Source organism: Camponotus floridanus, unplaced genomic scaffold (genome assembly GCF_003227725.1).
Source record: "Camponotus floridanus strain SB8 unplaced genomic scaffold, Cflo_v7.5 scaffold1, whole genome shotgun sequence".
Classification (NCBI taxonomy): Eukaryota; Metazoa; Arthropoda; class Insecta; order Hymenoptera; family Formicidae; genus Camponotus; species Camponotus floridanus.
The window spans coordinates 6140072-6261967 of record NW_020229214.1 but is presented as its reverse complement, the minus strand read 5'-3'; the positions used below and the strand labels follow the sequence as shown (position 1 = coordinate 6261967).

The 121896-nt window shown below is 35.4% G+C and overlaps 1 protein-coding gene across 10 annotated transcripts; it reads right to left on the bottom strand.

The window, feature by feature from the left end:
- Nucleotides 1-14457: 14457 nt before the first annotated feature.
- Nucleotides 14458-117021, bottom strand: LOC105254731 (chaoptin). Of its 10 annotated transcripts, none has more exons than XM_025408006.1 (7): nt 95051-95301; nt 89786-90074; nt 88391-89040; nt 21641-21950; nt 17914-21006; nt 16409-16752; nt 14458-15889 (listed from the first exon to the last, which is right to left on the bottom strand). In XM_025408006.1, exons 4-7 carry the CDS (start codon nt 21894-21896, stop codon nt 15347-15349), a joined length of 4236 nt encoding a protein of 1411 aa, XP_025263791.1. In that variant the 5' UTR covers nt 21897-21950; nt 88391-89040; nt 89786-90074; nt 95051-95301; the 3' UTR covers nt 14458-15346. The 10 variants fall into 10 exon arrangements, with proteins under 10 accessions (XP_025263791.1, XP_025263867.1, XP_025264016.1 ...); XM_025408082.1 differs by having other exon boundaries at nt 89786-89957; XM_025408231.1 differs by lacking the exons at nt 88391-89040; nt 89786-90074; nt 95051-95301 and adding exons at nt 116009-116055; nt 116430-117021.
- Nucleotides 117022-121896: the final 4875 nt, after the last annotated feature.

The following is a 121896-nucleotide window of genomic DNA, read 5'->3' as shown; positions in this document are numbered from 1 at the left end:
TTTGCGGCTACGGAGGCCGCATCGGGGAAAGACGATCGAGAGATCTGACTTATTTGTACACACATCTGCTGGCGGGATTGGGAATTGGCTCGGATTTATCGAACGGCGCGGGGGCGAAACGTCGATGAAGGGAAATGGAGAAACGTCGCGCCGTTTGTAACCGCTTGTGGCTTTATTTACTACGGGCTTGTTTAGCGAAGCGTAGTTATAGCTATTGGAATATATTATCATCTGTGAATACGCGACATGCTAGTTAGGTACGTATGTCAATAATGTTTAGTATGCGACTTGCTTAAAATGCACGAGGACATGATGCGTTATGAATTTTCCCGGGGTTGCAGAACATCGCGAATGGCATGTTACCGCACCGATATATTGCCAGCCTTGTAATAAATATATGTAATATTGTTATTTTGATATTTTATTATTATTTTGATTTTTTATTTTGACTTATTATTTATTTTATTTTTATTATTATTTTTATTATTATTATTATTTTTATTATTATTTTGATTTTTTATTTTGATTTATTATTTATTTTATTTTATATTTATTATTTTGATCTTTTATTTTGTAATTAATTAGACGCACGCATACATTTTTAAATTGAATCGATGAAAATTGATTAAAGCAATGACAAGATTTCATTGAAGATCAGTAAATATTTTACTGATTTTTAGTGAAAACATTTACACTTTGCTCCTTTTCCGACTATATTCTTCCCTTTATTCAGTCACTTTTGTTAAAGTTTGTGTACAATTATGTAGAGAATAAGAACTTGTGCTATCTTACAGCCTCGAAGTTAAATACACCAAAATTCCTCCTTCTCCCAAGTCCTTCGCAGTTAGGAACTATTTACATCTCCATTTTTGCTAAAGTAAAATCATCTCTGTTTTCGACAAGAAATATTACCGTGCACTCTTGGCTGAATACTTCATGGCGTATTGTATATTTCTGTAAAAAAATTCTCTATTCTTTAGGCAGATGAGTTTCGACTTGATCATTGAAATAAGAGACAGAGAAATATACAATTTGCAATAATTTTAACTAAAATGCACATAGTGCTACAAATGTATTTAATTTGTTAATATGTGCATTTATCACAATTAAAATGTTGAATATCGTGCCAATATAATACGTGGACTATAATATATGTTTATATCTGAAACGACTATCGTCACAGGGAGACATTATTGAGACATGAAATGTTTCATGTACAATCAGTTCTCTCCTGCGATGAAAATATATTTTGCAATATATGCCTTTATTATATTTCTAGTCGAGCACAGTCGATCAATTTGTTTGAATCTCGGCAGTACATTCGGCAATACATTGCCGTTTTGCTCCGGATTTTGAAATTCCATCAGTTACTCGCTCCGACCTTCGACATTCCTAGCACTAGCGTAGAAGCCAGGTGGAAACGAGTTTACGACGAATGGGATAGAAAAGAGCAGACATGTTGGAATCGATAGAAATATTTATGCCAGAAATTTTCCTTGGAATAACGGCCTGGTTCTCGCGTTTATATAAATTTGGTCCTCGGTCTCTCGGTGTCTCGGGTCTTTTCGTTGCGGAGTTTCTGGCGCTGTGCTACGAGAAAAGCCCGTGAAAGGTCGAGTTCGGCGATAAACTTATGCATTTTCTTATACTTTTCTTTCTTTACCGACCGCATTGTTTTTGCTATCTTACGTCCTATCCCCGGCTCGCTATCGACCACGTGTCTCGGGGGCATTCATAAATAAATATATTAAATCTTCAGCAAACTACAGTTTTACAAGTATGAAAGCATAATTTTGAAATTAAAATGCATATATATAATTAAAATATGGATATTATATAACGCATTCCAAATGGACTGCGCGCTGTAGAGGATTTATGGTACAAAATATTTCGTTCACAAGCTATACAAATGTCAAGTCGCGCGTCAGTTTGAAAGTCTGCAGTTTGTCTCGAAAGAAAACTCAGACTTCATGCTCCGTGGAAAAGCCGCGAATGTCAGGTTCTCATTTAGGTATTCGTTTTGAAGTCTTCGCGAAGTTGGCCGGCACTCGAGGATCTAAGACACCTAATTTTGAAACTTCTCGCGTTACTTATGGCCGTCTGCCCATGTAATTTGTCGACCTGCTGCAGAAAATTTATGAACAAAGCTCAGCTCTCAAATAACGAACTCTCGGCGCATCCGCGTTATTCATGTGTTTCGTCTCTTTATTAATTCCCTTAATTTAACTCTTCTTGAATGTCGTTATTCTTCATGACACGTATTCAAAGAAACGTACCTCTCTTTATTGTCCGAAATTTTTTAACCGTATCTAAAATATTACTGTATATAATTTCCAGTTTCTAACAAGACTACGCAAGACTATAAAGAGTATATCATGATGATATATGGAAGATCATATCGAGTGAATGAAATGCATTTGTGTCGAGTTACAATTGAACAGATCATTATTAATATTCAATAATATTCAAACGATAAATTTGATACGACGGTATGATTATGTACTGTAAATTGTATCATAATATAATTAGTATCTTTTCATTTGTATTAATCTAGTCGAATTATTAATTATGCGAGAAACTAGCCTTCGGAACATAATTATTATCAAAATTATTGATCTTGTATTTTGCTGCAATAATTTTCTTTTTTTACTCTTTTTTATACTAGATTAGCTTCTTCTTCAGGATATATTGCTCTATTTTTACTATTATTTTATAGTTAAATATTTAAATTATAATTTGTTAAATGATAAACCAACAAAGAAGACACGAGTCTTTGCTGTTTAATTACACGAATATTCAAACAGTATTCAAAATACAAGTGTCTAATTAATTTAAATGTTGCCATAAAGCTCGATCATTTAGTTTCTAGGCGTGAGGAGAGAACACAGGGTAAGTACAGGCGCACCGAAACGGTCGGATAATTCTCTACGATCTCTGTCATAGTTCTGTCCGACTTGTTAGCCTTATGAGAAGACGAGATTTACCTTTGTTTCATCACATTTTGTCGGCAATTTTGGTAGTAACATTACCGTTGAGTCTCGTTATAATTTTGGCATGGCGTATTCCAACCACCATGTTATCGCGCCATATCGAGGTATTAAGGTAATGAGGATTCTCCCTTTCTCACACACACAGTATCCTTACATTCGATATACGCAAGATCACGTTAAAGTGTAATTTTCTATTTCGAGATAATGATTCGATGCACGATAAGGATCTGAGAGAATATAAAATAAAATTTCTTGACTGAAAATCATAAGTGTGTTCCTGTGTCGTTCTATAAAATGTTAATTTTAACATTTTTCACATGTCCCAGAAAGTCCTAAATTTTAAGTTAAAATAACTCATTCGTCGTATGTTACTTATTGACAAATTAAAAATGTTAAATAATTGACACAATACTTTACATTTATTTTTGTTATTGTGACTTTAAATGTAATGTAAAAATAACATACAAATTAATTAAAAATTATTAAAATTGAAAAAATAGTTACAATAGTTAACTCATAAGAATTGTTGTAGGACATTAACATATAATAGTAATTATTTTAACTTAAATTATTTATAATAGAAACATTTGATTTTAGTAAATTTGATTATTTCGTATGTCAAAGTTCAAGATTATTTCAAGATTTACTTTAACTTTTCTTGGAATGTTAAACTGACTTTGAGACATGTCGATTGTTTAAAATGATTATGTTAAAAATACTCAAAATAATATTCCATTTCTAAGAGACATATACAGAGTGTTAAGTTATGAACATACAAGTTATGAACATATTAATTTTACATTAAAGTACTAATCAAAACGTGATAACATAAGAAAATTTTAACATATGGACGCACAACTTTTTACTGTGTATACATTAGTTATTTGCGTAAACATGTTCTATTTCATGACTGCATTACATATATAGAGATGTACAAAATTTTGTTCGCTTGTTAAATAATAATAGAAACAGTCATATTTGCAAATTCTCGCATTATGATCGATTTTGTTCAAATATTACACAATACCGATGCGTAGTATTGTGCGTCTATTTAGATTAGCATGATACATCGTGTAATACGAGAATGGCAGTCATTATATAAACATTACGAGATGATTGATTGAAATCAACAAATTTAACTGTATCGGATGTGTATCAAATGATTTGGCGCTATTTTTCCTTCTGTTATATGTTATCGGCGATCACGATTAACATTTCTCCGCAGAAATACCCTCTTCACATCTCCCTGTAACTTTTCTCGTTGCGTTACTTTTCGGCAACGGAAATACGCGCGCTCGAGGAGTAAACTCGAGAGATATTTTCACAGGCGAAACGCACCGGCAGGCATTTACGATCAAGAAACGAAACAGGCATGTGTCGTTTTACGTAATCTCACGACAGTGAGATTCGCTTTGTGCGAGGCACAAAGCCACCGGCGCCATTTCGCCGAATGCCCGACTTTGTATGCATGTCTATTTCCCGAATACGTCGTTACGGAGCCGGAAACGTTTGTTCGAGGCTCATTGAATTTCCCGTATTTGCGAAGTTTTGTATACGCGATGGTGAAAGTAGAATATCGACGAATGTTTCGTTTAAATGTGTTTAGTTTCCGATAACCACACGTTGGAGACACCCATATACGCGTTATTGTAAGTAAATATGCGAATATGTACGCTTGAATGCAATTTCATATGAAGATAAATAAATCGTATTGTTGATTGTGTGACTACAAAATAATGCAAGAAGATAAAATAGAAAAGTATCAAAAATTTTTTCTAAATCATGTATTGATAGGAGGAAGAGACTTTATTTCTCTTATTTATTTTTTAACTCAATATTAAAATATTAATATGCATAGTGTTGATTTTATAGTCAAGATAGTTGTCAAGATATTTAGCAGGAACTAAGATTCTTCAGCCCTGAAGAATCATGAAATTATATCTGATCCTATAAAATTTAATTGATAATTATCCTATTGAGATACGCTGAATATATATCTTAATATATGCATCATGACAAATTATCGACATAATAAAGCTAATGATAAAGCATTTAATAAAATTAATAAAGCTGATTTTTATAATTTCATTTCGCATGCGTGAATTCCAGAAGATTGGAGGAGAAAAGATTAGATTTGGAAAGAGGAGGTGAAGCCACGGTGCTCGTTATAATATCACCGGATAATCTTATATCCATTTTATACTAATCGATCCCTATCATTCTAGGATCTAAAAGTTAAAATCTAAGAATTAGAATTGAGATTCAAGGAAAATGCTGAGCTCCATAATCGTACCTCGAAATTGCTTCGCGCGCTTCTCAAAGATTCTTCGGGAAGAACATTTGCTTAGATCGTGCAACAAAATGCTTCTAATTGCACATTTGTTTAATTTTTTACCTATTTATTTTGCTACATCTCCTTTTTTGCTTTAACAGATACCAACATATATACATAAATATATAGAGTGACGTAAAAACACACCGTAAAACATTACGACGGTAATGATTGAATGGCACATTGACATACCCTTTTATAAATGAAACAGAATGGAGACGGGTTGCACGAATATCACTCGTAAATTGTCAAAGCACGATCGCAGCTGCTGTCGAGGCAAAAGTTGCGAGAAAGAAAAGTCCGTCAATCGATCGTGCTTCATTGTACGAAGCTCCGACCATTTTTCTCCGCGGAGAAAACTGGGACAAGAGATCCGAGTTTTAGATACTACTCCGGGGGTGTCTCATAAGCGTCTGTGTAGTTCGCATCGTACGCTGCCGACGCCCACGCGTCTAACAAAAAGTTCCTGATAAAATTCATATATTCCTCACAACACCGAGGAAAATACATGCATATTGTGACTGACTTCCGCGCTCGCGCGCGCGTAGCGATATGTATAAAGAACTTTTCGCTTTTTTTTCGATGATTTTGCGACATTCTTTCGTGTATCTTCCGTTTCAGTTTCCAACAAGCGAATCGCATACGCATATATTTTTGCGCAATCACTCTCATTCAAATCGGCATTTCAACGAAAATTATCGGTATTGTCATCGCACGGAGAGATGCGTATTTTTGGGATGTCCGTGTCGCGCTTATGAAAATGGATTAAATGTACTCCATGCACACGTGAAATTATTCGCCCTCCATGCTGATGATTTCATTGTTGTATATCGCAAATACTTGCGAAAGCGACGAATAGGATTAAAATAGGATTATAATAAAGAATATTTCGTTCGGTTTAATAACGATGAAATTTTTAAAAATTTTTCATTTATTTCCACGCTTGCTCAATTTTATTTTAAAGATCGATATATTGGATAGAAGCTTTATTCATGTCTTAACAATATAATTAAAATGTCGATAATAAATCATTAATATTAAATAAATTGAATTTATTTTGCATACCTATCTTTGATAAAATGCATTTTCATTTATAAATGTTGAAAAATCCAAATGTGCAATATATAAATATTATTGTGGAATCGGAATTATTAAATCGATGTTCTTATGTGTTATAAACATGCGAGAGATGTAACGCTAAAATGTATTTCATTATTATAATAACCGGACACGTCGATATGCGTCTGGTAAAGATGCATGCCCGAAAATCGGCAAAGAGAAAGAAACTGATAAACTCCCATATATGAATTGTATTTCATACTAGCTAGTGATAATGGCGATTTTGAAAGCTTCGCCGACGAAATTACGATGGCCGAAAATGTTATTATGCGCTTTGAATATGCACTGCTGGTAATGCGGTGTCCCTTTTCGCTCTCGTTGTCGAAATAAGCCGGTCTGGTGATATATTAGTACCGCATAATGGAGTTACTGGTAATGAATGGCCACGTAGTATGTCTCATTTTTGTTGGTTTTCGTGGTGAATGCAGTCACTGTGACATATACGAAAATGTCAATCACCTATGTAAATTGTACAAACGGGACCGTCGCATGTGCTGTACGTTAAATTGCAGTCGGTGTATTGTCACGTGTCATTACTAAAATGTTAGGTGAGAATTTGTATCAAAATTATAAATAGAAATTTTGAATATGTATGTATTAGAAAGAAGAATAATATAATATTTAGTAAAATTGTAAGATCCTATTTTTAGAGTTTTATAAATTAATGTAGATTATATAGATGATTTATATATTATTAGTTCCTTCTCTTAATTTAATTAATTTTATTATTTAATTTTTATTATTTTAATTTTCTTTATTATTTAATTTTATTATTTAATTTTATTAATTAATATTATCCTAAATTTATATATTAATATTATTTTTATCTTTAATCCTACTGATATATACAATTCATATATATCATTTATACATATATCCTTTTTAATATATCCTTTAAATTTCCGCTGTGAAGTTTGTCGCTATAAAGTATCAACGACTGTTTAATTCACGATGCGTAATGGTAATGCACGAGTTCAAAGTGGTTTGAGTGTCGGCATAAATTTCACTTCGGAAAATATTTGATCTTCCGTACGCTGCGCGCGTCTGCTGCGCGAAGCGAACTCATTTTCCGACATATAGCGAATAAATATTAATTATCTGTTATCGGACAAGCCATGGTGCGCTGGCTCATTCGATTTTATGAAAATAATATATGCCGGATTAATTTGCATTGGCAATGCGTGCTCACGTGCGCCATGTTGGAGATCACGCGGCTATAGTTTCTAATAAATTAAAATATGTATTTGAGCAACTAATCACTCGCTATTTATCTCTCCAGCCATATTAGTTTTTTGATATTATCCTTTCGTATAATATTTTCTATAATCCTTCTTTTCCATTATTTTAGATATTCTATTAATTATGTTATGTTTCTATCGTGTTTGAAATTTATTTATCAAATCAATATCATCGCGTTATATACATTAATATATCTTGCAATACACATTGACATTTTTTAAATATTATACATGTGCAATAAATATTAGATATACATATCTTGTAAAGATTTAGCATAATGTAAAAGAGTAAAAGAAATACAATTCGAGAATAAAGGATCGAAGGACATTATATGTATTATGCGCGTTCAAAAAATGATAATCACGCCATTTTTCAAGAGTAAGTTCTGCTCAAATATCTCGCTCTCGCGCCGTTATTCCGATAGAATAATTTTATGGCATTATTCGTTTGGTGCATTCACGATTGCATGTTTGCGCCGGTTTCTTGATAATAAGTTAGATTTATGTGGAACAGATTGTTACTTCTCGCCAAACGAGTGCTCTCAATGAGCATCTTCCTCCTAATCCCCGTTTCTCGTTTCAACGGCCACTTTGCTCCCTCGGGTATCAGATGAAGAGAATGGAATCATTTCAAATCAAATTACAGCATGTGCTTGGGCATTTAAAGCGTTTTTGATCATTCCTCATTCAGAATCGCGGCGCAGACATTTTCCGATGTGAGAGAGGAATGGGCAAGAAAATGTAAAGGGTACGAGGGAACGTATCGCCGATCGATATATCGTTGTGGAATTTTCTCATAGAATAAAATCTGTGAAATCTTTATATTTTTATATACGAAGCAAATTCTCGTGCTTCGTAAAAGAAGCATTAAACTTCAAATCAAACTAAATAAAACTATATATTTATTTTATAATTTAATTATCGTATAAATATGATAAAAATCGATATTTGAAATATTTTTATCGATCTTTTTATTTTCCATTACACATTGCAATAACAAATTTATATATATTATAATATTATCGGTCAACTGTTTAAAATATAATTTTTATATTTAAATGTAACATTCATATAGAAGATGGAACATGCAAGCAATATAAGTTGAAAATGTTGCTAATTAAATTATCCGAGTAAGAAATGTTCATTTAAGTTCTATAAAAGGAAACTTGGCAAGTGCTGTGAAACCTTTCTTTACGTCTCTGATTATTGTAGAAATTCTACTTGTTCCTTTGCTTTACACCTTTTGGATTCCATCATACTCATAAGAAAACTTTACATAAAAATATAAATGTTAACATTTCTAATCATAACAATTTTTTTACAATAACATAGATTTAAGTTATGTAAAAAAGTAAGTTCTTCTACTAATTGGCAAAGCAAAAATTCCGACTATTTCAATTTAGTTAGTAGACTTGCTTAGTAGAGAATATTCTAAGAATGCAATTTGTAGCTACTTGTATTGTGGGGATTTTTGCGGGAATACTTCGCAAGACAGAGATACATTGCAATTACCTTCTTTTTGCACAATGTATTATACATGTATATATGTGTACATATACATGAGAGGAACAAAGTATTTTATTAACTTTGTATCGTTTCCCATAATTTTCTCTCGAACAAAACGCATTGTAATCGATAATATATACGATGCAAATATACATTTTCCTCAATTATATGCTACAAGTTTGTATTTACGCAAATTTACGTAGATGTACGTAAATTATATCCTATTTTCATTTTCGAGAAACGAATACATTAATTGTGTCAGTATTTTTCCACGTTGACAGCAAAAATATGATGAGAAACGAATACAACGTTTTCGATCTAAATATTTTTTCGTACAATTTTGAGAAAATTGATAACTAAATCGATATCATTTTATGCAATCGTAATTAAATAATTACGATTAAATTTAAATAATTTTTATATATCTGATATTTTAAACGTGAAAAAAGTTAAAAAAATGTTTGCGAATAAAAAATTTCGTGAAATTATTGTAATATTTTTTGCTGTCAACGTGGAAAAATACTGGCACAATTAATGTCGATGCCATACGTGATGCAAGCGCGAAAACTATGATATCAGTCAGACGTTCGATCGATCGATATCGCTTTTTGACGCCGCCAGACATACGCTAATCCAACAATAATGCGGCACTACGAACCTGTACAATCCGTCGCGTTTATCTCAATAAATATGGTTCTCTCGCTGTGTAGGCTGTCGCGAACAGACTGCGCCCATAGATAGTTATTTCTCTTCTCTAGATATTGCGCCGTAAAATGGTGTACACTTACGTGTCGTAGTGAATTGGTTACTTGATAAATGTTTTTTACGGCCTGGAATGGTAGTTTTATACGAAGCTGCTGTATCAATTATTGTACCGTTATAAACGCTATCTCGCGCAATCAATCATTTTTTTCCCGTGAAAAAAAAAAAATAAAAATAACTAAGGATAAAAATGTACATATATATTTCAAATAATATATTTCAATAAAGGATGTATTTCTTTTTATTTCTAATCAACAAAATATTCTATGGCATTCTCTTCGAAGGCGTTTAATTTAATTCTAGAGCTATCAAAAAGACACATTCTGACGTTTCACATGTGAAACGCGACGCTCGAATGTCTGTCGCGTAATGCGCTATCATATATCCGCTTTCATTCAGCTGCCAACTGTTGCGACGAGAACCTCATGCGGAAACATTTTCCGGGTGTACTATGTCAGGTGAAAAGTGGCGGGGAGAAATACGATCGAAGACGAGCGGAGACGTCAAGGGATAAAAACCAGAGGAAGAAGAGAGAGAGAGAAAGAGAGAGAGAGAGGGGGGGGGGAAGGGAAGATTTCATTGCATGCATAATTTCTCAGTCCACGACTGCGTCTTCCCGTTACAATGAGCCGCCTTGTTCGAGTGTATTACCTTCGTTGTGTACGTGTGCAACGTGGGCAAGGGTGGCTCTGGGCTATATAGGAGCGCAGGCTTTCCTGCGAGAGTTGTATAGACCGACTCTAATACAATTGCTCCTGCGTCAAGTTTTCCCAGTATAAGGTATAGGCTATGCCAACTACTAACCCTGCGTCATGATGCTCGTACCGGATCTCCGCGAGCCATCCTCCACCACGATATAGTTCCACGGTTCTAATAAGGCGCACCGCGTACCTTATTAATAGTTGCACTTGGAAACTGCAACGCCGTTGCACAGCGAAAGATTAACAATATGTGCGCGGGAGTTTCTGCCGCGCTCAGGCAGAAGAACCCTCGACCGCAGAGCTGTTTGTCATGAGGAGAGATGCTTCCGAAGCAAAACACCGCTGCCGTTCAGTTGTAAACTGACGTTCTGGTTCATTAACGCCCAATGTATTTTCGCGCCGCATATCGGTGAAAGAGCATTTGTTTTCAGACTCCGAGATATTATTTATCCGTTCTTGGAGTTATATAATTTTTCTGGCCATTCCAAGTGATTTATAGCGTTATTTTCTCCATATATATTTACTTCTGCTTTTGTATGACATATTAATTGTAAGATTTGCTTGAAATAAATTATATTAAATGGGATAAACAATATTAATAAGGAGAACAATTTTCGCTGAGTACTTGTGATAAAATGCAGGAAGATATTTTAATATACGTCGCAAAGAATAAGTAGCCCATGCCAGGTCGAGTGAAAGAAAAGTAATTTTAGTAAAACATTGCTTATTATATGATAAATGTCTCATAATAACTTGTTTAACTGTCATTTTTGTATCTTTAAAATATATCTGTTGCATCTATAACAATATTATTATTATTGCATTAAAAAATAACAAGTAAAAAATAGAAAATTATATATTATTTAGTTGTTACTTAATAAATAGCCCTTTGATTATTTCCATTATACGCTTTATTGTGAACTTTTAAATTATGTCGCAACTCGTTATTTGTTTCTTATTTCTTCGCGAAACGTATAACAATTATATTGTTGATGCATATTTATTCGATTTACTGTAAAATTTAGAATTTGTAATGAAATATTTCATAAGACTGTTAAGTCATATATAAAACAAATCAGTAACAATGTTAAAAAAAATTAATACACTTTCTATCAAACCAACATAATAAATGATTATTAAAATAATATATCTCTCTACTTCCTTTAAAATCTGCGTATTTCTGTTATTTTTTAATTATAATCTCTACCGTCTGTTTTTTTAGAAGGAACTTCATCATGCATGTCTTTTTTAATTACTAGAACTCTGTTACATATCTTACATATTTTTCCTTAAAAAAGTGGAAGATAGAGATAAAGAAAAAAATGTTATCATTGCAAAGGACTGATGCTAGTCTAAAAAGATTAAAACAGCGCAAATTTTTATGCAAATTTTACGCTGGTGTAAAAGTGTTTACGCGCTGGGTTTCGTTGATGAGATCACGGAATATGATTATGAAATAAATGAAGCTCCGAGCGATCGTGTCCGGGGCACATATTTGCCGTTTTACATCGAGATAAATTATGGACACGCGACAGTTAGACGAAACTCCTAGAATTAATTAGGATTCATAATATCGTCACTACTCCAGCATGCCTCTATAACACTTGACATATTGCATTGACTTTTCTCTGCTTCTTCTTGTTGTACTTTCATTAAATTTACTCAATGCAGTAATCTTATTTCAAGCTCCTCGCGATATTTTAATGTATTCAGCATCGACGTTGCTACGCATTCCGATACGATTATACTTAATTAAGGAAAATTGAAATTCTTAGTATTCCTTGCATATTTGTTATTATTCTATACTATTCGATATATTTTTACTGAATATTTTAAAAATACTATATGCACGTTTTTGCATTTTTTAGCTAATATCTAACACATTGTAGAAATTTTACTGAAAAAATGATGTAACTTTTTTTATTTTTTTTATACGTGTCGATAATTTTCCCACAACGATGAGAATATTTCGTTTGTCGAAATAAAGAGAGCTGTTACTATTCACATATAAATTTAAAAGTTATTACAGAATGTAAGAGATTAAATTGACAATGGAATGGAAACAAAATATTAGGAAAAATAAATATTTATACATCTATGTATATTTTTTAAATCTTTCGATAAAAATTTTTGGCGTGTATAACAATCTTTAAAATTCACTTACCTGCCACACGATACTTCTGCAAAATAGTTGTAAAGCAAACCTGCGTATTGAAGCGTGTATTATTAGAACAAGTATCTCCTTGTAATTTCTATAGCTTCTCCTCTGACATATCAGATCGGAACTGATTGACGCTTAGGGATAGACTCAAGTTAATTACGAAATCTACGTAAACTACAGGCGTGTTCTAAGCTGTCCGGTATAAGCTGCTATTATAATTAATTAATTAGTCGTGAGATGACTTAACGGATTGCCGGAGATACGCTAGGAAATTCCATTTGACTAGAATGGTGGCTGAATCATAAACTAGATGCTTCGCGTGTAGTTTTAGCACAAAGCGAATAAGTAATCGCGCAATAAAGATGATTAATGTATAAGAAATCATAAACGTAAAAAATATAGACTGCGCGTATCGAAAAAATGTTATGTCAAAATAAAAAAAAAACTTTCAGAAGGGTTTATACTTTTTCTTTTATGTATATTATTAATTAATTTGTATTTTTTTGCATTAAAAATTTAGATTTTTATTACTAATTAATATCTAAATTATATGTAAATATTTATAATTATTTATATTATAAATATTTATTATTTTGTCTCATTTTATATCCTTTGCGTATCTATATTTAGAATGTTTAATTTTCCACGCTCTTCCTCCTTGGAGATTTGTATCCCCACTATAGATATAACGATTTGCATCTAATTAATTTGAAGAAAATAATGCTTTTGAGACATTACTTTCTTTTTTATTTTTAATCTTGGCTCAAATTGACAAAATAGGCGCACAATCTATATTTCCTATGTTTGTGCGAGAAATTAAAGATAATTTTTATAAAACAAATAAAATTCTTATTTTTGCTATTATCACTGTTTTTCCTGCGTCCTGAAAGTTTTCATTATAGGATGTGTTAATTGTTTCGTAGTAATTAGAAAACACTGAACTGAAAAATTAATTATAACTAGTCGGTTTATTAATATAAGTTGGGGAAATTGTACGAACAACAATTGAAATTGATTTACAGCCTTACTTTTATTAACCGAAAGCCTAAACTATAATAAAGAATGCTAATATGTATATATATATCTTCTATCTATATACAATAAACCGATTTTTCACGATATTTGATACACAATTAACATTTGGCAACTTGAAATCGATTATTTCTTTCTTTTATTTTTGTTTGGCAGGAATCACACTTAGTCTTTCACAATTCAAAAATGTGCTTGTTCGATTGCCGCAAATCTGCCTCGTAACGTGATATTATCAAAATCGAAGAGGCTAAATTACAATCATTCGCAAAATCTTTTCTATCGCGATATTTTAAGGACGACGATGTGAGCTTTTTACGCATATCGCGTATCTCCTTAATTACGTTAGTGCTGATCATTAGAACTATCGATACGAATAAGTGTAATATTGCTTACGCAGCACTATAAAGATGAACTTCATGAATACATACCTGTACCGTTATGCCGCGATGTCTTGCGTTATTTACAAACAAAAAAAAAAGTCTCGCGCCATGTACGATACGAGTAGACGAGTCTCGGAATTATGCAGGAAATTTCAAACGTCTTAAAAAATCAGTCTTCTCGTACGAGAGATTCGAAGTTTCGAAGGGAGAGGGTTGATACGTCGTTGTTCGTTTTTCGGTAAAGCAGCGGAATTACTCGCCGCTGACAGCCGGTTTTCATGATACGCGTCGTAAAAAACATTTCTCTTCTCGTGAAGAATACTCTTCTTGGAAAAAAATTTCTTGTCCAAGTTAATTTATCGCGCGCATTTGATTCTCTTGCAGGAGGAATCCTCGGAATCCTCGGAATTTTTTACGTTTTACAGTTTTTTTTGGCACAAGGCTTTTAAACGCGTTTAAGTCGCGCACCATCGCTTCCCGCCGATGTATGATAAGATTAAGTCATTCGAAGATATTCTCGTAGTAGAAATCGCGCTGTTAATGAAAGCATTGTATCCACGGTTTTTTGGCACTTTGCTTTATCGCATTTTTCTCTTGGTATAATGATGAGCAGATAATCACGAGAGCGGTAGTGTGGTTTGATGAGATAGTACAAAAATTCTTCTACATTGTTGATGTATCGCTGTCGATTAAAAAATTTTTATCGATTGGTGTCGATTTGATCATTCGCTACAAAAGATCGAACAGTATGCGTATATCAGTATCTTACCTAGATTACGTACTCCAAATAAAAGAAATTACGTTGATCGATCGTCGTGACAGCGGAATAAAATTATCACGACATCATCACACACTATGTAATCGACGATTATATAATCGATGATTTCACATTTGATTACTCAAAACAATTCCGACGTAATATTTTAATTACGCGCAAATAGTTCGGACGCCCAATCCACACGGCCGTCTCGTTTCTTGTCACATTTTCGACGACAATACGCAAATGTCATCGACACGTCTCTTTTACCCGCGCGATTATTAGCTATAGATACTGGTACAAGTCGACATGGTTTTCATTTCAATGTCGTGTTGAGCGGTCTCTTTTCGAGACTCCTTCGCCTTTTGCTACGAACCGAGGGATGGCGGTCCGATGTTGCTGATGAAACTCGGACATGCGTTCTCCGCTCTGTCGCCGCTTTGCAAGGAGAAGTGCCTGTAAGACATGTATTCTGGCGGATTCGAGGACAACGGTTGATCTCGCTTAATCGTCGCGCGTTGCTTTTTCATCTTCATGTAACCCAGAACGGAAATTAGCACCACGAAGACGACGAAGCCCATGCAGCTGCCTACGATCAGGCCTAGCCGTCTCGTGAGGATACTCGCCAGACCGCCTCTATCGCTCACCGTACCATCGCCCACAACCGAATCGGGCGCGTCCAAAGTTCTGACCTCGGTGCACCGGCTCGTAGGTGAATTCACCATCACGGGCAGCGAGGATCCTACGATCACGTCGTCATGCGAGGCATTCCATTGCCAGGAACCGATGTCCTCCGGGATTGGCGTACCCCAACTGCCTAAGCCGAGTACGCAAATCAGATAGCGCGTGTCAGACACCAACTTTGTCAATCTCACCGAGCGTGCCTTTGGATCCAGCAGCTTACCTCGTACCTGAAATGCCGATAAAAACGGGCATCTCGTCATCAACATGCGCGATTTTTTATCCGTCGCCGGGCTTGAATAAATAAGAAACGGGCGTTCGTGAAATAATGCAGCAAATTTTAGCTTCTAGCATGATTTTAATTATCTGTGTATATGTATAAGTTTGGTTCATTACTTTTAATATTCAATTATTAAATTATTATTTCACTTATTAAATTATTAATATTTGGTTCATTATTTTTAATATTAGGAAATGTAAATAAACTATTATAAATTATTATGTAAAAAGAATAAAACTGGATAAACTACAAATTTTTAAAATTCTCTGCGGAAAAAATTTAAATAATATAATAATCTCGTTAATCAAAAATTATATATTAAATGAGAAGCGGAATCAAATTTTATATACAATTACTAGAGTATGTTTAATTTCTAAATTGTTATTGCTAAGCAGTCTTTTCTTAAGTTTTTTTCTTTTTTTCTTAACATTGTGTAAAATTTCGACTTTTCTCATAAAAATTTCTTTACCTCGTCGACATTATCCAAGGCGTGGTACGCCACTTGGTATCCATGGAGGCCGGAATGATTTCTGCTCTGCCACGATACCAGAACGGAGAAGGGCTGAATGTCTTGAATTGCGAGTTTCAAAACCAGTGGAGCGGAACAGAAGGCGTGGGGGTCAAGATCGAGGAAGACGAGACCCCGTAGCTCAGGCGGCTGTTCGCATCTTAACAAACCACCCTCGACGTCACCGACTCCGACGCCATTTCTTCCGCGGCTACGACCCCCACCGACTCCACTCACCAGTTTCTGATGATCCCTTAACCATTCCCACAACTCTTGCGATTCGCAGCCACAGTGTAAGGGGTTCTCTGTTAATAAGATCATTTCGTTAATTAATTGTAATTTGATATTTATTTAGATTCATTTAGATTTAAGATTGGATTAAAAAACGAACTTCCTGCATGAATAAAATTCATTAACTATGCTCGATAATTAATCGAATTAAATAGGACAAAATGGATACTGATTCTTTGATACTGAAAGTATATTTGAATTTGTGAGAGATGATAGATCTTATATTTTGCATTATATATATTTGATAATATTTTTTTCTATATACGCGTAATATATAAAAATACACGAGTTCGAGAGAATGAAATAATTTATTTATTAATTTATGATTAGATATTAATTAAAAAATATTCACAAAAGAGCCTTTTTATATAATGAAAAATTTACATTATATTTATATACATGATATAATAATGAAAAATTTACATTATATTTATTATAAGAGAAATTTTATATATATTCTATTCTTATTGCATAACCATAAAGCAGAACTTTATACTCTCTAGTTATTTCACTGGAAATTTAATCTATAATGAAAATCTCATATATAATAAATATAAGTTTCATTTATTCTCTCGCGTGTGCTGTAACTGATTAAAATTAATTACAAATCTCATGCATCAACTATTAAATCAACAATCAAAATTTATAATTTCAATTCAATACATAATAATTTGCATAAAATATGTCTGCGAGTATCATGAATAAATGAATTAAATGGCACACAATATATAATATTTTATCGTCAGGATTACATTTTCGCAAATTTTGTGAAAGAAAACATATATTTTTTTTTATCTGTGATATATTTTAAATAAATTTCCGAGAAACATTAAGACATGAGAAATTAAATTGCAAATATCATTAGAAATGAAAATTAAATGGAGTGCAAGCTTGTTTGATTATTCTAGTGTTGAATATTGATTCGAAATATGGCAATACGTGACTGGCGATATGATTGGTTTTCGAGTAGTAGTAAATTCATTCGGATCGATAGTCGCCGTATGTATGAGAGAAAATTCTCTCTCTCTCTTTCTTTTTCTCTTTGCCTTTGTTCACTTGTATTCGAATTCACAGCAATCAACAACTTTTATCGCTCTTCTCAAGAAAGAAGCAAGCATTCATACAAGCGCGAAATTAATTAGAAATACTAGAAAGAGAGACGTGTCTTAGCTCACCTTCAGCCCGCAGGCTCCTTATTTGCGTCTCGAGTGGCCGGAAAGCGTTCAGTGGCAAATTTTCCAAGTAATTCCTACTCAAGTCAAGTAGACGTAACTTCTTCAGGGGTCTAAATGCCTCGCTGGAGATGGCGTTTATCCAGTTACCGTAAAGATGCAGCTCGATCAGGCTAATTAAATTCTTGAACGTCACTTTGCCGACGATGCCGATTTGATTGTAGGACAAGTCCAGTATTTGAAGTGATTTGAGATCTTCCGGAAACTCCTCGAGCTCTTTCAGACGGTTATGCGTTAAATTGAGTATGCGCAAGTGTTCCATACCCTGAAGTCTCTCCTTTGGCAGGATCTCTAAACTGTTCATGCCGAGATGAAGAGTGAGTAGATTCGGCAGGCTTCGAAACGCGCCTGGCGATACTCGAAGAATGCCATTCTGCCCTAAATAAAGGTGCAGCAATGCCGGAAAGGCCTCGAAGTCTTGCGAGGTTACTATACTGAGATTCGTGCCGGATATGTGCACTTCCTGGAGAATAGGATACATTGCTTCCGATGGCAGATCGTGGATTCTATTTAAAGGATTCCGGGTAAGATTTAGCCATGCAAGACCGGGGAGATTCTGACCCGAGAGAGCGACCGCGGGTATTTGTCGAAATTTATTTTCCGATAAATCGACTCTTCGCAATAAAGATGAATGCGCGAAGAAGTTCGCCGGTAGCGCATTTAAATTATTGTGACTGAGATCCACAGATGTCAAAAGTGATAAATTGGCCATCGCAAAGCCGGACATTGTTTCAATTTTATTGTGGCTCAGATCCAGCTCTCTCAGATGCTTTAAACTGGCGAAACTCGCCACATCGACGTTGATGATTTCGTTGGTGGACAATGTGAGGATTTCGAGATTGCGAGCACTCGCCAGCGCCGAATACGGAATGTCTTGGAATCGATTATAATCCAGACGTATTTCTCGCAACGAGTGCATTCTATCAAAAATGCCTGGCGGCAGAGTGCGCAGATGATTACAATTTAAATGCAAACGCACAAGATTTCGATTCAGCACGAAGATAGTTTCCGGCAGCTGGCCTATTTGCGAATCGTCCAGGAGCAGCTCTTGTAGAGATGGCAGCCCGTTGAAACAGTGTTCCGTAATCTGACTGAAGTTGTTACCGGATGCCACTAATGTTCGAAGACCAGGGATGTGCAAATTCAGAAGCGCCGATGCTGTGAGAAGATTGTCATCCAAATTGAGATCGAACAGATTATTGAGTCCGCGAAAGGCACCATTCTCTATCGTGATTATCGAACAGTTCTTCAAGTTCAACGTCCTAATTGGCAAATCCTCCTGAAAAATCGCGTCTTGCAAAACGGTGAGATAATTATTCGCCAGGTCCAATACCTTCAGCTTCTTGAGCGCCGTTAACGCGTAAGGATCGAGCCGCTTCAAACCATTATTTTGTAAATATAGTTCCTCGAGCTCGTGCAACTCCGAGAACGTTTTCGCCGTTACGTGACTCAGCTTGTTCATACTAAGCTCGAGGAATTTCAAAGCCTGCATTGGCTGAAAAGCACCGTCCTCGATTCTAGATATAGAATTGTTCGTCAGATAAAGACGCTCCACTAAAAGGAGATCCCTGAAGAGAGGCGCTTGCAAATGTGTCAACTTGTTGTGGCCAAGCCACATGATTCTGACGGACGCTTGGCCGCGCAGAGAATCATTGTGCAGCACTGCCAGGCCGTTACTGTCCAACTGAATGGACACCAAAGAGCTTCCGCCGGAAGACGACTCCGAGGCGGATAGCTGAAAGACGTCGCCGAGCATAGTCAATTGATTGCCCTGTAGATTAACGTGCTGGAGACTATTCAACGTTCTTAGCGCGCCCGTTTCCATAGAGGTAATGGCGTTGTTTTGCAAATGGAGCTCGAGGAGCGCCGGAAGCGGCGTGAAAACGCCACGCTTCACCTCCGTTATATGATTATCCTGTAGCCGCAGCTCGCGCAGCTGATGCAGCTTGACAAAGGTGCCCGGTTGTAGTTCGCGGATCTTGTTACCATCTAGAGAGAGCGACGAGAGGTTTTCGCAATGTTCGAGGAACTCCCGCGGCACCTTCTCGATGTAGTTGTTACTCAGATGCAATTGGGCCAGCTGCGTGAGACTCGTGAGACCCTTGGCGTCGATCCTTCGAATGGCATTCTGCTGTAGATATACCACTGCGAGACTAACGCTGCCAGCGAACGCATCTCCCGGGATCTCGAGAATATTGTTTTCCGCCAGATAAAGTTCCCTCAGTTCGGGCAACCTCGCAAATACACCGCCGATGTAGTGAATGTGGTTATGACTAAGCTCGATCGTGCGCAGTCGTTCGTTTCCTTTAAATGTTGTCACATCGAGGAAAACGATTTTATTATGGCTCAAGTCGATCGATTCTAGATCCTTCAACGATACGAAGGCGTCCTTGTGAATGCTCTCGATGGAGTTGTAGTAAAGAGATAAAGTGTGAAGGATCGGGCAGGGCCTGAAGCAATCTTCAGCTAGCTTCTCAAAATTGTTACTGCTCAGATCGAGGATCAACAGGGAGCTAAGAAGACTGTAACCGTCGTCGGGTAATTCCGATATCTCGTTCCACGCCAGCCTAAGTGAAGCTAAACTCTCGAGTCTTCTCATGGGTGCCATAGGAAACAACTTCAGCTTGTTTTCCGCTAGATCCAGATCGCTGAGACTATCTTCGAGACCCGCAAACGCGTATTCGGAAATTTTCGATATTTGATTACCCTTCAGAGTCAATTTCATTAGCTTCAAGCCATAAAAGCAGTAGGACGAAAGATCCTGTATCAAATTCGTCTCGAGATCCAGAGCAGCAAGCTTTCGTAAGTCGGCTAATGATTTTTGAGGCACGTGAGATAAGCGGCCGGAAACCAGTGCCAAAGATTCCAGGCTATCCTTTAGATTCGTAAAGGCCCCCTCGCTTATTTCGCGTAAGGATGAATGTGATATTTGGAGATGCCTGATTTGCGATCCGGGCGGGAAAGCGTCCTCTCTCAGTTCCTCGATGCTCTTGTCAAGCTCGTAAACGCTCAATGACTGTACCATCGTGCCCGTACCTGGAAATGGTCGTAAAAGGCACGACCATTAATGTGAGACTATAGCAGGAACTTTGAGTTTGGCAGCAGTAACTAATTGCACATTTCATTAGTTTTATGAGAGCGTTAAAGAAAATGGCTTTCCCTTATTCGTCTTACATTAAAACTGCATAAAAATGTTGTAAGTAAATGTGCGCTTTTCATGTAAGTACTTTGATATTAAATGAGGTATGACGAGTAAATTTAATAGCGTGCAATGGAATCGATGCTTTTGCGGTTATTGCTAAATGTATTTTTAATCGCATATTATTAATTTATATTATAAACATTATTTTGTAGCAATATTAATATACACATTGAAAAAAGTTACATATATATCTCAATTATATATTTTTAACTCTTCCTCTCTTTTTATACTTTTGCAAAGCATACATTTCAAAATTCATATGATGCAAGTATATTGTATATTTATTGTTATTTATAATTATTTAATCAGACAGAGAGGAAATGCTATGCGAATGTTATGCGAATTTTCGACACGTGTCTTCATAGTAGTTTGAAATATGTTTAGCGAGACCAGACGCTTTTGACTCAATAAAAATGATTTTGACTCAATAAAAATTGCTTATACTTATAATTAATTGTTTATACTTACCGCTTATACTTAGCACGCCTTGTAATGTAGTTTTTAGAGTTTCTTCCGTAGCGCCAGCGCATTCTAGAAAGAGACCGTCTTCAAAGTTATAGCAAGGACAGCCCGGAATTGTCTCTGACGGCGGACATTCGGCTATCTGAGCTACGGCTTTAAATGTAACGAAATTCTGTATTAACAGGATTTGGAGGACCATCCTCGCGATCCACCGATTTACAGTGCGAGAATGATCTCTCCGTCGTTGCGGATCTCGCGTCATCGTATCGTCACATCCGTAATCCTGTTTCCCGCCTGACAGATTGCAAGGAGCTTCCTGAAATTAAATAAAAGTTACGAAAAAAATTGAAATAAGCGAATTTGCGATTTTGTTCAATATACGTAGTTCGATAAAGTATTTTTAACATTTTACTATTTAGTAACGTAATATTTTATAAATTGCAAATTAAGATGTCGTAATTTATTTGATTTTCATTGTATATTATAGGAGGGATTTTCATAAATTATCACATTTCAGTTTACCTTCTAAGGAAACCACATCAGTAATTTTTTCTTGTTTACTTTACAAACGTTGCGAACAAACTCTCTTCTTGAATTGATCAAAATTATATTTTTTATTAATTACAATTATTACATATTTATATGCTGTATGCAATAATAAATTAAAGTGTTATAGTCTTTGTCAAAATTTTCCTATTTCACTGACAAATATTTACGGCTGCCTTTGCCATGAGAGATTCTTGTCTGAATAAATCCACGGGTAAAGTTAAACTTCGTCTGCCAGGCACTATGCAGCGCATGTTGAAGCATGTTTACGAAAAAGTACGGCCGAGCTCTCAGAATAGTGCGAATAGCTTCCTTGAATAACAAAGAGTCCACGTCTTACTAAGACGGAGTTGCATACGAATACATGAGAACATAAAAATTATTTGACTCTAGTGTAAGAAAAAATTGTGTTCTCTTTGCAGTTTCGTGAGACACATTTTTTCTCGATAGAAAAGAAAGTTTCTTTATCATGTTAAAACTGCTTTTGTATAATATATTTCTGTACATATATGCGAGAATATATATATATATCAAAAATATATATTTAAAATATAAAAAAAATTTGGATCTTATAATTCATAAAAGCCTTAGAACTGAAAAAGTTTCTACTACATACAATTGCTGATAGCGAATATAACATGACTTGTACATGCACAAGTATATTTTTAATTTGAATCTATTTCGCAAGAAAATATTATTAAATTAATAAACGTGGCAATGCTGTTTGTGTCAATCATGCTAACAAGTTCTTATCTCGATGACGTTCGATTTTGATATGCTGAAAATATATACTTCCTGAACTGTTATCTGTGAAGCGTGTTTCCTGTGTACAATAATATTTCTCGCTCAGTGAATATCAAGTTTTAATTTCGTAACATTTTTAACAGAAGATTATACAATTGTATCTTTGCTATAAAAATATAATATAATAAATTGTAATATAAACGCGTCTTTTCATAGCTTTAAATATGATAAACATATATGCCACGAGGAGGCACAAGCATCTACAAAGTTCTTTGCGCGTAATCGAGCGGCGGCAATGGTCGATTCAGAAATCTGTATCACAAAGACGTCTAGACCGAATCGATTTTTCGCAAGCATCAAGCCGCGATATCGCGCCATTCACGCTCAACTGAATCGACGAATGCCTCTTCCTTCTGACCTCGCTGGAGAATCGCGAGCACGAGAAGCCTCAATAGCGGCACATCATTCTCATCTACATTTACATTTGCGCTTCCGTAGAGGGACGATATCGTATACGTTTTTACGATCAGGCGATAAAACATACAGCGTTTCACGAGACGTGCGTGCCAAAGGCTTTGAATTCGAATCCAGCAAAGCGTGCGTGCCTTACCTGAGAGCACTCGGGGGAGATCCTTGAAAAGATCTTTCATGAAATATGATTAACGAACTCTCGAAAGAGCTAAATAGTGCGAATTAGATCGAACGAAACCTTGTACAACCCAGTGGTATACAATCTAGATATGAAAAATATCTACGATATTTCTTTTACCAGCTAGGTATTCATTTGCCGGAGATATATTTTCAGTTTCTTCGACATAGAATTTCTTGACAAATAAAACATGTGTTAAAATGATATATAAGCAAACAGATAGCAATTCCATTAGCACACATAAACGTACGTACATTAACGCGCAAAGGCATCGTGACAGCAAGGTAAATGAATCTCCGACTTGGAGGGTAATCGTATCGGATCCCTTCTCTGTTTGCTATCGAGCGAAGGAGTCAACGTACTCCGATTATTTCGCAGCGAGCGATTAAGGGCGGATTCACTTGGAATTCAAGAAACGTTTTCAATTTAAACATTAATCTTCGTAGAGAGAAATGCCGGTTCAGCATTATATCGGAATCCCAAAGCTATCTTTCTCCTTAAGTATTTCGATCGAGTGACTGGGCAAACTTGGCGCGGCCGATATATGTATATCGGTTCTTCTATTCGCTCTGCTGATCTCGGGGAATATGTTGTTCGTAGGACATACGCCGCATTCCTGGCACGATCGCCATAAATGCTCTATGCCCCTGGAATCTGGTGTACGATGCGCCATTAGTAAACTAAGATATCGCGGTTACGTGAAGCTCCTCGATTTGGATTATTGGCACCTGGTATTGATAGAATTAAGCCACGGCGACAAATGGATTAGCGGATGATCAATTTTAGCAACGATGGACGGTACTTGACACGTAACGGCATTTATGGAGATGAATGTCCTATTACCATCCACTAAGACTGAAATATAATATTGTGATGCAAACTTAATTATATTTAAAAGAAGTAATTAAAAACGACCACACTGGCAAATTTTATTCAAGTGAATCACGACGTTTCAGTCATATATTGGCCAAACAAAAAGACATTTAAGCACTCGTGTAAAAGAACATCGCAACAACATAAAAGTGCACGAAAGTAATTTTTCTGTTATTTATAAATAAACATAAAGTTGAATTTAATCATGACTTCGATTGGTCATTACCGGTTATTTTACATAAAGAGAAACACGTGAGAAAGAGAAAAATCGCCGTTTTTTATAAAAAAGTTTGACAACACGATCAACTTACACAAGGACACTGAAAATTTAAACAATATTTATGATAGACTAATAAAGGTTGTCTAGTCTTTCTCTGTGTGTTGATGGAGACGTTGACATGATAATCTTGACCAAGTGATTTCCTTATTTCTCACGATAGAATAGTTAACTGAATTAATGTATGTATTTAACTTGCCGCTCATTTTTTATTTCAAAATCAATATAATTAATTTTTTTGTGTAATACTGGAAATAATCGTTTGTAGTTCACTCGAAAAGGACCAAAACCATGGTCGAAACGTCGTGATTCACTTTAATAAAATTTGCCAGTGTGGTCGTTTTTAATTACTTCTTTTATTTTATTTACTGGCGACCTTCAGGAGTTTAATGTTAATTATATTTATTGTTATTTGTCTTTTCTGCACATGTATATATATATATTTTTTTAGAATTATATTCTAAAAATATTTTAACTTACTAAGACAAGAAAAAAAATTTCCTTGGTCCATATGTTGGACCGGCAACTTTCGATTGGCACTTTCGAAGGTTTTATTAAAAGATATCGATGTATGAATGTGCGCAAAGAAAACGTTTGTCTAATCGGATGAGAGGTTCAAAGCATGCTCCTCTGTGAAATCGATGCGGTAAGAGATTATAAGTTGTGAAAAGAAGAAAGTAGTTGAGAATTCAGTAGAAAATGCGCTTTACGCGAGATATACATCGTTTCGATCCAAGTACACGGCTGTATACGTAGTTCTCAAGAGCGTACTCAGCGCTTCATGCAACACCAACGGTAATAAAGCGCGAAAACGTTTCTGCACCGTGTTTTAACGCGATGAAAACAGTCAGCGCGCACTTCTGCCCGAAGAAAAACGAAACGTGTCTCTTTCAGCGCGTCCATTTCCTCGTCAGAATCTCTCGCCTTTCCCAAACGAAATTTCTGCAATGGAATTAAAAGGTTTACACGTACTACTAAAAACATCTCTCTCTTTTTCGTGTTTCCTCGATTTTTTGTTAAATTATTTATTTGCCACTCTACCACGTTTTGCATCGTATTGTATTGTGGCATGAAATGAACATTTCTGATAAACAGACATATAGATGCATTGATACATATTTATATATTCAGATGTACGATACGTAAAATATAAATGTTTCAAAGTAATTTTTTTAAATATTATTAAACATTCAAGTCATGAAAATTTTGTGAAATTCGCTAAAAAACCGATAAACAATATAACAATATAATTATTTATATTTTTAATTTTTAAACTTTCCTATTATATAAATATCTTTTTTTCATTTTAAGCTTTGATTTTATAATTATAGATTTTTAAGAGGATCGATATCCACAAACGATATTATATGTCGTAGTAATTTCGACTCTATAAAAAATTCTTCATGTTACTTTACAACGTTGAATAATTCATTCCATTCGCGGTGCTGCCATTTATCAAACAAAGTCAACAGCTTCTGAATTTCGTGATTTACATCAAATCGATTTAGAAACAACAACACATTGTAATTTGGAAACTACTGTTTTGACAAGGTAATGCTGTCTTGCTTTCCCATTAGCCAGGCATTTATACGACACGACTTGTGAACTTCATGGTTCAATTAGCAGTCGCTCTTTTCGACCCACCGTCGTGTCAACAACATGTATGCGCATGCATATTAATTACTTGACGAAGAGCTTTGATATCCTGTAGTTACACTATGATCAATTACTGTGAGGCTTGCTCTCTCATTAGTAATATACTGATGTAACATAACTGCTACAATAAACGTTAAACAAAGAAACCATTCCATTGATTTGTATAAATCAATTTTGAATTTATTTTTAGTTTATTCTAAATATAATTTACACATATTTAAATTTATTTAATAAATTTTATATTCAAGTAATGTAATAAAATAACGCGTCATGTTAATTCGAATGTTTACGACTCTCCGTTTCTAAATCATTTAAGGCAGAGGGTGATTAATTTCCTGCACTAGGCAGCAACAGTCGAAACTGAACTCGGCACTGTTTTTACGGTTTATAACGACTATCGTATCGCGTTTCCCGTCGTAAACTGCGCATAATTTCAAGAATACGCTATAGAGTTGCCATATATAAAACCATAAAACGGTACACGATATGTAGATAGGCAGTATCGTAAAACCGGTACACTAGTATCCGCGATACGTTTCTTCCTTACGAATCCTGACTACATCTTGAAAGATTACCTATTCCTTCCTGTAGTAACTTCCCCCATGTGCGACACAACTTATCTGGAACGCTACGCGCATTCGCGAAACTTGTTTGTCATATATTACATTTGGCGGTTAAATGTACCGTGAATTTAGTTCGTTTATCAGAGCGTTCGAAACGATTTGATTGTAAATTGCGCACGCAAAACTCTCTTTGGAAGATCTTTTGTCGAGTAACAATATGTGCGTGTATATGTAAGCGTTTCTCATTTTCTTAATATCTTAAATACAACGTATTTAATTAGAACAAAAATAATAAGTAACGCGTGAAAAAATACGAAAAAAAATAATGAGCAATATCGGAAATAAATTATCTGTCGGGTAAATTTATTGGAAGATTACATCGTGACAACTGCTTATCCGATCGTAATTAGATAGAAATCTGTGTAATAGTGCGTAAGCTGTCGTAGGCACGAATAGCGCTTTACATGGGGTATTAAGGTCAGACGGGCACATTTGTTGGGACAATGCGATAACAACTCTCGTTAAGTTTGATTGGCACTAACACAATCATTCTGGCAGTTAAATTTACTATGTATATGTCATATTAGACTTGCTTTAATTGTAATTATGTTTTCATTGTAGTGCAATTATGATTTAATTTTCCTCAGTATTAACTTTTAACGCCGCTTTTCGCTTAATTAATTTTCATGCTGTTTAATTGCACCTTGTTTACTGCAACATTCATCTTTGATCAATTAAATGCAGTTCTATAGAGCATAATAATATATTTTAACTATAATATTTCTCAGACTTAAATGAAGAATTATTCGGAAAAAATGAATTTATAAAATTTAATAAAAACTTGAAATATATTGTGATAAATAATCAGAGAAAATGTACAATCAGTACGATGAGTGAAATTCGGGCCCACATGTAAAAAGAATTTTATTCGCAAAACGAAAAATTCAAATAAAATCGAGAAGATATGATTAATATCATGAAAGGAACGCAGTTATATGCAAAATTTATTTAAATAGAAGTATATGCAAAATTTATTTAGTCGGTATATGCAAAAAAAAATTTATTTAAATAGAAGTAATTTTCTTAAAAGAGAGAGAAAAATTTTCTTAAAATGGTTTCATTTTTATCTTTTCTTGTTCGTAATGATATACAATTTATGTCGATAATACAATATGACTCTTTTATATTTTCAAGTATATTTTCTTTTGTACATGATGAATAATAAGACGGTACTGCCTTAAGAATGTTATATAGAATATCCTTTTAGTTATGGCAGCAGAAAACTTGCTCGTATCTCCATATGTTTTACATACTTTATATATCGCATATGTATTTATCTATCTTGAAACATTATCTTAAAATAAATTTGACTACAAGAAAAAGTAATCAAATTTAATATTATGCTAACGTCATTTTCTTTATCTGCGTGAATAAAATATGATCTTGAAAATATGTTTTTACGCTCTGTATGCTGTTTTTTTAGATTTAAATAAATCTCAAAAAAATATACGTTGGTTTTTTTGTGTTTTTGAAATGTAAATATATTATTTTTTATTTTGAGATATAAATCGTGCTTTTTTATACACATTTATAAAAATCCCGATCAATAAATCACTAACAATTAAAGATTTCAATCGACGTTTACAAGAATTTATGAATAAATCTTATTAAAAGTAATCGGGTAACCAACGTTAGATCAAGTACAAACTAAAAGAGATGAATATAAGAATATATATCTGTCAGAATCACTCGTCGAATGAATACAGTTTAAAATGGAGAAACTATTTAGTTGAAGCGCACATCACGTTTATTTCGTCAGACGAACCGACTTTCTTTAAAATGGTTGATCTCCCTGCAGGATCTCTTTCGTTCACAGAATCCGACTGCTTGCGGATATTGCTTCTCTGTGCATCGCCTTTTAACCGGTTTACCTTGTTCCTTCGCGAGAGGAAAGCAAAGCCGGGTTTGCTAGCATCGAAAAAGCTACCAATTTCCGCAGCGCCTATCCTCTTTCCAACGTTTTCACTTCGAGGATCTCCGTTAGAAGTGGTTGCGAAGAATCTCTGAAACCGGTGGGTTAAGTGAATTCGAGGTGTCCTGGTTCGGATTACCACCTTCCAATTTTGCTGTCTTCGATAGTTAACGGGGGCACGAATTCGCTTTAGATCTAGGACCGCGATCGCCCTGAGATTTGCGTGATTCGAGAAAGGCAGAGTCTATCTAACTTTGCATTATCAGCCAGGCTTACGCGGTTTGATCTTGAAAAAGAAGATCGTGCATTCGCGAAAGATTCCTTCTAGAGCTTCTCTTCTGCCGGTGCGCTCGATCGCTCTAGAATCGAAAGCACTTATCCTTTCATGAATAATTTGTGTTTGAGATAATGGAATCCCGCAAAGTGCTCTGCGCGTAAAATGCTCTATTTTTAATGGAATATTTTGTAATATTGCTTTCCCTGATTTTATGTTGTGTTATCGAATTATGTTGTGCAGTCGAATTTGCCATAAATGTTTTATAGCATTTTTTTTTATTATTACATAATTACATTAGACACTAATTAAATTATTTCGACTATTATTCTGATGTATATGTATTAATTATACATTCGTAAAAATAACGCGTATGTTTATAATTATTACACAAGTAAATTACATTAATTATATTAATTTCAGTTATAAGATAAATTACTATAATCATTAGTGTAATCCTTGTATTAGGATTAGCGTCAAGTAATATAGTTGGAACAAACTTTAGAAGTTTAGATGCGGCTTTCAAGCTGACGCGAACATCGCCGAGGCAATGTCTGGCGTTACATATGCACATCGTAGGCGTAGCCTTCAAACAAGTTCTGATCTGTTCGCTCCGAAATTATGCGATAATGTGTCACGATATTCTGCACATGATTCGGTATATAAATTCACACATTATTTACGACGTTGACTTTCAACACAATCTTTATTAACGATTATTTACTATCTACAAATATTTTTCTTAATAAGATCTGCTAAAACGATGAACGATAGTTAAGCTATTTTTCTGATAGCAAAAGATAACAAAAGTCATTGCACGAAACTCTTGGGGAGATTCCTGCCAGTCGAATTAACCGAGACGAGAATACGTTTCGTTTGTTTCTTCTACCTGAAAACACGGCATTCGTCTGGAATATTTCGATTTAAGGGACCTCAGACGAGTGTAAACGTGATTTGAATATTTCAAGCGCCAATAGCAAGGGCCGAGAAGTTTTCAGCATATCTGACATACCATGAATTATTTTCGGCATCGTTGAGTCTATTGAAATAATCTGAATTCAAATTTACATAACTGGAATATTTGTCAAATTATTTTATTTTCACCGAACAAATATATCGTGGTAACTGATTATAATAAATGTAATTTTCGTATATTTTGTCTAGAAAATTTTGTATGCTTATAAAAATTTTTGTAAAAATTTATCTTTTCGAGATCTTTTATGACACAAGATCCGTTTATGCCATCGTCTCTCCGTCTTTCTCTTTATGATTACGCGTCAATAATAGAACTAGTTCTGATCGGAAATAGATAAGTTTTGCGTATACGGAAAGCCATTCGATATTCCGCTATGCAGTTTGATATAGTCAATGTTAAGGGACGTAGTTGCACGGTGGTGAATCGATTTCTGCCACCGCGTCGAATAGCAAGTATGTTCGTTATGTCACATGAGCTCGGGCGATACATCGTAACTCCTGGACAGAGACGATCGGTTCTTGCGGAAACAAATGTGAGATATTCCAGCGAGAAGCGAGAGCTTCGATCAACGAAACTGCTACGTCTCGGGCATTCGCTGAGCTGCAAAGAGGAGAACGATGGGAGAGGATGGGACGGACAGGAGAGGACGAGCAGGATGGCAGGGTCCTCTCTGGATTTCGCGAGTATTGGCACATACGTAATCTCCTTTCGGCCTCGTTTCCGGAAATCGCTGATCTTCCAGGGAGCATTCCTTCCTACGTTCCGGTCGCCTAACCCGGCGACGGGGATCCTTACGTGGAATAGTTTCGCGGCGCTTCGGCGAGATAGCTCCCGAAAATTTACTGCCCTCGTCGTACGTGCAGTAACTTAGAGGAAGGTTCTGGGAAGACACACTCGCAGGGGAAACGGGAGTGGAAGCGGGGAAACATACTCCCCGTCGCGTCGATTTAAAGTTGAAGAGTTCCCCCTCTCGATTCCGGGACGATGACTCTTCCCGGGATTCCCGGCGAGATGTCGTTTCTTCTCTTTATCGTATCCATCCGCAGGTATAAATGCGCGTCCCGTAGTTTACGTGTGTAACAAGCACGAGTATCGACTTGCCGCGCATTTTACGAGATATGTTCGGAATTCCTTTAATGCTTCAAAGACATCAATAAATCAATATATCGAGAATTTTAAATGACGATTATATCTATACAGGTGTTTTTTAATAAGTTTGACAAATTTTAGGAGATGATTCTTTGTCGAAAATTAAGGGAGGGTTTTTCATATAAACTCTTACATCCCTTCCTCTGGAATTACACTCCTCCAAAAATGGGGGTAAAAATTGGGTTTTTTTTTTCAAATTTGGAACAAGTTAAAAAATTGAAATTAGATGGATATTTTTTACTAGTAAAAAGGTTATTTATTAATATTTTTTTCAGCCTCGCATATTGTTATAAAGGATGAAACTAGCAACTCCTATTCAATTTTTATAAGAACGTTTTAATGTTTGTATGAAAAACCTTTCTTAATTTTCGACAAATCATCCCCTAAAATTTTTCCCACTGTATAAAATGTTATTTTTATTCTATTTGCGACAGAGTATTTGCAATTGTCTATATCTTTGCTACCTTTGGCAATATTTATTTTTAATAAGACAGTAAAAAAAATATGCAAAGTGTGAAGAATTCGAGAAATAAAATAGAACGCAAAATATTTCGTACAATTGTTCAAAGAAGTGCCAAATTTATCAAGGATTTTTGGAAACATAAAAAACTGGCTGACGTGTGGATTTATTCCGCGTAAACTTCCGAAAGCTTCATCCGACGTAACAGGATAACTTTCGCGTTACGGGATGAATCTATCACGATACACGTGCGTGTCCACACGTGCATTCGCGCTCGAAAATCGCCAGCGAAGTGAGAGTGATTCCTAGATCGATGAACGGAAGTAGCAGATTGCTACTTCCTTCTAACTACCGATCGGACCGATGTCTAGCCTCGCCAAAGCGAGGTTACTCGAGCAGGATTACGGCCGAATGACTATCGGCTTGTGATAAATTCTCGCGAGTTTAAAGGATGCCGTAATGGATTCGGGTTATATATCTTCCTGTATCCGCTTCCCCGAAACGGGAAAGAGAGCAAAGTGCCGTGCGAGTAGAACGAATCGCCGTAGCGTATCGTCTCAGGCGATTTTCGATGCCGAATATTTCGCGATACGCGAATCAGATGATCGGGGAAATTTTTGCGACATCCACTCGAGAGCGAAATTCGCTCGGGCATACCGTTCGATTATCGCGTTCAGAAGTGTGCTTTTGCGCGAACTTACCGAAACCTCGTTTCCCAAGGAGTTGAAAGAATCTTTCTTGGCAACCGCGCGAAAGAGCTGCATAGCGATAGTGTTAAATGGAACGTATCACAGCTCTTTCCGTTATTACAGGGTTAGCCAGAGTTACGTTATAATGTGCAGAGAAATACTTTGTAAAATGTATATTTTAAACTTTATTACGCTATAAAGCGTGGATATATAAAACATAAAACTATATAACGAGGGCCATTAAGCTGCAAAATAAAACGAGAAGTAAGAAAAACATTTTATTATACATGAAAGCTATATATATATATTACGTTTTAACATAATCGCCACTTGAATTGAAACACTTGTAGCGCGACACAAGCTTTTATATACCTTCATCAAAGCATGGTGTCATTAAACTGGAATTTCAGGGTAGATGGTTGAACTCTCAATGCACCGCTCCAGAAATTCCAATGGAGGTGATTTTTCTACCACCATACAGCCTGGCTCTTACACCGAGAGACTTTCATCTGTTCGCACGCATGAAAGCGTGGCTAGGAACGCAGTAGTTCGAAGGCAACGAAGAACTCATGAGCAGTGCTAGGAATTAGTTGAAATTCCATTTCATTTCACATCACTGTACTTTGAGATGTAAAAAAATTCTGCCACGCTACAAGAGCCTCAATTCGAATGATAATTAGTAGTGTATATATGTAAGGAATTTTTGTATGATAAAATGTTTTTCCTGTTTTTTTGTTTTATTTTGCAAACCTATCGAAGGTTGATTTTTTAATAGTCCTCGTATATGCATTTATAATGTTATGTAATGCTACTACACATTAATGAAACTGTAAAAAATTTACGCGTAAATGAAAATTGATGTAGTAGCTCCATTTTATAAATATACATTTTATACATGAAAGATACTCTGGTAATATAATTTAGTTTTTCCGGTGAAACTGGTAAAATACATCTCTTTTGAAATCATTAAAGATACTACATGTATCGAATTCCTTATCGCTCTATCAGCTTTCATTAGATTCGTCGATGTCAGATTTCAAACATAAAATCGCTAGATATTCGATAATTAAATTCTCGACAAAAATGATGTTATTCGTGCTTAATTGCATCCGCTCATTATGTGAGGAATAATCCAGGATTACGGGCAAGATCAATCGATCGTCTCATTAAAATAGTGCTCGTATTACAATCGCAATTATCACGGCCGAAAACCAAAAGATTTATCGACAATCTTTATTCTTCGTAGCTGCCTAGTAGATCGGGTTCGCCCTGGAATAGCTCCCTTTCAAGTCTTATTCTTTATCTTTTACAAGAGGACAAAGAATTCTCGTGGATGGTTTAAAGTATTACATAGTCCAAAGAAGCTGAAGCCGTTCAACATTTTCAAAGAAATATTGTTTGGAAGGTGGACTTCAACAGCAAGTGGACTTTGCCGAGAAATCGTCGCTATCAAAAGCAAGAATAGAGAGAAACCTCATGACAGAATATAACAGAAGATTAATACGATTAAAAGCGTAATATCGATTTAGATTGCCTCGAAATCCTATTGTGTACGCAGTAAAAAATACAATGTTAATTTTAACATTTTTCACATGTCCCAGAAAGTTCACTCTAAATTTTAAGTTAAAATAACTCATTCGTCGTATGTTACTTATTGACAAACTAAAAGTGTTAAACAATTGAAACAATACTTTACATTAATTTTTGTTATTGTGATTTTAAGTGTAAAAATAACAAATTAATTAAAAATAATTTTTTAAATATAAAAATAACAAATTAATTAAAAATTATTAAATTTGAAGAAATAGTTACAATAACTCATAAGAATTGTTGTAGGACATTAACATATAATAGTAATTATTTTAACTTAAATTATTTGTAATAGAAACATTTGATTTTAGTAAATTTGATTATTTCATATTTCATTTTAGTAAATTTGATTATGTGAAAGTTCAAGATTATTTCAAGATTTATTTTAACTTTTCTTAGAACGTTAAACTAACTTTGAGACGTGTTGATTGCTTAAAATGATTATGTTGAAAATACTCAAAATAATATTCCATTTCTAAGAAACATATACAAAGTTAAATTACGAAGTTGACATAAATGTAATACATGAAAACGTTATAAAAATAATAACATATAAGTTGTATGTTAATTGTACATTAAAGTACTAATCAAAACGTGGTAATACAAGAAAGTTTTAACATACGGACGCACAATTTTTTACTGTGTATTGATGCTTGGTTTCAATATCGCACAATATCGGAAATCACATATTCTCGAAAGCACGTTTATTGCCAATCCCTTTTTTAGCAAAAATTTCACCATCATACGTCACACGTGTCACATTAACGCAAATACGTCTTGGGATATGCTAGTCTTTTTCGAAGCTCTTTGAATAAGTATCTGTTGGCACACTTATGCATATACAGCCGATGACGTCATACGCACGAGACGTGGTTACGGAAATATTATTTTAATTAACACACCGCACATCGCGCGCCCGCGCGCGCACATTCCTTCCTCCTTTCGCGCCAGGTGTTCGTCTCACTTGGTCGCGATTCATTGCTCGTAACTCCGCGTCGGTCTGGCGGCGAAGGGATTTCATGCACCGTCGGATATCAAGCCCGTATAATATTATTATCGACGTCGTTATAATTAAAACGCGAAGAAATTAACTTTCGCTCGTTCATCATCACCGCCAGTTTCACTCTTTGCACTTTTCTCCTCTATCCTCCTCTTTATTCAGCCTTTCTTTTTCTTTCCGCTTACTGCTATATTCCCTGCTTCCTTTCGTTCCGCTTTCTGCCATTTCTATCCGGTATTCGACTTTATGAGCCCCCAGCGAACTCTCCGGGACTCTTTAATTTCTTTTACTCTCAACTTCTACGAGCGCTCGTTTCCACCCTTCCCCGCCGTTTTATCCGTGCGAATTAACACTTCATTTTGATACCAGCCGCGAAAATTCTCCATGATCGTAATGAAAAATTGAACGAGAGATCTGCAAGAAGTGACGGAAGGAGGTTGTTGGGCGTGAATAAACGTGGGGGCAAACGCGGATCGATTCTTCCGCGCAAGAAGCGAGACCGAGCTAGATTTGGAAAAAAAAGTACCGGAGGATATGAAAGAGAGAAAGAGGCAGAAAAAGGGAAAATAAGGTCTACGTATATGCCTGTACGTGTGAGGGAAAGAAAGGAGGGTCGACACGTCGATAAACGAGGTAAAATAGAGGACCCGGTGCAATCTTTCGATTTACTGCGACCGAGTGATTCCATTGAAGCAGCACAGGTGCCGACGATGGATCGAGTGGGCAGTAACGCCGAGAGTGAAATAATTTTCATGACGCGAATAAATTTCGCCCCCCTCCCCCCTCCCATGGGACGGTATGGGCGTTCATTTACATCCCCCAAATGCAGTGAAAGCGCAAATTTGCTCCCGCACCCCGCGCCGAATTGCCTCGTAATTTTTTTTTCTGGCCACGCGCGTACAAATAAAACCAATTGTAGAATGGAGTTGAGATAAATCGTAATTCACAGTGAAAGTTAAGCAAAACTCTCGTAAATCACAGCTCTTATCGCGTAATGAGAAAAATTCTTAGAGATATGAAATATTATTAAAGTAATACACTTTCGAAAATCAGAGAAACATTATGTTGTATCTCTTTATCGATTATCCCGTATGCAATTTAGAAAGTTGTTAAATTTTTGCGGTATTAATTTTATTTTCAGAAATAACTGCAAGTAAAATTATTTTATTAAAATTTATCAGATGCAATTCATTATAACACGGACTAATAAAATAATGAAAAATTGCAATTAATTTTGCAGATATATTATTTATATGAGAAAATTCAGAAATTCATAAAATTTCGTTGTATAATAATTCTGCTTAATATTCTAGACCGTGACATATCGTATATAATACTTACAAAAATAAGCTAGTTAGTTTATGCATCTAAACTCTCAGTGCACTTATGATTGGCATGAAAGCCAAATATAGACTGATAAAGTTGGTTAACAGAGAGATTATCAAAAGCTGGGCTGCCTTTGTGATGGCCAAGAGCAGAGCATTTCATGAATAAGTGATGCAATTACTACAAACATTGTTCACGATTATTTTACGAGCTGTTGAACACACAGTATATTACACGATTCTATTTTACTCCCTCCAGCAATTTAAATTTCGATAAAAATGATATTACTACATTTCATAATTGAACGAAATGCAGTCATATTTCGTATACAGCCATATTTCTGCTTTACTCATCTGCTTATAATGTCGTTGAACAACGATCAGGTACTCGTTTTCGCTTGTATGAGTAGAAAATGAGAGATCAAGGCGTGAATATCGTTATATTGGCTGCGAATTTATTCATGAAAGTATCCTTGTTTCAACATTAATACCCCTATTCGCGCTGAATCCTTCGGTCTTCAAAAGAGAACAAAGGATAATTGCATACAAAGAGCTACGATGGATAATTTCACCTTTTTCGAGTTCTCGCTAATGTTAAATCGCGCGCGCGCGCGATTCATTACTCTTTAACTCTTATTATCAACAAAAGGGTTAACAATCCGTAGAAAAAAGTCATGTTAAAAAATAAGATCAAAGTGCATTTTTACTTTCCTATTGTGTTAATTAAGAATGACAAGTATCATACATCTCAAAATAAATTATGAAAACTGACATTCATAAATAAATTTCGTATTTCTTGAATTAAATTAAGACGAAAGTGCTTTAAGTTAATTATTATGTGATATATGTCAATATTTTATTAAAACAAAGAGTTTATTCCCGATAATAAACAAAGAATAAGTTTTATTTTATTTACGTTTTTAAAATTAAGTCGAGATCTTAGTTATATAAAGTGCCAATTTTTTTCCTGTTATTTTAATATCTTTATTAGCAAAAAATCTACTTTAAATTTGTCAAAAATTTAAGGATGAGTGAAACTGCGGGAAATCTGCGACAGTCTGTACAAAGGATAAACTGTGGATTATTCAACATGGTTATATCATAGTCACTCGAGTGGAAAGTGTGCAGCTACCTTGCAGATGGTAACAGCCTCACGTCCGATCTCATCTCGCGAAGCTTGTATATCGCGGTTTACTTTTTCCTTAGCTTGCGTAAAGTTTTCGGTTTATTTCAACACGATCCACTAGTTTCGACTAGATTCCTAGTTTATTATTTTTTTTCGTTCTTCAGGTAAAATTCTTCAAATCAAGTTTTTGCGCGCATAAATTGAAAATATTGTACATCAAAATTTCGTCCATTAATATGAGATAAAAATGTATTAAAATAATAAATCGTACAAGTGTACTTTATTTTGTATAAATCTCAATTACATACGCAAAATGTATTATACGATTATCGGTAATTTAATATTGCGCTGTTAATCTAATAACAACATTAATATGATAATTTTCAAACACAAATATTATCGATTCAATTTTCATCAATCAAGGCCACTTTATTTTATATTCTCAGAAATTGAACTCACCGATTAACTTCACTCTGTATTTGCTTATTATTCTCGTAAGTTTTCAAATTGATCAAATATATATTCTTGAACTTATTATGGTTAACGAAATAATCACTAGCTTACGCCATTATTCCATCTTGACGGTTTTAATAAAAGTAAATAGATTTAAGCGAGATATTAATAAAGAGATGGTTGAAATCGATGTCTAGTCCACATTGAAAAATGGGAAAAAACCGACGAGTTCCGTTGTTTGAGGTAAAAACGTATTTCAGCTCGTTGAATGGGCACGTCATTTGTTACAGGACAATGACGCTTTCGTTACAGAACGTCATGCGGCGAGAGCTCATACCGAAATTACATCGTCTCGTAAGTGACGGGCCGCGCGTTTCTAACGCCTCGTAGGTTCGACGTCGCGTATATCCACACTGATGTATTGCAATTTGCAACACACGTGTAGGGGTCGCGTCAGCGTATAACAATGGATACATCAGGCACAGTGACGACTCGCCGTCCGGAAGCTCTATGCAGCCGCCGCCTGTGACGAAGCCCCAATGGTCCCGAACCATCGAATTGACATCTCGAGCGATCGGTAAATCAATCACAGGCGCATTAATAAGGACTCGGATGCGCACGCGAGACCAATTCTCCCATCTATATACCCTTACCAGTTTAGATCCGGCGATAGATAAGGGTTGCGTGCAGTCACGTTTGCGTGTTTGGCTTGATCGCGCAATTGTTGTGCTTCGCACTTGTTAAGATTAGTTAACCCCTTGCACAATTGCGACGTATATACAGAATTCCCTGTATAGCGTGTGTCGTTGCCCTCAAACTTGCGAGAACGAAGCGTTCTTGGCCTTTGTCAAGGATACGCCGCGATATAATGCACGGCTTCCTCTTCTTTATAGCGCTCGTTTACGAGCCGATCTATTCTTCGTTTATACGATAACACGCTATCGAAAGAGATAAAGAAGATTGTAAATACACTTTAAAGCGAAACGTTGCATTAAGTAAACGGTCTTACACACGTACGCAGGCGGGCGAATTGGAAAGTTTCAGTCGTTTCGAGAGCGTGGGCTCCATTGAAATTCAATGAACATCAAAACGAAGTAACGCGCTACTTCGTTATGTCACAGTTACGCTGTAACGTGACGTTTTGCCCGGGGTTCGAACCCTGGGGTTCTCCGACTTACGACGCGCGGTATCATTTATGTCGGTACCAATCTACCCTGAGCTCCGTAACGGGTTCGCGTTCGCGAAATCGTTACTCCCATCGGTTAGGTTGCGCGCAAACTTCGAACGGAGCTGCAACTCGTTGGACGAGCGTCATTAACCCTCCGATGCACACTCGCATACCTCTATATTACACACACCAGACTGTCGTCGACTCCCCGTTAGACTTTCTTACGACACATACGTGGGGACACAATCGTGAGACTGGCATTGGCACCGCAAACTGCCATTTATAATATACTGAACTCGTGGATATGATAAAATGGTATTGTGGTGATACGATATCGCACACTGGTTACAAATAATGATCCTCTTACGTGCTTGATTACTCCACAATTTCTATTTCCCGTATGGTATATGACAGTTCAACTTGACCGTATTTCATCGTAAAATAATTTCACGTGTGTGTCTGTGCGCGCACATATTATAAAAATCCCTGTTTGTCGACATTTTTTTTATTTAATCTGAACGCACTAATATTATTTATATTATATTTATATTCTTAGATGAGCTTAGATATATATATTTATCTTACGTTCAGAAGATTGTTGAAATGATATATCACAGAAAAAAAGGACATTCTTGTTTTGAAAATATATTTAGTATTTTAACATGGAAATCTTGAAATGAGATTATATTGCGTTAATTAAAGAAAAATATATTGCTTGAATAATTGCTTACTTGAATGAAGCCATTTTACATAGTTCAATCGAGAAAAATATATTCTTATGATTTAAGATTTAATTTTCTTGAATGGAAAAGAAACAATGTTAGATAGAAAATAACATTTTTAAATCAAAGATTATAGTTTTCTTAAAGTAGAATTAAATAATTATATATTCTTGAAATGACAATTACAATATTAAAATAAAACTATAATATTCTTGAAATTTAAAATTATTAAATTCTTCTAAGAAGATTATAAATTGTTGCGTATATACGAAACAATGCGTTAGTTTAAGTATATAAGTTTTGATTTGACACTTATTTTTTTCTGTATAGACTATAAATGTAGAATAAATTAGCAATCAGAAAATAACACATGTTATTTCAATCTAGGGGAGCTAGAAAAAATTGCGTGCTCTGTTCAGGCACTTAAGTGCCGGAAGGACGCGATTAATCGCATTGAATTATCGCTGTATGGTACGTTATGGTTCATCGCAAATCTTCAGTTGCTTCGTCAACGCGTATGCGATTCATTTAATAGAAACGGCCCAAATATATAAGCGGAATTGTCTATCAAAAGCGATAAAAGCGAGATTGAGATTTTTATAACGTTACATGAAGCATTCTTTTGTAAGAGCGTTTTACGCGAGAATGTAATATGAACGTGCGTTGGGCGCAAGAGTTATCTTCACAAATTCGCACGTGATGTTCTGACGATCCCCGGGGCGTTTTGCTCGTCGTTTATATTCTTGCTTGGCAATGGTACTGTGAGCGGTATAAATCCTCGGCGACGTTTGAATGCTATAAATTAAAAAGTATCTGCGCGTCAAATCTAAAAGACGGCGAAAAAACTTGTTATCTTCAGCGTATCGTGTCTTAAATAAAAACATTAAATCTTGCTCTTTTGGGAAATAAATCCACCAGAAATGTATTATAAAAGACTCCTCTTTTCAACACTACCTTGTAATATTTCGTTTTCATTATATTTTTCATACGTAACTATTAATTTAAGTAACACTCTGTTTCTGCACAAGGCTGGTCTTTTTACATAAGATGGAAGCATCTAAGATTTTTTGATCGCTTTACACATAATATAGGTGATCGAAATTTACATAAATCGCAAATATACATACATTCCGAAAGTACGTCAGTTTAGCTTACGATGCATCCAATCACAACCGTTTGATCCTTGACATAAGAGCAATCTTGTCTTATATTTACTTGTTTTTTTGCTTAAGATTTTCGAGATCTTTCGTTCACCTGAGATGACTGAAATGCTTTCTATCGAGTCCCTTAGATGCAGATTAAACATACCACGTTACGTTTCGCAGCGTCTACTCACGTTCCTTATTTTAAATTTTTACTGGTGCGCAAGATCCAACCCAACAAGATACGTGAGAGATCTAATCCGAAAAATTGCGTGCCACTATACGATAAGCTTTCTTTCATATATTTATACCTATTTTACACGGCTTCATCGTTTCTGATGCTTTTAGAAACGAAACCGTGCTTTTATTTATTCTATTGCTTCGCGGAGAATTTATTCCAAGTGTATGAAAGGAATGAGTGTGTATATATACGAGCAAGGTGCAAGAAATTCGCAATATTTTAAATATTTTATATATTCGTAACTTATTCGAAACATTGTACTCTTCAATTTTTATCGTAATATACATTTATGTAGGTTATAATAACCGCCATTTTTATGACACGTATAATATTCTTTCTTGTATCTCACGTTAAGACTCATAACATATTTTTTTTTCTTCTACATTTGTTTTAACATACATAAAGGATTTGTTCAACGGAGGGGATGATCGAAGCCACCGAGGTGAGAAATAGCAAAATCGAAGATGGAATATTTTGTCGGTGAACGATATCTGTCGAAGGACATAAGTCCTTGTACATCGCGCGCAAAGGGGCTTTCATTATTACTCTTCCAAGCGATTGAGAGAATTTTCGCGAGACAGAAGGGAGGGAGGGAAAGGAGAACGAGAGGAAAAGGTCTCATCGAAAACCTAATACGATGGTAATCAGGGGTGAGTCTTCTTGGGTTCTTCGGGGTTACCAGTTCCATCCGCCGTCGACAGAAGATCCGATCCAGCCTCCTTCCCCTTCTCTTTCACCCTCCTATCCGCCAGTTGCCAGGCATTGAAAATTTATTGAACTCTCCCAGCCACCTCCACCTCCCCTCCGGTTTCCCTCATCCCCTTCGACGCTCTCTTGACTTGATCGGAGACAGGCTTTTCGATATCTTAATAATCCGCCTATTCGACTGTCATCGGGGGTCGGTATGATTTCGCGAATCTATAGCCCGTCGACGTACGAAGAATAGACGTAGTGCTTGTCATCGCTGCACGTCATCAATAGAACCTTCATGAACTAAGCTCACTCAAGCGACTTTTATGCCGTTATGTTCGACATCTCGCGCGTAATGCCAAATTGGAATCGTCGTACTGCTGGTAGCTTTCAAAAATGATTCAGGTGTAATGGAATATAATCCGCAAAAACTTATTATCGAAAGCGAAAAATATTTTGCAATAATATAAATACATACAAACATAAAAAACAATGTATTTTATGGAGTTGTAAATTTTAATAAAGGAATATCAATGATACAAATGTTTAATAAAGGAATATCAATGATACAAATGTTATAAATAACAAGTTGAAATTCCATGCGAAATACATTGTTGGATTTAATATTTTAATATTTAATATTTTAATATTGTCCCTGTTTTTTTATTATTTATTCGTGATGATATATGTATATTTTATATTATATAACAAAATGTGTATGTAACTTGGAAAAAAAATCATCACAAAAATTTCATCACTGTGCTGTCAAATGTTACATTTACATTTTTAAATTATTAATATTATTGATAAGAATTTCTCCTTTTTAGTGAGAGTTTATATTTTATAGTTTATAATTATATTGCACATATCTTCCCAATTTGTATATCTAATTTTCGAGCAGTCATTACAAAATTTGTATACATAACATATAATACATTCTCTATTTTTATCCTTCTCTCCTCTGTTTCCATAGGAATATATCACAGGATTTAGACTCCATCCATTAGACATATATTATCGGAACAAAATATCTTTGTCGTATCATCTGGTATAGAGAAAGCGATTTGCTTTTCGTCCGACAAGACAGTAGGAGCAATCGTGGATATTCGTTAGCTCGAATCGAACAACTAGAAAAGATATTGAACTTTTCTGCGAATGAAAACGACTCGTAACGAGTTTAGCGAAGTGAATCTGATAAACGGTATCGTTCAAGTTCGAAACGATCTTGCCGACTTTGTCTAAGTTTTCCTGAAAGCGGCTGCCGTGAAAAATAACTCGTGTCTCTTCGACAAACGCGAATATCCTCGCGTAGAAATATCTGATATTCGCGCGTGTACATCTTGTCTCGTGTCGCGATCGTCTCGCGTATTTCGAATTCGCACCCGTTTTGCTCGGCGCCCAAGTACGTTTCCTCTTCTCGCGCGATTCTTTATCTACTTTCTTATGTTAAATTCATGACTCGGCAGGGAGGCGACGGCTGTTCCCGTCTTCATTCCCGCTGGAATTCTCGCGCAGAATGCGTTCCGCGTGCGGCAAGTCGCTTGCTCGCAATATGCGTAGAATGCACTTCGTTCTCGGCGTGAGCAAAGTCGCAAGAGATGCGCGAAAATAGTCCCGAGTTGTTCGCGTAGACGCGAAATGATGGATATTTTCCGAGAGAGACGATTGTCGCGGCAGTGCTTTAAACGAGTTACTTCACAGAGAATATTATGCAGTCTGCGTCTCGCTTTATCTCTTTCTCTTTCACTCTATTCTCAATTTCGAATTTCTAAATTTGTATGTGATTAATTATGGAATAACTTAATTTATAGCGTATTTTCAGAAGCATTATGCAGAAGGTACTACTCGCGTTTTAATAACTACTCGTTAAATTTTTGCTTATACTATAATTTATTGATCGATTGTAAATTCGGTTATTTCATATTAACGTAAAAAATAGAAAATAAAATTGAAATTCTTTCCTTCTCGATTAAATGTGAGTTTAATTTAATTTAATTATATTGCATGAAATGCTGTTCGACGATCACTGCAATTAACGAGTGGTAACGATCTCATTACTCTTCATCATCATAAAATTTCTGATAAAGTCAAGTGGAATAATTAAGGCTGAATAAATGGGCCAATAAAATTATATTTATAAAACGAAAATTGATAATTATTAAAGAATACTAAATGACGATCTCTAATATCATACATATATCATCCGTCAAAGATTTCAAATTGCAAGTTGTTGCATTTGAGATCTTTTTCTCTCGAAAAGAGACGAGCCACAATTCCCGAGCTACAATTCTTCGAATGTGTTCTTCGAAATGCATATTTTGGGAGATACGCGCGGTAAATATTAAAAAATCCGTATCTCCTTATTCCTTCGACTTTTCTATTGGCTACACGTTTCCGTAGTATTTCACGGGAATATCGTCGATATTGCGAAAGGCGCATTGCGTAATCACGTTTCTGGAATTTTCGTGGTTAATACATTCTCCGGCTTTTCGTTGACATTGTAATGCAGGGGTGCATCTGCATAACGTGAGAAATACAATGCGCAATAGCGACGCATAAGCTTGGGTGCGGGTAATGAAATAGCGCATTGCGCCGCAGTAATGACGGCTCCCAAGGCGTTGCCAACGCTTACCGTTTGTGATAACGATGTGGAAAAGACGAAACGAACGTTTCGTGCTTTCATTGCAAGGCGCAAAGAAAGACCATTGTGCTGCGGACCGTAATCTCGATTAAAGCGCGGACCTTTTTAATTTGATTTAATCGCCGCCAATGAAAGGCGAATGCAAATAGCGGGACGTATATTTCCCTCAATCGTCTATCGATTAGATCGCACAACTCGCTAGAACGATCAATCAAGCTGTGAAGTAGGCGCAAATTCATAAGAAAATACATCGCTACTTTTCAATAAATCAGTGTAATCCATATATCAATCGTGTTCGAATCAATATATATTTTAAAACAATATTATATCTTACTGCTTTATAACATTGTATTAAATAAAATATTGTATCTTTTTCTTTCTCTTTTTAATTGTAACACAATAACAGATTAACTTTAAAATCTATTTCCTCGTGATTATTTTAAAAATAATTTCTTCAGTAACTTTAATTGCTGGGTAAATTTTCAATTATATATCAGAGTATTTTTTTTTTAATTCTTAAAGATTTTTGAAGATAAAAAGAAATTTGACGATTGTTAAAAAAGTTTAATTGGACGTGTTTAAATATTTATACAGTCAATTTTATAAACCGTGACAGATTGTATAGGCAGCTTCATTATTAATTTCGGTAAAGTTGGGTAAATTGTTTTTTTTTTTAGATATGTGTCAAAAGTTCTTAGAGCTTTTAGAAATTTGGCAAGTAGATTCGCATTTACATGCAATTGCACGGCTGTACAAATATTTGTGTAAGAGTTTTAATCCGATTATTGTGAACGAAGTTAGATGGAATTACGGAGAGAAAATTATATATAGAGTGTTTCTTGTACAATATTTACCATTGTTCACATCGGATATGGATTGTGGACGATAGATTCGAAGTGAAAAGCTTATTTTTCTCAGTATTTACGGAATCGTGTCACGTCGGTAGAAATGAGGAAAAGAATTCTGAGGTAAAGAAACCGTCACTAAAATAGATACGTGCTAATCTAAGAATATTAATGCATTTGTTACAATAAAAATATTGATTTTATTTGATATTGAATTTGCTAAAATATAAATATTTAAAAATATTAATATTTAAGAATTTATGGATATAAACTCACACATACATACACAAAGATTTATAGATCCTTGGAAAAAACTTGATAAATTTTTTTCCTATTAATGAGATGCGAATCTTAATTATATGTTATTATTATTACTATTATTATTATTATTATTATTATATTATTATTATTATTATTATTATTCTATAAAAATAATTTGATAGAATAACTTGATAAAATAAAATAATTTAATTGATAGAAATTACTGTCAAAGTGTGATTATCTCATTTATAATGTACTTATGATGATATGTACATATGTGACGCTATAATACTAATAACAGTCACAAATACGTAATTATACAGATACATTGGCAATCAGAGCAAAGCTCTTTTGTGCATTGAATGTACAGTTACGATTGTGTTGAAAACTACAAAAACTTTGTTCCTAAAAGCTGAATATTGGGTGATGTATATCATCGCTAATTATGATGTCTCGTGCTATCTCGTTGGGTTTGGAAACTGTAATTATGTTCTATATATGCGGTGCTTATAATCTAACGCAAACATATGTATGTAGCTCAATGGAAATGTGATTTGTGCGATCTGTAAATTAAAACGAGATGAAAACTGTTGAATAATAAAATAGCTAAATAAAGTTTTTGAATAAGATTTTAAATTTAATATTTTAAATAATTTAACTTTAGATAATTTATTAAAAATGTTAACTAGGCAAGTTGATGTAGCATTGTTTGTTAAGGTATAAATAAGACGAGTTTTCAATGTACGAAATTTATAAAATTCCTCGCACCGACTTCTTTCCAAAGTTTAATTTGTTTTGGACATGCTCGGTATATTTTTTTTTTAAATATTATTCTTGGAAACAAAATGTAATTTTCCTCGACATAAATTGATGAAATTAAAGGATGTTAATTGAACTTTCGACGATAAAGCAATTCGTATCGACGCCTTTCTTAAAAATGCAACATCTCAAGCTGAAATCAAAGCCGGAAGCGCACGCGGACTAAATAATCGCCAAGTCGCATCCGCATAATCGTAAGTATTCGTCGCGTGCAGTTTCCGCATTCTCAGTCATCGCGTTATCTGAAATGTCCTCCAACAACGGCATAAATTTACCGGTATGTTTTCGGCTCGCTGCGCAATTTACTCTGGAGGTTCTGTTTGCGCCGCCGTCGCTGATTTCTAACTCCAAAACTGCAGCGGAACGACGCCACCGACGACTTTGCTACGCCGGTCACGCCGATCGTCGGAGTTTCTCATTATGATTCCGTTAGCGTCAGCAATTGCAGTAAGTTGCAGTCGGCCGAGCATATATCGTGTTACTTTATTGCTGTTTGGCCGTCGCGCTGTGCTACCACTATTTTCAAATTTTCGTAACTGCCTCGTCACGTCACTAACGTTCCAGCGACTTACGGTCACGAACGGATGTAATATTTTCGTACTTTTGTTCACGTATCCGTTTTACGATCTTTAGAGTTGAAATTGAACGGCCAGGCTCCTGATGTTCGTGGCTCATGATGACATTTATTAAACTGACCATGTTTCTTTGTTTATGATTAGAACAGCGGAAAAATATCTGCGATTTTTACGAGGAAACCTAGGGAATGTACGATATGAATACGTAAATAATTAATAAACGAAAGATGAAGAAATTAATAAAATGCAATAATAATTCAGTGTATCATTTTTAAGAGATCCATATCGTAAAATAATAAAAGTTTTATCAAATTCTGCGCGAAGGACATTTTCTCAAGTACGCTCTTACGGAGCAGATGTTGGAGAATTTCGTGACAATCAAGAAAGATATTTGTACATGTCGTCATTTTTACTTTCTATTCGTTAATATGACAAATAGGGCTCGGATATTCGTGCTCTAAATCGGCTCACCGCCGGCTGCGCCGGAAACAAATGGGACAGCTCGCTCTTTCGGCTCTCCCCTCTCTCACTTCGCTACTTCTTGCCACCAACGAACTGCTAAACGAGTCGTTAGTGCTGATTTTTTACACGGCACTGTCATTTTAACGGGCGGACACCCGAACCTTAAATTTATACGAGCGTATAAATCAAGAAAATTTCCTAATTTATTTAGCGAAGAGAAGAGAGGAGAACGATTTAAATATTTTTAAAACGTTTCACGACGATATTTAATTGATACACGTTAGATGAACCGCATGTGCTTCGTCGAGGAAGTGTTTCTGCATTTGATATTTGCCGTAATTTACACTCTTGCTTGAATCTTGGCGAAGAATTCTAAAAATTCAATTTTCTGAAACATGATTCTCAGAAATTCCACAAATAACTTCCAGTGAGCTGCATCTCTGTTTCCAATAATTTTACTAAGAAAAAGCAGCGAGAAAATGGCAAGGAAGTTGCGATTGATTCGTCAGTTATCTTCCCAAATACTTAAAATATCGGAAGATAATAAAATGCAAAATGTAAAAATAATAATAGTAATATTATAAATATTTAGGCTATAATATTTAAAATAAAAGAAATATCATTTTATTCTTATCATGAGAAATTAAAAAAAAATTATATATATATATATATATATATATATATATATATATTTTTCCCCCTATATAAATTCTTATTTACAGAAACATATGTTTCTAATATATCTACAATACTCCCCTAATATATTTTTACATAAACGTACATTTTTTCAACATTGAAAAGGGAGGAAAAAATACATATTATACGTGTAAATTTTATAACATATTATACGATATAAATTTTATAAGATGTGAAATATTGAGTCAAAGAGAAAATTTATTTTGTATAATCTCGTCATATATCATGTTGAATATAATATGTTACAAACATTTTCTCGTTGCAACATCATAAATAAAGACCATATTATTCAGCGCATTATTTTAATGGAATTTACGGCTTCAAAAAGCTTTCCGAAACAAGTAGCATCGATTGTTGAGAGTTTCTCGCTGTGCACCGGGATACCGCTCGATATATCACGGCAGAACGGAATTTCACGAAATTGCTTACCACCTTTTACAATGTCTACAATCCCTGCTCGATGCAGCTCTAGTCGAATTGTAGCTCGAATTCTACAGACATTACAGTCGGACGTACGAAACTGTATTTTCGTGTATTTTCGTGTATTTTCAAAGCAAACTTGAAACAAATTTGCTTCAATTGAATTTTCTTCTCCGAGAGACCATAGAATAATTTGTATAAAAGTTGTTCAAAGTTCCACAATAATATGATAAAGACAACACGATAATATAATAAAGGGTATAATTGTGAAGTAAATTTGTGAGACAAAATTATATATTACTAAACTAAATAAAATTACTTATTTAAAGAAAATATATTTTACTGAAATGAGGGGAAGGTTAAACTCTCAGTATTATATTATGCTTTATTTTTTAAAACATTTATGACGTTGATACTATTTTACTTTACCATCGAAAAATATTGGCTATTATATTGGCGAGCGAGTAAGATTATTCTGAATATGATTATCGTGCGAAAACGTAACAGCTTTTTGATACATGCACATATATGGATTTCCATATATTTTTTCCATATATATTTTCCATATATATTTTTTTATAAAATTGTGAAATATAATCTGTACGTCCATTAAGATATTTTCCATATATTTTGTATCAGCGCACTTTTCACAATTTACAACTCCCTCACGATTTAATCTCGCTCTATGAATCTCTTTTCACACAGCTGGGAATATAATTTGCTTCCGACCTTTCGTTTCCGTGTGCACAAGTGACGTACCGGTGGCGAACAATGAAAAAATAACTTTTACGAAGTACGAGTATATTGTTCTTGCGATTCATAATAATGCCCTTGAGCTTATAGACGTTGTTCTAAATTCTTTAAAGCGAAAAAAAATTAAAAATCAAGAGAAAGCATTCCATGCTCGATATTATTTTTCTCGTACATTATTGACAATTATTTATCAATGATCGACGTAGAGTTACAATTAATGTAAAAAAATATTCTCTTTGATTCAAAAATTTGCGAAATATTCTAACGATGTATTTTACTTGCTTGGATAAAGTGTAAGAGTATAAAAGTAATTTCCTTAAAACACATCGGAAAATCGCTACCATTTAGAAACCACGCTCTACGGCGTACCCTCCACCGAATCAGTGTCATTGAACGAATTGCCGCGCCCGATTGCTCGCCTCCGGCTGATCAGGAAGCCCATTTGTCGGGTAATATATTATTCGGAGTGGCCACATCAATCACTCCATTTACAAGCCACCCGGCTTCTCATTGAAATTTATGTAAAGATCGATCGTAAGAAAAGCTGAAATACCATATAGGAAATAATTTAATTTGTATTAATAAAATGAAACGACATGCACACAATGTAAAATGCACACACATAACAATAAAATATTGTCAGAGATAAAGTTATAAACAGGTCGAAAAAAAAAGTTACTTGTATAATATTTAAAAATTACAGTTTGTATTTAAAATATTTGTATATTTTCACATTTCAAGATAATTTATAATCAAGAAGATTTGCTCGATAGGTTAAGCATAAAATTGAAATCATGTCGTTTATTAATTGTGGGCTCATTTTTATTACGTTCGTGTTTTGTTCCTCTATCTTTTTGGTTTCACTTGTGATTGCATCGATTACATGTAGTTCGTAATATTATCTCACAATACATAATTGATTCAAACGATATGTAATTAATTAACGAGCTAGCCGTAGTACTCGGTAATATTCCTCGTTAATTCCTTCCTATGTCCTACAAGTGCACGTACACTGTTAATATTCAATATGATTCTGTTTCTCCTCTTACGATCTGTGTTTGCAAGCGTATTGAATTAGTAGCAGCTGAATTGTGAATTTTGGAGAGCTTCTTATGGTCTGCGTAATAATATTTTATTAAAACACATATCAGCGCATATGTGATATATGCGCTTGTATGTATGTGTATATGTTATACATTGACTCTACAATAAAAGATTTTATTCTCTCATATACAAAAATATCACAGAACTCACATAAAAAAATATAAAAATATTAAATCATAAAAATAATTTATCTATGTGACATCTGTACTTTATATGAAAAGTAATTTTTGTTTATACATAAAACAAAATATAAATTTTTTTATTACAAATATAATTTTTTTAATATAAAATACTCTCTTCCCAGTATATCTCTCTGATATAAAATAATTTAAATTTAAAATATATATTGATGTAGGTATAAAACAAACTATTACTCAAATAAAAGAATAGATAAATTAATACAGAAACAAAAATATATAACTGCATCTTCCTTTACAAATGTATTAAAAAATATTTTGATTTCTATTTATTTATAATTCGATTATAAATACTTACGCACGCATGCATCTGCATGCAAATTTATTTATTTTTAGTGTTTTTTTTACTAAACGCTTGATTGGATTGAAAATCCAATTAATATCATTTGATTGGAAAACCAGGTAGTCATTAAGTCCTAGGTACGTATTTTGCTACCCAAATTTTACATACACATGAATAATATTTAATGTGAATAACTATAAAACTCGATTTACTGTTTTATATAACATGTTGAGAAACCTGATATTTTTATTTTTAATACAGTATAATAAAATTGCAAATAAAATTTTAATTTGTGCGAAAAATGTTCTGGTTTGTTATAAATTTTCTGTACGTCAATCAATATGTTAATTGCACATTACTGCAATTTATCACGTAGAAATTGAAGCGTTAAAATCGTAAATGTGACTATAACGTGGGTATAATTATAATGGACGGTTCAAAACTGTCTTCCCACTTTTATGAACAAAATTATATTGCTATGACCTGAAAATTTGGTGATGGACAATTATATCGATCAGCTTAATTGAGCGACGATTATCGCATAAATACCTTTATTTGCCAATTTAAATATTTGCAATAATAAGAATTAGAACGATAAATAAAATTTAAAAAAATCACATATAACAAACAATCATATATATCATGCCTATTTCTTTTTTATGAAGAAAATTATTATGTGTATGTGTGTGAATAATAATAAAAAAATTTTATATTGAAAAAATTCTTATTATACAGATCGTTTATTCATATAAATAATTTATTTTTATATTATTGAAAAAGGCAAAAGTAATTTTGAGTATAACAGTAACAATATTATTTATATATGTGTATTGAATGACCAGTTTTTTAAGCAAAGCTATGACTGTGGTTCGAAATATGAGTATTCGGTAGTCGATACAATTTTTTTTCGAAAAAAAAAAGAGATCATTCTTCACTTGAAAGTGCATCGGAAAAAACTGCTTCAAAAAGTTATACTCCCTCTCTATTAAATTTGAGCTAAATTTAACAAGCTGACACGATTGCAAAAGGTTATATAGCGATTGAAGTGTCAAAGCATGCGACATAAAGTCTGCAACGATAGACAGTGCTTTTATTTAAAATATATAAAACATTTAAAATATTCTCTTGAGTGTTTTAAAAATCTCTAACGTCGAACACATTAATTTCTCCGCATTCAGAAGCCCAAAAGGTATAAACCGGCAATAGCATTTCTCTTCAATAGTTATATCGCGATAATTATTTTGTTTCCCGTTAAATGAGAATTTAACGGAATGCAATCCAAAGTTCCTGTGCTTGATAATATATTAATGGTATTGTTTATGGGCGATTGTTCGTGACACGTCAATTTGAAAACTCGTAAGTTAATGAATAATTAATTACATGCCTTACGAAAATATTCGAGCATTTTGAATATATGGAATTATATTGATTCTATTGATTCTATTCAATTTACATTTACAAATGATCGGGTACTTGGTTCTGTTCAACAAAATAATTCTTTCTTATTAATATGAGGCAAAATTAGCCGAAATACAAAAAGAAAACGGAAATTATTTCATTCATTGTTAATAAACTAATAATAAGTTCGTATCGAATTATTATATCAAATTATACAGTTAAACCGATGAGATTAATTGTTTTTATCGCTTATATTAGGTTGATACATGTATTCTAAAAGAATATGGGGCAGGGAGGCGATAAGAAAATAATATATGCGTAAATACTCTTGCGTTCATCAGATTACATTTTGCATATTTGCATTTGGCGCTAGCTGCAATGTTTTCCCACTTGCGTTATATAACATCGAGATGTAGCATTACTTTATGGTCATCTCATTTACCTCCTGTGGAGATTACGGATGTTATATTACAGTTATAACCATCGCTGCTATAACTATATGAATGTTGCAGTTATTTTTTTACCAGCTATCTTGTTGTTTTCCCTCGCGATTTTTAATGTTAAGATTTTCTATTCAAATTATTCAGAGATCACTTTATTAATCATTTTATTTCCGAATTTAGTATAAAGATTTTTAATTTTGCTTTGAAATCGAGATATTTATATTATTATCGGATATTTCATTTCGTTCCCAATTAAAATTATTAGTAAATAAATAAATCGCTTTTTCATTATTTTACTTTATAAATAAATAAAATTACGACAAACGCATAAAGATATACTTTAGGATATTAATATAATGGATTTCTCTGCTTCAATTTTTGTAAATTCCAAACGGCGAAAACATTGAGAGCACCGACATTTTACTCTAATTGCAAATGCTGGGCAAATAAAGCATCGCGAGTCGAGCTCGACTGACGATTCGAGCAAAACACATCGATAAACCGACTAGTGTTCCCGAACGCATCTCTCGCAAATGAAGCCATTGACGCTTTCCGCCACGATGAACACGAGGAAGCGCCGCGACCTATTTTTTATTCGTCGCTCGCCCACAATCCTTTTTCTCTCCTCCCCATCTCTCGCTTCCGAAAAAAACGCAATTTAATTCCACAGCGCAGGTGAGAGCGGTTCGATTAGTATTCCACGCATCGCGTCACTGGGTTCTGATCGTCACGGATGGCCTTCTGTCCCGTTCATCCCATCTTTTCTCCCATTTCCGTGTTCTCTTCCGCCACGAACGGAAATCGGAATTTACCGGTGGAAAAAGTCCGTGGATCCGTTTTTTGCCCTCGATCTTATTTCATACCGGCTTGCAATTTTTCCACGCAGAATCTCAAGCACGTTGATCGAGGATACTTTCGAGCCTTCCGCTCGTTTGTTCTTCCGAGCCAACAATCGGGGGTGCATTGAATTATTGCAGCGATCTTCCGCGGGTGGTCGCCACGGTGGTTGCTTCGCAGCAGGTCTGTTCTTCATCCCCCGCTGTTTTGCGAAGAACGAAGCGTCGAGGAGCACCGCCGGCATTAATAGGCCACGAGCAAGTGACTTACGCAAAGTTTTGATCAAGTTGGCGCGCAGCAATATGCCTCGTCATCGTCTCGCACTCTGACATTCCCTCTGTCTCTATTACGCCTTTCCCGTAAATCATCGCGAAAGCGGTAAACTGAATAAATCTCTTCAGAGAACATTTTGAAGGAGATAGAAAGAGGAGAGAGGATGGAGGAGAGGAGAGAGTGAAATAACCATAACATCCTCAAAACTTCCGTTCATCGATACTGTACCTCTATTCACTGGACGATGGGTCGGATTGTGCGAGATGAATTAAACGCGTTTGTGTACGCGATTCGTGTTTCGCGCGGAGGATGCACGACTATAAAGGTCAGGTCATATTTTAGTTCTCGCATTGTACTGACGGAATTGTAAAGGAAATAAATTATCGCACCCAGGGGAATCGCGCACCAGCGTTTCCTCGCCGCAGTGTAACGTGCTTGCGCAGACTCCGTCCGATAGGGACCGAGAGCGATGCTGGAGGACACGACAGGATTACGCCCCTTGACGCTAAAGTTGCCGACGGTCCTGGATAAACTGTTTGCGATAATAGCCCGAGCAGTTTAATCATTCGCGGTGTATCGTCAAGTTATATATACCAATAGAGATATCAAATTTTGTGAATTACAGATTGAAAATTACAAGTGATGCCCGAAAAAGTTCGTGATTGCTGAACACTTATAAAATTATTTTATTACCTTGGCATGTGTAACATAGGAAAGTTTTTCAAACATGCGAGGAAATGATTTCTATAATTACTTGTATATGTGTAATTATAAAATTTAATTTATTAAATTGAATAATTTTTTCCTTGATATTTTTCTCTTTCATCGAAGTTAGAGAAACAGATACTTTAAATATTTGACACTTAAAGCAACCTAAATAAAATTATAATACTCAACAATTTTTTTAACATTTTTTCAGCCTTTTAAGTTCAAGCCATTATTTTCTTTTTTAAAATATTCTATATTTTTGACCGCTGTGGAAAAACTAAGCTAGAGTTTAAAAAAAGGGAAAGCAGTAAATAATTACATACTTTATGATAAAAGAAATTTTTAACTTGCATACTCTTTCCACTTAATAGTTCGTATGCAGAAAAGGAGAAAGTTTGCTCGTGCAACAATTACGCGAGCATCAATATTACTTCAAAGATAAAAAACATTGCCTTTGATCTTACTTTAAATCTGCCAATATCAATTACCGGTTTTTGCACCGCCACATCGCTAAGTTCAAAAAGAAAGTTGAAAGAGTCTTAAATATGCGGCCACAGTGAATATATTTCCTCTCATCTGACCAGAATTTCCAAGTCTGCGATTATTACTCCAAATTACAGAGCACCTAGATAATTTTTTGGGATTCCCGATAATTCCGTAAAATGCGACAGAAGGGGATTAATTCGAATGGTGGAACCGTATTGACGTGTTCATCATTTGAGGATTTTATTTGCGGAAAATGCGACACCTGTGCCTCGCAAAATTGAATAGGTCTTTTTTTGGCGTTTATTCCATTAATATTTTACAACTTAGAAAATTCGTTTGCAAAAATATAGGAGACTATAGCGCGAAAGGTGATTTGACACAATTATAGAATATAATTTTATTTGACTCACTGTTCATTCTTTATGTAGTTTTAGCGCGAGCCGATTCATTATGTTCTCATAATATTTTTCCTTGAATTCTGAAGAACTCAACTGATTAAACTCGTTTATTCCACTCAAGTTGACTGTATTTTAAAATTTAAATGACACAAACGCACACGTTCCATCGACAGTTCTTGTAACAATAGCTTTTGCTCGATCATTTCGAAAATATATGGGACAGGTTGATACATTGCATAACCGGTGTATGTCGGACGTTTCCTATATTTTATATTTCGCGCGCATCGAAAACTGTTGCGCAATACTCTGCAATACTTGGCTAAAACGCTGGTATCGTAACATGCCAATAGCGATTTCGCAACTTTCGAAGAATTGTCAATTGGAAAATGCAAAACGACAGATAGAAATTTGGCACAAATATTACAAGTGTCACGTTTGCCAAAGATTGATTCTTCTTCTATGAATAGAGAAGCGGCGATCAAATATTTTTTTTAATAATAAATTCATATCCAATTTTGATGAGGTGTTTTTTAGTTTTACAAAATTTACAGAAATGTCACAGTCAATTTTTTTTATAAATAAAAATTTGATGCTTCGTATTTTAGCAAAATTTTTTAATATTTACTTAAAATATTTCTGTCTTATTAATTTTGCAAAAAGCCAATGATAATAACAGAGTAGATGGAATTTAAAAGAATTTGCAATTTTAAATTTTAATTCATGAAAATTTGTATGTACATGTTGGTTGAACGGTCTTCTCAAATTTCTCACAATTTTGTCACCGTCGCGAGCTTGCTATAATGACTCTCGCGAACATTTCCCGTTAATGAAACCGCGCTTTAACGCCATTCGTGTTCTAATGGGGCAAGCTCCGTCGTCTCCTCGCAAACCGAGAATAATCTGCCTCCGGAGACGGGACCCAGGGCGCACGTTCCTCTCTCTTGTCCCTTCCAAAAGCGTTGCCGTGACACGTCTGGCGTCGAAGACCTCGCTCTCTCTCTCTCTCTCTCTTTCTCTCTCTTGCGTAGCCACATTTTTATCACGTATATTTAGTGTGAATTTCTCGACAGTTTCTCGCCTACGCGTCCGCGCTTGCCGAGATTTCCCCGCGGCGATAAGCCACGCGAATCTCTCACAAAGCTCTTTTTCATCGCGCGAATACTATATCTGTCGCACGTCGGAATGTATTGAAGTGGTGAACGGTTATGACAGACGATTCAATATGGTCCAAAGCTGCCATTTCGGCCTCTATCTTCGCGGATGAGCTGCAACGAAAATATTAACAAAATACTCCACCGCATGATCGCCGATATCGATTCCTCCATTTCGCGAAGCGCTAAATTGAAAATCTCGAGGCAGAGCGCATGGCGCGTTCAAAAATCAATATTTCGCGGGTAACAGAGTTTCGACAGGATAATGTTGTTGGTATTCTTTCAAATATTTAAAGATATTTCGCGTATGCCGTCAGTATAAATATCGTTAAATCACAACTATGCGTTAATATTTATATAAAATATATCACTTAATATTTATATACATATCACTACATATAATTATTATAGTGTAGATAGAACATGTATAATTTTGATATACAGTGAAAGATCATATTACTGACATAGCAAGATATTAGATGATGATTATTATATTTGATTAAATATATAAATAATAATAATAGTTTTAATTTTTATTTTTTATCCTTTTATTACAAATTCTTACTAATTTTTTCATTTGTTATTTTTAATTTACTATAATAATAATAATAATTCTTTGTTAATATAAACAGTACTTTTATTTTTTATTTTTTATTTTTTATCTGTTTATTTTGAATTTTCAAGTCTAATCTTTTTTAAATTATAATTATATTAATGAATATGTATGTGAATTGTGTATATGTAAAGTGATATGATAATATCACTTACTGATTTTAATTGTAGTAGAATTATATTGGGTACAGCATAAGTAACAAACGTAAACAAATTATGTTAGAAACCAATATTACATTCACTTTGAGAGTGGTATCTATAATACTATTAATGATATCAGGCTCAACATAAGAAAAAACTGTACGCATTTACTTGCATTAATAATTAACTTGCATTAATAATTATATAAATTAATAATTTATTTAATATTTTGATTCCTTTGTTCAATTTTAACTACAATTTTAGCTACATTAATAAAAAATAGTTTCAATAAAAGTTACAATTTAAAATTCGCTTTTAATCAATCATTTTTAAATATTTTTTATCAACTTTCTTAATGGATATGGAATAATAAGTATATTTTTCAAGCTTTAATTTTTTTATTAGTATTTCGATTTTAATTTTCATTTATTCACATTAGTAATAATTCACGTTGGTAATAATTCATTGGTAATAATTCATATTAGTAATAATTACATTTGTTAAAAATTTCATTGAAATTTAAAATTGAAATTTAAAATAATATAACGTATATAATTTTCATATTCTAAAAACCGTGTAAATTATTATTGACAGTAATATAAACACTATTAGTAATATGGTCTTTTATAAATTTAAATTTGAGAAAAATAAAAAAGTTGAGACACTTTAAATTTATCATATTATAAATAATTTTATAAATAATAAATGTGTTATATAAAATAAATTATTATATAAATTTAATGTTAAAACATTCTAAAAAATAGATTATGAATCATAACTATATGTAAAGCTAATTAGCTCTCATATCCTACTATTAATCATCGTATAATTTTGCATAATTTTTGTTCGGCACAAAAATAGCGAGGAAAACTTAACCGTTTGTTTCCAGACGAACAATATCACATTAATTTTCATAATATACGAACGCAGCAGCTCGCGTAGAGACTCGCGAATTTCCTGGTATAGAAGCTTTACGTCAGCATGGACGCAGCGTTTAATTTCTCGACCATGTCTTAATCGTCTCTCCCTTCCGGCAGCTACTTTTGCACGCGAATGCAGACGGAAAATTGGGGCTTAAATTTCTGCACGGGCATGCGAACGAGAGCGAGGTAAAGGAAGAAGAAGTCGTAGAGTTAATTAGTAGAGAAAGCGCAATGCCGTTTTTCTCTCCCACCTTGCTTCAAAATAGCGATTTCGAACGGGAAGTTCGGCTATAGAGTTTTTTCTCGCGCGTAGCGTACGATAATTTATAATTCATACGCAGAGCGTCTCGGCGTTTTCGCCCTTTCATTTCGCCATTTTCATTATTTTCTTAGCGGTTCAAATTAAATTATATCGAGAGGAAATTATAGCGAGAGGAAAGACGCCTTTATCATAAAAATCGATCAGCATTCATTGTTATGTCTTATTTCAAATCATGGATGATTTAAAATCATGGATGTATGAAAAGTTATTTGAAATAATTAAGATAATTTTTTTTAATCCAATCGCGAAATTAATGTTACCGTGCGCGCATTGTTACAAATTCTTTTCTCATAAAAACAATAATAACGTACATATAGAAGGTAGAGAAAATTTCAGAAATAAATTTCTCCTGAATTTAATGGATTGCTCGATCAACTATTGATGAAATCGCAACACTCTATTGTACGCATACTATAACATTGGATATAATTCAAGCATTATTACTTTACCTCTCTTTTTCTCTTTTAATTTATTATATTGTATATATAACGATATTTTCGTCTATTCACCTGCGCATAAAGCATAATGGAACATGCAATGCGAGAGAAGGACCATGAAGCTGCAGAATGAAACAGAAATGGTAATGCGACTAGCGAGTAAATCTCTGATAAACTTTGACATTAATTCAATAGTAGTAATGGCTAGTCCGCGTTATTTTCAGCATGCCGAAAATGAATTACGCTTTGCGATCGCGAATTCTAATCCCCCGTGTATTTAATGTATTAAAATATAATTTCCATATAATGCTACATGCGTACTGATTGAGTGTAGCCCATAAAATGATAACCCGTTCGCTCACGAATTATATCGAAAGTGGAATTTATTCGATGGAATTGAGATTTAAAGCGTGCACACAATCGATCGCAATCCAGATTATCAGCGGCAGATCAAACCTTTTTCGAGAGTTCTCTTTTACGAATTTTTGGTTCGTTAACAATTTGTCACTACGCGCGATCGAGCCCGTTAATAGCTTTCAATCGTGAATGTAATCATTGTTTATTTCCTTTGATTTCTACGTAATTGGACAGTAGCATTAAACAACGGTGCAAACAACTTTGAGCTTGAATTATGCTGCAGCTGATCCTGGATTATAAAGGAGGACAGAAAATATTCGCAACAGCGTTTCTAGGCATTTCTATCTCTGTGTAATTTGAAAAATTTGCTTTATTTGCGTCGCGCAATAAAAAAAACTCCAGTCCCACAGTAGTTCCTGAATGTACCATGTGACGATAGACGAATGTAAAATGTAAAGCTAGAGTTTCCGTGCATGCGGAATGAATTCCTCTCGATTGTGAAAAATTCCGAATGGCGATTTTATATGAATTTGTTGACGTAATTCTTTAACATTGTCTGTTACTCGTACACATTCGTATAACTTAGCATTTTGATTCAATGCGTTTATTTGAATTATATTATTTTAATTATCTCTCTCTCTCTCTCTCTCTCTCTCTCTCTCTCTCTCTCTCTCTCTCTCTCTCTTTCATAATATCACGTCTGGTGGAATAATTTTATTATTTTCAAAAGTTATACGATATTATCATGATAAAATGTCGATAAAATTCGATATTGCAGAGACTATGTGTGGCATTGGAAAATTGCGAAAATAACTTAGGCAGTTGCGGTATTATCTGCATGCATGACTAGCCTCGGGGGAAATTATGTGTTCTCTCATAACGTCATGCATGTTCGTGTGTGTAAAATATATCGATAATAGGAACGGCATAGAAAATCGTTTTACGCATTATAGATTATTCAAATATTATAATTCGTGATCTCCTCCTATAATTATACAATATATATTTTAATTACACAGTATATATTTTAAAATATTATATAATATTTATATTATTATATAATATTATAAATATTATGTAATATTTTAATAAACTTACATACATACTTAAAATACATGCAAAAAAAAATATATATATATATATATATATATATATATTAATATAATCGCAAATTTATTATATTTATATTTATTAAATATCTTACAGAATTTTAGATAAAAAGAAGGCGGAAGCTTTAACGATATTTTTTGCTTCAATTCTGTTTGATCCGTATAAAATATACATGAAATAAAAAGATTGAAACTCGTGTTATTGTAGCAATTAGAAGCGTTCCAATAAAACTCGAATTACAATATATATAAAAGCAAACATTTTCATATCACATATATGTACGTTCGTGATAAAAAGTTTTAAAAACTTTTTACATATTCTACATATTCGGACAAAATATGCGCAAATTTTAGATAACAAAATTCGAGCGTATAATGCGTAAGGGACAAAGTGCTAGATCCTATGGATTTTCTATCGATTCGGTACAGAATATTTGGACCGTGAATAATTCAAATGGACCAAATCGACTGCAATCTATCCCGCGGCCTTAAGCCCATTTATATACGTAGTGTTCGTAAAGCGCGGCATTCGGAACGCCGCGTTAGAGAATAGTCGAATGCTACAAATGGAGATCTCACAGAGTGATCTATACGAGCGGACATGGACGTCTCTGGACCAGCAACGCGCAGATTGCGCCATTGCATACACCGCATTCAGACATTTCTAACGCGGCGTTCCGAGCGGACATTTTGTGAATGCTCATTCCAATGCTCTTAAAGTTGCACGAGGTTACAAGATTTTCCGCGACACTGTACAAGACTGTACTCGGAAATTATAGAAATTTTTTTATTGCGATAAATATATATATATTTATAAAGCTCAAACTGGTACGATATACTTAGGAATTGTTTTTCCTACAAGTCTTTTAATTAGTATTAATTTGATTTCTGACACACTTAGGAATTGCTTTTCCTACAAGTCTTTTAATTAGTATTAATTTGATTTCTGGACGTACACTGAGAAAAAATCTGGTCATTAATTAGAAATCTCGTAGATTCAACCAGTATGTCTGTTGGAAAAGGGACGAATTAGAATTCCTTTAGGAATTACCAGACGAGTATGATTAATTTCTTCCTGTTAAATTTACTAAATTTTCTTGGTAATAGTACTAAATTTACAAAGAAAATGGCATCACTATATCTAAGTGTAGTTAATTAAGAAGAAGTTTTATAGATCCAGCTAGAAAATATTAACCAAATTTCAAATAGTCAAGTCTATTAAACGTTCTAGTTATAAAAAATCGAGTTCTTATCATGATAACTAGAAATTCTGCTTAGTTTAATTAAAATGCCTTCTATCGAATACATCTTGTTGGTAATTTTTCTCAGTGTACGATAATTTTTATCGAACGTTGTTTTCTTCGCGCGATTTTCTAATCTTCGCTATATTTTTCGATATTGAAAATTTTCCTCTCTCTATTCGTCCTCCTCCCAAGCTTTATAAGATTGTTCGAGACTACAAAATTTGCTACGAGATGAAAGCGATAATGACTTTAACGACACATTTCAAGAGCGAACTCGAAGAGAACGGTAATTTGAGGCTCTTTGTAAATTCGAAACTGGAATCAGATTCATTATGATAACACTTCGACTATATTTCGGTACTTCAAATGCAACTCGCACTGCTTTGAACTTCCCGTAAAGTGCACTAATATACGATATATATATCCCCGTGAGAATCTATCGATTTTATGCGCTTACGTAGCAATAAATCGTTTGAATCTTGTACATGTAGTTTACAAGAGTCTAATAAAGCGTTTGTGAATGATATACTTTTGTACTTTTATATAATCGTAGAAACGCGCACCGTTATTCGCATTGAAATAACGCGAGTACAAACACGCTTATGAAAATTTTTTAACATAGATTCAAGTGATCACGCGCGATATTCGCTGAAAGAGGATCACAGTATGAACATATATCTTGAATGCAGTTGCGTGCCATTGTCCGTTTGCAGCGAGTATTGTATTGTATATCTGCCTGCGTGCTGCTAAAAGCAGTCGCGATAAATTCTGTGGTACCGGATATCTAGAATCCGGTGAAATTTATAGCAATGTAAAAATCAGATATCTGATTTTTTTTACAAAATTATGAACTACGCGATAGCGCGTAGTTACATGGCGCGCAAGAGCTGCAAATAATGCGCATGAGGATGAGTCTAATTAGTGCCTCGTAACACAAATGTTTATCCGCCTGTTTTAATTAATGACGCACCTGCATATTATTCTCCGTGTAATTATACTTTAGAACGTGCGCGGCTTTAGTTTCCTGAAATAACGTTCACTTTTCCATAATAAACGTGCTTGGCCAACCTTCCTAAGAATTTCTCTCTTCATCGCGAATTATATCTTCCTTATTTCTAATAGAAAATATAGCATGAAATAATTTAATTCGAGAAATATTTTTAACAGATTATGTAATAAATATATAACAAATATGTAATTGTATAAATATATAATTAATATATAAAAAAGGGCAGAGGAAGGGAGGGATGTAACTTTGCAAAGTGGCTCAGAGTTATTGCTTTTAAATCATCTTCTTAGGAAAATATTTGCTCCTAGACGCAAGCTGCATCCATTGCCCGTCTATGAATTGCAGATTATTTTATTATCGCCGTGTTGCATCTAGATTGTTATACGATTTTCAATGCTATAGCTCGACACACAACAGCTTACGCGGCACTTCCTTAAGGTAAGCGTGCATTCTGGCTCGCGCACATCTATCAATATTGGAAATATTATGCATTGAATGCAGCCGCCGCTGTCCAGAAAGGAGGAACGAAGAGAATGCACAATAGATAGCGCGCGAATTCCTGAGAAAATCGATGAGGTACCTTTCAAAGCGATCGTCCGCAAATTACTTGAAGCTCATTGTGACTTGAAATTGATGAGGTCGTAGACGCGGATGCGCTCGCGCACATATACATCTCGCGCGCGTAGACACGATGAGGGAACGAGCGGAATAACGAGAACGACGATTGGTCGAATTGTCGGAAAAAGTGCAACGGGAGGAGGCTGACGAGCGGGAAGTTTGCGGGCATTAAGTTTTTGCATCATCCAAATACGAAGAAAGTCATTCCTCTCGTTTCTGCGCGTATCCCCTGCCTCCCCTCCTCTGTCTTATCGTCAATGAAGGGTTGTACGCTCGCCGACGTATAACGATATGCCGTCTATAGAAGACGCGATATCTGATGGAAGGGAGTTGGTTAACTACGCTTGTATGTAGTCGTGCCGCCGCGGAAATACCCGATAAAACTGGCCGAGAGACGAGAAATAATTAGTGCCCGCTCGTTTCTCGAAGGGAGAAGCTTTAAGTAAGTAGTCGCGCGCGAGGGAAGAGACTTAATACGAGTTTTAACAACACCTAACAAAGTAATAAACGTAAAGAACGAAAGCCGCTTGCGTCGCGTTCACTTAATTGATAACTCTTTGTAATTGACGTGTAAACAGCCAGACAGATTGCGATGAAAAATGTAACACATTATGTTGAAAATTTTATTACTATATTCTTTATAGCTCTTTTCACTTTTTACTCGAGAAATGTCTTTTCGTTAAAAGTCCTTTCGTTTTCATTTAAATTAACATTTATTTTGTTAATGGATCTTTCTCTGTTTATTAAGCAAGAAAATAAGGTCAAAGCAATTATTTAACAAAGAAATTTTATAACCATCCGCCTTTTGAGTAAACGCGAGACACAGCGAAACAGCGAATGGCAGATGCAACACGAATGTTTACAGCAACATGGCAAAGTTTAACGTCAGCGTTGTCAAACCTTTAGGACATAATGCTGTATACATACTGCTTCTAGTTTTCGCTTTCTGTCTACTCCGTTATACGTCAACCCATGTTTCACTAGAGAAGATTTCATTTCCTCTAATCTTAAGACGAGAAACTTGTCTGACAACGAAATTAATGTGTCGTGTAACATTTCGCAAAAAGTATAATTATATTTTAATCTAATATCCAAATAAATATTTTTTTTCTATAAATCATGCATATAAAGTTCCAATGTTATCGTAAAATATGTAAACATATAGTTACAGAAAATATGGAACAAAATATGTTCAAATTGTATATGAATTGCAAATATGTGGCATAAAAAAATAGTATAACTATGTACATGTATATTAAATATGACAAAAACAAAAACGCGAAAATGTTGATGAACAACACGCTTCGTTATAAATCCGAGATATTTTTTCTGAAACGTAAAATATTTTTGTTGTGGAAATATTCCGGTTGCAAATATGCTTGCGAAGATAAAACGTACGCGCAAAAGTAATATACTTGGAGAAAATACATCTGACCATTTCCTTTTGATCACGAATCGAACGGGAGGTAACTAAAAGAGCCCGCTTTCATGATTACAGTCTGATGCTGACAAACGACTGCAATTGCGGATCGCTGGAATGCAAGCATCGATGCAAGAGAGAACGCATGCATGCAACATTGTGTTTGATTTGCGTTTCTCATCCGGGCACGTACGCTGCTTATGCGCCTAGAAGATGCAAAGCAAACACGGCCGGGGGACGTATAAACGCCGCTTCATTATCGTATTTAATCGTGTGAAGTCGCCATATCGGTAGATTAATTAACGTTCCGGTGTCCGGACGCAATTTCCGCCACGTACGCTCGATTTTTATTTCGCGAGTTTCCAAAATTTAATTGCATTCGCACAAAAACGCAATGAAATTTGCGATACATTGCGTACACGGACATTTAAAAAAAATTAATTCCAAAATTTTCAGAATTTTAAAAATACTTTTTCTCTTTCGATACCTAAAGTTTTCTCGAACTATTCTTTTTTTATCTATTACATTAATCTCTCGCGATAGATTTTACTTATGTATAGCAAGAATCGCTAACTCTTGTACCCTGCTATTCTTTTCTACATCGTCTTCTCAAAAGACTGTTCAGTAATTTAATTCCAATAAACTGTCGATGGTTTAGTAGCATCGGCTTTGCCCTGCTTGAAACTTTCAACGTGGCGTAATTACTTTTATGAAAGGGATATTCTCTTTGTCTCCTCTTTCGTTAATGCCAAATAAACGCGCGAATTGAAGGAAAACTTTAAAATTTTATATCTATAAATCTTTCGAAGTCTTCCTTTTAATAATACGCTAGCAACTCGAAACTTTTAGTAACTTTTCCATAATTGTTTAATTATGTCGTATTATCATATATAAAGTAGTTGATTAATAGTTTACTTTGGAATTATTTCATTAAAGTCACGTATACTTTTATTTACCGTTATCTGATTAATCAGAAATCTGGTTAATCAATTATAAACTTTCTTAAAATCAAATTCAATATCGAGATTTTGATTTCATGGCGCAAATAAAAAGCACCGCAATATATCGATTGATAAAGGATGCTGGCCAATAATCACAGGGCTTTGTCTGGTGATTTTCACATATCGCGTACGCAGAGGCAGCGATCACGATCTCGACGCAAACAAAGAGCTGATCCGTCTCAACTTCAGACAAAGGGAGCACGAACCTGATATAGCATTGCATCCATATTAGGATATATGATAATCCTGATGTATTACAGATTATTATGGATGACGTAAAGTCAATTTTGAAAAGTGACGTCGCGATAAAAATAAGAGGGAAGCAAAAGAATCAGTGGTGTGTCCGCGAGCATAGTAATCATCTCTCATCATACTATGAATACACATTGACGACATTCATAAAACAAAGTGATTATACATTAAATCCTCTCTCGCACCCTTCGCTTCCCCCTTTGTTTCGCTCGTCAGCCTCCGTTATCACGCGCATTATAGGCTCCAACGTCAATATTACTCTCGTGTTAACTCGCAGCATCCTATAATGAAAAGCTTTCATTCAACAACCGAACCTTAAACCTGATAATGAGTTGTTTTCGGTGTCGACTTTGGTCGCTTTACCGAGATATATTTTCTCGCGTTAAAGAATTTACGAGCAGAAGTATAAAAGCGTTTAATGCGGAATGTATTTTGCGCAAGAACGCCTTCGCGCATTTTTTTAAATATGCGAAATAGTACATGTATCGCGTTATGTTATCAAATTTTTTGTGATTTGTGGCTAGAGATGACATAAAGTTTTCAAGTCCAGTTTTTTAGATTCGATGCCAATAGAAAATAATAGCGTTTTCAGCGAGAGTTTTCTCAAACACATGGACTTTCTCTCTCGGAGCATTGAGTTTGATAAATAATAAAGGATACGATTATACGAGTACCTTATTATGACGACTCGCAGTCGTCTTGTCTTCAAATGTTTGAACTGCCAATCTTGTTAAGCACGTTTTGCGATGCAAGCAGAATGAGGCGTCGAATGAGGGGGAGAAACGGAATCCCTGTCGAAGGATTTCTCGTTTAGAGAAGATAATCCGCTTTTGACATTGCGGGAGGTCCCTGCTCACCCTCTTACGCCGCAAATTAAAATTTATATCGTCCATAAGATCCACAGATGTACAGGCATTTGCCATAACGACGAGCTCAACTTTAATCTACAATGCGAATGATTTCCGTAGGGCGCATTCTCTTTGAATTATTTTTTCGCGGCAGAGCATGCTGTGTAATGCGATCTTAAAATGTGCGCGCCCAAAGAAACCCTCTTGTCAAAGCGACCCTCAAACTACTATTTTCTTACGTCTTCCGCCATTATTTTCTCTGCACTTATCCTTCTGCTCGTTGACTCGTATGCCTGACTACTTCGTCAAAAATCTGCGTGCAATTCGCGGAAACCTTTGTGGTTTCGTGCTCTTTGGAAACTTTCGCTCGCTGTACTTGCGTGATGTCAGAGTGCTTCGTGAAATAAGCGAGATGCCGAGAGAGAAAGAGGGAATTTTGTTTGAAAACTCTCGCGAAAACGTGTACCCGAGTAAATTTATGCAGATTTTAAATCCGCTTATGCCTCGCGAGGTATGTCCCTTCCAACGGGGTCGGCTTCGACCTCGCGAGTTTTCGCAGCCGCTCGTTATGCGTGTCCCGAGTTCTGACAAACTTTTCAATGTCATTCCACAACTCCATACTTGTCGCGGACATTTTTGGTCAAAAGCGTCAGATTTTTTTTTCTTTTTTTTTTTTAAAGAAAGACCGCGCTCGATGAAAAGATGCATCATATCCGATTATAATTCTTCAGGATGCGCGCTTCGATACTTGATTTATATCTCGGGTTGAAGTACTTCCACTTATGAAACGGCGTGTCTGGATAATTTTGCAGTCTAACGCGCCGATAAACGACGGAGCTTAATCTCCGTCGCTTGTGATAAATGATTTCACGCTTCTGAAAGTACACAACTTAAGGCTGTTGCAACCCGTGAGAAATTCGATGGATGGTGCGCGTGTTTACGTTGTCAACATTATATAATCCTGACACTGCCAGTGCATCACTTTGGACGCTTATTTCGCTTGAGAGCGTAGAAAAAGAAGAATTTTTTAAAAATCTTTTAAGGGCGCCTTTTTAAATTTATATTTCATATTGCATATTTATATAATTATAATTTATATTACGTTATGAAAACATATTTAACGTATGTAAATAAAGATATTAATAAATGTACAGCACATTTGAAAAATACATGAAATTTGATTCATGTAATAAAATTACACTTATAATATAACCTGAGTTTATTATTAATTTATGTACATTTTATTTGCATAATACAGTTTCCTGTTATTCTTTTACCATTACAAAATTTGTAAAAGTTTAAAGGTAAAAGGATTTGGTGCAAAATGACATGTACTTTGTTTCTGAGAAAGAGACTCCATTAATGATACAAGATGTACCTGTCTTGTACACGCAAACGCGCAACTATAGAACAGTATTAAGACTCCAGTATTACAAGCGGTATCACGACCGGACTCTTCTGAATAAAATATAACGGATCTAGTCGACGTTAAATCCTCTTATGTGAAGGTCTAAAGCAAAGCAGATAAGTACACGTATTTTTCCTCATAATAAGAATCCATTGTTGAGAGAGTTGATTAATACGTACTATAAAAAGGTAATATGAAAGAAGTTCTATATTCAAGAGCTTTCGCGACGAATGTAAGAATGAATATATATGAACAGATACAGCAGGTGATAAAATTGTCCATTATACATGTAAATGTTCGTTTTGGACTCGCGTGCAGAACCGAATAGCAGAAATTGAGTTATATAGACGACAAATTTGATCGAAAAATTGTTTTGTACTTATTCGCGATTGATTCGTACGCATTCGTAATCGTAATATCTAGTTTAAAAGCAAATCATGGACGATATCATATAGTTTTAAAATAAGCGGTTTAAACGCATCATTATAACGCCCGAGACACTTTTTCGAATCCATGTAATATTGAATATCTCTAACGTTACAGAATGATAGATCGGCTGACGGATGGAAACAATTTTAAAAATTGATTTTTCTAAGTTGTATACACAATTTTCCATTTTTACTTTTTATGCGCATATATGTAGTCGTAATGCTGAGTGCCCACTCTTATCGAAGTACAACGTGTCAATGACAGATTTTTTTTCCATTAATCTGGAATTAATATTTCGCTAACGAAATTATCATTAATAGCTGCTTTTAAATTGTAAATAGTTGAAAATGAAGAGTTCTTTACAGAAAGTTTCAGGAAAATGCAAATAGATGAAACAAAACTAATCAGTAAATTTCACTGGTATTTCATGGATTATATAATTAAATATATATATTAATGTTCGGAAATATAACGTACAAGTTGATTTTTTGTAAACATTTTTGTTAACGAAAAGTAATTCACTGAAAAATTTAGTGTAAACATTTTGAAAACGTGTTGATTTTATATCATCTAATAATAAAACATTTCTCGTGCGAGTATGAATTATTTGAAATTTCTTAAAGCTTTTAGCAGGAGCAATAAATCCCCTTTGTTAGCAATAAATCATCATTGATATTATATATATTATGTATTATATATGATATGTTATGTATCATATGTTGGCCGCAAATCTCTTTGACCTAAATCTCTAATCGTACATCTCTCCTGTCTCGTCCTGTCCTCGTTACAAAACGCATGTGGAGCAAAATGCTTGTGACCTACAACTTCAAAGTTCAAAGGAAATCAAGAATTCGTGCGGCGATGCATTTTTCGGATTTTTTTCCTGGTCGCATTAGATTTTTAGCGCGATGAATACGACGTTACCTATCAGTTTAATGAGAAAACAGCGCAGTGGAGGCGGACATGCGCTGTTTAAACGAGGAACGGTGACAGTCGGTTGGCCCGTTAGCGATGATGACGGAGTGCAGTGCCCTCCGGTCGCATCGTCTCCGTCGTCGTCGTTGTCGTTGTCGTTTCGCTGCGCGACCATCTCGTGCCGTCTCGCCCGAGGAGATATTCATAGAAGAGAAACTTCAGGGAACTTACGAGCTATTCGTGGTTTCCCATAAATGCTCGAGAGACGGGGCGGGAAGAAGGGACGAGGTAAGGGCCGATGGAGGAAGCGTCGCGTATTTTTAACTCGCGGCTCGCAAAAAATCGACGTATTTATAGAAACGGTTAGCAGCCGGCGTTAGCATGGCACTGCACGTCGTCGTGTTCCCTTTGTTTTGTCTACCGATGGCGAACGGTAATGCTCTTACGTGTCGGGTGCGCAAGGTGCGGGCCGTTACGAGAGACGTAACGTTAGACCCACCCCGAGTAATGGTTTGGCGCTCTTATGGGTATTCATGGTATGGGTATTCACGTGTGTGCCGACTAATGTATGCGGGGACGACCTGAACGTATTATTTGCATAATGCGTAAGCGATGTCTGTTTCCGATTACCGGGTATTGTCGGAGGCAGCGTACGTGGAATTTTCTTCATACGGGATCCTACGAATAACTTTTCGCTCAAGCGGAAGTCTCTTGTATAGCTATATACGTATATCTATAATCGCGACAGGGAATTAAGATTGTATGCAAATCGGTTTGTTTTTTATACAGATTCATCAGTTCACAATAGATATTTCATACAACTTTATAAGACAGAGAGAGAGAGAGATTTTGCTTGATAAAGCCTTATATAAAATTCTTTCCTTTTATTCAACTCTTATGTATTTTTTAAAATATTTCTTTCGTGCATATGCGTGCTCTTTCTATTTGATTACTACCTTAGTATATTCTTTACGTATCTATAATGCATAGAAACTCGCACAAGTTCTCCTAGATATTCTCTTGACTGTACTATGAAGTCTCGGAAGGCTCATTTACATTTTAGTTAACGCATAAACTTTGCATGAGAAACGAAATGGAGTTTGCGTATCTCCATTAAATCAGTGTTCCCCTTTCTATCCAATCGCGGGTGAATGGCAATCAGCGTAAAAGATAGTAACATTACATGTATAGATTCACGCAAATAAGAGTGGTAATTTAAAAAATATTTTAGAGGGACAGAATATTTTATCTTTTTATAATATATACGTATACTTAAAACTTTTAAGATATACAGCTACGAATTAGATGATGTGCATTTTGCAATGTCTCCTTGCCCGTAAATAAAGGGAGCAAAGTTCGCATCATGGTTAAAGCACATGGCAGAAGTCACTCGAGTCACGTACTATGTTTTTCGCAAGAGTCCATTAGCCGGGGCGTAAGAAAACAAGGATAATTATTAAAGGGCATTTCATTAATTCGTTCGGTTAATTGTCTTTATCGACGTCGCAAGCGGCTTAATAACCCAAGACATTCCGCTTTCATTGGCGGCTGGAAGGCAGACACTCGGATGGAAAATAAACAAGAAATTTGGCGTTATATGCGCTGCCTCCTCCCTAGCGATACGGTCTGCACACTTTACGAGCACTTATGAACACTTCACACAAGAAACAACACGATATGACACGTGTACGTGCATGCCAGCACTCTAACTGGCGACACGAAATATCCTATATAAGAGAGAGAATTACTTAACTTGTATACACATGCGGTTTATATCATGATCAATAAAAGCAAGAGATGCGAAATCATTTATATATCATGATTAACTGCATCTCGTGAACCAAAAATGAGAGGTCAAATATCAAGAGCGACGAGATTAACAATAAATTTTAGATTTATATTGAGAGTTTTTAAAGAGCATCTTTCAAATTGAATCGTATAAATTGTACAAATTTCATTTCTCTTTCTTTCTCTCTGTCCATTTGAGGTGATATCAATAATAGAAACAAGTTATTTCTCTTTTAATTAAACGATTATTCCTAGATTTATTTTATTCAGATAAACATCCTTAATCAAATCATTTTGATTAAATTATTGAGCGTTATAAAATTATAACACAATTTGCGTATTTTTGACGGCGCGGGACGTAACATTTTTCCGATCTCCAATCAACCCTCGCAGTAGTCATAAATCGTGCAATTTCCGGCGACGACGTATTCTTTCACCGAAATTACCCCGGTGTCTGTAGATCCTCCGGCGACTCGCGCTTCAGGACATTAAGGATCGGCGGGGTCGTAAAAATCAATTTGCACGAGGCACGACGTCGCGGCGGCAATCAATTCGGCAAATTCGACAATCTTATTTGCCGGATTCGCGCGCGAGGGTAACGACATCGGCACGCTTCGAGAAGCGCGTGTAACGGGGGGTTACTCTGTTCGCTAGAGTATTAAATTGGCCGATGCGCCCTGCCGCTTCCGCGCCGGCATCTCATCGGGATTTCGCAATTTTAAACTCGACGGGCTTCCGTGTTTCCTCGATCCCCGAATCTATCGCGCGATCCGTCGAGATCCGCCGCTTGAGACTCGCGGCCACCCGGACCCAACCTTGCCCGTCGAATCAATTTCCGCACCAAGTCCTATTAACGATCGGATATGTACATATATATATATATGTGTGTGCGTGTGCGTGTGTATGGGTGCGCGCGCGCGCGCTCGGGTATGTGTTAGAATAGCGAGGATAAGAGCGGTGGATTGCGTGCGGGTGCTTTTCCCCGAACTTCTCTCCTCCCCCCGACGACCCTCCGTGAATTTATTCGCACGAACGCCCGGCACGTCGCCGAGGAATTCCATTAATCGACGGAGCAGGCACTTCGAGGCGACCGAGCTACCGCTTTATAAATGGCGGTAACCATCGTTTAAGTCAGGATTTATAACCGAACCTGAATCTAGCTCAGATGTATCGCGCTATGCGCGCCGGCGTTTTCCTCGATCTATATCTTGCCAATCTATGTCAATGAAACGCGAGGAACTTAACAAGTATTATCGAAAAAAATTACATAATAATTTTATTTAAAAAAAAAATGAATGAGATAATTTCCATCTAAAAATTAAAGGAGATAATTTCCATCTAAATTCTCACGAATGCAATTATTAGAGAAAAAGTGTCTTATCGATATTTCGATTTAATAAATTTATTATTTTCTGTGTTAAAAAAAGAACGAATAATAATATACTATCGATCAGATATACCGTTTTAATCAAGATTTTAAAAATTAAGGATGTTTTGTATGTACAATCCCAGCAAAAAGTAGCTGAAAATCAATATTGACGAATATATCCACTTTTAGTGTATTTTGAGAGAGAAATTGTGTGGAATATTACAATTTGATCTTACTTACAGTGCAGAGATATATTATTTAATATTTATTGCGTTTTTACTTAAATATTCCGAATTTTGTTAATCAAAATGATTAACTTTTGACAGAGAATTTCTCCTTGTGACAGATACATGGCTAACTTCATTGAATTATATTTAATATCTTTTTAATCAGTTAGTACTTGTATAATATTATTTGACCAAATATTTCCTCTGTATTTAAACTTTTGCAAATTTTAAACAAATTCTGAATATTATTTCCATGTGTTTTTGTCATTTGAATCGATGTGGTTACGTGGGTACGTTTCCCATAAGAACACATGTTAATTTGGTGCAAATTAAAATCCTTATAACTTGTGAACGCTTTAGTGAATCGATTTAAAAATTGTACAAATTTCTAATTATTAATTCAAATTTCTAATTATTAATTCAAATTTCTAATTATTAATTTTAATTCGAGATTCTAAATTTGATTACGTTATATTCTCAATTAAAGACATTGATAATTAATGTAGCTGCAAAGTACGCAGGCATTAAATATTTATATTTACGCTTCTCAAACATATGTGGGATCGTAGTAAATGAAACATTTCGAGATATAGTTACATGATTTCGATCGCGAAACTCGATGCTTTGAGCTTATGCCACCTTCGCGATGGGATTGCAGCCAGAACCGATGAAAACGCTTGAGCGATCGCGGACACAGCGAAAACTTGTTGCACGCTCGATCATCGTACATATCGGGGTACGCGCGCGTTCGAAATTTAATCCTCAAACGGGCAATGCACTCGCATGAAGAATATTGCGATTCTCGTGGCCGACACGACGCAATGAAAATACTTTGGTTTCGAATGCGCATTCCGTTGCACGCGCGATTACAATGGAATTGGAAATTTATCTCAATATTTATATAGAAGACTGACACGCGGTAACATCGGATTGTATGTGCGGGCGAATCGGCATTATTCCACGGATCCGATTCAAGATAAAGCTAGATTTAATACGCAGATTTCAGATTGCGCTTTACGCTATTTTTCCACGCTCATCTTGTTTTTTTTTTTTTTTTTTTTTTTTTTTGATCACCGTGATATAATTTCGATTGGCTGTGTAACGATTATGAGACATTGCGTTGCAAATCGATCATTGATATCATGAATAAAATAAGAGATAATTTTAATGTATATGCCCTCGATAAATGAAAAATTTTTATTAAAAAAATATTGGAATCTTATTGCTTCCTTAATAATTAATAAATAGTGATTAATTCTAAAAAATATTTCGCGAGAGATAAAGTTTTAAACGCATGATTTTCTAGTAACATTGTTTATACATGTACTTTTTTTATCGTACACACATGCAGAATACGTACAGTACAGATTTTTATATTTTCTAATCTAAGAATGAACATTATTTCTGTTTTGAAAAGCCATTAACATAGTAATATATTTCCATACAAAGATCGTGAAAAATGCCGGTTCCCCTAAACTAATGCGTTACATTACGCTTTAAATCTAGTTAGTCTCAAATCGCCCTTGCTAAGCCCGTTCTCGTTGCCGTTTCATTCGCTAGTACATTTTTAACGAAGTTGGCTTACTACTTTTTTTCGCGATACTATATCCGCTTACAGCTCGGCATTTCCGTCAGGGCTTAATCAGGTTTAAGCACTGGTTTTATCCGCAAACGGCCACGACCTGCTCTTTAAATTCAGAGCAAGCTTAACGTTTAAGCTCCTCCTGTGAAACACCAAGACTAAATAAAAAATCCTTCCAATGCAATATTTATTGAGTAAAACAAGTCGGCATTATTAATTTCTACAAATGTGAAATTTATACAATTGACAGAATATACATTTTTTATGCGATTTTATTATAAATTATAAAAAATTATTGATTGATGATATATTAAACTATAAAAAATTATTGATTGATGATATATTAAATTATAAAAAAATATTGATTGATGATATATTAAATTATAAAAAATTATTGATTTTTGATAAACAAATTCTTAGATACAAGTTAAAGTTAAATTTACAAACGTTTATTATAATCCATTTTTATAGTCATGGTAACAATATTATTTTTATATTATTTGTATGCTTAATAAAGAAACGTCGGGAAAAAATTCTTTTCAGGCGATCTTAAAAAACATGCGACTTTTGAAACATCTTGATGTAGTTTTTATAATTATTACTATTGATAAATTATTTTATTACTATTTTTACTATTGATTATTACTATTTTATTTTATTACTTTATTACTATTGATTATTACTATTGATAAATGTATCAATGCGCTAAACTAGGATTGTTATCCAACTTATTACGTAATTTAATATGACATCGTGAACTTTCCTAATAAAAGTTACGGTACAATTCTTTCGACTCGACTGTGGCTGCAATACTTTGTTGTTTTGCACTTTTTATCACAATTTTATATAATGTAATGATGAATTTTACGACGAAGAATAACGATCGTTATAATACTACATCTCAATATATCATTGTATTACAAATATTAAATTCAAAATAAAGATTTGTATTATTATTGTACGGCAAAATCGGGCGTAGCGGACGTGAAAATAAAAGTAAAGAAGAGATAACGATGAATAACACCTTTTTCCGGCCAAAGTTCAGAGTGGCTTTTTGTGTTTCGAACGAGTGCGGCCATTATGTTCTGTCATGCACGCTGCAGATTTTTTTGCAATCTGAATAGAAGAATCGATCCGCAGGGACTACCAATACGTAATACACGCTTCAAACATTTTGTTTGTTTAAATTAAAATATCGAACTCGTCTCTCATCTACAAATCATGCGTGTGTAAAAGCCGTTCAACAAGGGACACGTGATGATATTTTTTGCATAATTTTTTTCTCTTACGCGTGTAAGTTATATTCAAATAATCTCTACACTCTTTCTTTCAATCACAGACAACACACTAATCCCTTCAAAATCAAATTCCGCGAAACTTGGGAGCGAGGCAAAATTCTAAGAGAGAATCGAAAGATAAAAAAAAAAAGAAAAAAAATATATGGAAACCAATGACGTAACGACGTAACGATGTAACGGTGTAACGACGTAATAATGTAAATATGAGAAAATGGTTGATACTCTGGAAACAATCTTTTTTCAATAAACGAGAGACCGACGATTGAAATATCCACGAGATGCTAATAAAGTCGGTTATACAAACGCTTAACGTGTAATTAAAAACTAACATCGCGACAGATGTGTAGATCGATGGTTTACATATATATCCACGCGCCGATCTATGAAACGCTTTATATAGGGTATACGTATCTCAACGCGAATCCGTGTATCGAAATAATCTCCAGCTTCTGCTTCTCCATCTTCTAGGATGAAACGTAATTACAGCTTAAGCCAGTGTTGGATGTACATGTATAACTTTCATACGGAAGATATAAAAATAATAATTCAAAAAACATAAACTACTTTATAATTTATAATATCTCTAGTGCAGCTTTAAAATGTATCACGTATCTTTTTGATCGCGATTTAAGTATCTGCAACGAAAAATATTAATTTTTTCGCGTCATGAGTTATGAAAAATCGAAAACCGCCAATTGCCAGAGGCAGCGAATAAACTATGGTCTTTAAATTCAGCATCTTTACACTAAACGATGCTAAATGAACCTAGCGTTGGAAAATCGTCAACAAATGAACGCGAACACAAGACATTTTCCAGAGTGTTTATCGTTGTCTGTCGCGAATTAGAAGGTCGATCGCGCAGATCGCATTGGCGTCATTGCAATTCAATTAACTGCTGTTAATTGCGTCAGTCGGCGAAAGTAGCGTCAACGGACAAAACGCTGTAATTAGAGCGATAATTGTAAAGGTGAGGGGTGCGCATGAGGGCAGAATGATGGGGTCGCGGTGATGGTCGGCAGCGATAGTGGTCGCTAGAAACTGCGATGGGGAGAAAGGGGAGGGCACGGAATAGCAGCGGATAGGGTAGAATCAACCCGGAGCAATCATGGTAATTATTCGTGAGCATGTTCATTACGACGAGGCGGTATCTACGCGGAAGGCGCGCCTAGGAGCGGTTAGATTTCGTCTCGGGCCATTGCTTCCTTTAGCCTACTTTGCCTCGCCGTCAGTTAGCCAAACGATAAATCGAGCATTACATACCGTCGGGGTTACGGCAAATCCTGAGCCGATTCAATGGCGAGATTATGGATGTAAGAACGTTCCTCGGATCGACTCGAATTCTCGACTTGGCGCGCAATAAAATGTACGCGAAACAGGAGAACAGAAATTATAAATTAGTTACATCTCATTTATTTCTCTACGTGTTACGAATTTTGCGCGTATTGTTAAAGTGATGTAGTTTACATGCAAAAGATATGTAGATACAACGTAACGAAGTGTAATGTAATAATGTGTTACGTTCGCATCGTGCAATGCTGTCCCATATGCGCACATTAATGTAAATTCCGTGTGAACACGATGCCTGCACAACCGAGGATGTATATTTGCGGTTGTTGTTTCGATCTGAAATGCTGATAATTTCAACAATTAAAGACAACATGCATTGTACGTATATTTCAATAAGCTCATGAAGAAATAATACCGGGATGACACGTGGATAGTCGCACAAAACTCTAGAAGAAATATCACGAGATATTATTAACTGAATATAATTTAAATGTATATGACTAATGCAAAAAAGATATACATACAAATATCTAGGAAAATATCTAGAAAAATATATAGGAATATATCTAGGAAAATATCTAGAAAAATATACGTACGAATATCTACGAAAAAGAAAGAAAGAAGAAACACCCTTATTTGCATTAGAGATGAATGTGAATGGATTGTTGTCTCTTTGAAAAGCAATTAGTTGCATCAGGTTTTTAATCTTTAGCATCCGCGCTGTCAGCACACAACCTGAATAAATACGCGCCACAAACTTCATCTCAATTACAAGAGTAACAAAATTGTCGCGAAACGAGTGCACACTTGAATGACATTTCCCGAGATATCATAGCGCGTCCCGCATCATTCTATTAGTCTTTCATCCTATCTCAGAGCTATTTGATTTTCGTTTTAATGCAGGTAGTAGCGCGGTAACGAATTGGATTTTCTCATATCCCCTTTACTTCTCCATGTTTTCTCCGTATCTTCATAACATACCCCACATCTGCATGTATAATATTGCCGGCACAAAGAACGCGAAACTTTTACCCCGTCTTTATTTCCGTAACAATTTGCCCGCATCTTTCTACGTACACTCTGCATAAGGCCATGCACGTTGTGTGTATGCGTGTATATTTTCAGTTTCATGTAATTTAAAAATTTTCTCTTCTTCGAGTCGCACATTATTTCCTTAATATCAGGTTGTTCTTCTCTAATGAAGTGAACTGAAATGTTTATAAAATGTCAGAATCAGATAAAAAATGTATGTGGTTCGAACCCGGAAACTAATCCTAGTATCATTTCATTTCAATTTAAAGTCGATCTTATAAGATATGATTTTATAAAACATACATACATATGATTTTATAAAACATCATTGTCTTCTCTTATATTCAGATAGAGAAGATTAATTTAGATTACTGTGAAATAGAGAGTGATATTAAAAAGAAAAGGAGAGAACTGTTCTCATCAACATTATTATGCAACTCTATTATGCTCTTTCAGTTGTGACACTGTACATTATACATTCACGTCCATTAGTTTATTAACTCCGCATTCGTGTGATGAAATTAAAATGTAAAATTAAATGTAAAATTATTAAACTATTATCTATTATTTTTTATTATTTACTCAATCGATAATCGAGAAATTTCAATAGTAGCATCCAATTTGCACATTTTTCCGTATTCATCAATTTTATATTTCATATTTCTTTGTGTGCAGAAAATGTGCATAATTGCATAGTGTTTTACCTTACCATTCTATTTAACCTGTTGAGCAATCACCATTTTCATTATTTGCTTTAATAAGTTAAGATAATGAATACGAGATACCGCGCTCTGGCTCGTTGTCATTAACATTGCCACTATTACTATTACAAGAACAATATCATTACGTTAATGGTTTATAGCATTTATTTCACCTAATATAAGTCACGTACTTTTATTGCAGTTTGGAATTAGTTTAGACGTGTAAAGAGCATTATGTAGCACATTGTGCAGAGTAACGATACGTCCGTAATTGTGCCAGCTTCCATCGCGAATGAAGCGCGCTCGTACTAGTTTTATAATGAGTCTTCATTAAGGATGAATGTCGATCGCTTCATGCTTTCTTGCGAGCGATAGAGTAACATGCTATTCCAATGTACATCCGGAAATTGACGAGTTTGAAAGGTACTGCGAGTTAGCATCGACGTACGAGTTGAAGAGGAAATGTCCATTGCATACGAGCAATCAGAATGAAGAGATCAAGCGGATGAAAAAATTGTATCTGTAATTGAAGGATATGGGGTGCGCATCTTGGTATTATGTCATTTATAACAAAATCACCGGACCGATTGTCGCGAAAATAAGATTTGATATTGACGTTAATTGACCGACAGTGTAATGTGCAATAAATAATTGAATAAAGAATGTATTACTTTATTTTTCCCTAATAAATTTGTTCATGTAATATTATTTATTAAATTATTTTAGACAGATTTCATTATATGATTTTATTATATTTTATATATACAAATTTTGAGATATGATTTTATTATATTTTATATATACAGATTTTGATATGATTTTATTATATTTTATATATACAAATTTATTTTATTATTTTGTTATATTTTATGATAGCACTATAATTGGAGAAAAGTAATGGGGGAAAAATTGTGAATGAATGAACAATAATTTATAAATTGTGAATGAATGAACAGTAATTTATAAATAATTTTAATCAAACATTGCAGAGAAATTACGGCATAACGTAAAATTATTATACTATTTTTTAGTCACATCGTGCAATAGGCATTATGAATTCTTATTGCGCTGTATTATTGGATATATTAATTTATAGTTATCGACCGCTTTGTTATCAGTTTGTCATTAATTTGTCAATTTGCATCCAAATAAAAATATTCTGTTTAAATCCCTCTCGACATGTTAACTTGTAGATCTTTTTTCCATTTGACATTTTTTATATAAATCTGTCTGTTGGTTCTAAAAAAATCCAAGCTTTTCGTGACATCGGAAAATTTTGACATTTCTGAAAACTAGGATTTGTCTACGAATAAAAGTGCCGATCGGATCAGTCGAATAAAACTCAGGCGTTGTACAACTTCAAATATTGTCCGCGCTAATAGAAACTACGCAGTGTCAATACCGAAATGTCCATTGTGTTATGCAAATAATCGCACAAGCCATTCGAGCAGACAGGGCGGACGTAGAAATTCGAGGCTAAACTCGCTGACCCGTAGCGCGATGCGTATTTAGCGCATCATGCAACATTCATACGAAGAGAAGAGATATCATGTGTCAATATGGCGTTTTTGTACTGTCGTTCAAATATCCATGCTACTGTTAATGTAAAATAAATGCCTCTGTTAATCGCAAAATAAAGTTATCTAACACGTCGACAAGCGTTATAATAAATGATAGCGTCCTATAATGTAATAAATTATTCGCGGAAGCATTTTGTATCATTTCACACGATGAATATCATCTAGTAAACGTTTCAGTCTTAATAATGAAGCTCACGAGCGCGTGGAAATTTATGTTCATCCCAATTAAAAGTTATATCTGAAGCATCCTCGCAGATACCCTCTTCAGAACCACTGAGGCGGACTGTCGTTTCTCAGTTCATGGAAATATAGACAGTGTAAATTTATTTAAATGCCGTTTACGATAAGCGTTGTAGAAGCTGTTATGAATGGAATGTAATTTCCTGAAAAGCAGCAAAGGGCTTACGATCTCAAGCGCAACTGTTACATTTCCATTCGGCCACCTTTTCAAATATTTTGTAATTGTCGTCGCTTTGATCGATTCAATCGCCGACAGCTTAACGAATGACTTATTTTCTGGAAATGAGAGAAATAATATAAAATAAATTAAATAAATGACGTGTATAAAGGATAAAAGAAATTCCCTCTTATTAAATCATACACTTGTCACTTGAAATAAATGTCAAAGAAATGTAAATGGTTAAAAACAAATTATAAAATGTGAATCAGCTGATTGTTTCGTTGCTCTTATCGAGTTTACGAATTGTAAAATTACGAGTACACGATCTAATATTAAGAGCCAATTTTCAACAACGGTTCTATCATTGTTCAAGGTAGAAACGCTGACGATGCCATTGCACGCACTCCGGCTGGGAGATGCCGGCTCGTAAAATGCAAGCTCAAGCGTGCGCCGATCGTACGTGTGTGCGCAAACACAAACGAGCATCTGTCACATCGGCGCGCGGATACAACCGTAAAGCTACTTCCCGGGGACACAAAGGTCCTAAGAGAAAAAAATCCATCTCTGTAAAATAGACGAGCCGAGGTCAGCTAAAGCTTACGACTTCGGAAACTCGCTGGCAATTTTCCAAAGCTTCTTCGGGCCAATCGACCGTCCTGATAGCCTACAAAACACATGGCGATCTCTCGATATACCTACTGGCGCTTGTGGACGCTTGAAACATTGCGTCCGGCGCGATTAATCAGGATCAATAGAAGAAAAATGAATAATTATTATTGTAATAAAAATCACTTCGATGTAATGAGAAAAATTTTTTTCCTCTTAGAACAATAAAATAAATATATTTTTAATGCTCGAATATACATATTAAATGTATAAGCAGTTATCTCGAAATCTTTAGAAAAATTCTCATGAAAGAATTGTAAAAAAGTAAATATAACAAAAAATATACATTTTAATGCATTTATGATGCGTTCGTGTATGTGGTTTAAATATGTGCATATCTTTTGCATAGGAACATTTCGTCTCGAATAATTTAACAATACCTGATGTATATTAGATTACCGGATGAAAAGACTAGGAATATAAAAAAAGACTAGAATATAAAAAAGACAAATCTACGTGAGACGAAGAAATCCTATGTGAGAAAAATAAATCCTACCGTTTTGTGAGATTATACGTTGCAGAATGCTATGCATACAAAATTGAAACGTGTAATTTCCTATACATCTATTTTTCCATCGCGCAAATGACTAATGCTCCGCATGCGCGCACGTGTACGAACACCTCCACTCGTCGCGCGTGTAATTACTCTCATAATTATTGCAAATCTAATTGACGTTAAATTTTAATGCGAATTCATCAACACGATTTCCCGTCCGGGCGTGGTTGACAACAGCGATAATTCGCGCGCTGAAAATCGATCTCCGGCCGGAATATCGGTCGTCGATTAACGGGAGAGTGGCCGCTAAATTACACGGCACCGATCCAAACCATAGCACTAGGTATGCGACAATTGCATCGCTCGCGCGTGACTTCTAGCATGATTCCTATACAGGTATCCGGCGATGTGAGGAGGACCTTATGCCTCGCGCATCCCTTATCCCGTTTCCTAGCCATCGCGCGGTCACCTTTTCGTACATTACCACGCACACACCATTTGATTAACACAGCCGAGAGTGCGGACAGCGTGGTTTCGCCATGCTGCACGTGACATTAGGGGTATACCATCCATTATTCTCTCCTCTCTTCACCCTTCACTTCGTGATTCTCTCAGTGTCGCTTAAATAGATTCACGCGCCCGCGCGCGGAGCCCCGCCCCGCAGTCTCTCGTACGTATTTCCTTCCGCGCTACTAAATCATCATCAGGTTGCTGGCGCGGCGATAGTGTTACTTAGCATGCTGCTTACGGCAGTCACCTCAAGTTATACCGTCGAATTATTGAATTTCCAATTATTCAGACATTCGTCTGCTGAAAATTCGCGACATTTATATCAAGCGATGACAGTGCGATACGATCTGAGATAGTCGAGCACGTGAGACAGTATCGTGTATTAAACTTGCTATGTTGATTGTCTCATCTAGTTAGTTCCGCCTAGTTTTTAAAAAGATCCTCCTTCTATCCACGGTATATATAACGGTAGAATTGTTTTCAGTCAAGAAAACTTTATAATGCGGAGTAAACAGCTCGACAATCTTGATTCAATATCGAGGTTTCTCTGAAAGTTGACAGATGTCACTTGCAATATACATTAGTCTATTTTCTAAAACAATTTTCTTAGGCATTTTTTAAAATTTCACAATTTTCAAAACGCGTATTCAGTATTTCTCCCTTCCTCCCTCCCTCCCCCCTCCCTCTCTCTCTTTATCTCTAAAATGTCTTATTCAGATATGAGATAAAGACTATCCTCCTTATCCATAGTTATTTGTTCCATCATTTATCTAGCCACTTCACTAATGTTACGTATAGGTATAGGAATAATGACATAAACGGAGAGGACAAAGAGAAAAAAAAAGATGAGAAGCGTCTCGAAAAATAACGAAGTACCTGCAAGGAGCAGGGAAAGTAAACGACCTTTGGCGCTTGCGGCGGCGCTCTTTTGATTTTGATGGATCGCCCTTTTCTCTCGTGACGTTCTCCTAGCTTTCTTCCTTCCTTCGGCACTTCCTTCCTTCCTTTATCCCGTGCAAACTCGCTAGCATGAAGTAAATACTTTGGCTGACGATGATGGACGCGAAATCGTTAAAGTTTACGAAATCGTTAGGTTCTTAAACCTAGAATTAACCACCAAACATGAAAAAGAAATTTTTCCATACACATATCAAAAAATGAAAAAAATATTTTGTTTATATTTCCGCAAGTTAGTGTTTATTTATAATTTGATTCGTGCATAATATTAATGACGAAGAATAATTACGATTTTTTTTATTTATGATTAATATAAAAATATTATCTCATATGCTGCCTTTTAGATTCATAAATTATAATAATATACAAGATATATTTTATTGAATTTTTCTGAAATAAATCTTTGTATTATTGAGAAGAAATGTTTGACAGAATTGCCAAGTAATTGTGTTTAATTTAAATGTAAATAAATATATTCATATTCACTCGTTCTTTACCCTATCAATTGAAACTTATAATGAGTTAACGATATATTTCATTGCAAGATTTAATAACATCAAACAGAAGAATAAAATTAATATAAATAGTACGACAATTGCATGGAAAATTTAGTTTTAATGATTATTTAAATAACTAAATTATATCGATAAAATGAGATATGTAACGTATAATATGCACGATAATGTGAAATATAAAGTGTCACATAAATATAATTGATGCAAAAGTTCTCTTTTCTGTCATAAGTAGTGTTAATAATATTGATATTAATTCTTTTATTGATATGTTAATTATAATTGTGACATTTTATTGACAAAGGTTGACTGCTAAGAAGATATCGATTGCTCGGAAAATATAATGTGTAATTTCACGTAATTAACTTGATAAAATTATAAGAGAGAATATATATTGCGCGTAAACGTTTGTGTATATTTAATATGTTGACATCATTGATTAATGACACGGATTATCGTTTTTCGCTTAAAACAGTATCGTAGCAGTATTGTTTTCTGCTTACACGCAGAATTAATCTTCTGTAACAAAAATACTAATTATTTTGGTACGAATTATTTAACTGCAGAAACATTTGTGGAAAATGATAAAATTGTAAATTTAGATTTTCATTTCTTTTTCCCTCTAAGTTTTTAAAAACATGACTATAGATTACCTACGCTAAATAAATAAAGAGAAAAAAACATGCAATTTTTATCGTATCCAACCACTTTACAAATACAGGTATCAAATTACATACACTCAATACATACACTCAATATGTATATATATGTATGTCTATAACGCATCAAATGAGATTTACAATATTGAATATTGATATTGTGCTAATAATAGTTTATGACTTAGATCTCTCATGTGCGATATTGCATAGTCTCAGGCAGTATAAACTAGTCGGCACAGTCAGATCTAATTTGTTACACGATCACTCAGCTCCACCCAGCTCCATTTAATCGAACTGACAACAGAGTCAGCTGTCGCGAATTAATTTGCCTTGCAGGTGTCAACAGCAGACCGGCAGCCGACGTTGTTTTGACTCGATTTATTGGAAGTATTCGCCTGAATTATTTCTCAGACTCTTTCATAAATCTCCATTCTTTTATGAAAGATTATATCTTTCTCATTGCGAAAAAGAGGGACTTATATAATTAATATATAATATATAATATATAATATAAATTATAATATATAATTATAATTATAATAAAATATATAATATATAATATAAATTTTATAATATAGACACACACGATACGCACATTTAAGAGAGAGATGTGACGCTAGATTAGAAGAAACATTAAAATATCGTATTTATATTAAATTTAATACACATTATTATTTTATAAATGTATTATTCTGGAATTTGAGACCAACATGGTGCATTCACAGAAACACTGTCGCTTTGCCACTGTTACATTGCACAGAATTCTAATAATCTTCGTCGGTTATTCCGCTTAACAAATGAACAGAGTCGTTCTCATTATCTTCCGCGTGCAGTTTCGAGAAAATCACTTCCACGCAATTTCGTAACAATCTGAGTTGCGGTATTCAGGAGCGAGCTTACGGTATTGCTTTAATGGCATTCTTTGGCGGCGAACTGTTCACGAGAATTGCTGAAGGGGGAAAACACAAATCGGACGAGAGTCGATCTCGAAAAGGTTCTCGTTTGTCGTGCGTCGACAATCGCCAGAGTGGCACTTTAAAGGGTTGTGTAGGCGCATTCTACGGTGGCCACAAATATTACGGTCCAAGTAGCGGATCCGCCCTTGTGAAAGTGCAAGTCGAATTTGCGGCCGGGATTTGCTCGTCAGATCGCAGCTCTCGTGTCGGTTAGACCGCGCGGATACCGCAAAGCAGACATTCTGTACATTCCGAAACTGTAATATTGCACTTGTTGTCTGAAGCGGCACTTCGAAATTAATTATGCAGCGGAAAAGAGACGTATAGAATTACAGCACGAGAATATTTAATATAATATCCAGAATATTTAATAAGATTATAATTTTTTTTTATTGTTAAAATTCAAAAACCAGATTATTATGAATATTTCCAGATTTTCCATTGGATACAACTTCGCCTATACTTTTTTTTTTAATTAATTTAAACTGCTTTAGCTAAGCGTTTTTAAAATACAGTTCTATAACAATTTTAAGAAAATAACGTTAATATAAAAAATTGCTTTTTTTTCATCTTTTATTATCCTTTTTATTTATTCTGAAATATATTCTTTTTTTCCAATAAATGCAATTTGCTAAAGAGAAGCAACTGGTGCGCAAATTTTTGGTATTAAAACGTTATGTATGCAACATGCTGAGATTGTATTCATACATGAATATATACTAAAAATATCATTCCGAAGTAATTACGCTCTGAGTTGTCGCATTAATTAAAGTTATGGATTACATAGGGGATAATATCATGTTTACATATATATCGTAAAAATCCTCTGGAAGATTTTAATTACAGTAAAATTGCATCGTGTCGTGTAACGTAGTTTCGCTATTGACGAGAATTACTAAAATATAAATAAAGTATAAATAGCTATTGTTATTTTATATAATATCATGATTTCTTTCATATTTAACATTTACAAGCCACGTTATTTTTAAATGAAAGTAATGCCATGTTAAGAAAGCATAGATGGTGCGCTACATAATTAAAGTATATTTTTATGAAAAAACATATGTGTATAATATTGCGTTATATTTTTTGCGTCAACAATGTAATGCACAGCCATTTTTTATTGACTTACTTCGTTTACTTATTCGGTGAAGCAATTTTAATGCGTGAATGCGTATACGACATCTATACAATTTACTGCATATGATGTGCAATATCTTTTACGCGGCGACATATAAGGATTATAAGATTGCATATTTTCTGAATTCTAAAATAACTGGATGCAACTGAGTACAGTTGTTCCTACGAAATCAAATTTAAAAATAATTCGATATTCGTATAATATTCTTTACACGAATATATTGCGATTAAAATTATTGTTGATGATTAATTATCAGATCAGTTAGAAATGTTTTATCGGTTTGTATATCTCACGTTTAGTAAAAATACGGGAAATTGGAGCGTAAATTTTTATTGTATAAGCGTGAAAAATAAAATTCTAAATTGCTACGTTAACGAGCGTATGCAGAGTTGATATGAATTTATCCATCATTGGATATCTATCTCCACAAAATGCTATTGTATGATTTAAATGCGAGTCTCTTTTATTATTAGAAATTGCAATCGACAAGAAATGCGAATCACTTTATGATATATGTATATACGCGCATATCTGAGATACTTTAATAATCTGAATTAATTTCTGCGATCTTAAATTTTATCAGAAATTCCCAGGGGAAGTATATATGTTCACATGTTAATATTTTGTAAGATATTTTACTTAAAATAGAAAAGGAGTTAATAGTCATTCCTGAAAAGACTATAAAAATATCATAAAAATTCCTCGAGTTCTTGCTCTAAAAGTTTTAAGCAGCTCGTGTCAAAAACCGCTGTAGGACAGATTATTAAAGTTATGACATTCTACACTGAGCTGATTTTTACGCGGTACTTATAAGCACCATATGGAAGTTGATAAAAAGTTGGATAAAAACTATACGTAAACACTTCTCTTTAGAGGAACAAACATTTTAATTAAAAATTTCTTGTATATCTCAATATTCCTTTTACAGCGGAATGTAATATTGTGAGATTGTAATTGTAGAGAATTTCATGTTACAGTTATCGTTATATGCATATATTTTCTTAATTTCTTCAATTTTGTCCTCTACTTTTCAATACAGTTTTAATCAAATTTTACGTGTTCAATATATATGTGTGTTACAACATATACGTATTATAAAGTTTCGCAGATCTTGTACGATCTTGAAAAATGTCATAACTTCTCATGCATCAATTTGAAGACTAGCTAAAGTTTAAACTTATGCGTGACGTAGTTGCGTAGTTTCGCAAGTGGATTACTATAGCATGAATTACGTATAGTCTTCTCATGCAAATTTTATTCGTATCTATTATGATTCCAGATAGAAAAAATTACAGATTTCTCATAGTATATTATTTGACAGATTTGGTTGTAAATCTTTTGTTTATCTTTGCGATTGTTTCTCGTCTCTTCAATTTTATTTCCTCGAATTGAAAATTCAACACAAATTCAGAATCCTGATATGTATATCTATAAGTTTGATCAAGAAATAGAAATTTCAGTTTTCTATATAAACAAGGAGTAAACAGAACTATTATTAAAAAATTAATAACTTGCCTGTGCATACGAATCGCAACGTTGAAGTCGGTTTGGCAACTCAAGCCAAGTCAAGCTACGTCACAAGGATCCACGTCGACACGATCCCGATCTTCCCTCGCACTTTGGCACTGCAAGTCACACGTGCACATGCACGTCGAGATGAATCGTACCTCGACGTGCCATCACTCTTCAGTTTCCTCCGTCAACAATTACCCCATTCAGTTGGCACGATCACGTCGAATTATCGTGTCGTTGCGTCGCATCGTGTAAGACACTTGTTGTTGACGTCTCAGCAACGGACACAGGAGTGATTTTTAACAAGCCCCAGGACAAGTTCGCCTTGACACACGAAAACACAAGAACACACTCTTCGGTCTTCGATTTATGCTTTTGGTTTACGGTGTCGCCTCGAATGTGTGCATCTCCGTCAGCGAGGATTAAGGGATATCGGTGTGTTGTCACACGAGATTGTCATTGTACGTGTCAGTCGTTGTGACGCCCACTATGACAGGTACTTACTGCGGATACGTCTGTTGTGTTTGGAGAGTTTGTGTGATAAGCGTCCTCAAGTACCTTCTAGGTATCTTTGCTAACCGCCAGCAATCTTATTCACGAAATCGGAGCGATCAAGACGATCGATTAATCCTATCTTTGCGTATTTAGCCGCGCTACGAATAAAATTAATGTTGAATATCGATGTGTGTTTTCTGACACATTTATGCTTTATTTATCAGCAAAAAGGTAAAAGACAAGAGTAAAAAGAAAGTGTGAAAAAGTGTGAAAAATCCGAATGAGCAATGTTTATGGCGAACGAAGGAAATAAAAACTTATTAATTTGAAATATTTTGGACTTGGTCAATAATCGGTTTACAAATCGCTAAACGCATTGTATACGTATTATTAATTGCAATTTGTTTTGCAAACATACATCCTCATAATCCTCTCGAAATAATTAAGCATCGAAAACATGTTTTTTTCTACTGATAAGAATTTAGAAAATCACATTCTTAAAATAATTTCAAACAATTTTAAGGAAAATATGAAAAATTCTTTTAATGACAGTATATCGCAGAAAATTTTGGGATCGGTTCTTTTATAATAATGAAAAGTTGTTATTTATCAGACCTTGTACATTAATGTGTATTTATCTTTTATTTCGCGTCGATGAAATTTTTTGTAAAATACTACATTTTCTATAGCAACACGCGTTTGCTCTTGCCCAGCATTCAATATTAACCGTACAAGAGAACAGCTTTTGCTTTTCCCTCTTTTTATACCTTGGGATTGTACTCATCGAAACGGCAACGAAAAAGCTTACGATCCAGCGCGAAAACGAGCTTTTGAGAGGAATAAAGAGAGAAAGAGAGAGAAAATAAGGTATAGGAACGAAAAAAAGAAAGGAAAAGAGCAAACCATTAATTTGCGTGGGGCACCTTACAACCGCATCTCCCACGTTGCACGAGAGAATTTTCGGTGCGGTAAGCGAGAGGGAGAGCCTCGTGTACTCTGTTAATTGCCGTTGGTCGCTAATTGAAGTTCGTGCGATGCTCGGGGCTGGACTTTTCGGTCACGGATTCTCAGCAGTCTACGGAAGCCATGCCATGTCGGAAACAGTCGGGTGTTATCATACGGCGCGGCCGCAGAGCGGGTTCGTTCGTATACACCGTGTTGGCTACTTCGTTACGCGATTGTCTGCAGCAAACTGCGCGCATTTACATCGGGCGCGAATTATACGCCGTGCATACGGACGTGGCCGACAAAGCGCGGGGAAACTCGTCAGGGGCCCCCTCGCCTCGATGTGCAAATCAGGCACACACACATATATATAAGCGCACAAAAGTTCGCACCGAAGAGTTTTGAAGAGTTATTTTCATCAACGTCGACGTGTTCTTTCCATTCGTTTATACAATCTTTCTGAGACAATCGTGACGCAATGCGCATGTATTCTTCTATTTGGAGGATGTGTGTGTATGTTTGGTGAAAATGTAATATTAAAAGTTGATGCAAAAATTTTCGTAAAAGGATAAAAGTATGAATCTTGCATACTGAGAATTTGTGTAGTGAATAAGTAAGCTTCTCTAAGACAAAAATTTTTATACAAAAATTTGACAGATAGTCTCAATAACCGTTAATAAAATAAATAAATCTCTTGAATATTTTTTCATACAAGATAAGTTTTTAAATATCCTCTAAAATAGTTTCAAATAATATTAATAAACAAAAATAATTTGTACAAATTAGTTTTGAAATTATTTTTTGAAAATATAGAGAAATGTCAACTTTTATTGATTTCGTCTTTTGCATTGATTTCGACTAAAATATAATAATCTATTTTTACATGTGCAATAGTTTTCTGATTAAAATGATTCGTTCGAATTCAATTGCGATTATCGTTAAAACCATCAAAGCGATAACACTGAAAGCTAAGAGAGATCTCGCCGTTTGAATATTCCCCATCATGAATTTACATTGTGGCGGATTACACCAAATTCATATGTATATATTGATAGGAGCAAGGGAAAATTCGTCAGGATGTCTCTCTTTGCATGATTCATGGTTGAATAGGATGGTTATATAAACAGAGCTATGGTACATGATTGCTCAGCGTGAGCATCGAGTCTATTCATGGACCCATAGAATCGTAGATGGTGCGCCATGGTTCTATCCGCTTTAATTTGGAGTTTTTGTTGATTCATGGAGATGTATTCGTAAACGAAATCGTTATATTAATTGGCTTATCGTTTAATAAAAATGCATGTAACGGTGCGTTTTTTATCCGTAGTCAACATTTTTTAAGAGAAAAATACAAATTATTTGTATAATTTAAAAAAATATCGTTGAAATAATTAATAAACAGTGTACAAACTCTTACGGTGTTTTCGTTGAATTTCATAAAATATTTCGATGAAGATTTCTTCATTTTGTAAAGACTGCTTTATTACTGTTTTTTATATTTTCCTCTCGTTTCATCTCAGACTAGAATGCGCGCTTCATTATTTTGCGAAAGCGAGAAAAATTATCATGAAAAATTGCCATACGAAAATACCATCAACGCGTATCGATCCTCCATGTGTATGTAATATGTATATTATATTTCGCGCAATTATATTCATTTCGTATATTATAATGCGGCTATATGCAATAAAATGTGTTGGTGCTCGACATTAACGCGAGACAAAATAATGCACTTCCGGCGATCTGATCGAAACTATAAAAGTGTGCTCGAGAGGGCCCGCCTGCATACTTCGTCGCTCTTTTACGACTTCATTAAGGCGCCGTTACGAGCTAGATACCGCCGAGCGAACAAAGTGTGCGCTTATATAGTATCGCCTTACGATAAACCGCGTCGATTTATGAACATCGCGCATAGTTTAACGGCCGTTACTAATTTTTCGGTCTTGAAACGGCCGTCGTTTCATAAAGCCGATGGATAGATCGATTTAGAAACAAGCGAGAGATGATGAGCTGAAGATAACGCATCGATATCAAGATTTTAATCTGTTAGACTCGACTGTCGGATGCAGATACGATGTTAGGATCGGTATTAAAGTTGAAGCCAAACTTTAGAAAGCTTGCAACGAGCAGTATCGGCAAATTACTTGAATCATACATAGATATGTAGTGCATGCGATTTATGAATGAACATGATAGGAACTGTGATAATTACTAAACCAACATAGAATTATGTGCATTTACTACATGTGATGAATATGTGATATATCACAAAATAATGTTAACCTCGTTTTTCGGCTTGTAAAGTCTATATTATTCGTAATACCATTTTATTAAAAATTTGATTGCATATCAGAGTCAATACTACGCATCAGCTATGATTATATTAACATTAATGAATTATTTGAACTGAGATTTATATTCAAATATTCGGAATTGTGTGTTTGCAATAATCTGGAGTTACGTTCGTTTAACTACAGACATATAAATGCAGAGGAATTTAAATATATTAATTAAAATTTCATAATTTGAACGGCTAGAAAACGCATATTTCTTCGATAAATTTAAAATTTCATGTAAAATTAAAAACTGTTAAACTTTTCGCAAGATATACCGTAAAATCGAACTTTTATAAGTTTAATATTGCAAAAACTCTCATTGAGAAGTATTAGCATTCAATATTTTTCATTGTAAAAAGATACATAATCATAATAGAATACGTTGTATGCATTGATTTAATATCGTGTACGATCTTATTAATAGAATGCAATTATCGAATATTTTTGTTATACCTGACGAATATGTTAATGTAATCACGCCAGCAAATCTTAATTAGCATATCGGTAAATATCATCATTAAACGTATCATTGCAAATAAAAAAAATAGTTCTGGAAATATTTCTAAGTCAATAATATTTGATTTACCATGTGTATTATTTCAAACGCGATACTTGAAAAAATATCGGTAAAAAGCGATGTGTTTCAATTTAGTCTTGTCAATATCTTGTTTAAGAGGATTAAGGTTACTGTAACAGCAGTGTCCTTAATCACCGAATAACCTAGGTTCAAGTTCAACTATGTCGTAGTGACGTGCGATGCTTTTCACGAGAAAGATAAACGTCAGTGCGTTTACAATGCAAACAATGTGCATAAATGTTTATGATATAGGTATGTAAATTTACAACGACAGGGACTTCACTGTAATGAGGGTGAAATGTGTCAAAATATTGATGCTTGTACTTATAGTGACAACTGAAGCAGTAAGATTAGATATCGCGCACACCTTTTGCTCCATTTTTCTAGCCGTCAGTTTGAGAATATTCAATCGTTATTTTTGATAAATCGATAGATGTAATAAATATAAATATGCATCAAAATCGATATTAAAATAACGTAAATTGTCGACAGTTTTGTGGTATTTGAGCTTGATCGCAATAGCAGTTGTTTAAAAAAACATGAGAAACACTTTTGCGATTATTAAACAATTTTGAATTTAATAACGGGCATGTGTGAGATATGTAGAAAAAAAATCAAATCTTGCCCTTAAAATGAGAAATCTATTTCGCGAGTATTTTATTTAGAGTAGCATATGTTAAAAGCAAAAGTCAGGCAACTATCGGCCCGAATATGTTTAATACTGCAATAGCAAATATTTCTAGTCGGATCAGATATGCATTTCGATGCTTCGTTTCAAAATACAGCTCGGTCGTATTTTGCGTGCTGTCGTCATATATAAGTTCTCTTTTTGCCTCTGCATTTTTTTTCCTATAGCGATACACGAAGATCGGCGTGCGTTGCGCAGTACTATGCAAACAATGCGAATGCATATTTATATGCTACTGTAGATATCGCACCGATAAAATCGCCGTTATAATGGGAATGAGACCGGCAAAATATTTGAATACTGTTTTAGTCGGAGCGTTAAAACGGTATCTTGCGCACCCAGATTTTATAAACGTCGGAACTGATTAAAGTTTTTACGACGTACTAATTCCAGAACTTCCTCTAGCAGGACGTAGCAGGAACAAGTTTATCTTGTCGATTCACACGCGAGTCGCCGTATAATTGGAGTCAACGATACAGGATGTCTTTATCGCGTGACAGGAGCCCGCGCATTAATTTTTCACGTTATCGGGCCGATTAACGCGCGACATGTATACAACCGTGCACAGCCCGTACACAGCCTATTCGCGATTGCATTGAAACTCGCAATAGACGCCACGAAATCCCGACGCGTTAAAGTAAACCCGCAATCGACACGAAATTATAGATCGTAATGCGACGTGCGCGAAAGTTATGCGAATCGTAAACGTATCACGGTTCGTTCATAAAACTTTGAATTTTTCGTACCGCGTGTAGTTTTATCGGGCCATTTTGGTAGAAACAACACGTCGTACGACGTGCGTTCGTGGGTCTTTTATAAATTCCGTTTACTTGAATAATCTGTACTTTGCGTTGCTTCTGTTCACTACTTTGTATCAAATTTATTTTCAGAGACAATGTTACAGTCGTACGTTTTGTGCAGATGCATAATTTGAAATTAGCGCCCAATTGAGAGGGACACAAATCATTAATATACTTTGTCATGGTTTTTGAATCTGCTCTCTTTAATATACGTGACGCTTGATATTCTCGACGCTAACTCCGAGTAGCTTGCTGCTCCGTGTAATCTCCACTCAGTGAAATCTAGTCACATCTTACTCTATTGTATCTCCATTTGTGGTGAACTTTGCCTTTCTTCGCGCGACCCGATGCAATATCCAATTCCATTAAAACTTACGGTAGAAGAAATTTAGCTTTCTTCCGCGCATAAACTTTAATGATGCATAGTAAAAAGGAGATGAGACGCTTCGTCTTTGTATAAAAATTCACAATAGTTTTCGATTGGTTTTTCAACAATATTTCTAGGAAACAAATACGCGGCAACGTTATTAATGCGCGTAATGAAACATGTGCGAACAACTTTTCTGCTCGACAGAGAAAATAAATCTTTAAAAGAATAATTGGAGTAAAGTCGTGGTATAACTATCTCTCTCGCTCTTTTTCCTCTCTCGTTCATCGGTTTTGATTCCGCGCCAGTGGAAGCAGACGTCGCTCGGTTTAGCCGCGAAAATTCTGTTGTTGCTTTATATTTATATATCTGTTGGAGCGCTCGGTTTAACGAGAAATCCCCGTCGTTACCGATTACCCCTTCACTCTGCGGGTAATTCTCATTCAAGAACTCACACAGAAATTTATTTGGCATTCCGACGAGGCGCACTGCACCCTAGCAAGTCGGAGCGAATGCGAGCGGTCGCCGGATATATCGTACACACGTCGCGCAACGTACACGCACGCACGCACAAAGATCGCCCCCTGACACCGATGCCACGCGCAGCGTACGTTTATTTCCGTCTACGGAAACGTGACACCCGCTGCACACTCGGGAGCTGTGAACCCGTCGCTCTCATTCAAGAGTCGCCGGCGGACTGCGAGCTCACACCATGTCGAGATGTGGGAGTGGTGGAAGCGTGGGAGACGCGGGACCGAGGGGGATGTAGCACTGCGTTCGACGGGTGGGAGAGAGAGTCGACCCTGAGTACAGGGGATGGAGAAAGCGAGAGCGAGATGCGAGAGCCGAGGAAGAGAGGAAGAAAGAGAGGGAGAGTGACGATGCGAGAGAAAGGAGATGGATGCAGGTAGAGGAAAGGCGGACTAGACGAAGAAGAAGCGAAAGCATCGCGGGAATATAAGAGAGAGAGAGAGAAAGAGAGAGAGAGAGGACGAGAAACGACAAACGAAGAAAGAACGATCGGCGGGCAAAGGGCGACGAAGAAACGCGAATGTCCAAAGTACCTGGGAGACGAGGAGAAAAAAGGATGGAAATAGGAACAAGAAAGGGATGAGAGGAGAAAACGTAACTGGAAAGAGAGAAAGACAAAGAGAGGAGAGAGATAGAGAAGGGACGAGGACGAGCGTTCGGATAACTGCGAGAGAAAGAGAGAGGGTTGGTGAATGTGCGGTAAACCTCTCTATACTCTCCGACTTCTCTCTGCCTCTCTTTCTCTCTTTCACTTCTTCATCCCTTTCTCTATGCAACCCTTCTCTACTTCCTCCTTCCATCCTTCCATCCGCGCTCGCTTTCTCCCGCGTTTCATTTTTCTCGCTCGTATCTGACAGTTTGCACCCTCCGCTTCCTGCACCTTATATGCGCCATTTTTTTTTCCACTAGACTCGCTCTTTAGACACATTTCGCGATCTTCTCTCGGCTCGTCCTCGTGCGAGTCTCGGCCCATCCCTCTTACTTTATGCGCCTCTTCAACGGTAACATGCTCGGGCGCGCATAGACTACCGGCGTGAACGCGAAAGGATTATTTGCATCACGGAACGTCGCGATTACCGCCGGAAAACGTCTTTTGAAAGAAAAACTCGTGCGTTCTTTGATTGCGCATACTTCGTGTAAAACTTAGAGCGGTGACAAATTTTATGCAGATTTGATACTTTTGACAAAATGTATGTACGAAAGTTTAATTTTAGGAAAGGCTTTCTTTTTAAAGAATCATTAATTCGGCTTGATCTTTTATCGTCCCGAATATAATTTATATTGCATTTTTAGCGAAAGTTATCATGAAGTATTCTTTATTTTAAAAAAATTATGTTTATATGTTTATAATAAAAAATAATATCATTTCATGTTTCTCTCCATTTTACTCATTTTAGAGTAAGTTAAATTAAATTTTCTTACATATAAATTATTATATGTAGATACAAGACTTTAAATATTCCATTTAGAGACCCTAATATTTTAAACACTTTCATCTACTTTATGTATTCATTTAATTATTACATTTTGTAGCAAGATTTCCATGAAAATAATATTTTCATACAATTTCCTGAATCCACATTCTTGCAATCATATTATGTACGGATACATCGAATCGTGAGTGAATAAATTACTTTGTGTACTTTTTTATATTTTAGTAGGAGCGTTATCCTCGCACAAGAGTAAACGCGCAAGTAAATAATCAATAATAAATAATAATTAAAATTATGATAAATTGAAATAAAAATTGCTTTTCGGAAAAGATTAATTCAAATGTTTAGAAATTCAATAATTTTTCTTGTTAGAAAAGTGCTTGTAAAGAATATTTATTCACATAAGATTACAATATATAATCTGTTACGCAGCGTTTGATGAGTGTGTATTAAATTTATTATACTTAATATATATACGATGGATAAATAATATAATCTTTAATAGTTTTAATAGCTGTTTAATAACTTTGAGAACTTTTGAGAGGTTCATGAATAGAATGTTTTTGGAATCACGATAAACTAGCAAGAATCGATTATTATAAAAGTGCATATTATTCCTAACATGTGCTTATATAATTTATGTATATAATTTATCTAAAATTATTAAAATTAAAATAATTAGAAGCGCTAAAAAATGCCAAAAATAGGAAAGATAAAAAAATCTTATACAGATATAATGGATATTATCGAGTAAAAATATAGGAAAAAGTGCTCATGAGAAATTGCTTTGGTAATCTTTTATACTTTTTTTCGTATCATAATTTATTTTTCCGCAGTTCATAGAAGCGATCAATGCGCAATTGTGAAACGACTTATGTGTAATATCTCATGAAATTCGATAGCACAGATTGAGTTTTCCACTCAACACGCCAGCTTCAGCTCGGTTCATGAGGGTAATTCAAAGTGGGCCAACAAGAATGGACGATATTACGAAAAAAAATCTTTTAAAAGACGTAAAAATTCGATTTCAAAATTCGAAAAGCAACAACGTTTTGTCTATTATATACATATTGCGTGAGAAAAAAGCTATTGATGACATTATATTTTGATTGAAGAGTTTTTAATTAATTGAGATTCTATAAAATAATATAAGAGAGAGAGAGAGAGAGAGAGAGAGATTTCTAAAAATTTAAATAAGTTTTCTCGATAACAGTTTAATTCTGTAAAATACTTATTATATATAATTTTGAATAATTATTCTTGTATATTTATGTTTGTAGCTCATTTAGAAAGTTAATAATTATCTTCCTCTCTCTCTCTCTTTTTCTCTCTCTCTCTCTCTCTCTCTCTCTTTCCCTCTTATTATATAAACTCCATTTCCTTATATAAATAAACATTTAATTAAATTCCATTGAAATTGTTAAAATGTAAACTAAAGTAAATTATTACACGCTAAAATGTTAATTTTAATCATAATAGCCTTAGTTATTCATACAGTATAAATGCAAACAATTATTAATTATTTCTGAATTTTAAATAAAACTGAAAAGTTTTAGGTAAAACTAAAAATAGATTCATTTTTAAACGTTTCTATTAAATATACCAGCATTTTTATAAAATTTCATCTTGGCAAAATTTGGAAATGGTGATTGAAATTTTTGACAAAAAATGTAATTAAAACAATGCTTTAGATTCAATTCTAATCCTAATGAACCTAATAGAAACTTTCCACATTCTAATGTTGCGCTCAGTAGATTCTCTCAATTTTGAGACTTTTAATTTCTTTAGTCTATTAGTATTACATTCGCACTTTTTTCTTTTAATTTCTATTAATTTTAGTAATAGAAAAATAAACGAAATTAAAAATGTTAGTTGAAAAATAAAATATCAAAAATATTCGGAAAGAAAAAATGAGTGCTCAGATCATAAAATGAGTCATTTACTTAGGAGAATAGATGCAGAATTAGAGCTAGATTGTTCTCTTAATTAACCCAATTATGGCTAGCCCGGATTAATTAATTCAATTAGTAAAGTAATGAAAAACGGGAGCAGAAAAACAATCCTCTAGATATTTTTATGCAACATTTGTGTGTAAATATTGATTTTTTTTGAAATAACATTTGCTTCCGATTTGAGAGATACTTTTTGTATCTTGATCTTTATTACACGGCTTTGTTTGCAAAATCCTTTATATTCCACACGCGCCGTAGCGTTATTATTCCAAAAATGTTCCATGAGCATTTCAAAGTGTTCCCCTTCAACCGCAGCCGATAGAAAAATCCGACGCGGCCGATGCTCTCTTCTCGAGATTTTTGGCTACCAACTCACCCTTCTCGATACACAAGGGTTTGCTCACATCAGGACGAATGAGGTGGAAGCTTTTAGGAAGCACTGCAAGGCAGACACTTTCTGGCATACGGAACATATATATATATATATATACATATATATATATATATATATATATAGACACACACACACACACACACATATATAATATGTATAGAAGATCTTTCCGTCGTAGCCTGCCGACGTGGAAATGCACGCCGCGAACTATCAAAGACAAGAACGTCGGTGAGTTCCCGGGGACGAATTTTCCGTGAAACGCGGGTTGACTGAAAAGCTTGGCTGAGATTAGGTCGGTGGCCAATTTCCGTACTCCCTTTCGACTCTCAACGTCTTTAGTGCCGAAAAGGAAATTCGTACTGCAGGCGTTTAACTTTGAAGAAGATTTTAACATCTTTAGTCAGTGTTGGAGATATTAATATCAATGATGTGCATCTCGCGCGTGTATTTAGAAAATATAAATGCAAATCTTCATAAAATCCTTGTAAATACAGAGGACTCATCGATTCTATTAATATGCTAATAACATTTGCTACACTAATCCGAAATTGCAAATAATGTATGGCCGATAAGAGCCAATGATAATGATCACTCTATGCTTCTATAAAAAGTCAAATAATCGTATTGATAAAAATATATCCGATGGATTGTATCTCGTGGACGAAATTTCTTTTCGATTAAAAAGCTCTTTATAAGTATCTTTCCGTAAGAAAAAATGCAATAACATCTTTGTCGTCGGTTTATATACCTTCGTTCGTTTATAACTTATCTACGGCTACACAAAGATTGTTGGTTTTTTTTTTTTACAAAAGCGTCTTTCATGCTTCAATGTGACACGATTGCGAAGCGACGTAAAGCCGTGTAAACCATAAAAATATTACATCCCGCTGACACAATCAAGGAAATTACTGCGCGGGGCCAAGAGAATCGTTCGAAAGTTACAAAAGCAAACCGCCGTCGCCCCCGGGGTTGCACAGGCGGCATTTCACGCTTATCTCTCGCGGTATTAAGCGACCCTGACTTTTTCCCGTCTTCGTGCCCGTTGCAGTCACGTACGCGTCACGTACACGCAAAAACTTATGCCGGGGACCCGCCGCGCCGGGAGCGGGCTACGGGCTCATTCGGCCGGAAGTACCGGACATCGGGTGAAATACGATTGCACACCGGCGAACGTACGGCGAAATGGGAAGAATGGAAACGTGGAATCGCGGAATATCCGAGGGTTGAGGGCCGCAAGGTCCAACGAGGAACCAGGAAAGAGATATGCGCTCTCTCTCGGCACTCGTACACATTTTCCCCTTCCCGCTTTGTCTAACCCGGATTGTCACGGGTGGCTCGCACGGTTGTTATTTACGTCGGACGATGAATAACACAATGAACGAGAACATATATTAAACGTATCTATAAATCCGAGAGCGCTCGCGCGACATGACAATTCTCGCTAGGAGCGATGGGGAGCGATGGGGGTGATGGGGGTGATGGGGGTGATGGGCGCGTCGACGGCGGTGGTGAGAGAGAGTGCATTAAAAACGACCGTCGGGAAACGACGGAGAAACGGACGCGATAGTGTTGGACCGATCGTTTTCCACGTTCGTTCGCTCGCGTCCTTTTCGCGCGTTCACGAGCATTTTCACACCAACGACCGACGCGTGCTGCATTGTTCGGCCCAGACAGAGCGCCCGCGCTCTTTTTTCCCCCCATTTCTCCTCATCTCTATATAATGTTCGATTCCCCCTGGAAAACAGGAGTAATGAAAGAGAATGCGCCAAAGAAATAAGGATCGACCGGACAGGGGCGTCCGTAATCACTTGAGTATTCCGCCATTGACGTTAAAGCGAGGAAAGTAGAAAATCGTGTTAGGCAATTTTATACCAGAGATGTACCATTAAATCGAACATCAATTCTAAAATTTATATCAAATCGATAACAATATACCGTTATGAATTCTTGACTGACCAGTGATTTAAAGTATGATTGGATATGGCGAATGGTCTACATAGTTCAATTTTTGAAATTACTGTGTTTTAGAAATTTGAAATAATAATTTCATTCGCAAAGATTACATAGAAAGTAGAATCAGGGAACAATTATTAATAGCAAACAATTATGATGACATTTGAGAAATAATATTTAAAATGACATTGAAAATATTAGGTTGATCTTGATGGAAGAGATCCATTTATATTTATAAATTTTTTCTAATTCTTTCCAACAGTTGCAATTGCATACATTTTTAAGATTATTTATTCAATTTCATAGTCTCTAGCTGTGCGAATATTGTTGCAAATTGGATCCACACACGTTTTATTTGAACTTTTGGTCTCAGAATGATCCGAACAACACAACGAGTTGACATATGGAGATTCTATCGCCGACCGTCCGTCCTACATAACCATCGAGCTTCCAGTATCGCCGGACTTGTTGTCGATAATTGCAAGCCATTGTAAACGTTGCGAACGTGCGAGGAAAGAGCAGCGATTGTTTACTCTCGTTTTGCAATTGTCAGTATGCAAAATCGTAGTGCGTTCGTACTACAAAGGGAATATTAACTCCCGCAATATTTTCGCAAGCTACTTCATGAATGTATTTTACCGTTCGCTGAAATCAGACCGTTGAAATTTCATCGATCTCATCCCTTTCGATCGTGTCTCGTAGGCAAGCCACCCCGTTGAATATTGATGTAACATTGTGTGTCGTTGAACGGAACGTCACGCCAAAAGCTCGCTCTCGTCACGGTGAAAGAACGTGTCGATTTACGTGTCCGATCCGTCGATTACGAGAACGGATTTCACTGATTTTACCCCTGAATTACCCCTAATCTATCATTAATCAACAATCTACGTGGTTACGCAGAAAAAAAGGACATTTGTTTCGAAAATATATTTAGTTTTAACATGGAAATCTTGAAACGAGATTATATTGCGTTAATTAAAGAAAAATATAATCGCTTGAACAATTGCTTACTTGAATGAAGCCATTTTATATAGTTCAATCGAGAAAAATATTTTCTTATGATTTAAGATTTAATTTTCTTGAATAGAAAAGAAACAATGTTAGATAGAAAATAACATTTTTAAATCAAAGATTATAATTTTCTTAGAATTAAATAATTATATATTCTTGAGGGAACAATTACAATATTAAAATAAGACTATAATTTTGTTGAAATTTAAAATTATTAAATTCTTCCAAGAAGATTAGAAATTGTTGCGTATATACGAAACAACGAACGCGTTAGTTTAAGTATACAAGTTTTGATTTGACACTTATTTTTTTCATATGGATGATTTAAGAACGTTATACATTAATTACAATGGACACACAGAAAAAGCTGCTACATCCGAGGGAGCTTTTGTCTGAACGCGTCTTAAATAAATTCGGCATTAGACGTACAAAAAGAATCGTATGATTCTTTCTTTTTCCTCCAAAATAATTCATTTATACCGCAACGGCATCATCGCGAAAGAAGTCCATTTTCATTTCCCACCAGCGGTGAAACGGACAATTACGTATAATGCTTGAAACACTAGAGGCAAGGTAACGATGCTACTTCGGAAATAACGGCGTCGTTACATTTTAATGCCATGTAGTCGTGTAAAGGCTTCTTTTTATTCGGTAAGGAATCGGCCACGTCGAAATGTAGAAAGCTTACCAAATGAGATAATAAACGACACGGGTTATTACCCTTGTAACAACGCGCTGCGCGCGAGGGCATCGGCCAAGCCCCGGATCTCCTCGCCTCCTGGATCTCGCGTTTCGCAACATTATGATAGGTAACGTAGCGGGTCAAGAGCTCCGTGAAAAATTTGTTGCTAATGTACCGGTCATCTATCAAATACTACGTCGTAACGTGCGGGGATGATGCGCGAGGCTGTCATTTCAAGTAGGTCATGCTTTCACGCGTCGTTTTACACGTACCAAATTGCATGCCGCTGTAAAAACAGATAGTTAACGGGAGATGACGTAAGATATTAAAAGCATTTTAGAGTTTCCTTTGTTGCGGGGAAATTAAACGAGCTTTTCGGCGACGCTGATCATTGTTAGCGCGCGTCCGAAAGTACGATAAGCATGACTTTGCCCTCGAGTTTAATGATACGTCGCATTCTTCCTGTCGCCGACTTCACACGCTTTTATCGTCGTCTCACGTATCCTTTATCACGTTGCTACTTGTCTCGCGTATCGTGCGAGATACTTTTCGTCGCTCGACCAGATTACCGAGTGGATCTTAAAAGTCCTGTGGCAGTTGGAGCTGTACTTTCTCTACTTTTGCAACAAAGCCGTTTCGTGCGGAATTTAATAACAAACTCAGGAGTAAAATTTCGAGAATTACTCGCGGAATTCGCTTGTCTCTCTTTGTCTCTTGTCACTCTCCGATTTTTCCATAAATTCTTATAGTTTATTTGTTACTTTTACATCTAGATAAGTAAATGTAAGAGAGATAATTTTACTTTTTAAGACAATATGCTTTTTTTGCAGTTTACATAAATAAATTGGAAGTCTATTTTACTTCTTCGTTTGGAAATAGCTTCACGCTTCGTCCCGGAGTAAGGGTGAACCATACGACGCTGTCCCTCCTTATTCCTCGTCTTGCTTCTGTATTTTACTTCTTCGCTCCATGTATATAGCGTAATGTCGAATAATAAGCAGCCGAAAGCGCCGGCGTAATATTACGTCGGATCGTGTGGTAGATAACGCGCTGGCTCCTCGTCTGCCAAGTTCCTTTACTTAAACGAGTCGTCTCGCCCGAAGGGTGGCTTATCGTGGCCGACTACACCCGCTGTTCGAAATTTCCCGGAGCGCCTACGACTCCTCTAAGCTAAGTTTTCGGCCATGCAAGCACACATCCGAGTTTCCTCGCGAATTACGAACGCCAAAGATGCGATTGCACTTTGCAAGGGCGGACAAATCGATTATGTGCGACATTTGCGGCAAAGATACAGAGACTTTAATAAGAGAAAATATTACTATTATACGTGTCTCAAAATATTTTTGACAAACAAAAGTTGGCGACTCGTATCGAGGCCTCTTTGAAAATTTTTTCAAAACGATGGCTTTACATCGGACATTTAAATTTATTATCGTCGAATTTTTTGCAAAACGTGTAACGATGCGTGTACCTGTTAAAGTAATAAATTAAAGCAACGCAAATATATCATGATATATATGTAAAATATTTTTAACGCTCACGCGTCCTATAAATAATATATGCGCGTGATTGTGCGAGCAGAGTGTGGTTGTGTTCATATACCGCATAAACCGTATAATTTATTGTTAAAGGCATATATACGCGCTCATAGGCAAGCTCATCGGAAGATGAGATCACACGATTACCTGCTGCATATCAAGCGCAATGCCTGGAAGCAATAATGCATTATACAAAGCTGCTCTCCCTTTTCGTTTCTGTCGACAACATTGCAATACGTCCGCAAATAATGCGTTTAGTTTGTTGGAGATTAAGCTCAACCGCATAATATTCCATTACAAATATCAATTTATTTAGGGCATATAGGGATTTTCTTGCCTAAATATTCTCTGACTTTAAATAACTAATATATCGCACCTGTGAGAGATATCTTGGCAAAATATTTTGCACCATATTATGCGGATCGAGAAGTTTATTTCGAGAAATCGTGTATAACTGAATGGCTGAATGGTTTAAACACAGCAAAGTTCTAAAGAGTATCTCGATGCTTGCTACTTATGGCTTACATTGTACATATATCGCGGCTTTTCCGGATAGTTGATTTATTTGATAAAATTATATCGATAGTTTTAGTAAAAAAAAATACATAAATCTTATTATATCACACCTAAACGTTAAATCTCGTGCTTTCTCTTTTTATACGAAAAAAATATAATTTAGCTTTTTATATAAACAGAATATTAAAAAAATAAAATTTTCCATAGTAAAAATATTTTATGTCCGCGAGCTACACTATATGTTATGAATGCGAATCATAAAAAATATCAAACAAATCAAGTATCCTTTCGCACGTAGATTTCTGTAAATAACACAGAAGTTGAAAACCTGTGACATCGATATCGGTGAAGATGCAGGACGGTTACGCATGTTCGAAGTACTCAGCGAATTGCGCGTTTTGCGCGATGCATTGTCACAAACGATCGCTCGGATTTCTCTGCCGTTTTGCAATTCCGTTTGTGTATTACGAAGTTACGGATGCGCGTCGCTTCGAATCGGCCCCGGTTCGATAGCCGTCGTGCCTGGATAGCGTGCGAACTGAGCGAAACTGCGTTATACTCATCTATCCGTTCGCGGCCTTCGGCCGTTCATGCGTGCACGCGGAGCCAGGACAAACGGTCGCTTTGTAAACGCGAATTTCACTCCACACGGCCGATGGTTGACGCGGTTCCGGTGGTTTCTGTTCTGTCACGGTTACGCGCTTCCGTTCCGCGGCGCGATCGTTCGAGCCTCGTTGCGAGAATCGACGCGCGGCGGTTCGGACTCGTCCTGACAGGACGAGCGGGATACGCGAAGCAGGGAGAAGGTCCGGGATGAATGACAGTGAATGGCTGTAAAACGGAGAAAAGGGAGCAACGCGATTGTGACTGCAGGTTTTTACGAACCGCCCCGTTACCGAGCTACTTTGATAAGTTAATTGAAGCATTCACGACGTATTTCGTGTTTTTGCGTCACTTTGGTTATACGTATCGACGTTTTGATACGCGGATGTGAGGCTTGTTCATTTTTATGGAGCTTTTAATCATGGATTTCGAATACCTTTTTCATATACACGCATAGTATCTGAATTATAAACGATTAAATATTAATGGTTTCAAACTGAATACAAATTGATAATAAAAGTTTGCTTTCTTGTAATTTTTAATTGTCTTTTACAGAATTTTAGATGAAATACAAAATTATTTGTAAAATATACCGATAAAATACTGGTAAAATATTGATTAAAAATATGAAAAAATAAAAAAAATTATAAAAATAATTACGAAATATGAAAAAATTTATGAGCTTGTAATATAGAATTAAATTTTCACAATTTTCTGTTATTAAAATTGTTTCCTCTGTATTATATAAATCTCTCATAAAATGTTATATTATCTTTGTTATATAATATATCTGTTTTTGAAAAAAATAAAAAAAAATTGATTCACTGAAATAGTGCGCCCGACAATTATTTTTTTAGTTTTTTTTTTCTGTCTGGCAGAAGAGATTTATGATAAAAGTTTTGTAGTAGTATACACACTCATATCGCATAAAACTTTTTGTTCTGTTTGCAGAAAAGCGAAATTAGTGGTCTGCACTATTGTCTTATAGTTTGTAAAAAAAGATAAGCACGAAAATATTTTCTCGAGTGCAAGAAATAATGTATAAAAATAATATTAAATTAATATAATATATTGTATACGAATGAATACTAAATGCGAGAGATGTATCAGACATTAATTATCACAAGCAAATATATATATTAATAATTTTCTACAAATATATTCGCGATTAATTGCATTCTGATAAGGCTTTATATATATTATATATTCTGTTTGATTTTCCACTTGATTGGTGTTCATTACCTATCTTTATTTCACACTTTTAACTTCGTATAAGACATTCGTTCCAATTATAAGATCAAGAATTACTTTCGTTATCATGTAATTTATTCAATATAAGAGATCTAAGAGAAAAAAGACTTTCATTTTCAATTTAATACAGAGATCCACACAGATAATCGGCTACCTCCATAACCACCCCACGAAAACCTATCAGACGGAAAAAAACGCGACAAAGGATGGCGCGCAGATACTCGCTTTGAATATCGCAAAGTCGAGAAGTTGACCCTCGGTCGGTTTCTTCGTAATAACTCTTTCGGCGCCTACAATTAGTGGTTAGTCCCGGTTGCTTGCACGCTGAGCACGTCTGCAAACGCTTCATAAAACGCTGCACTCTGTCGAGGAGGAGGGTTCCATGCTCGAGGCACGCTCCTTCCTCGACCTCTCGCAGGCTGAGCCAAGGGGATTAAACGAGCAAAAGTAAGACGACGAATTGATGTAGATGGGGAGAGGGGTGAGGAGGTGGTAAAAGGATGGTGGCGATCCACTATCCGAGGGACATCGTACGTTGCAGCAGGTACGTGGCTTACGAGGAATACGTTTGCCAGTTAGCTGGCGCCAACGTTAACTGACTCACCACCCGTGGGGACCGAGAGGCCCCTTGGCGTCAAGTAATGAGGAAATAATTATGAGAGTACGTGTCAAGATTTTATGGTATCGTTCGCGAGAGGAAACGCCAACGGGGTCCGCGCAATTCGGGCACGACATGACACAAGCGGATTTACGATGGTCGATTCGCGACAGGCCGAATCCGATTGGGAATTCCGGCAAAGGCAATTGATTCGATAAAGTGTACGTTGCTATGGGCAAAATTCGCTTTTTTATTACCGTCATCATTCTCAAGTACTCGCAATAAGAGTTGCGAGATATTCGACGTGATAAATTACTTTGAATGTGCCGTTACTGTAAACATGATTTAGAATTTCTCTTTACTTATACACGTAGCGATTAATACGCATTTCATCCTAATTTGGCTTTATTTCGTGCTAAATGCGAGATTGCGTATGAATTACAATCACTTAGAAGGGCAAGAGGCTAGGGCACTTAATAATAATTACCGCGAAAATTATGGAGGGGCGCCTGCTTTACTACCGTAAATAAGTGAGAGGTGAGGGCGGGGTGAAGGGGGTCATTTTTATACTCTCCTCCCGACCCTTCCGCCGACAGTTACCTTTCCCATCCCGTTTTACTTTTTGTAACACCCTCTCGTTTCTTGTCTTAATCTCATTTTCTTTCGTTTTAACTCTGATTTATATCACACACGTGCTTACAAAAATCTCATGTCTGCTGCGATTCTCTTAAAAGGCTCGTAATGCATAGTGACACATATCTCTCTCCTTTCCTTGATCCATTCTATTTATGCTATATTATATCATCTAACCTACGGGCCGTCGCAAAAATATTGCCACTCCTCTCAACTGCAGATACTGCGATACAAAGTAAGACGAATGGTTAGTTACTTTAACGTCGAAACAACGATGGCTTTTGACTTATAAGGAATATAATGTTAAAATATTGACTGACAAACAAATAATAAAAAATCATTCGGATTGTATTAAATTGAACTTAATTATTTTATACAGATTTTTTCAAAGATATATTCGATTTGTTTAAAGAGAACATATCGTGCTCCATCTCTTTTATTTCCTTATTTCTCCGTCTTCGAATAAGATTGCCGATCTAAATCTTTCTATTTATCAATCAACAATTGCAATCTTTTTTGTTGGATGCAATATTGGAAATACTCGATTGTTCAAACTCACGTATTTATCGTGCTCGCGATTACGAGATGGATCTCCTTGTCTCGAAACCTCCTTTTTATCCAAACGTCACCCACCGCGGAGTAGAAAATAATGAGACTGCGGATAAAATCGTCCCAGAAACAATCATCGTGATTCCGAGTATCTCACGTTTCTTCCTCCGGAATGAATGATTGCGCGAGCAAAGATCGTGGACTGCCCTTAAATCTCTCGGAGATGCTGTATTTCTATCCATCTAAAGAGTATACGATAATCCGCATAGACGAAGCAGTCATCGTCGTAAAGCACGTCTCGCGGCTGTTTTGGGTTGACGCGATCTTTCCGTTGCTATTATAACGAATGAACATGATTTGATACCGCGCACGATGCTGTTTCATCGAAAATTGTAAAAATGCTCGAGTATTTAAAAAGTAAATGTAATAAAAAAAATATGCATTCTTTTTAAAAATATCTCGAGACACAAAAATAAATTATTTAACGCTAATTTTATAGAGCAATTCGAAAAATCTATTCGTTGCTTTTCGTATCAATTTTTTTCCACGTAAGCTTCATCATAAAATGACAAGCACTCTGTTGATGAATCGGAAACACAAGTTTCTGTCTTTCCTGCGAAAAAAATGGACCGGGGTCGTGAACATTCGTCAATCGAGAAAAGATACATTACATTCGAAGCTCAATCGAGGAAATATCGCGGACAAAGCTATCTCGCGCGTTCAGACGCGCCTGGCGTAGCGATCGCCTATTTACGACGTTCAATTTGGCAACGCGTCTCGACGTTGTTGCAGAAACGAAGAGGGCTTGCGAAAGCTCCGTGCTTACTTTACGAGTGAATACGTGGTAAAGGGGAAGGGAAGCCCGGAAACGCCGGCAGTTTAAGTTTTGCTTTGCGAGCGGCGCGAAAGGTGTCGAGCATTGCGAAAAGCGTATAGACGGATCAGGTGTACGTCCCTTTCCCGCATCTCCTGAAATACCTTTGCGAATTTACGATTTCGCCGTGCGCGATATTTTCACGCCTCGTCGGATTTCCGCACCCTTATCTCGCGCCTGACGGAAGACGGTAAAGCAACGCGGCAACTCTCGCTCCCGCCGGAAGATATTGGCACGCTCGTCCCGAACCGAATCCGAGCGAATGGTAAAACTTGAAAGTGCAGCGCCGTTTTTACGAATGCGCATCGTATTTCGGTGCAGCCGGCACGATACACGGCGATCCATCGGAATAATATCGCTTAACCGACATGCCGCGCGAGAAATTGAATCGAAAATAATTCCTCGCGTTTGTATCTCCAATTACGTACGGATTATTCGTGCTATAAAATCAGAGATGACGTACGGCATTTGCAGGGAATATTTCAAATACATTTTCCCAGCGCTTGTGAAAATAAAATAAATTCTTTTAATAAACGTATCATTTATCGTGACTGCATAATATATGGTTCTTTCTCGATTCAGATTTCTCGATTAAAATGCTAATCGCTGAATTTTTAAAAGATCTTCGTTAAGTCGGAATTGACATATAACTTCTTTGTTGACGCAATTTTGTTAACGGTTGGTTCTCTATCTTTTTCTGATTTTCTAAAATGAAACGAAGTTCAACGAACCATGTATTATCTATGTTACACAACCTTCGAAGCAATCCCGTTGCAAAGTCCACTGGATCATCAGCAGCGGTTCAATTTTCACACCCGCGATAATCGTTGTCGTCTTCGTACCGTGCCGTTACGAGATTGGATGTCTGCGCTATCTCCTACGGGGTAGAAAGAAGGAAGAGACTGTCGTCACCATCCGGTCGGGCGAGCGAAATGAACTTTATCACACAGCTGGGATCTCCATTGGAAAACGTGTGCCGCGCGCAAGAAAACCACCCCTGCTCCCATCCTCGTTATCCGCCTCCCCCGTCGTCGTCTTGTCATCTTGGGAGCCCTACTTCGCTCTCGCCGAACGTGAACCGCAACGATTGACGGTCTTCGCGTCGGACCAGTCGGAGCGAAAATATTTATCAAGTGCGTAACCGTATTAACCGATCGCGGCGACGTTACTTTGCCGGAGAAAGTTGGATGGTGTACTTGAATTCTGTAAAGTATACTTCGACTTAGTCGACGAGGGCTTTTTCTGCCGAGCGTGTCGACGACTTTTCGAAATGATTCCCTTTCATTTCTTCTACGCCTTCTTCTCTCGAAAAACCTATTTTCCCGCGACAGAACCTTTCGCGTTCTCTCCTTCTCTCTCTCTCTCTCTTTTAGTAAGGAAGATGTCGAAATCCAGGTGAGAAACCACGATTTTTCACAGATAGGAGTCAGATCTGAATTCAATTCAACATTCAAACAACGAAAAGCACGTCGGCTAAAGAACATCTTTTCTCTTTATCTTTGTCTCGACAATATCCCCGTCTTTGTACGTGTATGAAATAAAGAAACAGGCACGCTCGAGGAACTCTCGATCCAGTGACACAATGGTCTCGTAACGCTATATACGATGTCGATAAATTTTTTTGTACAACCGTCTATGGGAATCAATACGTGTACGATGAAAACGAAGAGAATGATACGTCGATGCGTCTGACCGTGACGGATCGTCGAGGATTCGATGCCAATCCAGCAATATGACGACGAACTGTCGTCGTTCTCAACTGAATCGTCTCATTTCGCAGATTGATCTGCAAATATGCCGAATATATGAAAGAATTTATCTCCAAATTGGGAGATCTCTGACTAATTGCTTCGTGAAGAATCAAGAAATATTGTTAATAATATAAAAAAATATCCACAATATATTCCCGATATTGTTTTGAAATTAAATAATTTATAAGCAAAAAATTAAAAATCTTTCTCCCAGATGAAAATGAAAATAAAATAAACTTAAGAAATAAATGATGTACAAACGTTTCATTCGAATATAGATTTTATGCTTTCGCATTGCTCGTATAGGATGTGTGCTCTATGTTGCACTTGAAACATGTATAACGTAACGTATTGTTTGTCCGAACAGGGTATATAACTTTCATGGCAAAAGTGCATTAAACTAGACGCAATGTTACCATCATTACTCGTTGCCGTCCGTTTAGAAGGGTCAGCGTCGAGTTCGGAACCGAGCGAGTCGAGCCAGTTGACTATTTAACTTTCATGCAAATGCCCGTCGCCTTTAGTCGCAAATATCTCTAGCCCAAGATATCGTTCCAACCGAGTTATATATGCGCGTCCGTTTCGCGGACAATAAAAGCTCCGGAGCGAGGAAGGGGCAGAGATAAAGCTAGTCCCAGGACGGAATTTACGCGAGATTTTGGATAGAAAATAGGGCCGATATAAGTCACAGATATAAAGGTTAACCGAGATGGCTCTACCGCAGAGTCGTTACTATTACTTCTTCCAAGTCTCTACGTTTTAACCCGCGTGCAGTTTTCAGGGAGCAAACCCATTCTTCCCCGCATCGCTCGCCAATGTACCTTCTCTTCTTCGCCATCCACTACCGCGAACTTCGTCTCGTCGTTCATCTCGTTGATGTGCGCTCTAGCTGGGCAAGGGCGACGAAGAAAAGGGGCATGTGGCGACGAAGAAGAAGAGGATAATGCGAGCAAGAGATGGACGCAACGCGCCATTCCGGAAACTTTCGGCCAGAAATAGTCAGTTGGAGGTTTTTGTAAGACGGAGAGGAGAGCGCGCGCGAGCTGGTGCCCTCCTAGAACATCCGCCATCCTCTTTCAGCATCGTCATCCCCGTCGCCGTCGTTACCGAAAGCCTCGTCGTCGGGCGAGTGCGCGAAAATTCGGCACCGCTCCAGTTAACAATCGCGATTAAGATCCTTCCGCGGGCGCCGCCGTACGAGCTGCGGACATTAGCGGGGAGATTAACGTCCGTTACGAGCGAGAGAACCAGGGGACGTGGAAGCGAAGATCTCGTTTCCACGGACGATAAACGAAGTATGCTTCAACGCGTCCGGATTTCGTTCCCAGGAGGGAGACGACGGGTGTATTGGGATTAAGGGGATGTCGGCCGTCGTGCGGTTAAGATGGTTTTAGGAAAAATAGAACGGTCGTTTGCGCCGATAACGGCGGCTGTTTTATCGATTAATGTGTGCATTAGCCCGTAAATCGATATTTAATAGATTATCTTTACTTAGCGGGAACTTGATATAACGGACAATTTTAACAAAGTAACTAAGTATTTTATAATATAATCACTTATTTTTAAATACTTAATATTCATGCAAATTGTGAAAGCACACTGCTTTTTTATCGATTAAAAAACAAATCTTACTTTGTTTTCTGTATAAAATGGAGAATTATTTTTCTAGGTAATTGATAATTGTCTTAGTAATCTCGAAATATGAAATAATATTATGATCAAAATTGTCGGTAACATTTTGCAAATTTCAACTGTACAAAAATTTTGAGATTTTTTTAATTTTTCAAAATTCATTTGCTATATACGAAACATATCAGTAAGCCAATTAATTAAATTAAGTAATCGTATTTGTTGTTACTATCAAAATTAGTAATTTTCTTCTTAAATAAATAAATCAATTTTATATCAATTTTATATTATGTCGAAATATAATTTAAAAATTTTTTGCATATGTCTTTGGCAAGACAAGCCTTAATTAAATTACAGATGCATAAATTATTTTCTTGACATGTACACATTAAAGACATGAGATTTCCTACCAAGCATTATTCAAAAGTTGCACTACTCTTCAATTCCAGGTCATATTAAAAATTCTCATCCGTGTCAGAATTTCAAACCGGGATTTCAAACTCGTCACTGCCATTTGCAGTTTCTCTGTTCCACGAACGTTACTAATCACGAATTATTATTCATCCCTCAAGCTGGCTGCCAGCGAAAATGACTTTATAGGACGGTACAAAATCTCTGTGTTTTACGACAGCAAAATTTCTTGGCTACCATAAATGCTCTTAATTTTTTATGATATTTCTTTCGTCAAAAAAGGCAAACTAAATTCTTATTTTCCTGTATATAATTGAGAGAGAAAATAATCGAGAAAGATTATTTTTATCAATTAGATTAAATAATGTGTATAAGTCTGCACAAATCGATTAAATATTCGAAATAGAAAGGATGATGACAAAGTGATAATTCGCCAAGATAAGTCTGGATAAGAAACATTTGCGAAAAGGAGAAGTAGGAGGTGAGTTTATGCGCTTTTCGTGGCGTGAATGCAGTACACGAACAGGAATATAACGTTCTCAGATAAGAGTTCTGTGAGCTTTTATATATGAACGATTCGACGTAAAAAATGTCTCGACATAAATTCCCTATAATTTCTACATCTTAGTATGTGATTCGGAAAATAATCGTATCATTAAAAGAGTAGAAATAATTTATGAGATTTTATGATATTTTAACGATATAATATCATATTAATGATTTGTCTTCGATACGTCGGCGTCGCGGTTGCGAAAGAGTAGTGAGGAAGAATCCTTTTGATGCATATTTAAAAATCCCCCGCATTTACGCTGAATGTGTAAAGTAACGAGTAACTTCAATATTCATGAACTTTAGGCATTTGAATCCAGTTCGGACAAATCGAATGAATTTATGTCGAGAAACAAATGCGTGAAAAAGAAAAATGATAGAAATCTTCGGAATCTCACTGTTGCGAAGAGAAAGCGCAATCAATAAAATATTTGCATACGAATAAACCGCATAAAATTGTGAGAATAAAAAAATATAATTCAATAAACGATGAACAAATTGCATTTTTAAAACAATGTGTAATTAGTGAATCCGTCCAAAGTTTATCAGTAATATTTGTTTTAGCAGTAAGTTAAAGAAAAAATAACTCTAATTAAATAGTGATATAAAAACTGTTTTAAAAAAATTATTTTAGAAAATATTTCTGAGATATTTTGAACATGCAATGTTGAATTACTTTTGCTCTCACAAAGCAACTTAAAAAAGATTCAACTAGCATATATTTATGCGCTCTTTATCGTTAAATTATTATTGCTATAAAAAATTTATGGGAAATCTCGTTTACATATTTGCTATAAGATTTTTGTTTTGATTTTTGCAGAGTTATCGTAATTCATGAAATAATCGAGAAAACATCAGCGAATCTGGTAAAAGAAGCGCGAAAAAGATGAAACAGACAAATAAAAGATGATGGTGTCAGAGGCAATGCTGTACATTACGATGAGATAAAAAGGAAGTAAGAATCATATATTCAAACGTGGTCCAAAGGAATGTCTTTTGTTGGTTCGCGGACGGTGCAGTTTCAACGGATTGACATTCCATTTGAATAACGTTCAGTCTGTTTTCATCTTTTCCTTCGCGTCTTTCTTCTTAGCGTACTTGGTGACTTGCTCTTTCACGTGCTCGCATAATTCTCTCCTGACTTACCACATTTTTCTGAAGGCAGTCGGAAAATATCTCACTGAGGCGAATCTATTGTCATCACGTCGTATCCTTAAATGAAGTGCAGCTAGTAAAGTAATGACTTCATCGATATCTCGTATTCTTTGCGAGGACATATTAATTAGTATGATTACTTTCTGGTTGATAGAAAACATCAATTTTTACTAAAAAATTAATATTAATCTTTAAATAATTATTAGAAATAAATAATAAGCAATATAAAATTCAATTACACTAAACCTTCCATATCATTTATTTATTAGATTTGCTTATTATAACTCTCTTGAAAATTAAAATTTATGTGAAATTAAAAAAAAAATGATTTTGTTAGACATATATGCAAATTAAATAATTTAAGTAACACTATTATATCTTCGCGTTATCGACTAACAACAAAATATAATTTTCTTGCGTGTAGTGAGTATATTCGATGACTCCGAAATATATAAAGATTATGTATCGCGTACACGTTTTTGAACGTATCGTTACGGCCGATTGTGATAGTCGCTCCATTTTCATCCCATTCATAACAGTTACGTGATACACGCTACCTTCAATTTTGATTTTGATTCGTGCGTATATTAATTTAGTGCGAAATAATAACTGCAAATAAATGTAAAAAAAATACGTTCTGTATTATATGAAACACTTTTACAATCGCACAAAAAATATTTTTATAAAATCAGTCTAGTGAGAACTTCGATATAGTATACGAGCAATGTATGTTTGATTGCACTCTAATTATTCGTCCCGTATAATTTTTCCGTAAATCGTCCATGGCGTTGCCGTAACCACCGCATGTCAAATTTATTGATTGCATAGGCAATTTTCCAAACGAGTGTAGAGCATCGTCATAAAACGCGACAGCTCGTTCGTTGAATAAACAAACGCACTCTGGTATGCTATGACCTACTATCGCCACGAAATATCGATTAAACACTGCTCTCGATTATCATTTTGCCGAAATGAATTTATGTTAGCTTATTATAATATTAATTTCTATAGGCTACGAATCCATGCGGAACTTCCTCGAGGCTATAAATTCTCGCTATGTCGCGCCTTTGTGTCTGGACTAAATTGAGTTTAGCGCGCGTCGCTTGCATCTCGCGATCGAACTATAATTATCCTGATCTAGGGTACATGGTTTGCGCCCGACAAGACTTGAGAAAAATATGAAATATTCCATTTATCCGCGCATCACATATAATTTAAAAAAATAATTTAATTATAGTAGAAAAATTTTTTTGAAAAAAATAAAAAACGCCAAATACATAAAAATTGCTCACATTTACACATTTGTGAGAAATGAAAGTTTATAGAAATAATAAATTAAAACATATTCACATGTATTGTAATTGGCGCTTTTTATCATAAAATAAAAGTTTCTCACTCACCGGACGATGCGCGATAGCGGAGTTGACTCTGAGATTACTACGTTGATCTGTAACATACAAATATAAGATACAAAATACAAATATAAGATAATACATACAAATATAAGATAAAAAATAAATATAAGATAATACATACAAATATAAGATAAAAAATAAAGTAACCAAATAAATATTTCAAGAAATTATTATACACATCAAATATAAAATTTGATGCGCAGAATATAATATAAGCAGATATTTAATAAAATAATTATATATAATTTCTAGAAAGGATTATACTTTTTAAATATAAGCTTCTAAAATTATAAAATGTAAAAATATTTTTTCTGTAATTTTCGTTTCAAATTAATAAATTGAATAAATGGAAATAGCGCGTATGCAATTAAAAGAAAAAAAGATAATGTACAAATAAATTATTTACCCAAGGCTATTATCCACCTACGCCATCGCTCGATGGGCCTCCTTCCTCTTCAAGTTGTCAGGGTCATTAAGATCCATTGATTCACACGCGCGACACTTTAAACGGCACTCCCGCACTTGAACGCACGATACTTTATACGAAACTCCCGCATTTTTGATGCGTGATAGTTTAAATAGTACTCCCGTATTTATATTAAACGCGCGACACTTTGCACTTCCGAATTCCGCGAACGCAAAGTAATATTCTTTTTTGCGCAAGGATCGCACTTCGAGTCAATAAAATAGTTTCAAATAAGATGCTCAGCTTGAAACAGAAGACAGAATCGATAAACACTTGGCTTCAATCGAACTCTAATCGATCTAGACCGAACCGTTTACAGGAGCACAACACAATCTTATTAAGCGTTGTCCAACGATATCTCAATAAGAATGTTTTTTTTATCAACATTGAAAGTGCAACAATTATTAGAAATATCGATAAAACGAACTTTATAGTTTCAAGAAATCATTAACCACGTTTGGGTACTTGGCTTCCCCTTCAGGCTAAACCTTCCAGGTACTGAGCCCTCCCACCAACGTCAAGGTGTACCCAATGGGAGGGTTACATTACCGAAAAAGATGTTAAAAAAAAAAGAAAAAAAATCAGTATTGAGCATCAGCTACTCTTTCCTATCGCAAAATTTATTAAAATTTATCAAGAGAGAGAACTATAAATACTAACTAATTTATTAAAATTTATCAAGAGAGAGAACTATTTTTTTCTTTCAAGTCACAATATCAATATTTTATTTTAACATTTATATATAATTGATCAATTCCGAAATAATTCAGATAAACATTTTTTTATTCTATGATAAAATATTTATGAATTAATGTCATGTCATTTCATTTACTTAAATTAAATAAAATTAAATCAACTATAAAAAGATTAAGTTAAAATGGGATAAAATTTATATATTATGTAATAAATATAATTAATAATTAATGCTTTATTGAATAAACTAGTTGAAGCATATGATATAAAAATCGTGTATAACCGTATATATAAATATATTCCGATTCAATGTATTGAGTCAACTGGATTTGTCCTCGGTTGAGTTTATGTTTACATCCTAACAATCGAGAACATGCTTATACATTTCATCATCGAATCTCAAACCGGTATGACAGATATACGACGGCATATTGTTATTAATTGAAAAAAGTGCGGAATCTGGTGTGAGTAATGCTTCTAACTATTAATTTAAACATAAAAGTGAATTCACATATAATATCTTTCGGTATTTATTTTTACTCAATTTACTAGAGCTGCTGCGACTTTGCACAGCAAAATTATAATATATTTGATAGGCTGTTAGAAGCAGCGCGCTTGCTAGATCTCCGCATGGTGCAGGCGTCGAGAAAAAAATTTTTATAATATAATGCGTCATAATTTGTAATATATTCTTAATCGCGCTGGGGAAGGATCGAAAGATGATCCGAAACATTTGCCCTTTATTTTTAGTTGTAATTTTGAAATAAACCAATAATATAAAAGAAGGAAGTGTTGTTTTTTTCCTGTGCTCCAACTACCGCGCTATGGCTCTTATGTGTGAATTTCGATTTAATTTTTAATATTATTATTATAATATACAAGAATTAACGTTATAATAATTTATGTTATAGCTGTATTATATTCATATGCATTTATAATATTTGCGCGTACACAAATAATATTATACACATGATATTATATGTTATAATTTAAATATTTAATAATTATAAGAATTAAATTATTTAATAAATATTTTTAAATTATCGATGTGATTGTATTTTATAATATTTGAATCTGTAATAAAATATTATAATTTTAATAGGATACATACATACACGTTCTTTAAAAATATATTATTTTACATTTTACTGAATTAACGTACTTACATTATAACATTGTAAATATAAATATTGCAATATATATATATATATATATATATATATATCATACATGCCGACGGGATTTCATGTATATCATCTATTCGTACAAAATTCACGAAATGAGTCCCACGTATGCATGTTCCTGAGAGAAGTAATGATTTTTTTATTTAAATGTTGAAAGCGAAATATGAGTCGGAATATGTCTAATGACTAAAAACGGCATACAAAATCTTGACCACAGCCGCATGATATGCGCGGTTAACGAATTCAGATATTCCGACCGTACGTCAGAATTTTGATAGTGAGTCTCGCGCGGCACGACGCACGCTTAACACGCACGTCCGGCGTGTAATGACCCTCGAAACGTGTCGCTGTCAAACACGACTTGACCTCCGTCGAGTGGAGGGTGACGGTCGAGAGGATGTAACCGGCCGGGACCTGGGGACGTGGACGTGATGCACGTGTGACATATGCAGCTTCGTCCGCATCCGATATGAACCCGCAGCCGGTCGGCCAATAATCACCGTGGCCGCGGCCTTATAATTGATTCAACACGCGCGTTCGATCATCGATTCGCAATCAACACGACTCAGTCGTCCGCGAATCTGGACCGCCAAGCAGTTTCCTCTAATCTGACATTATCTATCGCTCTCTGAATCGTTCATTATTATTACCCTGAAACGATAAGAAAGCCGCAGTTCGCATTCATGCAAATGAATCGAACAAAATATGTGCATTAATATTAATTAGAGGGTAACATTAATTAGGTGTGTATTAATGGTAATTAGAAAAAATTAATTGAATGCGATATTACTCTTAATCTTGAATTGACAAATTAATATTAATTGACGCGCTAATATTAAATTGATTAAAGTTCAAATTAATAAATTAAAAAATTATATTGTAATTCTGTTATTATTTCTCCCCAAAAAATGCATTCTTTTCTTATTTCATTATTTAAGATTTCATATTATAAATCGTTGTATTTTCCAAGAGAAAAAAAGTCGCAACGTGTTATACAAAAATAAATACATCTTTCTTTAATCGTTCAATATGCGTGTGCAATACAGGTGCATACGTGTGGACATACGTATTTACGCGAAGCTATTCTCGTTGCATTGCAGCGAGGAAAGTTTAATTGCCTCGATAAGCCGTCCTGAATCGACAGTTTCGAAGCTATTCGTGCTTTGATGTTCTCCGGAAACCTACGGGAAAGAAGGGTTCTTGAATTCTGTCGGTGGCAGCGTGTAGATTTCGCGAAACAACTTCCTCCGGCCTTTTTCCACGGTAAAGGAAACCGAAAAATGCCACGACGTGAATTGCACTTTTTGCGAGCAAGTGAGGCTATCGATATCGGTATTTCGTTTTAGGATCGCGTTGCGCGAAGATGCGTGGGGGAAGGCAGGCGGATGATGCTTTAATTTACGCGATGTTATCCGTCACGTGGATCGACGAAGAATGATCGGGATGGAGCGTGCGAAGTAATTATTCGAGACGGGAAATGCGAGCGGAGAACGGCGGTGACGGATCGAACAGAAAAAAGATCCAAGAATTGCTGACGAGCGGCAAAAAATCGACTGCGAAAATCTGCGAATATACCCCTTTCGGCCCAGTCGGACGAGAAAGGAGGGAGCCTTCAATTTTCAAGCGAGATTTATGATGGCCATTCGAGAAAATTGAACACGGACCGGAGAATCTATAATCTACAATGGAGAAATGGATGCGCGCCGGCGAGATAATAATCTACAGTGGACTTTATGTTGCCGATCAATAACGGCCATCGGTGGTATTTATTCCCGGGATATGGGGGCGAAGACGAGCGTTATATCAATACCGCGGACATTCAGGTATCAATTGGGGAACTTATTCAAAGTTTTAAGTGAATTTCATAATGCGGTTAAAGTTTGCCGCTTGAACGACGACATTTAGTCTGCGGGAGACAAGTAATTTTCTCGAAGATATGGCCTTCAGCGGGTGGAGGAGGAGGAGGAGGAGAAAGATCGCGTGAGTTACAAATAAATATCTTACAGAAGAGATCCCGCTAGAAATACGACGTTGTCGGTAATGAGAAAACGTGTAGAAAGTTGGGTCTCTGGAGGGATTAAAGACGACACCAATCGACCGTGGATTTAACTCTCGATTAAATTATCGGTTCTCACCACGTACACTCTGTAAGTACGAATGTGATTATATGCGTAGACGCAACAGGCTACAATGTTGCAAAAGTGCAAACATTCTGGAGAAAATGTTCCATTTTCCAAACGCCAATTAACTTACTCTTATTTTCTTCCGATCCCACTTTCTTGCAATTTTGCAAAGAGACAGTGATTTAAAGAGTTAATCGAATCGATTTTGTGAAAACCGATCGTTATTTCGATGGGTACAAAATCAGAGCATTTCCGTTAATATTACCGATTTCCAAGGACTAATTTCTTATCTAACATTGGACGTTATAGGACAACGGAGAATGGCATATCATTGTGGCGTTTCGTCGGATCCCATCGATACGCAGATTTTAGTACGAAGGGTCAACCGTTACTGACGCTCCGTTGGCTGCAAACTACCCTGCGGCGCTATTAAGACCAAGACAACAACCCCGAGTTCCGGTTTCTACAGTTCGAGAGCTTGTACTTGGGGTCACAAGCGTTCGTGAAATCGTTTCGGCATTGTACGCGAAATTAATAATCGCGAAGCGGATAATATTGAGATATACAGCTGCATCAAATAGGAGCGCCTCTGGGCTTCGCATAATTACCCCAGCTAAAGTGCTTCTCTGGTTGCTGTTCATGATCCTGCGGACGAAATTCGATAAGATTTTCACCTCAATGCGCGATATTAAGATATGTTTGAATACTGTTAGATCTCTCTTTGTAAATGTAATTTCGATATTCCAGACTCTAGACAGTATCATTTTTATCGACTCAAGATTTTTACATCACATTCTTATAAGCGACGTTTCAAATATATATAATTATATATTTATAAAAACAGTGAAAATATTCCGAAAATATTTTATGCATTTTTAAAATTTATTTTACAGTGATATTTTTTGCTTAAAATAAAAGTCAATGTTTTTTTACTTGTCCCCTTTGTAACTGATACGATTTTGATTCGGTGCATATAATTTTATATTTTGAAATTTATAAACACACACAATACACACACATTTTCGGTTGCAAATATTCATTTTTGTCGACAAATATATATTTTAACGTTCAGTGAATAATAATTTTTTGATTGATGCAAACAGTCTAGATAGAGCATGTATAGTAGAAAAAGCAAAATTGATCTACCGATGCAAAAGTTTGACCGGAAGAATCAATCATATCTGGCATGTTTGCTTTCTATAACAATTGGAACATGTTGTGATCGTATTCACATTAATGCAGTATCTTTATTTTTCATATTTTTAGAAAGATAAATGTAATCGAACACGTGCCATTTTAAAACGTAACATTTTAAACAGTTTTCAAGAAAATATAGTTGCTTCTTATATTTAGATAGAGAAACAGATGTTGACCTAATTGTTTCGAGTACTTATTCAAACTGTTTCA

What these genes read in the sequence shown, in the direction of transcription:
- LOC105254731 (XM_025408231.1), bottom strand. Translation starts at nt 21,896, where the DNA reads ATGACGCGAGATCCGCAACGACGGAGAGATCATTCTCGCACTGTAAAT. An exon ending in AGGCGTGCTAAGTATAAGCG is followed by an intron (nt 21,007 to 21,640) that starts GTAAGTATAAAC and finishes GACCATTTCCAG; the next exon opens with GTACGGGCACGATGGTACAG. An exon ending in CCTTGGATAATGTCGACGAG is followed by an intron (nt 15,890 to 16,408) that starts GTAAAGAAATTT and finishes TCGGCATTTCAG; the next exon opens with GTACGAGGTAAGCTGCTGGA.